The 139,291-nt window shown below is 51.6% G+C and overlaps 6 protein-coding genes across 8 annotated transcripts in view; 5 read left to right on the forward strand and 1 right to left on the reverse strand.

The window, feature by feature from the left end:
• The first annotated feature begins 1,339 nt into the window (after window positions 1-1,339).
• On the forward strand, window positions 1,340-10,398 carry LOC146343195 (zonadhesin-like). Its single transcript, XM_084808125.1, has 9 exons — window positions 1,340-1,426; window positions 4,362-4,443; window positions 5,224-5,370; window positions 6,008-6,261; window positions 8,027-8,111; window positions 8,372-8,518; window positions 9,364-9,534; window positions 9,662-9,759; window positions 10,303-10,398. Exons 1-9 carry the CDS (start codon window positions 1,340-1,342, stop codon window positions 10,396-10,398), a joined length of 1,167 nt encoding a protein of 388 aa, XP_084664251.1.
• Window positions 10,399-11,589: 1,191 nt separating this feature from the next.
• On the forward strand, window positions 11,590-44,120 carry ZAN (zonadhesin). The gene is made up of 27 exons (XM_084808126.1): window positions 11,590-11,781; window positions 12,257-12,341; window positions 12,967-14,310; window positions 15,210-15,457; window positions 15,567-15,747; window positions 18,955-19,069; window positions 20,390-20,484; window positions 20,643-20,819; window positions 22,246-22,451; window positions 23,233-23,377; window positions 23,486-23,730; window positions 23,927-24,091; window positions 24,963-25,090; window positions 25,789-26,060; window positions 27,611-27,819; window positions 28,745-28,889; window positions 29,987-30,237; window positions 31,689-31,818; window positions 32,959-33,157; window positions 33,333-33,494; window positions 33,596-33,726; window positions 36,231-36,430; window positions 38,069-38,207; window positions 38,673-38,849; window positions 38,951-39,047; window positions 41,270-41,307; window positions 41,833-44,120. Exons 1-27 carry the CDS (start codon window positions 11,590-11,592, stop codon window positions 41,880-41,882), a joined length of 5,526 nt encoding a protein of 1,841 aa, XP_084664252.1. The 3' UTR covers window positions 41,883-44,120.
• On the reverse strand, window positions 37,619-50,720 carry LOC146343197 (uncharacterized). Its single transcript, XM_084808127.1, has 7 exons — window positions 50,405-50,720; window positions 49,635-49,656; window positions 48,766-48,887; window positions 47,929-48,696; window positions 44,394-44,481; window positions 42,523-42,562; window positions 37,619-39,029 (listed from the first exon to the last, which is right to left on the reverse strand). Exons 1-5 carry the CDS (start codon window positions 50,718-50,720, stop codon window positions 44,423-44,425), a joined length of 1,287 nt encoding a protein of 428 aa, XP_084664253.1. The 3' UTR covers window positions 37,619-39,029; window positions 42,523-42,562; window positions 44,394-44,422.
• On the forward strand, window positions 48,513-68,151 carry SLC12A9 (solute carrier family 12 member 9). Its single transcript, XM_084806865.1, has 14 exons — window positions 48,513-48,784; window positions 50,982-51,233; window positions 52,432-52,566; window positions 53,208-53,339; window positions 53,818-54,108; window positions 55,186-55,293; window positions 55,488-55,599; window positions 55,942-56,099; window positions 56,217-56,299; window positions 60,687-60,811; window positions 60,978-61,170; window positions 61,642-61,816; window positions 65,724-65,870; window positions 66,646-68,151. Exons 2-14 carry the CDS (start codon window positions 51,014-51,016, stop codon window positions 67,539-67,541), a joined length of 2,775 nt encoding a protein of 924 aa, XP_084662991.1. The 5' UTR covers window positions 48,513-48,784; window positions 50,982-51,013; the 3' UTR covers window positions 67,542-68,151.
• Window positions 68,152-69,492: 1,341 nt separating this feature from the next.
• On the forward strand, window positions 69,493-73,834 carry UFSP1 (UFM1 specific peptidase 1). Of its 3 annotated transcripts, none has more exons than XM_084806892.1 (2): window positions 69,493-70,092; window positions 72,809-73,834. In XM_084806892.1, the coding sequence occupies exon 2, from the start codon at window positions 72,835-72,837 to the stop codon at window positions 73,486-73,488; it is 654 nt and encodes a 217-aa protein (XP_084663018.1). In that variant the 5' UTR covers window positions 69,493-70,092; window positions 72,809-72,834; the 3' UTR covers window positions 73,489-73,834. The 3 variants fall into 3 exon arrangements, with proteins under 3 accessions (XP_084663018.1, XP_084663017.1, XP_084663016.1); XM_084806891.1 differs by having other exon boundaries at window positions 69,548-70,149; XM_084806890.1 differs by lacking the exon at window positions 69,493-70,092 and adding an exon at window positions 70,436-71,409.
• Window positions 73,835-136,775: 62,941 nt separating this feature from the next.
• Window positions 136,776-139,291, forward strand: part of LOC146343200 (N-acetyllactosaminide beta-1,3-N-acetylglucosaminyltransferase 4-like) — a 3,653-nt gene continuing 1,137 nt past the window's right edge. Inside the window, exons 1-2 of the mRNA XM_084806888.1 lie at window positions 136,776-137,352; window positions 138,771-139,291. The exon at window positions 138,771-139,291 is cut by the window's right edge and continues 1,137 nt beyond it. Coding sequence (XP_084663014.1) covers window positions 136,785-137,352; window positions 138,771-139,195 — 993 coding nt within the window. The 5' untranslated portion in view covers window positions 136,776-136,784 and the 3' untranslated portion in view covers window positions 139,196-139,291. The remainder of the gene's footprint in view (window positions 137,353-138,770) is intronic.

Genomic DNA, 139,291 nt, shown 5'->3' on the forward strand with positions numbered 1-139,291 from the left:
CACTTAATATAAGAATAAGTATTACTAATAAATAAATAATAGAATTCCTCGGCTCAACCTCTAGTGATAGGAAATTAATAGACTATAGAAAGGGCCAAATATATAATACAGTTTTGTTCTGTTCTGTTCTGTTTTGTTTTGTTTTTCTTTTCTACTTCTTTTTGGCATGCAAGGAGGGAGAAAAGGAAGCAGATTTTCAACTTGTTCATAAATGATCTGGAATTAGGAGTGAGCGATAAAGTGGCCAAGTTTGCTGATGACACCAAATTGTTTAGGGTGGTTAAAACAAAAAGGGATTGTGAGGCGCTCCAAAAGGATCTCTCCAAACTGGGAGAACAGGCAGCCAAATGGCAAATGTGGTTCAATGTAAGCAAGTGTAAAGTGATGCATGTTGGGGCAAAAAATCCTAACTTCAAGTATAGCCTGATGGGATCTGAGCTAGCGGTGCCTGACCAGGAAAGAGATCTTGGGGTTGTGGTGGACATCTTGATGAAAATGTCAACCCAGTGTGCGGTTGCTGTAAAAAACAAACTCCATGTTAAGCATGATTAGGAAAGGAATTGAGAATAAAACTGCCAATATCATACTGCCTTTATACAAATCTATGGTGGGACCACGGGGCCGCGGTGGCTTAGTGGTTAAGACGCTGAACTGCAGACTGGAAGGTCGGCAGGTCAGCAGTTCGAGACCCGAGGGCTGCGTGACGGAGTGAGCTCCCGTCTTCAGTCCCAGCTTCTGCCAACCTAGCAGTTCGAAAGCAAGAAACTGCAAGTAGATAAATAGGTACCGCCTCGGCGGGAAAGGTGACAGCGTTGCGTGCACCTCGGTGTTCAGTCACGCCGGCCACATGACCACGGAAGCGTCTTCGGACAGTGCTGGCTCCTCGGCTTAGAAACGGGGATGAACACCGCACCCTAGAGTCGGACACGACTGGTTGGGGACACCTTTACCTTTTACCTTTTATGGTGGGACCACACTTAGAATATTGTGTATAGTTCTGGTCACCACACCTAAAAAGGATATTGCAGAGATGGAAAAAGTGCAGAAAAGGGCAACTAAAATAATCAAGGGGCTGGGTTGTTTAGCTTGGAAATAAGGAGGGTCAGGGGAGACATGATAGAGGTCTACAGAATTATGCATGGTGTGGAGGACGTGGATAGGGAGACATTTTCTTCCTCTCTCAAAATACTAGAACCCAATGGGGTCCTCCCATGAAGCTGATGGGTGGGAGATTCTGGGCACATAAAAGAAAGTACATAGCGCATAGTTAAACTATGGAATTCACCGCCGCAGGATGTAGTGATGGCCACCACTTTGGATGGCTTTAAAAGGGGGTTGGATGAATTCCTGGAGGAGAAGGCTATCAGTAGCTACTAGTCCTGAGGGCTATGTCCTCTCTCCAGTACCAGAGGCAGTGAGTCTGTGTACACCAGTTGCTGGGGAACATGGGTGGGAGGGTGCTGTTGTGCTCATGCCCTGGTTGTGGGTTTCCTGTGGGCAGCTGGTTGGCCACTGCGTGAACAGAATGCTGGACTACATGGACCCATGGCTCTTCTTCTGTTCTTAGGCGTCTTGTGGGGCTTCCCCACAACAATGAAGATTAGAAGCGTTGCTTTTAATTGGAACTGAAAGCTGATATTCCCAGGACACCGAATTCTGCATCTGGGAGGCAGGGGGGCAGCCCCATGGACATGCCAAATAGACAGGGCTGGGTGCAGAAACAATACTGTCCAGAATGCAAGGGACTGCAGACTCAGTTCCCTTGCAGTTCAGTTCAGTTCCCTGATCCTATTGTGCAGGGGTGTCGAATCTCTTTCAGCCTGAGGGCCAAATTCAGTTTCAGAGACGTTCTCAGGGGCTGCATGCCGGCGGTGTCCAGGCCCAAAGGCTGACTGGACGGGACCAGCATTGCTGAAAATACCAGCATATTTTGGCCTGAAGCTCTTCCTGCCAGTAACTAAGTCTTAGGAGAGGCATTTCAGCCTCTTAGAAGGTGAGAATGAACCGTGCACGTCCGGAGGGCTCCAGCTGGGGAAGTCCGGCCTAGAAAGTGGGGTTTGCTGATGGCCAGGTGGCCAGATCATGGATGTTTTGAATCCAGCTCTCGTGGCCCAGATAAAGAGCCCTGAGACCACGTCATCTGCCTGCTATAAATTCACCAGACAGCTTCCTTTTCTTCTCAGAGAGGTCAGGAGTCTTGGCCTCCAGACATCCCTCGCCTGTAAAGCAGCTTTGCTCGCCAAGATTTCCTCCCTTTTTTTCTTTTGGCCTTACCTGTTAGCTTATGGTATTTATAGCTTTATAGCTCTTTTATTGCTACATCAGTCCTGATGGGCTGTTTTAAGCAAATACATTATCTCACACACCCAACTCCAAATTCCCAACAACATTTCTCTCAGCTTGAACTTTGAGCTGGACCAAGGGAAGCTGTGAGTCAGGACATCGCCTGGGGTATTAGGCAGGGAAACGGGTTCTAAAGATGAATGGACTGAGGGGGTGGGGTGGGGGTGGAATGTTGCCCCAGAGCCTTGCTGGTTGAGATCAGTGAAATGACTGACATGCACTTCCCTAGGGGGCCAGCTGCTGCGGCAAACTGAGCAAAGAGTCTTGTGACGCCTCAAAGCCTTAACAGATTGATTGGTCTAGTTCACATGTAATGCTGACTCATGGTTTATTTAACCCATGGTTTGTTGGCCTACTCAGGGTTCGTCTGGCAGACATTCGAACACACCATGGTTTGTTTTCTCAGTCTTTGGATTGTTTGATTTCCTCCTCCTCCCGCTCCCTCCCCGTATCTCAGATGCCTCTGTGGCACTGTAGTACTGGCATGTAAAGTGGCTGGATTTTTTACTGCTCTTGCCCACTGCCTCTGTAGCCCGGGAAAACAACCCATGAACAACCCACGGTTTTGGGTTCACAGAGAACGACAACCCATAGTTTAAAAGCCCAGTTCATAACCCAACATTAAGCCATGGGTTCTCTTTCTGGATTGGTCATGGTTAACAAACTGTGTTTTTTTTTAGTGAATGCTGGCTGCATTCACACATCACGACAACCCAGAATTCAACAATCCATGCCATGGGATAGAGATATATGTGAACCAGGTCGTAAGGGCAGAGGCTCTTGTTAAGGAGGGCGACAATTGTAATTACAGTTGAAATGTAGCCAAGATAAACTCAGAAGCCGTTCAGAAGATCAGTAATAGATGCTTGAGATGGCTGGGATGATGTACACTCTTCACTAAGTCAACATTTAAGATCAGCAACAGAGGCCCTTCTTACCTGCCCACCTTTGAGGGCAGTTAGGTGAGCAAGTACATGGGACAGGGCCTTTTCTACAGTGGCCTCACACCTCTGGAATGGGTTGCCATTGGCAGTCCATCTGGCCCCATCATTGCAGGGTTTTAGGAAGGCCTTGAAGACTTGTTTACTTTGAGCTTCTCTACACAAGTGATTTATTGCACGCTTGTGATTGGTCACTCGCGGAATTTTGCGGGTCCTTTACATGATGTTGTCAACCTCCAGGACGTCTCCTGTGCTTTCCCCCCTTTAACTTGCTTTTTAAAAGATTGGAGATAAGCTAAAATAAACCTTAATGCCACTATATCAGCAGTATATAAAGCTGGTGTTGCACTCTAATACAACCATGGGCTGGCGCTGTTTCGTTGACCATATAGAGCATTGCTGAGAGGGGAAGTTTTCAATTCCAAATCTAAAGGAGACCGTCATAAACCCAGAAAGACTCCAGAAGAAGCAAGCCCAGTACGGGTGCAGGGGTTGTGCTTAAGGTAGAGACACCTTTTGGCTTTTCCCTGATTATGTTTTACTGGACTGTTCTGGTTTGTAGCTGCAATTGTGTTGTAGGTTTTTAGTACTGTCTAGGCCAGATGTTTTATTACTGGCATTTGTGGTTTTTACGATTTTTTGCTGTTTTATTACTGTATTTATTTTTGTTATATGGGATTTTATTGTCATCAGGCACCCTGGGGGGGCTTCTGCCCTGAAAAGTGGCCTAAAGAGTTTTTAAGTTCATAAATAAATGAGCATTGAACTCATTTCTTCAACCTGGTGCCCCCCAGATGTGCTGGATGGCAACTCCCATCATCTCCAGCTAGCATGGCCATGTTGACTGGGGATGATAGAATGACAACCCCAAAGTTACACTTTTAACACCCTTGAACCACGCAGCTGCGTAAGGAATCTGGGTGGCTGCATGGGAGCGGAACTTTGGGGGAAAGTTCTGTGGACTCGTTCTGTGGACTTGCTCCATGTGCAGAAAATTTGCCAGGCAGCCCAGGGAAAGGTGTGTGTGAAGCTGAGCTCTTCCCTGCTGTCTGGCCCTGGGCCACTTCAATCCTGTTAACACTTGTTTCCTCGTTCATCCATTTCAGGGCAAATCAGTTCCTTGGCACCAGTTTATCGCAGAAGCCCTTTGCCACAAAATGTAAGTGACGCTTCCTCCCTGATAGCCCATCCACCTTGGCATCAAGCCTCCTGCTTGCCTGTCCTCTCTCTTCTCTCGGAGGGTACTGAGGGGTGTCCTCCCTTGCCACAGGGGCCATTTTGGGGAAAGATGCCAATGCTTCAAACTCTTCGTATGAGAGGGGGATTGTGCTGCACCCATGCCAGGCTTACTTGTCCTTCATAAAATGAGGCAGGCTCCAAAAAGGCAGGGAATCACCTCACAGGCACACCCAGCACCACCTGTGCTCGACTGAAGTGGCTGAGCGTGGGCGGACTGTGTGCCCATCGCTTCCGAGGTCGCGCCAAGACGCTTCGCTGTCTGGGGCAGGGCGGCCAACGACGATGCCCCCTCCGCCACGTCATTTCAGCACCTGGGGCAGGAAACCCTCAGCAGCACCTCTCCCTGTCCCTGGCAGTAAAGAAACAATCACACCACAATGAAACAAACAGCAAGCAGCGTGTTGCCTTGTTATGACGCCCAGTCTCTGCTCCTGCTTGAGGCGGCTGCCTCACTCTGCCTCACGGCTGGGCTGGCCCAGATCACTTATCTGACCACAGCCTCCGGGCTTCGGCCTTCGTTCCCAGGACTTCCCAACCAAAAAGCAGGTGGTACCCCCCACCCCCCTTCATCCAGGGGCTTCCAGAGCGCCAGGCAGCCTAAGGGAACTGCTGCGTTGTGAGTCCACCCCTGGCACATGGCTGGGATGTCTGTATGTGGCTGCTAATGCTTCCTTTGGCTGCCTCTTCCCCGTCCGCTTAGCCCCCCTCACCAGCTGTGATTTTGACAATCCTGGAAAGCCGTTCTGCGACTGGACGCAGCCTGCGGAGGACGGCGGGAAGTGGCATCGAGGCGAAGGGCAGCGGCCTGGGCAGAGTGCCGGCCCCCCGGGAGGGAGCCCTGCACGGAGTAAGGCACTTTTGTCGACATCCCCCCGGACCCCCGGTCTACTCCAGAGGAGGGCCTGGCCTTCCTGTAGGCCAGACGTAGCACTGGCTCAGGGGAAGTGAGCGATTGGCCATGCTGGCTGGGAATGATGGGAGTCACAGGCCAACCTAGCTGGAGAGCACAGGCTGGTGTGGGTGCACCAGGTTTAGAGGCCTTCTGCCTCTGAGTGCCAGCAGGCTGGGAGCAGCCACGGGAGGGGGCCACTGATTTCACAACCTGCTTGAGGGCTTCCTGCGGGGCATCTGGCTGTCCAATGTGGGAACCAGGATGCTGGGCTAGAGAGAAGCCTTTGGTCCGATCCAGCAGAGGCTCTGCTTATGTTTGGCTCGGGTGAGTGAGCCAAGGCACGTGCCCTGTGAGGGAAGGGAGCCTGCCCCCCCCATCCCCTCACCTCAGGGAAATCCCTTCCTGCCCACAAATGCTGCAGTTGGTCAGATCTTGAGCATAAGCAGAATCCGTCCAGAATAGGCATGGCGGCAGGTATCCCCCCGAATGTACCCGGCTCTGCTTTATTGAAGCAGAGGGAAGAGCCTCCTTTAAAGAGGTGCCCCACAACACAGTCCCTGCATAGCAACAGCCAGCTCTTGTCCCTTTCCAGGAGCTTATTACATCTACCCAGAGGCTGGAAAACCTGTGCACTTGCAAAGCCCAGATCTGAACCCCTCCGGGTCAGAGGTCTGCGTGGAGTTTCTTTATTACCTGTACAGCCCAACGAACAATGCCCAGCTGAGGGTAGAGGTTCGAGGTCCATCAGGGAGTGTTTCCACCTTGTGGACATCACCAGCGATGCAGAGTTCTGCATGGCTTCTCGGGGCTGTGACTGCAGAGGCCCCAGTCTGGCCCCCTTTCAAGGTAAGTGTTTTTGACGGGACGGGGGGGAGATGGTTCTACAATTCAGGCTCCCCAGATGGTTCTCTCGAATTTGTAAATCTAAAAGAGGAAGCTCTAGGGAGACTTTCTTTTCCTCCCTTGTTGCTTTCACACCCTGTCTGCAATTCTGACTGAGTTCTAAACTGTAGTCACTTGCAACTGTTCTCTTGCAAAGCTTCTGTGGCCTAACAAGCAAAAGAGCTTTAGTCTGGTTTAGTGGTTCACCTCTTACCAAGTCTATCTTACCTTGCAGAAGAGCTGAGCTCTGTATAAGCGCTATCAAACTCAGTGCTCAAAATAGTATTTTTCCAAAATTGTAATTTATGCTAGACCCTTGCTCTGGTATAAGTTAACAGCTCAGTTCATACTCTTCTTCTCTTTCCTGCTTAAATGAACTTACAAACAAAGTGACTGAACTTTTGTGTGGAGCTCTGGCCTATCAGCTGTAGAAGCCGAGTGGGTGCAGGGAGCTCTGATTTGCTGTAGCAGCTCAGCTCTTGCAAAGCTTATGCTGACTGAAAGGGTCCTGATTGATCCCCTAGCCCCGAGAAGCTCCACCACTCCCCATGCTGATTTATGATGGCCTTCAGTCACTCTCACTCTTTTTGAGGCATCTCTCTGCAGTATACACTTTCACCTAAAAAAAGAGAAAATAAACATGAGTGTGTAAGCCCTACTGAAGTGTGCTCTGTATCCTGTAGAGTTGCGATACATTGGTATTTGGGCCCCCCCTCTAGTCTGCATTTCTCACAGGCACCTGGCAGGGCCGGCGTCAAGGGCAGGCCTGGCTGGGCACCTGCTGAGGGCCCGCCCCCCAGCAGGGGCCCACTGGCAAGAGCCCCCTGGACTTGTCCCTCCACTTCCCCCTTGCAGCCTGCCTGTTCCCTGCCTCTCACTGCAGCCCAGCTGATGGTGGTGGGAGGAGGAGGAGCAGGAGAGGCCGTGGCCTGCTTGTTCCCTGGCCCTCTGCCTGGCAGGCCAGCAAGGGGGAGGTGCAGCCCAGCACATCTGGAGGGGCCAAGGGCAGGGAAGGCAGGCGCAGGCTCTGCACTCCGGCAGCTACCGCCTCATCGCTCCGGGCAGAGAACGTGATCCACGGCCGCTGGTCATGGTGGCTGCGTGTTGCTTTCAGTAACAGAGGCAGTGGGGACCATGAGCAGGGTGTGGGTGCTGTGGCCCTCATGTCCTGCTTGTGGACTTTCCCTCAGCATCTGATTTGTATTCTTATTTATTTAGAATTGTTTTTGGCCGCCTTTAAGGGTGGAGCCCTCCCCAGGCAGCATACAAGATAGAACAATACAAAACAATGACATTGACTAAAAGCAGTGATTATAAATAAAAGCAGCAGTCCATGTTTTTTTAAAGGCCAGCAAAACCAGGTGGGTCTACAAGGGTCCTGACGAAAACCTGATGGAAGTGCATTCCAGAGACATGGGGACACCACTGAAAAGGCCCCTGTCCCTTGGGTGCTCACCAGCCTACCTGCTCTTAGCTGCGGGCAAGGGAGAAGGGCCTCTGCTGGTGACTGCAGCCTGCAGGCCAACTGATATGGGAGAAGGGGGTCCTTCACGTAAATTGGGCGCAAATCACTTAAGGTTCAACCAGCACTTCAAACTCGGCTCAGAAACACACTGCTGGACAAGACAGGCCTTTGGACTGATCCAGCACAGCTGTTCTTATGTCCTTATCTTACTGTGGCCTGAATTCTTGCCCTAATTCCAGCTCCTTTGCCTCTTGATTCCTGCAGGTGGTTTTCTCAGCCCTGCAGCTCGAAATGAAAGAAATCCAGCTGGCCTTGGACACCATCTCTGTCAGGCCTGGGCCTTGCTCACGTAAGCCCCCCCACCCCCTCCCTCCCTCCCTCCCTCCCTCCCTCCCTCCCTCTGGGGTTCCAACTCTCGAGAAGAACGGCACAGGGCAGGATCTGAGCTTGCGACAAGGGGTAGCCCAGCCTTCCCCAACCTGGCCGCCTCCAGATGGGTTGGAGTACATCTCCCTTCATCCAGGCTGGGGAAGGCTGGAGTAAAGGAGCATATTCCCGCCCATGTTGAATGAGGGGTCTTTTCTGCTTTTCCCACCCCCACCCCTGCAGCCTGTGTGACTGGGTGCGATTTTGACGTCCTTGACGACCTCTGTGGATGGGTGAACCCGCTCGAGGGAGACGTCCAGTGGGAACAGTGGTCCGGTCGGGGGGAGCTGCCTGACATAGGGCCGGAGGATGATTTCTCCAAACCTGGATGTGAGTCATTGCTCAAAATATTTCCATGCTGGAAGGGGCCGACGTCACTCACACTGCCCCAAGCAGCCCTTTGCAGCATGGGCCTCCTCTCAAGAAGGGCAGATAGACCAAGGAACAGAGAAAGTGAAGCTTCCTCCATCTGGCCCAGGCTGGTCGACCCTGACTGGTAGCAGTGGCTCTCCTCCGGGGCTTGAGCCAGGATTCTTCCCTAGCCTTACGACACTGCCAGGGATTGAAGCTGGGGCCTTCTGAACACTGGAAACTGCCTCACACTGAGTCAGACCTTGGGTCCATCTAGCCCAGGAGAGTCGGCCCTGACTGGCACCAGTGGCTCTCCAGGTTTCAGGCAGGAATATTTCCCAGGCCTGCCTGGAAATACCGAGGACTGAACCTCGGACATTCTGCATGCCAGGCATGGGCTCCACCACTGAACTCTTCATCGGCCTTTCTGAATACCATTTGTGGGGGACGTGCAAGAGAGGAGTGCTCTCCTCTCTTCACTTTGGGCTTCACTTTGGGCTTCACTTTGGGCTTCACTTTGGGGCCTCTGGTTGGCCACCAAAAGCTCGATGGACCCCTGATCTGCCTGGGGCATGCTGGGAGTTGCAGGGCTTTTTTCTGTCTAAACATGCCTGGGACTGCACCCTAAGTATTGCAATAAATAAATACATAAATAAATAGTCCCGAAGTAGCATCAGTGCAGTCCAAGCATCCAGCCGCCACAGAGGGCGTGGGACGGCTTCTCCCAAACCTCTCTGAACCGTGCAAGGACATCGGGACTTAGGGAGGGGGCTTCCCCACGGGCAGCCCGAGGCAGGCCCTGACATTTCCCACTGTTGTTGCAGTCGGCTCCTACATGCTGCTCAGCTCCTGGGATCCAGCCAGCAGTGGGACGGCCCTGCTGAAGAGCCCCCCGTTCCCAGCCCCGGGGGGCTGCCTCTCTCTCCGCTTCCACTACATTCTGCACGGCGCCTCCAGCAGCACCACGCTGAAAGTGTATGCAGCGCTGGCACCAGGCAAGTTTTGCCGGAGGAAGGAAAAGGGGGTGGGGGGAGAATCCAGCCCGGTTCCCTCCCCAGATTCTCAGGGCAACCGGATCGCTCCTTAAGCGGCCTATTTCTCTTTGCGCTCCCGTCTACCTAGGCGGTGAACTGGGGTTCCCCTTGTTAAACATCAGTGAGGAGACCGGGCCCATCTGGAAGCCAGGAGCACTCAATTACACCGGGACAGCCAACATCCAGGTAGGAGGCAGCGGACAAGACTGAACAGGGCGTGGGGTGCCAAGTTGCAAAAGAAAGCCGGCCTCTTTGGGGAAGCGGGGGCACAGAAGAAGACAGATTCCGTCGTGCACTCTAAATCTCGGATCAGTCCACCCTCTGTCCATTTTAACTTGCTTATCTTTTGCATTGTCTTTGACTGTTTGTCAAAGGAGCTTTACCTCAGGTTTAGCCAAGGTTGTCCTGATTAGCCTGCGAAGTGCGGGGTGGAGCTGTGCTGCTTCGCTGCAGCAGCTCAGGTCTTGCATGGCTTACTAGAATGAGGTTGCAGGAGAGCAGAGCAGCCTTGCTTGCATCTAGGAAGGGGAGCTCTCAAGGAGCTTGGTCAAATGAAAAACCATTGTAGAAGAAGGAATGGCCGCAACAGGGAAGCTGACTGGGGCTGAGGCAGAGCATCCAGAGCAGGAGCTGGACGGGCCAACACGTGAAATGAGGGAGGCGGCTTGGAAGAGCAGCTTGGGGGGTCTTCTGGCACACTGGTGGTCACTTTGGGGCTTCCCTTTCTAGTTTGTTATTGAAGGCACCTACAGAGGGAAGCCCGGTCTGGCAGTGGACAGCGTGCGCATCTCCCCGTGTGAAGGTAATGCGTCCTCTGGTCGCTGAGGGTCAGCATGGGGAGGGCGTGAGCAGCTGGGGCAGAAGAAGGGGGTGCGTGTGTGAAATTTGCTGGCTTAGCCTCTTGGACTCATCCCGGTGGCTTCCCACCCTCAGAGGTTTTTGCCCAGTGTGACTTCAACAACAACTTGGATCCTTTCTGTGGCTGGGTGCATCCCAGCGACAACGACGCCAGCTGGACACGGACAAACGGAACCACGCCGACAGAAGAGACTGGTCCCCCAGGGGATTACCCCCATGGCGGTAAGGAGCCGAGGAGGGTGTGGGGTGGCTCAGTCTGGGAGGTGTCCAGCACTCCCCCTGACACCTCCCCCACACACAGTGGAACTCACGGGGAAGGCAGCTGGCTGGGTGCCAGGATCTCTGTTTCCCTGCACCTGCTTTGAATGGAGCCGCGGTAGAAAGAGTGACCTGCAACAGCATGGCAAATAAAAAATTCTGGGGTGCTATTCCCATTGGAAGGATTAACCCCCCGCCACCCATGCCACAGTTCCACCCTGATCAGGCCATGCCAGTGGCTATTTCAAGACATGCAAAGACAAAGATACATTTAATATCCTGTCCCTTAGTCCCCCTTCTTTAAAAGAAACCTCAGCCTCTTCAGCCCTGGGGCGCCCCTCATTTGGGTGGGCACATTTGGAATGTTGAGAGCATGTCATAGGTGATATCACATGGGGCATGCCATGGGATGGGGCTTGCCCACCCACAAAATGGCTGCTCTGGTGGGCAGGTCCGGTCACGAAGCTCATTTCCCAGAAGGCAAATTGGTGTAGCTAAAAGAAAAGTGGTTTGCCGAAGAATCTACACACAACGAGGCAGAGGTGGGAGCTGAGCTCCAAAACAGAAACCCGCTGCCTTGAACCCAAATAAAGGTGGTGCTGGAGGGCAGCTCTTTGCTTTGCAGCAGGCCGGAATCCCAGTTAAAAATCAATCAGTTTATTTAAAATGTTAGGGAATAAAATAAAAATCAGGAGGGGCAGGGAGCCCGGCGAAGGAGGCAAGGGAGGTGTCCGTGGGCATATTATTGCCTAATTTGGCCCCGTGGCCCCGAAACGCCCAGCCTGAGCATTCATACCTCCTTGCCCACCTTCTCTTTCTATAGAGGGCTACTACATCTTCGTTGAAGCGGGAGACCTGAAGCCAGGCCAGTCTGTGCGCCTGTCCAGCCGGCCCTTCTGCATGGACACTGACGCTTGCGTGGAATTCTACTACTACATGTATGCCGCCGTGGAAGTCCAGACGCAGCTCTGGGTGCTGGTGGAGGGCCCCTCTGGAGCAGCAGCCCCTCTCTGGACCCGCAGTGGGACACAAAGCCCCGCATGGCTCTTGGGATCTGTGACAGTGCCATTCAGTGGACCCCAGCCAAGCAAGGTGGGGCACTGAGAGAGGAAGGGCCAAGAGAAGGGCTGTCCCGTCTCCAAACGCACAACCTGGGTGTGGGATAATTGATTTATGATTTATCTCGTTTAAAGTATTTTGATCCCGCTGCTCAGCCAAAAAGGCTCGCAGAGCGGCTTACATTTAATTAGTGAAACAAGACAGTTCCTGCCCCCACAGGCTTACAATCTAAAAAGATACAACACACAAGGAAAAAGGAATGGGGAGGGAAGAGGAAAAAGCTAAGTTTTTCAAGAAGGCCCCCTATCATCTCCCTCGGTTCAGCCTGCTGGAATGGCTGCTGGGATAAGTAGTACTCACGGCATGTTGTCAGTTGCTTGGGTCCAAGAAAATGCATATTTTTGGTGGCAATGCCTGGGGTGAAGGGGGGTCTCTCCTTGGTTGTTTGCAGCAGGCCTCAGCCAGTTAGCGGCAGGAGTCCTGGACTGACTCTCCTGTTTTGACTCAGGTGGCTTTCGAGGTTGTCCGGGGGAGCAACCCCTTTTTGGACGTGGCGTTGGACAACATCTCCGTGCGCAGAGGGCCGTGTGCAGGTGAGACCGGGACGGGTATCCCATGGGGCTCTTTGCTCTGAGGTTTGCATGCTTGGAAAGGTGGGCGTGTGACGCGCATGTGAACACGCAAGCACGCACGCTTGGAGATGGCAACGCAGCTGGGGGCGGCTACATTCTAGAAAAAGCCATGGTGCCAGCGGGGGACTCATACGCCCCACTGTCCCCTGGCACGTGCAGGCCGGCTCTTAGGGCTGCACGCCGATGTGGCTGGGAGGCCCAGGGGCTGAGCTCGTGCTTTGCCCGCTTGCAGCCCGAGGGGCTTCTGCTGGGCACGCAGGGCCATGCTCCGGCACGGCATACATAGATGGCTGTGGAAGGTGGAGTAGCCATCTTTTCTAGGGTGTGTGCAGAGCTGCGTCTTTGTGCACAAGGTAAGCCTGTCTGGGATCCCTTGCACTGGAGTGTTTAGTTCTATATTAACATGCATAGGCTGGTTTCTCACTCCAAGCAGCGTGCAACAGAGCAAAACCAGCAAAACCAAAACAGCACCGTGGGCACCACCTTGTGCCATCATGAGTTCAAACGGACCATGTTGGCCATGCGAGGCACCAGGGAGGCACGTCTAGATGTCCCCCTCGTGGCGGACTCTCTTCTCTTTTCCCAGCAGCCACTGGAACCCCAACACCCCCAGACAGTTCCTCAACATCCACAACAACCCACGCTGGACCCATGGTGACTGTCCCCCCTGCTGGCCCCACAACTGTCAGCTCCACATCCACCGGCCACAAAGCCACGACCGCCCACAGTGGACACACCACCACCCCCATCAAGCCCCAGAACTCTACCGCTACCAAGCCCCATCCAGCAACCGGGAGTTCCACGGCAGGCGGAACCACGACTATCAGCCACGAATCCTTTATCACCACAAGATATGCCGCTCCCAACACCACCCTTCCTGGTCCTGCCACCACTACCCAGAGCAGCCGCTACACCACCCTCAGCAGCACCGGCCCAGCTGCCACCAGCCAGGAGAACCAAACGACTGCCAAGCACCCCAGCAGCACCAAGACCACGAGCAAGGCCACCGCAGCCACCAGCTTGGCCACCAACAGCCACACCAAGACAAGCACGACCGCTAGTCCTGCCAACTCAGCCGCCACCGCCGGCATCTCAGCTGCCCACACACCCCTGCCCAGTGCTGGTCACACTAGCGGCAGACCACCCAGTTCCACCACTGGCCACGCCAGTCCAAGCATTAGTACTTCAGCTACCAGCCATGCTAGCCCCCTCACCACTGTGAGCAGCCAGGCCAGCCCTAGCAGCAACCAGACCACTGCTAGCCACGTGAGTCCAGTCACTGGCCACACCAGTGCTACACGGATCACCGTCAGCCAAGCCAGCCCTGTCCCCACCCATCCCAGTATAACCAGTGCCCCAGGTCATGGCAAGCCCTCTACCACAGGCTCCGTGTTGACCAGCAGTCAGACCAGCTTCACCGCTGCCACCGCTAGCCAGGCAAGTCCAACCAGCAGGCCCACAGCCTCTGCTGGCCACGGCAATGCGACATCCCCCAGCAAAGGCACCTCGACGGCTAGCGACGGGAGTGCCACTGCCACCAGAGGCACATCTGTAGCCCCAGGCAGCAACCAGGGTAGTCCCACCCCAACCAGACACGCCAGTCCCACGACCAGACATACCGCTGCTGCAGTCACCACCACTGCCGCCACTTCTGCGATGAGCCACGCCAACACTACAGCCACCAGTCGTGCCAGCGCTGCCACCACCCCACACGCTGGGTCAGCCACAACCACACCCATCACCAGGCCCACAGCCATCACGTCCAGGCAGGCCTCGGTCAGCTGTCCCAAGATAACCAGCACGAGATTCCCTGTTGGTTCAGCATCTCCAACTATGAGGCCGGGGCCTCCGGCCACGGCAAAGCCCACCACCACCCCTCGGGTCTCTACAAGATCAGCAGCCACAACCGAGGGTCCAGCACAGCTACCAGGTAAATACCTTTGGGAAGGGCACCCTCGCCACTGCAGCGGGGGGAAAGACAGCCAGGGGTCCGGTTCATGTCACGCAGTGTGACGTTTCAGAAACAGATCACGCGTTGGTCAAGGGAGTGTAGATCCAAAATTGCAGCACAGCTTTTGAACAAACAAATTCAATTAACAGCAACAACAAGAAGAAACAGAAATAAACACATGGTATAAATGACTGCTACACAGCAGCAAAGGCTGTGTGTGAGGAGAGGGGGGACAGAGAGCTTGTCCCACCAGGGGCTGCGGCTCAGGGGCGGAGCGCATGTTTTCAGTGCAGAAGGCCCCTAGTTTGAGCCCTGGCAGCATCTCCAGGGAGAGCAGGGAAAACTCCTGCCTGAAACCCTGGAGAGCCGCTGCTGCCAGCCAGTGCCAGCGATACTGGCTGAGATGGACCACGGGGGGTCTGGCTCAGTATATGCTTCCCATATTTCCATGAGGTCAAACTCCAGAGTTTTGAGGTCTCCAGAAAAGGCAGTGGGGCAGAGGAGCAGGGCAAGACTCCTGGGTTCTCTAGATGGTATTTGTCGTCATCATCATGTTGCCAACAACACCTCTAAGCTCATAGAGTGTCTTTCCCTCACCATTAAAAAAGACAGTTCAACCCCCACACATCTGTGATTAGAGGTGCAGATGCTTCCATGTAGGGTGATGTGAATTGCAGACAGATGCGAAGCTGAACATTGGCCATGGTTACTCTGCGGTGCGGGAAAGGCACTCTGTACATGCTCAGAAGCATGGTAGCCCTGCTGCTCACTCCCTGTCCCTGGAGGAAGACGCGCTTTGCATAAGGAGCCCTCCTTGCCTGGGGCTGGCTCCAGAGGTCTGTGGGGTGGGGCTGCTCTGACTCCTCCCCATCCCATAGATCAGGCCATCTGCACTGTCTCCGGAGACCCCCATTACACGACGTATGACGGCCGCCTCTTCCACTTCATGGGCACCTGCACCTACCTGCTCTCTGCCCCATGCAACGCCACCTCAGACCGGCCCCTCTTCAAGGTCGAGGCAGCGAACGAACACCGAGGGGCCAGCGTGCATGTCTCCTACGTCAAGGCTGTCAGCGTGGAGGTCTACGGCAGCCGGCTCGTGCTGCTGAAGGGGCGGAGGGTCAATGTGAGTCCCCTCGCAAGTCCCCTGACTCCTTTGGGCCCCAAAGCTGGTCTGTCCGCCCTCATGCTCCCCACTCCGGTGTTAGCCCTCAGTCTGTCTCTTGCTGATGCAGGTGGATGGCCAGCGGGTTACGTTGCCAGTTTCCGTGGCAGAGGGGCAGGTATCAGTGCGACTGAGCGGCACGTTTGTTTTGGTCCAAACGGATTTCGGGCTCCGGGTGCGATTCGATGGGAATCATCACGTCGATGTTTCTGTCCCATCATCCTATATCGGGCAGCTTTGCGGCCTCTGCGGTGAGTGGAATAGAGGGCCCAGGGGCAGGGGAGCTGGGAGGAGCCATGGGTACTCTGGGATGTGAGTGGGGCCTAGCTGCTACCACCAGGTGGGAGGGGGTTCAGAGGGAAAGCATATGCTTGACATGGCGAAGGCCCCAGGTCTGGTCCCCAGGACCACCTCTTAAACTTCCCAGGGTACAGTGCTGTCCTGTGCACGTCTGCTGGGAAGCGAGTGCTGCGGAGTCCCAAGGGACGTATTCCCAGGTGCACATTTATTTCAGGGATAGAATCATAGAATAGTAGGGTTGGAAGGGGCCTACAAGGCCATCGAGTCCAACCCCCTGCTCAATGCAGGAATCCAAGTCAGAGCATCCCTGACAGATGGCTGTCCAGCCTCGTCTTGAATGCCTCCAGTGTGGGAGAGCCCACCACCTCCCTAGGGAATGCGTTCCATTGTTGTATTGCTCTAACAGTCAGGATGTTTTTCCTGATGTTCAGCCGGAATCTGGCTTCCTGTCACTTGAGCCCATTGTTCCGTGTCCTGCACTCTGGGATGATCAAGAAGAGATCCTGGCCTTCTTCTCTGTGACAACCTTTCAAGTACTTAAAGAGTGCTATTGTATCTCCCCTCAGTCTTCTCTTCTCAAGGCTAAACATGCCCAGTTCTTTCAGTCTCTCCCCATAGGGCTTCGTTTCCAGTCCCCTGATCATCTTTGTTGCCCTCCTCTGAACCCTCTGCAGTTTGTCTGCATCCTTCTTAAAGTGTGGTGCCCAGAACTGGACACAGTACTCCAGATGAGGCCTAACCAGTGCTGAGTAGAGGGGAACTAGTACTTCCCGGGATTTGGAAGCTATGCTTCTATGAATGCAGCCCAAAACAGCATTTGCCTTTTTGGCAGCCACATCACATTGTTGGCTCATATTCAGCTTGTGATCGACAATAATTCCAAGATCTTTCTCGCTTGTAGTGTTGTTGAGCCACGTATCCCCCATCTTGTAACTGTGCATTTGGTTTCTTTTTCCTAGGTGCAGAACTTGGCATTGATCCCTATTAAATGTCATTCTGTTGTTTTCTGCCCAGCGCTCCAGTCTATCCAGATCACTTTGAATTTTGTTTCTGTCTTCTTCCAAAGTATTAGCTCTCCCGCCCAATTTTGTGTCATCTGCACATTTGATCAGCATTCCCTGCACCTCCTTCTCCAAGTCATTCATAACATTGTTGAAGAGCACTGGGCCCAGGACTGAGCCCTACGGTACCCCACTCGCTACCTCTCCCCAGTTTGAGAAGGTCCCATTGATAAGCACTCTTTGAGTCCGATTCTGTAGCCAACTGTGGATCCACCGGATCGTTGTTTCATCTAGCCCACTTCGAGCTAGTTTGCTCATCAGGATATCATGGGGCACTTTGTTGAAAGCTTTGCTGAAGTCGAGGTATATGATGTCTACAGCATTCCCATGGTCTACAAGGGAGGTTACTTGATCAAAAAATGAGATCAGATTTGTTTGGCAGGACTTGTTTTTAACAAATCCATGTTGGCTTCGAGTAATCACAGCATTGTTTTCAAGGTGCTTCCAGATGGATTGCTTTAGAATCTCCTCCAGAATTTTAAGAGGGATTGATGTCAGACTGACTGGTCTGTAGTTCCCAGGTTCCTCCTTTTTACCCTTTTTGAAGATAGGGACAACATTAGCCCTCCTCCGGTCATCTGGCACTTCCCCCGTCCTCCATGACTTCTCAAAGAGAATAGACAGTGATTCTGAGAGTTCTTCTGCCAGTTCCTTTATGACTCTAGGATGCAGTTCATCTGGCCCAGGAGATTTGAACTCATTCAAAGGAATTAGGTGTTCCTTGACCATATGCCTATCGATCTCAAGCTGTAATCCTGCCCCTCCCGCCTGCACTTCACCTTTGCCGGGGGGTCATAGACCCTCTTTTGGGAGAAGACTGAGCCAAAGTTGGAATTGAGCACTTCAGCCTTTTCTTTGTCATCTGTTATCGTTTTGCCATCCTTATTTATCAGCTGAACAACCATTTCTTTCCTCTTCCTTTTACTATGCACGTAGCGGAAGAAAGCCTTTTTGTTGTTTTTAGCATCCCTCGCTAACCTCAGCTCATTCTCATCTTTAGCCTTCCTGACGCCATCCCTGCAATTCTGTGCTATCTGCCTGTACTCTTCCTTTGTTACTTGGCCTTCTTTCCACTTCCTATATGTGTCTTTTTTTGTTTTCAGGTCATCCCTAAGCTTTTTGTGAAGCCACATTGGCTTCTTCTGTTGCCTTCCACCTTGTTGTTGGAATTTTTTGTAATTGTGCCTTGAGAATTTCCTTTTTTAAAAGCTCCCACCCATCTTGGACTCCTTTTCTCGTTAGAGTCGTTTGCCATGGGACCTTACTGATCATTGTTCTGAGTTTATTAAAATCAGCTTTCCTAAAATCCAGGGTACGCGTTTGACTACAGTCGGCTTTTGCTTCCCTTAGAACCAAGAACTCAAGTGCAACATGGTCGCTTTCCCCCAGAGTTCCTGTAACTGCTACTTTATCCACGAAGCAATCTCTATTGGTTAGGATCAAGTCAAGGATAGCCGATCCTCTAGTTCCTTCCTCTACTTTCTGTAGGAGGAAGTTATCCGCCACACAAGTCAGGAATTTCCTGGAGGGAAATTCCTGGAATCAGAAATTTCCTGGATGCAGAGCCTCTTTCAGCCTGAGGGCTGAATTCCATTTCAGAGAAGCTCTGGGGGCTGCATCCCAGTGGCGGGTGAGGCCAAAGGCAAAGGGGAGGCCTCAAATCCTGGCACAGTTTAGCTTAAAGTACTTCCTGCCAGCAAGAAGCCCCTAGGCGAGAGCCATTTCAGCCTTTTGGCATGGGGAAAAAGCTATGCCAGAGCTGGGAAGCCACCAAGCGACCCATAGTTGGAGGAAAGGGGGTGGGGCCATCTGGGGAGATTGGGACCCTAGGAGGGTCCCTTTCTCCACCCCCCCCCGGCCTGAGGTTCCCCACCCCTGCTCTACACCCGTGTGTCCTTGATGTACTCATGGGGAAGAGGTTTCGTCTAGGAGCCAGGACGCCTGGGTTCTCTGAGCAGAGGGCATAATGAACACCCATTTTAGGCCACCCCATTTGACCTCCGGCTCCTCAACAGCAGCGCTTGTCTTCCGTTCTCCCAGCAGCCTCTGGCTGCGACGCCCCACAGCCTCTTCTTACAGCCACTCTCCTTTTGTCAGGCAACTACAATGGGGAAGCTTCGGATGACAACCTCATGCCCAATGGCACCTCAGCGGGGGCAGATCCCGACAGGCTGGGCGAGAGCTGGCAGGTCCCAGATGTGGGAGACCCTGGGTGAGTCCTCCACAGGCTTGCTGAAAATCCCGGCCTAGATTTCCTAAATCCCACTGGGAGAAGGCCACATTTTCAGGAATGTCCCACTCAGAAGATGCCTTATGTTTAAGAAGATGCAGGTGATCCAAACGATGCACCTTCCCCGTAAGGGATTTTCTCTTACATGGAATGTCGACCTCCTTTGGAGACAGCTGTTGTTGGCTGGCAGTGGCACGTTTGGAATTCTGAAGGAGTGTTGCAGGTGCTCTCACAAAATGCCTGCCATGGTGGGGATGGCTGGTCAGAAAACACTCATTTCCCAGCAGGCAACCTGGGAAGACTAAAAGAAGAGTCACTTGCCCAAGAACCCACGCATGACGAGGCAGAGGCAGGCTCTGAGCTCTGAAGCACAAAAGCAGTGTTTCGGGCCCAAATAAAGATGGCGCTGGAGGGCTGCTCTTTACTTTGCAGCATCTCAGGGTCCCAGGTTTTTTTTTTAATTAAAGAAAAATCTTAAGAAATAAAATAAAAGTCAGGAGAAACAGAGAGCCTGGCAGGTCCCAAGAGAGGTGTCTGTGGGCACACTGATGCCCATTGTCACCACGTTGGAGACCCGAGGGTTGGGGCTCTCTGCAGCCCCAACTGAAGTAAATTTGGAAGGAAAGCATTTCCCCAGCTGAATTTACCTGCAAAGATTCAAAAATAATTGCTCCTGCCTTTTTTTAATACTACATTCCCAGTTACACACACAGTTCAATTCTCGGGGGGGGTGGAAATCTGTAAACTGCCTCAGTACTGGATTTGGCAAATGGATTTGGTGCAATGGAGACATTTAACAAGTAGACTCAACATGCAACTCTAGGACTTCTTTCTGTTTACACATGCATTGGACTGCACCCTTAAGGTATGGCTTTCCCCCCTTTTAAATATCCCTCAAAATGACACATTTTAAAAATATCAGATCATTCCAAAATTTCAGATTGGAGCAACATTTCATTTCAGGGCTGCCATGGAGGTCTTGACGAGGGACAGGATCCAGAGTGTATGTGTGCAAGGGGGCCTGTTGACACTGCGATGAAAACGACCCCTCTCCCTTGAAACTTTTTTAGATTCTAGAAGCAGGAGGAAAGGGGACGGGGAGGAGAAAGTGCTGCATCCCTAAACCAGGTTTCTGCAACTTGGCGCCCTCCAGAGGGGCTGGACCTCAACTCCCATCATCCCCATCATAGCTGATCATGGGAGTTGCTGTCCAACCCGTCTGGAGGGCTCCAGGTTCGGCCAAACTATTCTGTGCTCCGACTGCCAGGCGAGCCGGTCACCCGTGTCGCACCTTCCTTGCAGCTGCACCAATGCAGGGGATCCCGGCGAATGTGACAAGGACATTGCTGTGGAAGCACAGAAGCCCACCAGCTGTGGGATCCTCACCGACCCCCAAGGTGAGACCGGGGAACTCCAAGGGCGGGTCTGGTTATTAGGCTCCGCTGGAGAGCTGGGATGCCTGGGTCCTTTGCAAGGAGGAAGCGCTGGGTGGGTTGCTGGGGGGTTGGTAAGGAACTGACACATCTAACGGCCCTCTGCCTCATCATTGCTCCAGGCCCCTTTGCCCCCTGCCACAGCCTGGTGCTTCCCGAGGGGGCCTTTGAGACCTGCTTCTACGATCTCTGCGGCACGGGAGGGGAATTGGGCTCCCTCTGCTTTGCTCTGCAGTCCTACGCCGACCGCTGCGCCCAAGCCGGGGTCGCCATCACCTGGAGGAACAGCAGCTTCTGCCGTAATGTTTCTTCAGTTTATTTCCAGTGTTTAGGGTGGGCAGCTCCTGGCGCCCCAGATGACTTGGCGTACGGCGCCCATCGGCCCAGTGGTGAGGGATTGTGGGAGCTGAAGGCCAACCCATCTGGAGGGCCACACGTTGCCACCCCGATTCACAGGCTGCCCTGTAATGAGCAGGGTTGTCAGGGTGGCTTACAACAAAGTTAAGAACAGGCTGATAATTCGTACACTGCAAGAAAGCAAGAAGGGAGGACCATAAAGCCCAAAGGATTCCTGGGTCCTAGCCTTGGATGGGAGGCCATTTGAGGGTTAGATTGAGTGGGGGGGGGGGCATTTTGCAGGACCCCCTGACACAGGGGTGCAGAGCCTCTTTCAGCCCGAGGGCCGAATTCCCTTTCGGAGAAGCTCTTGGGGGCCACTTTCTGGGGGTGGGCAGGGCCATCGGCAAAGGGGGCTGCGCCAGCTTCAAGCTCCTCCCGCCAGTTGCTCAGCCTTCGGCGGGGCACCTTGACCCTTCAGAACGGGGGGAAAGCTGCACAAACGCTGGGAAGCCACCGAAGAAGCGGTGGCTGGGAGAAAGGGGGCGTGGCCATCTGGAGGGCCCCAGAGGGAAGGACTGGAGTGCCAAGAAGGCTGGATTGGGCCCCCAGGTCTGAGCTTCTGCACCCTAACCCTGAACATGATCACAGAGCAAGGAAATGCAAAGGCAAAGAACAGCGGCTTTCACACTAACGACTTTCCCATCTAGAATTGCCACCCCTTGTTCCCTAATTTCTGCGGATGATGACCCTGCCACCTGGCTGCCCTTGGTTGCCCTGAGTATCTCCAGGGCTGCCCTTCCATGTCTTTTCCAGACCTGATTTGCTGTAAGCTTTGCTTGTTTGTTTGTTTATCCAATAAAACACGAGGACAGGGTCAGCCTGCCTGGTACAGAGGAAGCAAAGGATTCCATGAAGCTCTTAAGGGTCCTTGTGCCTTTAATTAAAAGCTTCTTCTTGGCAGGTACAGCCAGCCTTATTGCTTCCAATTCAGTACCTGTGGGGAATTAGAGATGAGTTACTCGCAACAGATGAAACAGGTGAACCCGCAAAAAAAGCACAAAATAATGCTACAGTATGCAGGACATTTTGATTCTGTTTTAATTCCACTTTCAACTAATTGTGGAAAAGCAATGCCTTAACACAGCCTTCCCCGACCCAGCACCCTCCAGATGGGTTGCATTGCAAGTCCCATCATCCCTGGCCAGTTTGGCCTTTGACCATGCTAGTTGGGTATGATGGGACTTGTAGTCCAGTACATCTGGAGGGCGCCAGGCTGGGGAAAGCTACCTTAGCAGAATTAAAAGGCTCTTGCATGGAAGCAGCCTTTGCTCTCGAGGGACTGTGGCAGAGCTGCACCCTTCCTTAGAAGCTCGTCTTTCCCTCCAGCCCTGCACTGCCCTCCCGGCAGCTCCTACACACCTTGCGGGTCAGCCTGCCCCGCCACCTGTGCAGAACCGGCTTCCCGGAACAGCTGCCCTGAACTGCGCTGTGTGGAGGGCTGTGTCTGCGATGAAGGCCGCATCCTCAGTGGAGACCACTGCGTCCCCCTCAGCCAGTGTGGCTGCATGGACCCAAGCGGGCAATACCACCCGGTGAGAAGGGCTGGGGCTGCTCCAGCGGGGCCACAGGGCAGGACAGGCACCCAGGAGCTGAGCTTCCCAGGAGGGACAGGTTCCAGAAGGCCTTCAGGGCTCTGTGCGGAAAGGGGACGCGGAGGGGCTGTGAGAGAAGAGCAGGAGGCTGGAAGCCTGGCTTCCCGGGGCCTCAGGCAGCCTCACCAGGGAGGCAGAGCCTCTGACCCACGGAGGATCCGCATCCTGCCGTGGAGCCTCCAGGCCTGGCCCCTGAAGGCATCCCCAGCATCCTGCCTGATCCCAGGCTGGAGGTAGAAGTGGGGATGTGCCTGCCGGGGACTGAGCTGGCCCCGGGAAGCGCCGCTGCTGCCCTGAGTGCCCTCCACATGGCCTCGCTCGTGGAGCGAGAGGGCTGCACGTGAGGACGCCCGGGTCTGTGGGCTGAGCCGTGGGATGGCTGCTGCTCAAGGAGGGATTCCTCCACTGCGTGCCAGGATGGGGCACGGTGCTTTACCATGTGGCTGTGGCCCGTCAGAGTGGCCCTGGCCCAGTGCGCTTGCCATCTCAACTTCAGCCACCTTGGGTACTGTTTTGGGGTGGGACGTAATCCCAGAAATAATAGCAACTGGCTGGGAGCGGGAAAAGGAATCTTGCTGGAGCCCTGGAAGCCATGATTCCTGGGCACTCAGCAAGGGGAGACTTTGCAGTGGGCCTGGGAAGCAGCCTACCTGGACAACATTATCAACGTCCCTCCCTCCCTCCCTCCCTCCCTCCCTCCCTCCCTCCCTCCCTCCTGCAGGTTGGTGAGAGCTGGATGGGGAACAGCAATTGCACCTGGCGCTGCACTTGTGCTGCACACAACACCGTCAGCTGTCAGGAGTGGAGCTGCAGCCCCGTTCAAGAGTGCGCCCCCCTGGAGGGGCTGCTGGGCTGCCAAGACATGGGTGAGGCTGCTCCCCAGAGACAGCCACATTTCTGCCTGGATCCCTGCGGCTGTGAGCTCCCCGAGAGGGCCACGCCTCGTGCCTCACTCTAATCCCCTCTTCCTGCAGGCGTGGTGGCTTGCCACGTGTCCGGGGACCCCCACTACTTCACCTTCGACAGCGCCATGGTCTCCTTCATGGGCACCTGCACCTACACATTGGTAACGGTGTGTCACCACGACCCTCGTCTCCCACTCTTCAACATCACGGCCAAGAATGAGGAGCGTGGCCAGCCAGAAGCCTCCTACCTCCGCTTCGTGACTGTGGAGGTGGCAGGAGCCACTGTCACCCTGCAGAAGAGTCGGCGGGTGCTGGTAAGGGGCCTGCCCTAATCCGTGAGGGTGGAAGAGCAGGGATGCCGAACCCTAGTGGAGGTTCCCGGGAGCCCTGCAGAGAAGGCCAAGATAGCCCAAGTGTGTTCAAATTGGTTTAAAAATGCAGTGAAGACATCTGGTTGGTTTTGTAGCTTAGACCCAGTCTGTTCTATCTGTCCGTCCTTTCTGACCATAGATTGATGGCCAGCGTGTACGAACGCCCGTGGAGGGACACCTCCCTGGCATCTCCATCACCACTGTCGGCATCTACGTTGTCCTAGAGACAGATTTCGGGCTGGTGGTGAAGTTTGATGGAAACCACCACCTGGAGATCCAGTTGCCCGGAATTTATTTTGACAAGGTAGCTCCTGACCTGCATGTGCAATCCATTCATTATGTTGACCCTTCACCTCTGCAGGGACTTCTCCACACTTCCCTTGACCACTCACTCCAACTTCTTGGCCAGGATTGACCTCTAGAAGCATCTTTCTGCTCTCCTGACACTTAACCTTTGGCCTCAACTTTACATACATCACATCTGGGTACTAAGGATAATACAATCTGTCAATTTCAGTTTCTCAGTTTTCCAATCTGAAGTTTAGTTCATCTTGAATTGTGAGAATTTCTCCAGTCTTAAGTTCATTCATCTGAGATTTTTTTTAAAAAAAAACACCTTTGCAGGAAAATTCCTGAGCCTTTTTGTGCATACTTCTCCTAAAGCATGCACTTTATATGCATTTTTGCCTAATATATACATTTTTCAAGTAATTTCTCAAATATAATGCACTTCTGAACATTATTTTCCCTAAAGATGAATTTCCTGCACATGTTTTTTGATTGATTGAAGAACTCCACTGGAAAACTCAGAAAAGGGCAAATTTCAAAGGATTACTGGGTTGTAGTTTGCATAATGGTTTAAAAGTGCAAAATTCTTGTTTCGCATTAAAATGCAAACTGAACAAATTTCTCCCCCATCCTTACTTGTACACGCTGACGTTTCTCCCCAAAGTCTCCCTTAAATGAAATGTTCCATCTTCTGTCCTGGGTGATCTTTTCGGCTGACCCTTGACCTTTGTGGTTTTGATCTCACCCTAATAACTTCCATCCTTAAATGCTGTCTGGATTACAGCCAGGCCCATCATTTCATCCTCCTGAATGGATGATGTGATTCCTGACTCCTTCTTGGTTAATCCACCCCTCAAGAGGCCTTGACTTCCACCTTCCTGTTCCAGGTGTGTGGCATGTGTGGGAATTTCAATAACCAGAGCCAAGATGATCTTCTGATGCCAGATGGACATCTGGCCACCAATGACCCCCAATTTGGGAACAGCTGGAAGGCCCCCGGCGATGCTGACCCAGGGTGAGGAGCTGTGGGGAGACAGGGCAATGGGGCACAGGTGCTTCTCCAGATGAGCGGGGTGGGGAGACCATTCCTTGGGTCGAGGGTGCGGAACCGCTTTCATTTCAAGGGCTGAGCCCCATTTTGGAGAAGTTTTTGGGGGCCACATTCCAGTGGTGGGTGGGGCTGAAGGCAAGGGGGAGAAATACCCCCGTATTTTAACTTAGCACTCTTCCAAAAGCTCTTAGGAGAGGTGCTTTAACCTTTTAGAATGGGAGAAGAAACGGCTCAAAGGCCAAGAAGCCACTACGTGACTGGTGGTTGGGGGGAAGGGGGCGTGGCCCTCTGGGGAGACCCAGAGGGCTGGATTGGGACCCCAGGAGGGCTGGATTTGGCCCGCAGGCCTGAAGTTCCCCATCCCATCCTTGCCCTGGGGGCTGATCCCAATCCAACAGGACTGTAAATTTCTGAATAGCAACAAAATACAAATCCAGATTTGTCAATCAGAAATTCCAAATTCTGTTCCTGGAGTTACACCAATATATTTGCTTACTTTTTCTTTGAAAAGGGAGCGCCTACACAAAATTCCAACCATCTTTGAATTGATGTGCCATTGTCCAAGCTTTGGCTGGCTAAGTGCCTCCTTCACCATCCAGCCCGCATTTCCTTCCACCTCCTCCTGCAGCTGAAGCCCCCTCTTCTTCTCTTTCCGCCCTCAGCTGTCAGCCGGATGACCGAGAGGACCTGAGCCCCAAGTGCACGCAGCAGGAGGTGGCGCGCCTGCAGGCCTTGTGCGGCGAGATCCTGGAGCCCAAGTACCAGGCCTGCCACGGCATCATCGACACACAGCCCTTCTTCCAGAACTGCCTGTACGACATGTGCGAGTACCAGGGCATGGCCCCCGTGCTCTGCGACAATGTCCAGGCCTACGTGGAGGCCTGCAAGAGCCAAGGCGTGGCCGGCCTCACGTGGAGGAATGGCACCTTCTGCCGTAAGTCCCCGCTGGAGAGCAGGCAGGACTGGGATGGGAAAGGCTGAGAGGAATCCAGAGCAGAACACACAAAGAGAAAACAAGGGCCCCGGGAAGAACAATAGGAACCAATAAAATGTATTTAAGATCTGGGCAATATGGCGTGTGAACAAAGACTGGCAGAACTATTTAGTATAGGGTCGGTGGAGGTCCTGCCTCTTCTTCTCTGCCATGGGCTCCTCTCACTTGAAACTCACAGCTCCTTCAAAGCTGCTGGACCCTCACCTCAGTTGCTCCTGCACGGACAATTTAGTCTGGAATTACCATGCTTATTCATTCCACTTTTCCAGGGAATCCAAACAACATTTTGGCCAGCCCATTGCCTTCTAGTGTTTTGTGTATGTGTGTGTGTTGTCCTCCCATGCTTTTTCAGACCTGATTTGTGGTGATTCCTTTGCAAGGAAAAAAACGCAGTCACAGCGCCAGCCTGTCTAGTGTGGACGGGCAGAGTGCTACTGATAATGTTTAGGGCTACTGTGCCTTTAATTAAAACTTCTGCCTAGGAGCTTCTGCCCTTTTTATTGCTTCTTGCTGAGTGTGGCTGGCAAATTAATCATTAGCATGTCAACCGCCTAGATTTTATTATATCAAGCGATATATAAGTACTATAAAAATAGTAATTAAGAGTTCGTTAAGTGCCTGCTTGATTCCACCTTATTGTTAGTTCCTGCTCCTGCATGGGGTTGAGTGAGTATCTAATTTACTGGTTTCTGCTTTGTTTATTTCTCTGGTCTTTTATAGCATAATGGTGCTATTTCACTATTTAGGATAAGCAGAAAAGAAAAACTAATGGGAGGAAATCAGTAATAAGAGCCACTTGCCCCGGGAACGGAACTGACATTAATTGAGGGGTAAAAAATAGGCTATTCAAAGAGCAATTAATCTCACTGCCAAACTCTTCAGAAAGCAATTATAGAGGTAGCACTTGCAAGCAGGAAGCTTTTAATTAAAGTTGTTAGGAAACTTTGCTGAACAGGACTGACTTATAGCTAACATTATACAAGGATCTTGTCCACAGGAATATAAAAAGCCACTTTTATAGTGAGCCAGACCCTTGACCCATCTTGCCCAGTCTTGTCAACACTGACTGGTAGCCATGGCTCCCTCCAGGGTTTCAGGCAAGATCCCTTCCTAGCCTTGCCTGGCATCTCCAGGGATCAAACCTGGGACCTTCTGCATGCAAAGCAGGGGCTCCGCCATTGAGCTACAGGCCCTGCGGCCCACAGAATAGGAACTGTTGGATGAAATAGTGCTTGATGAAGTGTCATGTGGGATCTCTGTCTCAATTCAGCTTCTGGCTGACTGCAGAAAAGCAATGCTGTAGCAGTGCTAAAGGGCCCTAGTGTGGAGGCGGCCCACTGTCCATCTTCCCCAGCCCCAATTCATAATAGTTTTTTTGCCTGGAATTAACCATGTTATTATGCAGAAAAATACCTCCAAGGCCCGCTGGTTCTAAAAGTCCTCTCTACTTCTTCCTCCCTCCCTCCCTCCCTCCCTCCCTCCCGCTCCAGCTCTTCCATGCCCCTCACACAGCCACTATACCACGTGTGCCTCACCTTGTCCGGCCACCTGCTCCAACCTGTATGCCCCGGCCAGCTGCCAGCATCCCAGGGCCTGCGTGGAGGGTTGCGCTTGTGACTGGGGCTACGTGCTCAGCGATGACCGTTGCGTCCAGATGCGAGACTGTGGATGCCTGGACAGTCAACAGCAGTACCACAGTGTGAGTGAAGCTGTGATCACCTTGCTAGAGTGGAGAGACCGAAAGGCTTTGGGAGCCCATCCCAAGATGGAGGGAGGGAGGTTTCCTCCTCAGAGAATACTAGTGCAGCCTCCCGCAACCTAGTGCACTCCAGATGTGCTAGACTACAACTCCCATGCTAGCTGGGGATGAGGGGAGTTGTAATCTAACACATCTGGAGGGTGCCAGATTGGAGAAGGCCGTACTAGAACTTGGAGACACCCAATGAACTGATGGACAGGAGATTCAAGAGAGACACACAACGCACAGTGAGGAATGCACAATGGTTCACAACGGGGAACCAGAGGAACCGAGAGCTTGTATTACCTTCTTCTCCTGCTTGTGGGCTACAGCAGAGGTCCCCAGCCTTTTGGGGTCGGTGTCCCAGAAGGCAAACCCATGGGACTAAATGAAAAGGCACTTGCCCAAGAACCCAAGTCAGAGGTGGGGTCTGAACCCCAAAACACAAAGCCACTCCTTGGAACCCAAGTACAGACGGTGCGGGAGGGCAGCCTTTTACTCTGTAGCACAGCAGCCTCCCAGTTAGAATAACAACAATGGGGAAACATGGTAAGAAATAAAAGAAGGGTCAGGAGGGGAGGGAGCCTCGCAGGCTCCAGGAAACACGTCCGCGGGCACATTGATGTCCGCGGGCCAGCGTTGCGGAGCCCAGCTTTACAGAAGCAGAGCCGAGGGTGCAAGCAGAAATCAAACTCCCACAAGGACTTCTGACCCTTCATTAAAAACGTTCAGAGTCCCACGATGTTTTGTGGTCAAACCTCCATTAGGCAGAAGAACAAATAAAGTATGCATGGCATTTTGTACAGCAAAGATCTTGCCAGCTGGGGGGGCAGGCCAGCAAAGCGATCCAGGGGCCAAGCCTGGACCGCCCTCTCTGCCTTTCCAGCCCGGAGACACCTGGGTGACCGCTGACTGCCGTCAACGCTGCACCTGTGTGGAAAATGGAAGCCTTGACTGTCAGCCCTTCCAGTGCCCGTCGGGATCTAACTGCGTGCTCAGCACCACGGGGCTTCGCTACTGCCAAGCGACCAGTGAGTATCCCACTTTCCCATCCATGGAGTCATCCCAGGCAGCTATCAGCAAGGAAACCTCAAAGCCCTTTCAAAAATGCAGTAAAAGAAGGGATAAAAAAACTACTAGGAAAGGTCATGGCAGGCTCCCCATTTTGGCTTCTAGGGCAGCCTTCCTCAACCTGGGCCCCCAGATGAGTTAGACTGCAACTCCCAGCATCCACCAGCCAGCACAGCTGGCTGGTGGATGCTGGGAGTTGTGGTCCAACCCATCTGGAGGGCCCAGGTTGAGGAAGGCTGTTCTAGCATCAAACCTCTCTTCCCAACCTCTAACATAGGCAGTTTCACCTTTACCCAGGCCCAAAGGTAGGGCCCATGCAGGATCCCCCCCCCCCACCCCGTTTTGTGTACCTGGCCAGGCTGAAGAGTTGCTTCTTGCATTCATGACATGGCTGTGTCATTAATGCACTTGATCTTTGACACCCACCTTGACTGCTGCTGCAGCTCAGGCAGGGAAGGTGTTTCCTGCAGAGCCTCTTGGCCCTGTGGCTGCAGAGGAGGATGACCGAAGGAGGCCAAGTGGGGCTGGGGGGGATGCTGTTCTGGGAGAAAGAGAAGACAGGGCGAGGCCAAGTGGGAGGCGGGACATGGAGGAGGGAGGGGGGCCCCGGGGGAGGGCTCTGGCCTCCCCTTGATCAGAGGGCTTGTGTCACTGCTCCCCTCGTAGAGTGCAAGAGGAGTGTCATGCCAGACCAAGGCAATGCTGGTGGCGCCAGGCACGCCCCATTTGCACATCTGGTGGCACTGCAAATTTGGGCAATAATTTCAGGCAAAGGTGAGGGAAATAGGTCAGGAGGTAACAGACCAGCTTCCGAGAACACCACAGGCATTCTGCTTAGACAATTTGGGGGAAGTGGTGAGAAAAGAAGGTAATCACGTGCGTATTCTTCTTTGATTTTTTCTCCAGTTACAATTCTTTAAAAATGCAAGGGCTCAGCTGTTGGACATAGGAAGCAGCGTGACATTATTGCCTCTGAGCATGTACAGAAAGCTCACCGAACACTTTTTGTTTCCCCATCATCCAGCTGGCCAACCTCGTGACCTCTTTCTTTCCCCAGAATTCCACCAGTGTGTGATTTCAGGGGACCCCCACTACCGCACTTTCGACAACTTTGTCCACCACTTCCAAGGTCGGGCCACCTACACCTTAACCCGCACGTTGGCTGGGCTGCCAGCGGCTCTGGAGCCCCTCTCCGTGGCAGGCAGGAACCGGCGCCGCCTCCCCTTGCAGCGGGTCTCCTTCCTCCGCCAGGTCTACATCTCCGTGTACGGCTACAGCATCACCCTGATGCAAGGACGCAAGATGGCGGTGAGCGGCCAAGACGCCCCTGGAAACTCCTGCAGGGCTGTGCTCCTGCAGGGCTGGGGTGCCAGGGATGTTCTGGCTGCTGGTCAGAGCAGAGTTCACCCAGTCGAGAATCCCACATCATCTCACTGCAGCCAGTTGGTTGCCTCAAGAGCAGCCCCCCCCCCACCTTTTTGGGTCATTGAGCACATTTGAAATTTTGAGAGTGTTGTGGGCACTCTCCCAGAATGGCTGCCATGGCAGGGCTTGCCCATCCCTAGATAGGCTGCTGTGGTGGGCATGGCCAGTCACAAAGCACCCATTTCCCAGAAGCAAACCGGTGAGGCTAAAGGACAGGTAACTTTCCCAAGAACAAGGCAGAAGTGGGGTTGGAGCTCCAAAACCCAAAGCCGCTCTCTTCAACCCAAATACAACTGGTGCTGGAGGGCAGCCCCTGGCTTTGCAGCATGCCAGCCTCCCAGCTTAAAAAAAATCTTCAGAAATAACATTGACGTCAGGAGAGGCAGGGAGCTGGGGGCAGTGTCTGGGGGCCCCTTGTCGCCTATGGGCACCGCGTTGGAGACCCCAGCTCTAGGCGAAACCCACAGGCCAGTTATGAAGGCACGACCCGTCCCACTGCTGGTTCTTCCCCATCCAGAGGTACACTGCCTCTGGCCATGGAGGCTCTACTCAGCCATTGTGACTGATAGGCATCCTTAGACCTTTTCTCCTCCTCTTACTCCTCCATTACTTTATCTCATCACCTTTTCAAGTCATCCTGCGGCTGTAAATTCCACACATTCCTTATGTGAAGTCCTTCCTTTCGGCTGTCCTGAATCAATTGCTGGCCAGTTTCATGGCATGATCTGGGGGGTTTGGTCATTTAAGAGGCATCCCTCTGTCTGCTCTGGGTGCTTCCGGGTGAGGCTTTTATGGTGCCACAATCCTGCCTCATTCACAGGGTTTTAGGGGGGGCAGGGGTCCAGGCAACTTTGTCATCCCCCCATTACCCTCCCATGTTTTCCTATTGCTTCTTCTAACTTTTTTCTTACTGTGACAAATCTGTTCAAGAAGAAAAGGTAGGATAATGGCACGAGGCCTCCTGATCCTTGGGGTGAGACCCCCGCTGTCTGGAAGCCCCTTTCTCTGCGCAACGCATCATTTTATAAGCTTCTGTCATGTCCCACTTGTAGTCCTCTTTTTCCCTAAATGAAAAAGTCCCAAATGCTTTCACCCTTCCTCAGAAGGAGGATTCATTCTGGCCACCGTTTCCTGCGTCTTTTCCAACTCTGTAAAACCCTTTCCCAGGTGGGGCAGCCAGAATGGTGTGCTGTCTTGCTGAAGCGCCGTAGATGGGTCTAAAGATCTGTGCACCGTCCTGAGGCGTATCTGTATGGGCCTGTTCGTGAGGAGCTGTCTTCTCCCAGGTACCCCTGGCTCTCAAGATGACCTCTCCCTGTCGCCCTCCCTTCCAGGTCAACGGTGTGAAGGTCACTCCCCCGTTCTACCCCCGCGACGGGCTCCAGATCATCCAGAGGGGCCTCAACCTCTTCGTGCAAACGGATTTTGGGTTCTCCGTCTCCTTTGACGGCAAGCACATTGCTGGTAAGGATAAAACAGCTGGGGATTAGGAAAGAGGAGTGTGGACAGTTTCCCCTCCATGGGGTGATGGTGCCAGCTCCATAGGATCAGGACCAGGCCAATCCAGGAGCCACAGGCAGAGACCCAGAAATACTCCCATCTCATGCCAGCTCTAGCAGGTAGCGACTCAGAGCTGTCCCAATATGCGGAGGCAGATTTAGGGGCAGGGCCCCCGGCAGTCGCTCAGGGTGCTGGACCGGGGGGGGGGGGGGGGCACCTGTCATGGCAGCCTGCTCGCCTCACCCTGCACAGCTGAAACGAAAAGCACAAACCGTTTCTGTACAGCTGGTAACACCGATCTGTGCAGTCTGCACTGAGTGAACGTTTGGGTTCGTTTTTTAATTGGCTCGGACAGTTTCCATCATGGGAACCAACGTGACCAACAGAGAGCGTGTTAGTACTTGCGACAGACTGTGATCAGGTCCACCTGTGAAAAGGCATCACCTCGTGCGAGGGGGAGGAACGCTGCCTGCGACTCATGCATCCAAGCCGTGGAACGGCCACAAAAATAACAGCGTGCTAAAGTCAAAACAGATGGAGAGAGGATGTGGCAAAGCTGCTCCTCACCTGGAGGGCGCTCTGGGCCCCCTCAGTATGGCACAGAACTTCTGGGCATGCGAATGGCATGCTAATTCTGACATGGGAGGGTCCTGCAGCTGGCAAGCGGCCCTCTGTGGTGATGGGGAGGGGCCGTGACTTGGCGCCCAGGGTAGGCCTGGTCAGGCACCTGCCGAGGGCCCCCCCAGCAGGGCCCCACTGGCGAGAGGTGCCCAGACTTGCTCCTCCTCCCCTGCCCCATACAGCCCGCTCTCTCGCCTGCCTCTCCCCTGGCCAGCAGATGCTCCCTGGCTCTCTGCCTGTCAGGCAAGCAAGCGAGTGGGAGCCCTGGGAGGAAGGGCAGCGGCTGACTGCAGCGGTGATGAGGTGGACTCACGGGGGGGGCATGGGGGGCTCCTTGCAAGGGCCCTCCAAAACCTGGAGCCAGCCCTGGTTCTTCGTAAGTAGCAGGGCCCAGATCAAGCAGCCCCGCGGATTTCCGAGTTCGAAGGGGGGACGGAGCGTCTCCTTGGGGAGGCCTGCATTCATCCCCCTTCTCCTGCCCAGAGATCGTCCTGCCCAGCACCTATCAGGATCGCGTTGGTGGACTCTGCGGGAATTACGATGGGCGGTGGAACAATGAGTACACGCAGCCGGACGGAACCTGGACCCGGAGCCTCAACACTTTTGGGAACAGCTGGCAGGTCTCAGCCCAGGCAGCTGCCCTTGGACGGGGGAGGGAAGCTGGCAGCCCTGCCCGCGTCAGGTGAGCCTGGTGCACGCATGCAGGGCCACGTGTTGTCCCTGGACTGGTGGTTCAACCCTAAACTGAGCCTCAGCCCAAATCATGCCTTTGGTACAGCTGGGCCACGTATTCCTTCTCTGCCTTGCCCAGTTCTGTGGGTGAATCCTGACCGTGCCCCCCCTCTCTTTCCCAAAAGTCGCAAGGAACCATCAGAGGAAGTGGAGTCTGGATTTGAACTGTCCTGCAGCCCAGAGCAGCTGGCATTTGTGAATGGGACAGATGCCTGTGGGGCCCTGTCTGACCCTCAGGGGCCTTTTGCGAACTGCCACAGCGTCCTGTTGCCAGACACTTTCCAAGAGTGAGTGTGCAAACAGGGCGGGGAATGGAGGGCAGATGGGAAGGAAGCACCTTCATTCACACAAGTGCGTAACGCATCTCCGTCTTTCTCCATACGACCAGGAGCTGCGTGTACGACCTGTGCACCCTGTTCAACGATACTGAACTCCTATGCCAAGATTACGAGGCCTACGCCCAGGTCTGCCAGGATGAGGGGGTCGACCTGGGGCCATGGAGACAGAAGATGGGCTGCGGTGAGAGAGTCTCCCTTGCCACACACACTCATGCCTTTGCTGGGGCCCAGATCCCACCTGTCAGGGTTTTAGGGCTTCGTTTAAACATCCCAGCCCATCCAGGTCCCCCTACCCTGTTTCTGCCGGTTCAGTGGAATCCAGCCTTGGGGAGCCGCTCTGCTCACTGCCTCACTGGGATCTGCACACCTGGGCCAGTGCAGTGTTGCTCCCTGCTCCCCACACAGCAAGAGGCTCTGCGGCGACCCTCCTCGGAGCTTGACTTCACAGGAACCGCCTGATCCGGAGAAGCCGCCTGATCCGGAGCCAGACCCGAGACCATCTAGCCCAGTCTCATCGACATGGCTTGGCAGCAGTGGCTCCCCGGGGCTTTCTCCGGCCCTGCCTGGGGAGGCTGCCGAGGACTGAGCCGAGGAGCTTCTGCAGGCCAAGCAGGGGCTCCGCCACAGCGCCACAGCTCTGCCTTCTCCATGCCTCAGGATGAGAGCAGCTGGAGGCTTATGGCATCTTCGTAAGATTTGCCTTATTTGCACATTTACAGGCAGAAGGCCAGTGGGAGTGACAGGACGCTCCTGCGAGGGAGCAAGCCCACCTCATCCCTGGAGATGATCTCTCTCGGGGATCTCTCAGATCCCTGGAGAGAGAGGGAGGGAGATTGGACCCTGCACCCACAAGGTTCCTGGAACCAGCTCCCAGGCTCTCTCTGACCCGGCTGCCATTGTGAACCTTGCAAACCCAGGCAGGCTGGCTTGTTGCCATGGGAAACAAGCCACCCAGAACCCATGGGCTGTTCTTGGGTTCTGGGCTGGCTTGCTAACCACAGCAACAAGCCACCCTGCCTGGGTTCGTCACAATTAGCCACGGCTGCAATATTCACAGTGGTGGCCAGCATGTGCCACAAGCCACTGTGGCCTAGTTAAGCCACCGTGGAAGCCACCAATCATGTGAGCTGGCCCTCCCTCCGCCTCTCTCTCCTGGGAAGATAAACTGCAAAACTGCTCCGTATTACAAACACAGACACACAACTACCCCCTTCTCTTGCGAGAGAGAGAGAGAGAGAGAGCCATGTGCCTCGCCAGGCTTTAATATCACATTCAGACATGCAGATTCCTCCCCAGCTCCTATCTATCCACTTGCATTCATGAAACACAGAGCAGCCATTGTGGACTCCTGGCCGGCACCTGCCTTACCAAATAGATGGTCAGCCAGGAGCCAGAACTAAACATAGGTCGTTCTGAGGTGCTCCTTGCAATGGGTTTTTTGCAAGGAGAGCGTTGTATTGCCCCTGCAGTAGGCTTCAAACTCTTAATTTAGAGGTGCCAAGATAGTGATAAACCAGATCCAGGTTTACTTACAAGAAGATATTTTATTGAGTACAATCAGCACACAGGCGTACCCAAGGGTTAGATCAGACAGCTTCTCTGAACCCAGAGCCGTGGGGTAAAATGGGTCTTATACCATACATGTCAGCAGTGAGGCAGCATGACACTCGCAAGCGCCAGCTAGCGTTCATTCCCAGCATAGGCATAACAGTGCTTGGTCAGAAGGGACACCTGCAGCTTTAAGACAAACAAGCCTCACTTCCCAGGCACGTCTTGATAAAATACCCTCCAGCTTGTTAGCATGGAATGCGCTGAGGCTGCTCTCTCGGCCTTATCCCTCTTTGACTCGTCTTGGTAAATCACGAGGCCTGTTAGGGAAAACAGCCGCCTTCTGAACCAAAGTCAGAGAGCATTATGGATCATTCAAGCCCCTCTACAACTACTGATAGCTTGGCTCAGGTCCGGGGCCTTACAAGCGTGAGAACCTAACAAGAGCCATGCGGGATCAGACCAAGGGCCCATCTGTTCAGCCTTCTGTTCAGGCAGCGGCCAGTATGCAAGCACTGCCAACCCAGACAAGATCTTTAGGTGGTTCACTGTCTGTTTCTTAACTGACTAGTCAGTGAATTTGTCAGTTATGTGCAAATCCGCACACCTATCGCAAAACCTCAGGGCATAAAGGAATCCGAGTGCCTCTTGGGCATGAGTGCTGGGCCAAGATGGCTGCCCACATTCACGAGGCTGGGGAAAATGGCAAAGGTGGGGTCGGACCCCACGCTGGCTCCCCGGGCTGTGGTCTGCTGGTGGTCGCCGTTTGGGGATGTGCGAGTGAGAGAAAGGAGAGGGGGACAGGTCTCCACCCCAAGGGGCATCTAGAATTCAGTGTTAACGATTTAAGAAACAGCACCCGCCATTCGTTGTTAGAAGGAAGAATCATCTCTAGCACTTTTGTTTCAGCAAATTTGAGAATATGCAACATTCCCTATTTTAGCAACATCCCTGCGCTGAAATGACTGCAAAAATACACAACTTTGGCATTGTGGACAGATAAGCTGTGGATCTCATCTGGTCTCCACCAACAACTCTGGTTCATTTTGATCTATATTACAAGGCAAACCTGCAGCAACTTAACTCACAAAATCATTTGGGTGGTGACTTAAACAAAATCCAATTGCCTCCCCACAGAGCTATCATGCCCGCCCCACACTACTTACAGCTCCCGCATGACCCCCTGTCCTGCGAGCTGTGCAAACATGGCTGCCCCGTCAGACTGCGGCGGCCCTCTTGTCGAAGGCTGCGCCAGTGACGCGGGCTACGTGCTCAGCGGGCTGGAGAGCGTTCCCTACAACCTGTGCGGTTGCACCAGCAATAACCAGTACTACCAGGTAGGAAGCAGAGGTGTGCGGGAGTGGGGGAAGGACGCAGGATGCCTGTGTTACAGGTGGACTGAGGGCAGCGGAGGGCGGGGGAGCTCTGCAAGCTAAGCAGCCTGGATTTAGCCGGAACTGGGATAATTAAGGGCTTTCGGGGAGGGCAGTTATATTATTAGTCTTATTTGAATTTCTGAGAGCACAACCCTATCGGGATGCCCACCAGCCTCTGAACCGGAGCAGCCTATGCAGAGCGGGATGAGCGTGGAGATGATCTTTGCCTCTACGCTCCTCCTGCTCTGCATTTTTGCTAGATGGGCAATTTCGCCCGTCTAGCTGGGACTCTGAGGAGTGGGAGGGAAGGAGGTGGGGGGGCCGGAGGATTCAACGTAAGCCGGCCTCCCCTGTCCCCTCCCCGCCCACAGAACCACCCCCTTCCCTCCTCTCCGAGGTTGCTTTTCTGACCTCAAAGAGGCACATGGCGTGGTTTCCTCCACGCCAACAGAGACGGGGAGGGGAGCTCGGACTCCTGGTCTGAGCACTGTTTCTGACCTCAGATCCAGGAATCTGAACTATCCTATCGCCCCCCCCCCCCCCAGATGCTGCCTAGGGGCCATTGGATGGCTCCCTCAGTCACCTTTCTCTTAAAAATGCCCCAAGGTGATCTAAAACAAAATTATTAAAACATATGAAATAGAAAATAGCTAAAAACAATTTCCACTGAAAAAAACAAAACATAATAAAATAACTAAAACATCAGCACAGACCATAATTAAAACAACTGGGGCATCAAAAACCCATCATATATGGCCAGATGCCTGGGAGTAAAGTCTTGAACTGGCGCCAAAAAGATGTCAATGTTGGCACCAGGCGGGCCTCACTGGGGAGAACATTCCATAATCAGGGGCCACCACCAAGAAGACCCTCTCCCTTGTTGGCGTGCTCGGAACCTCCCTAGGAGGAGGGCCTCGGGTGTTGATTATCGTATCAGGGCAGGTTCATACCAGGAGAGGCGCTTCGTCAGTTGGAAAGTGTGTCAAGACTTGGCTTGTTTCTGGGAGGAGAGAGTCTGGTGGGTTGGAACAAGGAACCCAGCTCATATAGCCTGAGTGGGCAGTTTGGGAGATTCCGGGGAAACTCCTGGGTTTTCTGGGAAAGGAGTCAGGTAAGATGGGCCCAGAACAGAGAAGGCTGCGAGGAGGTAGAATTCTTGGCTTCTCGTGGTATTATTTTATTTATTTATGTATTTATTAAATTTATTAATCGCCCATCTGGCTGGTCACCCAGCCACTCTGGGCGATGTACAACATATAATAAAACAATTTAAAACAATAAAAATCTATAATAAAAACATTTTCTAAAATACCCTAACCCACCCCAAATGCCTGCCTGAACAACGTTTTTAATGCACGGCGGAAGCTCATTAAAGAGGGGGCATGACGGAGTTCCTTAGGGAGGGAGTTCCACAGAGTGGGGGCCACTACAGAAAAGGCCCTCTCCCTTGTCCCCACCAGTCTAGCTGTCCTGGCTGATGGGAGAGAGAGAAGGCCATCCGAGGCTGACAGGACAGGAGCCTAGTGGTTAGAGCACCAGCTTGGGGGGAGGCCCGTTGGGGCTTTTCTGGGGCAGCACTGACACACTTTTCTCCCCCAGATCAATGAGACCTTCTTGACAGATGACTGCTCTCAGCGCTGCACCTGCCTCAACACAGAGGTTCTGGAGTGCAAGGCGGATGGGTGCTCCCAGGGGAAGATCTGTGCTGTGGAGAATTACAGCCGTGGCTGCTTTCAAGGTGACCGTGGATCGCAGTGAGGCAGTGCTGGGATCCCATTAAGAGGGGACGTCCAGGTTTCTTTGTGCCTCCCAACTGGCAAGCAGGCAGGGAAATACTTGATCCGCGAGTCTCGGCAGCACAAGCTCTCGTGCCGCCCCGTGCTCAGAAAGCGCCCGCGAGCTCTCGAGTGGCTCTCGCTTGCGATCTCCCTTCCGCCGTCATCCAGCCCGCGCACCACACCTCTCTCGTTGCGGCTCGGTGCAGGGACAAACGAGAGCCCAGGGCCCTGCTGGGGCTTGGGCATGGTCCTGCTCACCGTGCACAGCGCCTAGCTCACCGTGGGGGTGGGGGCAGAGGAGTGCTGGATTCTCCCTGGGGGAAGTCTCTCAGGTGGGGTGGGGTGGGGTGGGAGCCTGCACGCCTGGGTCCTCTGGGAAGGGTGGTGCTTGGACCAAGGGTGGTCCCTCTGTTCTTCCTCCACAGCGAGCCCCTGCCTCAGCAGTCCTTGCCAGAACGAGGGAACATGCCATAACTCCCCAGATGGGTTCATCTGCAGCTGTCTTGAGGGCTATGCAGGACGCCTGTGTGACGAGACGCCGCTGGATGCACCTGCCACATCTCCCCCACCGCTGGATGCAACCCCCGTTCCTCCCCCGCCAGGTAACCAAGCGTCCTGCTCCCTGTCCCCAGCATGCTGCTTCCCAGCCGATAATTCATCCTCCTCCCCTCTTGTCCATCTTCTCTTCATTGCTCCTAAACAGAGAACCATTTAACAGCCATCCTCGTTGGGGTCCTCGTTCCTCTGGGAATCATCCTCATTACTGTGACCATCGTCTGCGTCTGTCGGCAGAGAAACAAGTAAGAGATCCGGCAGGGTTGGGTGACCAGTTGGCCCCTGGGACCGGTGGTCTGGTCGCCCCCAGGGATCACAACTGGCCAGCAGCAGGGTGATTTTCGCTGGGAGTCCTGGCACCAGGGTGTCAGGATGACTCCGAGAGCTGGGCTAGGGCGGGGTTAAGCGTGGCCCACTGAGTGCGGACATGGGAGGGGGCTTAGGAGGGAGCGTGGGAGAGGTTTAGAAGCCCCAAGGACATAGAGAGGTCAGAGGGGAGCAAGTTCACGCGGAAACACAATGGAAGTTATTAGTTAGGTGGTTCAGGACCCAAAAGGACCCATTCCTCCTCCTCCTCCTCCTCACAGTAGTGCACCATCAACCCTGTGGAACTCATTGCTGCTGGATAGTAAGAACACAAGAAGAGCCCTGATGCTGGCTCAGACCAAGGGTCCATCTAGTCCAGCATTCTGTTCACACAGTGGCCAACCAGCTGTTGACCAGGAACCCACAAACAGGGCATGAGCACAACAGCACCCTCCTGCCCATGTTCCCCAGCCACTGGTGCACAGAGGCTCACTGCCTCTGGTACTGGAGGTAGCATACAGACATCAGGACTAGTGCCACTGGATAGCCTTCTCCTCCATGAATTTGTCTAAGACTGTTTTTAAACTTGGTGGCTATTGCATCATCTTGCGGTAGCCCATTCCATAGCGTAACTCTGCGCTGTGTAAAGCAGTCCTGCCTTTTATCCGTTCTGATTCTTCCTCCAATCAGCTTCCTGGGGGGACCCCATGTTCTAGCATTGTGGAAGAGGAAGAAAAAGGTCCCCCTCTCCACACCTCTATCATGTCCCCGCCCCTTACCCTCCTTTGTGCCAAGCTAAATGCTCCCAGCGGTTGTCACCTCCCCTCCCAGGGGAGCTGCTCCACCCCCTTGATCACTTAGGTTGCCCTTTTAGGACAGCCACTCACATGAACAGACTTTTGAAAAGAATTCAGTAAAATCATGGATGACAGGTATACTGGTGGCTATTGACCATGGCGACAGCCAGAAACAAGATAAAGAAGCACCCGCGAGGCAGGGCACTCTGCTCCCGAGGGCTGAGCCCCAGCTGCCAGGTGTGGAAATCCCAGTGCCTTAGCTGCACTCTGCTCCTCGTGGGCAGTCCCTGTGATACTTGTCCGCCTCACACACCAAGTCCCCTGAGAAACCCACTCTGCATTAGAATCATAGAATAGGAGGGTTGGAAGGGGCCTGCAAGACCATCGAGTCCAACCCCCTACTCAGTGCAGGAATCCAAGTGAGAGCATCCCCGACAGATGGCTGTCCAGCCTCGTCTTGAACGCCTCCAGTGTGGGAGAGCCCACCGCCTCCCTAGGGAATTGGTTCCATTGTCGTATTGCTCTAACAGTCAGGACGTTTTTCCTGCTGTTCAGCCGGAATCTGGCTTCCTGTCACTTGAGCCCATGATTCCGTGTCCTGCACTCTGGGATGATCAAGAAGAGATCCTGGCCTTCTCTGTGACAACCTTTCAAGTCTTTGAAGAGCGCTATCCTATCTCCCCTCAGTCTTCTCTTCTCCAGGCTAAACATACCCAGTTCTTTCAGTCTCTCCTCGTAGGGCTTTGTTTCCAGTCCCCTGATCATCTTTGTTGCCCTCCTCTGAACCCTCTCCAGCTTGTCTGCATCCTTCTTAAAGTGTGGTGCCCAGAACTGGACACAGTACTCCAGATGAGGCCTAACCAGTGCTGAGTAGAGGGGGACTAGTACTTCCTGGGATTTGGAAGCTATGCTTCTATTAATGCAGCCCAAAAGAGCACTGGTCTTTTTTGCAGCCACATCACATTATTGACTTCTACTCAGTTTGTGATCTACTGCAATTCCAAGATCCTTTTCGCTTGTAGCGTGGTTGAGCCACGTATCCCCCATCTTGTAACTGTGCATTTGGTTTCTTTTTCAAGGTGCAGAACTTGGCATTTATCCCTGTTAAATTTAATTCTGTTGTTTTCTGCCCAGCGCTCCAGTCTATCAAGATCCGTTCGGATTCTGTTTCTGTCTTCCAGGGTATTAGCTATCCCGCCCAGCATTCCCTGCACCTCCTCCTCCAAGTCCTTAATAAAAATGTTGAAGAGCACTGGGCCCAGGACTGAGCCCTGCGGTGCCCCGCTCATGACCTCTCCCCAGTTTGAGAAGGTCCCACTGATAAGCATTCCTTGAGTCCTTGCTTGTCTTTTTCTCCCATGTAGGAAGAAGCTCCAGGAAGACCACATTCCTGTCTTGCAAGGTGAGACGGGGACAACGGATCCCTGCATAAACTCCTGGCTCTACAGCAGCCTTCCCCAACCAGTGCCCTCCAGGTGTGGGACTGCAATGCCCATCACCCCCAGCCAACAGCCATGCTAGCTGGGAATAGTGGGAGTTGTAGTCCCACACCTCCAGAAGGCACCCGGCTGGGGAAGGCTGCTCTGGGGAGATCCACCCAGCAGCAGCTGCACCTGCGCCCAGGGGCCGTGACGCCAGCACTGTGCTGCCCGCCCTGGAGGCAGCTCTGCAGCACAGGGCCTCTGCTCGGATTGGGTATGATTTCATAGAATCATGGAACAGTAGGGTTGGAAGGGGCCTACAAGGCCATCAAGTCCAGCCCCCTGCTCAGTGCAGGAATCCAAGTCAGAGCATCCTGACAGGTGGCTGTCCAGCCTCGTCTTGAAGGCCTCCAGTGTGGGAGAGCCCACTGCCTCCCTAGGGAATGGGTTCCATTGTTGTATTGCTCTGACAGTCAGGAAGTTTTTCCCCGCTTGTTTCCTTTCAGGCCAGCCCACGGAGCCCACTGTCTTCAGGGAGAAGCTCACTAGGTTCTGAGTTTCCAAATCTGTTGCTGAGATTCCTCCACCACCCCCTGCCCTGCCACCAGGGCATGCTGGAAACCATCTGGCTTTGGATTGCTGGGATCCCGGATCCTGGAGGGGGCCCAACCAGGATGGCCCTCAAGAGGGGAAACCCTGTTGCACTTCCTGCAGCCTGACCGGTCAGCAGCAAAATATGGAGACGCCCACCTAAGCCTGCACGCCCCAGCCTCTTCCCCCGCCATCCTCCACGTCTCCTGGGACCTGTGGGCGTTCACGTTCCTTCCTGAGAGGCTTGGCAAGCAATGGGCCACCCGGCTAAGTCGCTTTTCCCAGCCAGCTGCTACATGTAGGCTTGTGGGGCTTTGGTCTGCATGTCTGGAACACTACAGAAGGGTCGAGGTGATGGCACCAATGAATGCCAATAAAGTGGGTATTTCTCACCAGCACAGGAATCCTTGGGTGTCTGCTTGTAACTTAAGCCTGTCTGTCTCTCTTCCCCCAAAGAAGACTCCTGTAGGACCCACAAGCTGACCCTGCTTCCCTCCCTCCCCGACTCCATTATGGCCCCATGCCACAGAGATAAGAGCATTTCGAGTAACCCATCTTGCTGTCTAGGAAGGGGACTGCTGGGCTCGCATCGGAAGGTTTCTTACATTTCCCCCAGTGAACAGCTGGCCAGAGATGGAGAAATCCCTGCAAAAAACCAAAGGTGGCAGTAAAGAGGCTCGGAATGAACGGTTCATGCAGGCTTCCAAGCTGCGGGGGGGGGGGGGGGAGACAAGGACACAGTCGTGGTTTTATGAGCCTGAGGTACAAAGGGAAGGGAGGGGGGCCCATGCAACTCAGCACCCATGGAGCTCCTGGGGCAGGAGGCCTCCTGGCGCGTGCCCAGTCCTCCTGACACAAGGGCCACCCAGGGAGGGAACAGCCCTTGTGCCCAGCAGCCCCGGGGGCGGGGGGCAGGACACCCATCCAGAGCAGCCACACCTGGGCAGCAGCAGCCTCCAGGGGCTCCCTGCATCAGCCCGGGAAGCAGGGGGCGAACGTTACGCCCCACCAGGGGGAAATGCCCCTGCTCCCCTGGTATGCCCAGGAAAAGAGGGACGTCAGGGCAAGAGGGGGCGCTCCCAGGACCCAGTCCCACGCGGCAGGCTCCGTGGAGCAGTTCCCTGAGCACCTGGCCACAGCAGCAACTGGGAACGGGACACAATGGGGAGCCCGCCCGAGCACAGATGCCAGGAGCAGCCCTGTTCACTCCTGGTTCTTCCCCTACTGAAAAGTTCCTGGCTCCCGTGGGTCTGTCGGTGTGGCCGCCAGGCTAGTTCAGAACAAAGCCCCTCACGTCCACTGGCGTGGCCAGGGCCTGGCGGGGTGCAGCCCCAACACTTCCTCATCAGCAGGGACACTGGCATCACTTGCCACCCCCTCCGCGCCTCTGGGCCCTGCAGGCTGAGCTGCCCTCCGTACTGCAGCTGGGAGGAGATGGGTTTTCCCAGCAACGATATATCCTTCCCTGCTGTAATACGGGGGGGGGGGGGGGTCCAGAATGGGCCATGAAGATCCAGGCCAAAGAGCCGCTCCTGGTGCAGATGAAAACAGCTAGAACTGGTTGGCTGAGCTGGATCCACGCAGCTGCCTGGACGCTTGGGCCCTCCATGGGGGCACGGCTCTCAGGACGAGTGCCTGCCCATCAAGATGGACCATGGCACCACTGCCCCCGTCTACACTTTCACAGCAGATGCTGGGCCAACGTGGTGGCAGAACTGAGATGTGGAGCGGCGGAGTGGGGGCTCTTCTCAGCCAGGGATTAGTGCAGCACCAGCCTAGACTGGAAGGAGAGGGAGATGCTGTTGTCTGAATCAGCCTCCCCCCGCCTGGGGCCCTCCACATGTGCTGGCTGGGGATTATGGGAGTTGGAGTCCAACACATCTGGAGGGCACCAGGCTCCCCCTCCCTCTCGAAGCTTCCTGTCCATCTGAAATTCCCCCAGCCGTCTTAAGAACCATTTTAGTGCTTTTTGATGTTTGCACAATTTTATTTTTTGCTGGTGGTTTTACTTTACTCTTTTATGATGTGCTGCACCGTTCTTACCCCTTGCTGCTGATTTTCCTTTGCACTGTTTTATTATGTGCTGTTCTATTGTTATTTTATTGCAACATTATATATTGTGTTTTTAATTTAATTGACCTGTACGCCACCCAGGTGGTTGAAAAGTGTGATAGATAAACTAATAAATGGATTCTGTACATGTAGGGGAGTGAGCGGCAGAATGCAAAGGGAGGGGCAGTGTTTGGGCAGCAGTGGCAAGAGCGGGCGTGCAGTGCCTGGCCTTCGCCAACAGAGAGCTGACCTTGCGCGTGGGCTGAGTGCCTCCCTGGGTTTGGGAGGCATTCCCCTGTTTGGGCTGGGGTGTGTGCCAGAGCAAAGCAGCTCCGACAAAGCACAGCATTCACAACGACAGGGGGATGGAAGGGAAGTCACAGGAGTTCTCCATTGCAACCTCTGTTCCCCCTTCCTTGCTTACCTGTGCTGGGGTGCTCTCTCCTGGGACCCCTAGTTGCTGGAGTGGAGTTTGGTGTCAGATGTTTGTGTCATGAGTCCCCAAGTGAGACCTAGAAGAGAGAACGACAGAACATCACTTGTCACCTAGAGCTTCTGACTGAAACTGCTCGACCGTATCATCAGTGGCCTGGTTCATGCTATCGCTCCAGGCCACTGTGGCTGATTTAAGCCATGGTGGGTTGCGGTGCATGAATATTCAAGATACGGGGACAAAGCTGGCGCCTGGGTCTGTTGCAGGGTCTGGTTCCCATGTCTGTATCTCTGTTAGGAGCTCTCTTACTGCAGTGAGCAATTGTTTGGGGTTTGGGGGCTGGCTGTATGCAAGGCCCACCTCCCACCCAAGGCCCGAGAGCAGGACGGGTCATTGTCCAGGAAGGGCTGGAACCCATCGAGCCGGTTTGCATGTTCGCCGCAGCCCACAGTGGTGTATGCTGTGTGTCTGCAGCCACTGTGAATGTTCAAGCCGCAGCACATGGCCACTGTGGCTTATCCAAACCTGGCAAAGGTGGGCTGCTGCTGTGGTTAACAAACCACGCGCAACACATGGGTTGTTGTTGGGTTGAGAGTGGTTTGTCAACCACAGCAACAACCCACCCTGTGCCAAGTTCGGACATCATGATAAGCTGCGGCAACCCTGTGCCACAGCTTGAACATTCACAATGGCCGCACCATACGCCACCGTGGGCTGCGACGAACATGCAAACCGACCCGATGGGTTCCAGCCCTTCCTGAACAATGACCCGTCCCGCTCTCGGGCCTTGGGTGGGCCAGCCAGCTCCCAAACCCCAAACAATTGCTCACTGCAGTAAGAGAGCTCGTAACAGAGATACAGACACAGGAACCAGACCCTGCAACAGACCCAGGCACCAGCTTTGTCCCCATATCTACTCTGGCAACACTATTACAGGACCTAAGAATGTCACCCAGAACCATTAGGGATTCTTTCACTTGCCCATCTTCCACTGGCATATATGCCAGCAATGCCCTTCTGCGTTCAACACAGGGCAAGCAGGGCACTCTCTGCAAAAGAAGAAATGGGCCCAAATCTGACATCAGAAACGGGGGACATTTTGGCCTCCCAGGACACACTACTGCTGGACTTAGGGTGGCCATTCTTCAACAAAGGATCTTCAAAGGGGGACCAGACCAAGAAATGGCTGAGTCACACTTCATCAGGGGACCCAGCTCTGTCCCCATGCTTGAGCATGGATGGGGGGGGGCTGTTTTCCTCAGGCTCCAGGTGTGAATCGGCTCCCCAGTGCAAGGAGGGTGGTCTTCTCACCCAGCCATGGTTCTGGGAATGGCCGCTGCTAAGGAGCTCACCAGCACTGCTTGCGCACTCGGCCTTCCCTTCCCTCTGACCGCACTGTTGACAATCCCCCCTGCCCCCACCTCTGCCTGTACACCTGTCACTCAGCATCCACCCTTCATGCATCTGATGACAAGGACTCCAGCCCCTTGATCACTTCAGCCACACCCTCCCCGCCAGGGGCCCTCCAGATGTTTTGGACAAGTTCTCCTGGCACCCCCCTGACCACTAGCCATTCCGTCCTGAGCAGAGGGCAGCTGAAGTCCCGAACATCCGGAGGGCACAAGGTTGGGGAAGGCTGATCCAGTACTACGAGGCCCAATCCAGCAAGGTTGGGGAAGGCTGATCCAGTACTACGGGGCCCAATCCAGCAAGACAGAAGTGTATGGGACCCGTGCAAGAGTGTTCCTGTGCAGGAGAAAGTCCTGCTGGCTGGGAGAGGGTCCCACACCCACACCCTTATGAGTTAACCCCCCCAGGTCTTTTCATATTTGCTTTCTCACACACACACACACAGCCGGCCCGCAGTCTTCAACGGCTCACCAACCCAGGACTCAGCCTTGGAACATAAACAAGGATTATACACGCCAAGGACTTCCCTTGTCACGCAGGAGGCATCCAAAGTCATCATTGCACAACCGGGGGCTGGGGGCTCCTGGGCAGTCTTGAGACACGCCACCTTCCTGTTTCAACATTACCTGCTACAGAGGAGCGCACCCACAAAGTCATTCCCGGGAGGATGGGTGCAGGAGGCAGTTTTAATGGCCAAAGACAAGGTGCCCTGGGAGGGCTGCCTGAGCGCCGGCACCGCCTGCTCCAGGCAAGGAGGCCCCTGTTCTCTGCCAGACTCCCCATGCTGCTCCGGAAGGGGCTGGAGGGAAACCAGCATCGGAACTGCCGGCCACGATTTGGGCTTGCTGTAAAGCCAGGCCGAGGAGGGGCAGCGGTGGTGGTCGGGCTGCTCCTTGGGGCCAAAGCCCTGCAGCTTAGGGCCCCCCGAAGAACCACCCAGAGAGCAGCTGGTGATGGGGGCACCAAAGGCAACTCCGTTTTATACCTGCGGCCACGATGATGCTAATGCTTGAAGGAAGTTTAAAATGCGGAACCGCACATGCTCGGAGGATGCTCCTGTCTGTTTCCATCAGGGCTGGCAAGCAGTGCAACACAGGGGCGCAGAGCTCCCCCAGCCCCGTTCCAGAGGCGCCCTCGGGGCCGCACTCCGGGGGCGGGCGGGCCCCAAGTGCCAGCCCGCTTCAGCGCAAAGCGCTTCCTGCCCGGAGCCGGGCGCCTCAGGGGAGCCTCGTCGGCCCCTCGGAAGGGGGGAACGGCCCCAGCGCCAGGGAGCCCCCCGTGAGGGCTGCGGGAAAGGGGCGGCCAGGGGCAGGGCGCGGGCCGTCGGGGGAGCTCCGGCGGGCTGGGTTGGCCCCGGGCCGCGAGGTTCACCGCCCGTCCTGACGTGCCGGCCCGGGAACGCAGAGGCAGCGGCGAAGCGGGAGCGGCCGCTGCCGGCGCGGTCCGGCTTCGCGAGGGCAGTGATGGGCGCGGCCGTGTAAGCGCCCCCCGCCCACGGAGGAGGGCGCGCGCCCTGCGCCCGCCGCGCGGCCCAGGACAGCGGCGCTATCTCGGTGTCTTATCCGGGAGGCCACCGCCGCGCGCCGGTTGTCGCGCGCGGCCCAGCGAAGCGCCGTCTCGGGGATCCCGCGCGGCCGCTCCCCGCCGCCGTCCTGTTGTGGGTGGGCTGGGAAAGGAGGCCCGCGCGGCCCCCGCTCGTGCCGCGGGCCGTGCGCGGCGACCCAGACGGCTGCGCGGACGCGCAAGCGGGGGGGCCGCCGGCCGGGGCAACCCGCAGGCCCGCGCCTCGAGGGCTCGGCGGAGGGAGGATGCCGGACCGGCAGCCCCGTCCTCGGGCCGCGCTGCTAAGCGCCGCGGCTCGGGCAAGAAGCGCTCGGCCGCTCCCTGCCTGCTGGGAAGCGCCTTGGCGTCGCTGGCCCGCGCGCGGCCGCGGGATCCGCGCGCGCGGCCGGCCGGCGGGCAGTTACGCGCGAGCCCCTCGCCAAGGCCGAGCTGCGGGCCCGCATCATTCGCCGGCGTTTCCACCCGGTCGGGGAGCTGCGGCAACGGGATGCGGACAGGTTGCGCCGCTGCAGCGAGGGCAACGAGCGGGCAGCTTCGCTTTCTTTCCGTTTACCTCCAGATGGGCGGACGGGGCCCCGAGGCGCCTTCCGGGGCCAGCAGGCCCTGGCCGCGCCGGGCCTCTGGCAGGACCGTCGGGGCGGGGGCCGGCGCGCCGCCCTCGGCGGGGCTGCGGGAGAAGCAAGGCCCGGGGAAGCCGGCAATGGCGTCTTCTCCTGAAGGCCCGGCGGGGCTGGCGGGAGCGAGCGGGGGCGCTCGCGATCTGCCGGGGGACACGCGGCAGCCCAGCCCGCGCAACGGGCCCCGGGCCCGCCGGCCTCTCCCCGGCCCGCGGTCACGAAGTCTAGCGCAAGGGCACCGCCAGGACAGGGAGGTTGCGCGCCGGCCGGCCGGCATCCCCCACGCACGGCCCCGCGCGAACACGCGGGCCTGCCTCGGCCATCAGGCCTGTGGGCCTTCACACGAGCGTGTCCCCTCCCGGCCGTGGAACCCCAGAGGCGGGGGCCCTTGTCCTGGTAGGGGGGGAAAGGGAGGGGTTGCGGGGGGGCCCTTCCCAGCCTTGCTGGAGGAGGAGGGAGCGAGGCTGACAGGAGCGGAGGGGGGCCGTGTGTATGTGGATGCGCGCTAGGAGGGGCCGACGCGCGTCCCTGTCCCCGCTTCTCCCTTTTCGGCGGCTTCGCGGGCTTCCCCTGCGTCAGCAGGAGGAGAAGAGTTCTGTGAGAGTCGCAAGCCGGCGGCCCGCCTCCTGCCGCCGCCGCCGCCCCGCCGCGCTTGGCTCCTCCTCCGGCAGGATCTGAGCTCACGGTCGCCGCCGCCTTCGAGGCTGCCGAAGACACACCCCGGCGGGCGCGGAGGCCGAGCCGGGCCGGTCACATGCAGGCCCGGGACCCGCCCGAGCCGGACGCGGCCAGGTCGGTGCTCGGGGGCCCAGGGCGCCTGGGTCCCCTGGAGGGGGGCTGGATTGTGAGCCGGGGATCCTGGGCTTGAAAAGCGGGGTGCCGGATGCCTGGGTTCCTGGAGAGGGGGAACCCCCCCGGGGAGGGGGAGGAGCAGGACTCCTGGGTTCCTCGGGGAGGGGGGGCTGCTTCGCGGGGGGAGGGTGTTGTGAGCAAGCGAGGGTCGGGCCCACCCCAACAGGAGCATCGTTCTCTTCCGCCCCCCCTCAAATTGATGCCTGGCGAATTGGCCCCTCCCTCTTGCTGCGCGGGAATCACCTGCTCCGAATGACGCCCCTCCCCCACTCCAGCTGCTTCTCTCCCCCCCCGCGCTTGTTTGGATGAGCTGTGGGGTTCCTCCCTCTCCAAGTTGATGGGGGGGGAGTATACAAAGCGCCCCCCCCGCGCATATGGGGTGTTTCTGATCTAGAAACAGCGGGGCTTCTTTGATTCCTAGGAGTCCGTATTCTCTAGGGAGGGGTGGGGAACACGGCACGTTTTTTTGGTACAGATTACACCTGTCTCTCCCCTCCCCCCATTAAAAAATCGAGGAGTTGGTTGATTAGAAAAGGGCATTCTTAACGCTCAGAGGGGACTGTGATGGTCAGGGCCGACCAGCTATAGAAACTGAGGTGTTGGCAACTTGAGGGAGGCAAAGGGGTCCAGGGTCGTCCCCCCCCCCCGAAGTCTCACTCCTAAATATTCACACACACCTCTTTTCAATTTCAACCTACCTGGCTTAATTTATACTTGATCTCAACCTTGGGGCCTGTTTGTGAAGCAATGAAGGCATTGGTTCCTCTGATCATGCGCAGAGGGCCCTCACCCTGTCACAGGCGCCTTGCCGGCTGGGGTTACCGAAGAGCGCAAACGCCCATCTCAGCCAGCATGGATGCTCTCACAGCTTTCCTGTGAGAAATGAATTGCAGTCCTCGCCCCATCTAACGAACCCTGGAGTCCTGGCTCCCCCACCTCCCCCAGCCATGACCCCGACCTTCCAAAAACCCCTCCTGTCCCGGCATCCAGCCCTCTGGCTGGCTGTCTTAGCAGCCTGCACTGACTGCTTCCTCGAGGAACCCAGGATACCTGCCTGGCGGCTCGCAGCTGTGCAGCCAGGGAATTCTCCCCCCCCCTTGCAGTGGGGGTGACTGGGGGGGGAGTCTAATGCACAGCAGCCCGTCTTGGTTTAGCTGGAGCCACTCCCCGCCCCCAGCTTTTGGCTGCTACAACACGGGGGCTGAGTGACCCCCAAGGAGCCACAGGGTGCCTGCGTGCAGACGGTGGGCTTGAGGCAGTGCCGGGCATCAGAAAAGCCCCGCTGGGCCACCCCAGGGGGGCCTCATTGCCCTGCATTCCCCTCCCCCAGCAGCCAAACAGATGCCCCTGGCAGCCCCCCCCCCCCCGGCAGGACAGGAGAGCAACGGCCCCTCCTGCTCCCCAGCCTCTGGCATGGAGAGGCAGACTGCCTCCACTACAGCAAGCAGCAGACAGTGTGTCAGAGTGTTGGACCAGGACTGGGGAGGCCGGGCTCACTCAGCCAGGAAGGTCCCTGGGCAACATTGGTCATTCACAGACTCTCCGCCCAGCCTCCCTCACAGGGTTGCGGTGAGGAGGCAATGGAGAGGAGGAGGGGGAGGGTCACGTACGCCGCCTGGGCCCCTGGGAGGAAAGGCGGGACATCAGTGGGACACACAAATGGCCCAGTCGGGGCAGCCCCCGGGCCTTGTAGCCACGGCCGCCTGCTGCTCTGTGGAGTTCCGTGCTCCCATTTTAGAGCCCTCCGGGGCAGGGCGGAGTTGGCTTGGCGGCAGAGCCGCGCGGGGGGCCTGCAGAAGGTCCCGAGCCTGATCCCCAGCAGCGCCTCCAGGCAGGGCTGGAAGGCGTCCAGCCTGAAGCCCTGGTGGGGAGCCATGGCGGCCAGTCCATGCTGACAAGCCTGGGCCAGGTGGAGGAAGGCTCTGACTTGGTGGCTGGCCCTCTTTGTGAGTTGGTGGCCATCACTGTGTCTTGTGCAAGCAAAGATTAAATGGGGTGCAAAAGGGGGCTTCCGCCTCTTGGGACGAGGCCTTTAATGGCCAAGGCAACTGGGGCTGATAGTTTGGACTCTCACAGCTGAACATACTACTTTTTCTTCTCCCCATCCCCCAACCCCCGTTCTTCTTTTCTCTCCTAGATAAATTGGGGACCTCGCCGCCTCCCCAGGCCATGTCTACAGAGAGCTCCCCTCTGCTCAGTTACCGGCTCTTCAGGGTGTCGGGGGAGGGAGAGATGCCGGGGGCCACCCAGGAAGAGGCCCCGCTGGTGGGGGGGGTGGCGGGGTCGGGGGGCCCTCATCCTGACCCAGCCCGGCAGCTGTCCACCTTCTTTGGGGTCATCGTGCCCACGGTGCTGTCCATGTTCAGCATTGTGGTCTTCATGCGCATTGGTGAGTGGGGGGTTCGTGAGTCGGGCTGGTGCCGATTGGCCTTTCGACGGCCCCGACTAGGCCTGCTTAGCACCCCCAGACAGTCATCTTTCCCCTGCAGTGCACTCACACAAGTAGGCCACAGCGGAGGTGACGAGGCCGCTGAGAGGGGACCATCCACACAGCCACGCGGGGGCTCCCAGCGGCCAGGAGCACAGCTCGGAAGCGTAGCTGAGGGCTGCGCCGGGTGGCGGGGGGAGCCGGGATGGGAGCAGCAGACCGGAGGCGCCCACCCTCCAGCTGCCGGGCGCCTGAGCGCAGGAGGCTTCTTGCCAGCCTCCTCTGAGAACCACGCCGGGGCAGCCCGAAGAGCCCCAGCTGCGCCCTGGCCGAGTGTCTCATTCTAGCTGATGCTTTTCTGTGCCACCCAACAGCCAAAGCTGCTCTCTGGGCGGCTCGAAACAAAGTGAAAAGCCAGAAAACGGAATGAGGTGGTGAAGCATATGATGAAACCTTGGGTTGGATACAGAATAAGAGCCAAAGGGCTACCCAGGGGGAAAGCCAGCAGCAGCACCAGGATCGGAACGTGCATGTAAAGCTGAAGGCCTTTACAGCTGAAGGCCGGGGCGCAAGGAGGCCCCCCTGGTGCCGGGGAGGCCACCAGGCGGGCCTGTGTAATGCGGAGGGAAGGGGTTGATGCATAAACAGGAATCTCTCCCCTGCTGGTTACCTCTCCAAGTGTGGCTGGGCCCTGAACATGTGCCGCTCTGCCTCCACTTGCTGGCCAAAGGAGCGAAGTTCTGCTTGCAAGACCCTGACCTGGCCTGTTTAGTAGCTTGGGTTTAGCAAAGCTCATCCTAATGTAGAAAGAAGGTTTGGGCCTCGCAGGGAACTTGGCACCTTGGGTTTTGCAAAGGTTAGCTCGTGGAGGTGCTTAGCTGTTGGCCTTATCTTGCCAAAGACTTATGGCCCTGTGGGAGCTTCATTTTGCTCCAGGAGTTTGGGATTTGCAAGGTGCTTAACTGTTTTGCTGGCTGGGGGATTTTGCGAGTTGTGGTACCACACCTCTGGAGGGCACCAGGTTGGGGAAGGCTGTAATAAAAGTTTAACAAAGGGTAAAACTGGAGTTGGGAGAAAGAGACCCAGAGCAACGCCCCCCCCCCCGCCTGGCCCCCCTTCCGGCTTGCCACCCTGACCCGCCTTCTCTGCCTCTCCACAGGGTTCGTTGTGGGCCACGCCGGCTTCCTGCAGTCCCTCCTCATGCTGGTCGTCGCCTATGTCATCATCTCTCTGACCGTCCTCTCCGTCTGTGCCATCTCCAGCAACGGGGCGGTCCAGGCTGGCGGAGCGTACTGTATCCTCCCTTGGCCAGTGGCAGCATCAGGGGTCTGGGCTGGGGTCAGACAAGGGGGAAGGCAAGTGGGCCTGTATGGAGAGGGAGAATGGATAAATGGGTGGGTGAGGGGACGCAGGAGCGGGTCACCGGGGCAGGAATGCGGTGGAGTGGGCTGGGTTTTGAAAGGCGTGGGTGCAGGGTTTTCCCCAGAAAGTCTTTCCAAGAGCAGAACTCCAGCCACATAATAATAGGTGGATTCAGAGTGCCTCTGAGCTCATGCAAAGAGCCTTTTCCTCTCCACTGAGATGCCTGGGGCTAGGAGCTGGCAACTGTGAGTTTCAGACAGGTTTGAGCTGCTCTGGCTAGAAGCTGAGGTGTGGGGCTCCCTTTGTAAACTGCCCAGAGAGCTTCGACTATGGGGTGCTATAGAAATATAATGAATGATAATACAGCCCCCTCTAGCTGGCCATTCTGACTCCAGCGGTGACCATCCAGACGCCAGTGGGGAACCCCTGCTTTCTGTCCCGCAGGGTCAGATAATCAGAGGCTGGCTTCCATGGGAGGCGGCGCTCCTGGCCCCATAGAGATCGGTGGGCCCGTTGGGCAGGAGGGCCCCTCGCCTTGAGAACATTGCCTTGACTGCCCACCTGCCCCTCCAGTCATGATCAGCCGGACGCTGGGCCCCGAGTTTGGTGGGAGCATCGGCCTCATGTTCTATTTGGCCAACGTCTGTGCCTGCGGGGTTTATGTCCTCGGGCTGGTGGAAGCCATCCTGGATGTCTTTGGAGCAGGTGGGTCCTGGAGCCCTGGGAGGGGAGCCAGCTGCAGGGAGACCGGGGGGCAGGGCTCCTGTGCTGCGGGGGCCAATGCCGGGTGCTGCAGGGGTGCAGAACCTCTTTCCGCCTGAGGGCCGAATCCCATTCCAGAGAAGCATTCAGGGGCCGCATTCCAGCGTGGTGCAGGGCCAGAATACAAAAAATACCAGTGTGTTTTAGCTCCAAGCTCTTCCTGCCAGTCACTGAGCCTGAGGAGCGGCATTTCAGCCTTTTAGAAGGGGACAAACAATGGCACAGAAGCCGGGAAACCACCAAAGAATTGGGGAAGGGAAGGCACAGGAGGGGGGCATGGCCACCTGGGAAACCGCAGAGGGCTGGATGGGGACCCGGCCTGTGGTTCTGCACCCCTGCGGTCTTGGGTCTGAGCGAGGCAGGGGCTTCCCTTGGCAGATCCCCTTTCCTGGCCTCCCCAGTGTCTTCCTCCCCCCTCCAGATGGGTTGGATCCCCCCGGCACCAAGGCCCTCCCGCAGGGCTACCTGTACAGCTTCCTCTACGGCTCCGTTGTCCTCTTCCTGTGCCTCCTGGTGTGCTTGGTTGGCGCCCAGATCTACACCAGGGCCGCCTTCTTCATCTTCCTGGTGGTCAACGTGGTCCTGGTCACCATCTTCGCCAGCTTCTTCGCTGTGTCCCCCCGGGAGATCACCGTCTCCCGCGACGGCAACCACAGCTTCAACGCCTCCTTCACTGGGTTCAACATCTCCACCCTAAAGGACAACATGTATGGTAGGGAGGGGCTGGAGGGGCCGTGGAGCAGCCTTCTCCAACCTGGTGGCCTCCAGATGTGCTGGACTACAACACCTATTGTCCCCCAGCCAGCTATGGGAGTTGTAGGCCAGCACCCTGTAGGCCACCAGGTTGGGGAGCTGCTGTAGAGGATGCTTTGGAATGAAACAGATACGCACCCTAGCTTATGCGTGTCTATTTTGAAAGCAAATTTCCATTCCTCTTGGTTTGCAGAAGTTTGGATGGGGACAGAACAGCCATTTCCACCCCCAACCAATTAATTTATATATTTGTTTATGCATTTATTTTAGAGGCATGTAGACGCTTTTCAGCAAAGGCCCCCAAAGCATCATACAATAGATGTTAAAATACAAGAAAACGTTTACCTTTGCAATTGTATAGTTCAAAATTCAAATTACCCTCGTAAGCATTAAAAAACAGCCCTTGGAGTTTGGGTGGGAGTGCATTGTAGTTAACTGAACAACCAGAGCGCAAGTCCACTCAAGTGCATTGGGCAGTCTTGTCTGGGTTTTAAGCTTTTGGACAGTGGTGGGACTGTTGCTTGGTTTTGCTGTAAGGAAAGCAAAGCCAAAGAAAGGTTTTGCTTTTAACTAGTGGTTTTGCTTTTAACCAAAGCAAAACCAAAGATTTTGTTTTGGTTAAAGGATTTGCAATCCTGGCTTTTTTGGGAGGGGGCTGGGGAGCTAAAATGGTAGGAAAATCGGGGGGAGCACTAGTCACCCATCCATGTATTCATTCTGGTTAATTAACTCAATTTTAGCTGGTGCACATTTTCTGCATGTTTTCTCCACTTCTGTGGGTTGGAGGTGTGGGGTGTGATTGAACATGGCATCTTCTAAGATGAGGTGAGGTGTTGCAGGCAGAAAAGGAGGGGGTGTGCGGAGGGAAAAGGAGCAAAGAGGTGCCAAGCGATGGCAGGATGGGGAGGTGCGGGGGGTGGAGGGCTCCTTGGCTTCCTTGGAAGTAAATAGCACCCTCGTTCTCGGCTCAGCACAAGGCAACCCCCAACGCGTGCACACGCTCTCTCTCCTCTCCTCCTCCCGCCCACCTTGGCAGCCATGTACTCTCATGACTACACCACCAACAACATGATGTCCTTCGCCACCGTCTTTGCGGTCATGTTCAACGGCTGTACAGGCATCATGGCAGGTTCCAACATGTCAGGTGAGGCTTGCAGGGCGGGTGGATTTGGGAGCGCAGATGGGGTGCGCAAGAGGGGGGGTTGTGGGGACTTCTGTGTGGTGGGGAGGGGGAGGGGGTCCTCCTGACCCTGTGCCCCTTTTGTGGGGAGCTGGCAGGGAGAGGACTGCAAAGTGCTGAGGACTGAAAGAAGGACGGCTTTGCCTCTCTTTTTCAAGGGGAGCTGAAAAACGCCAGCAGCTCCATCCCGAAGGGGACCATTGTGGCCGTGGTCTACACCTTTGTGATCTATTTCTTCCTCTTCTTCATGACCAGCTTCACCTGTGAGAGGTGAGCAGTTAAGGCCACAGGAGTTTCTACAGGTGATCTGTCTGAGAATTCTTATTTTCGCTACGCCCTTGCAAGCAGCTCTGGCAAAACAAACCATGTCTTGAGCCGAGGGCCACCCAGCGGGGTGCTAGACTGAAGAACCACATTTCCCAGGAGGACAGAGGAGATGGGGTGGACAGACCCATAGCAACAGTCGCGCTGGCTTTTGTGTGGTGGGCAGAGTGGAGGGACATCTGTGGGGGGAGCCGAGGGCAGCGGAGTGGGGCTGGTCCAACAGAGGCCTTCCTAGTGGGTGGCGCTCCAGGGGACAGTGCCGACGAGCGTGTCTTGACTGCTCCACAGGGCGCTGCTGAAAGGCGACTACGGTTTCTTCCGAGCCATCAACATCTGGCCGCCCTTTGTGCTGATTGGCATCTACTCTGCCTCGCTCTCAGCCTCCATGAGCAACCTCATTGGTGCGTCGCGGATCCTGCACGCCCTGGCGAAGGATGACCTGTTCGGTGAGGTTGAGACCCCCACCCCTTCCTGGAAAAGATACCCTTGGCGAGTCCCCTTCCCAGTCTGAAAGTGCCACCCGTGGGCCCCTGCAGCAGCTGCCTCTTCTTCTTTCCCAACAGGCATTGTCCTGGCTCCAGCAAAGATCGTGTCCAAAGGGGGCAACCCCTGGGTGGCTGTCCTCTACACCTGGGGCCTTGTACAGGTAAGACCTCCCCCCCCACCAGTGCCTTTCATGAAAATCCCAGGTAACTCATACCTGCCAGTTCTGCAGTTATAAAAGGGGCAACATAGGCCAGGGTGTCGAATCTTTTTCAGCCCGTGGGTCTCGTTCCGTTTCAGAGGGGCCTTTCTGCTTGAGGCTTTTCCTGTGTGCTCGGGTTTGCATGACACCTGGGCCTCTCATGTGCTTTCCAATCATCATCGTGGGACTTTTTAGATCTAGGAAAACCTGGTATATCCTGAATGGTGCTATGAAATGTTCCATGTATTTGCGCAATTCTGCTACACCACAGTGCATATATTCTATATGGAACATACCGAAAGGCAGAGCAAGAAAACCCCTGGAAAAAAGCGTGTGTAAAGGAGCTGAACTTAGTCCCGCAAAGGATCCAGAAGCAGGAGCCTCAGTAAAGGTGCAGGATAAAAGCCTCATGTGGAAGTGCCCTCAGCGGTGCCGGGGGTCCAGCCGGGGGCCTCCTGCCAATGGGGCTGCAGGCTCGACTGCTGGACTGGGGTGACATCAGGAGCCTGGCCACTGAGGTCGGCGCTGCTGCTGTCCTATTTATTTATTTATTAAATTTATTAATCGCCCATCTGACTGGTCACCCAGCCACTCTGGGCGATGTACAACCCACCATAAACAATTTAAAACAATAAAATTTTGCCATAAATTTTTTTTAAAAAAATACCCTAACCCACCCCAAATGCCTGCCTGAACAACCACGTTTTTAATGCACGACGGAAGCTCATTAAAGAGGGGGCATGACGGAGTTCCCTAGGGAGGGAGTTCCACAGAGTGGGGGCCACCACAGAGAAGGCCCTCTCCCTCGTCCCCACCAGTCTAGCTGTCCTGGCTGATAGGACAGAGAGAAGGCCATCCGAGGCTGATCTTGTTAAGCGGCCTGTCTGGTGTTGCTGGAGGCGCTCCTTAAGATAGGCTGGGCCGGAACCATATAGGGTTTTAAAGGTCAAAACCAACACCTTGAATTTGGCCAGGAAAACAACTGGTAACCAGTGCAACTCCTTCAGCACTGGAGTGATGTGATCTCGCCGGCGGCTGCCTTTAATCAGGCGAGCCGCCGCGTTCTGTACCAGCTGCAGTTTCCGAACCGGCTTCAAGGGTAACCCCACGTAGAGCGCATTACAGTAGTCTAAACGAGAGGAGACCAGGGCATGTACTACCGATGGGAGCAGATGGTCGGGAAGGTAGGGGCACAGCCGCCGTATCAGATGGAGTTGATACAGCGCTGTCCGGCTCACAGCTGACACCTGAGCCTCCATGGACAGCTGGGAGTCCAAAATGACCCCCAGGCTGTGGACCTGGTCTTTCAAGGGTAGCCGTACCCCATTCAACACCAGGTCAACATCCCCCAGCTTCCTCTTGTCTCCCACCAAAAGTACCTCGGTCTTGTCAGGGTTGAGCTTCAGCTTATTCCTCCCCATCCAGCCACTCACCGTCTCCAGACATTTGGACAGGGATTCTACGGCCAACCTTGGTGAAGATTTGAATGAGAGGTAGAGCTGAGTGTCATCCGCATATTGATGACACTGCACCCCAAACCTCCTGATGATAGCCCCCAGTGGCTTCACATAGATGTTAAATAGCATCGGGGAGAGGATGGAACCCTGTGGCACCCCACAAGTAAGTGGCCACGGGTCCGAAACCTCCTCTCCCAGTGCTACCCTCTGGTACCTGCCAGAGAGGAAGGACTGGAACCACCGCAATACAGTGTTTCCAATGCCCAACCCCTCCAGGCGGTCCAGGAGGATACCGTGGTCAACGGTATCAAAAGCCGCTGAGAGGTCGAGGAGAACAAGGAAGGAGCATTCACCCCTATCCAGAGCCCTCCTCATATCATCCACCAAGGCGACCAAGGCCGTTTCTGTCCCATGCCCAGGCCTGAAGCCCGACTGAAATGGGTCTAGATAATCAGTTTCTTCCAAGTGTGCCTTCAACTGCACCGCCACCACCCGCTCAATCACCTTGCCCAAAAATGGCAGATTTGAGACTGGGCGAAAGTTGTTCAGAACTTGAGGATCCAAGGAGGGCTTCTTTAAGAGCGGTCTTATCACTGCCTCCTTGAGGGCTGATGGCATCACTCCCTCCTCAAGGGAGGTGTTCACCACCGCCCTGATCCCCTCACCCAGTCTCTCTCTGCAGCCCATAATGAGCCAAGATGGGCAAGGATCAAGTAAGCAGGTGGTCGGCCTTACAGATGAAAGCACCTTGTCCACTTCATCAGGAGGAAGAAGCTGGAACCGATCCCACAAAACCGGTTTGCCACAGGCCGCCTCTTGCTCACTAACTGTATCCACAGCGTGCAGAGTAACACACCTAATCTGATCAATTTTATCTGCAAAGTGCCTTGCCAAAGCCTCACAGGAGACCTTAGAATGCTCCAGTGGTTCCGGAGCCACAGGACCGACCAGGCTCCGGACCACTTGGAACAGCCTCCTGGGGCAGCACTCTGCAGACGCGATGGAGGCAGCATAATATTCCTTTTTTGCTGCCTTCACCGCCACGTGATAGGCTGAAGATATAGCTCTAGCCCGTGTCTGATCGTCTTTGGAGCGAGACTTCCGCCACCGGCGCTCTAGCCGTCTCACCTCCTGTTTCAGAGCTCGTAACCGCGGATTGAACCATGGTGCAGTCCGAGCCCTGTTCAGGGGGAGAGGGCGTTTCGGAGCCACCTGATCTAATGCCCCAGTGATTGCGGCATTCCAGCCACCCACCAGGGTCTCGACCGAGTGGCCGTTGGCATGCCCCAGAGAATCCCCAAGCGCGTTCAGGAATCCATTTGGATCCATAAGACGCCTGGGGCGGACCATTTTAATGGGTCCTCCACCCCTGCGGAGGGGTTGTGGAACCGAGAAGTCCAACATCACCAGATAGTGATCTGACCATGACAAGGGGGTGGTGGATATACCCCCGACTTCCAGATCACTCCCCGCTTCTCCAGAAACAAACACAAGGTCTAGTGCATGACCGGCTACGTGGGTGGGCCCAGTTAGAATATGGTGCAGCTCCCAGGAGGCCATGGTCTCCATGAAGTCCCGAGGTGCTCCTGTGAGGATGGCCTCCGAATGTACGTTGAAGTCCCCCAACACCAGTAAGTTAGGGGACTGTACACGCACATCAGAGACCACCTCAAGCACCTCGGCCAGGGAGTCAGTCGTGCAGCGGGGTGGACGGTACACGAGCAGAATCCCCAGACTGCCCTTCGGGCCCAACCTCCAGTACATGCACTCAACAACCTTGGTCTCCCGGAGAGGGGGTCTGGTGAAGACCAAGGGCTCTCGGTAGATAACAGCCACTCCCCCTCCCCGATCCCCAGCCCTCGGCTGCTGTGCATACGAAAATCCAGCTGGACACATGGCTGCAAGGGTTGGAGCAGCAGCCTCGGCCAGCCAGGTCTCCGTAATACATGCCAGGTCTGCACCCTCATCCAGGATCATGTCATGGATGAGGGAGGTTTTCTGGGTAACAGACCTGGCATTGCAGAGCAGCAAACGAAGGCCAGAAGATGGGGTCACGCCTCCCCCAGCCATCCTTTGGCTCTGGAGAGGCCCGGAGCAGGGGACAGATACTACACATCTCTCCCTCGTTCCCCTTAGCTGGCATGGCCTGCCCCTAGCGCTCCGCCAGCGCCTGCCACCCAGCCTCGGTATGTTCTGGCCCCCAACACTCCCCCCACTGCCTCCATCAGGTGGACACATGCCCCCTCGCTCCCGCCTATCAGGCAGGCTACCCACCCCTAAAAACACAACAAAATCCCCCCCAACAAAATAAAACAAACAAACAAAACAATTAAAATCCCCTTAAAAATGCCAGGCAGTAGTCCACAGGGAAGGCCTGGTGGCGGTGGTAGCGGCGACGGCGGCAGCGGGCCCAGCGGCTGCAAGCACGCCTCTTCCCCGGTGGTGGTGGTGGTGGCTTCTCCTGCAGGCCCTGGCTCTCCCAGGCCACCTCAGCCAGCCAGCTTATGTAGCCCCTCCAGGGAGGGGCAGATGGAGCAGCACAGCTGGCTCGGTACCTGGGGGCCTGGTCCTGCAGGGACTGGCGGTCTGCCAGGCAGAAGTCCACAAGGAAGGCCTGGTGGTGGTGGCAGCGGCGGCGGCAGCAGGCCCAGCGGCGGCAAGCACGCCTCTTCCCCGGTGGTGGTGGTGGTGGTGGTGGTGGCTTCTCCTGCAGGCCCTGGCTCTCCCAGGCCACCTCAGCCAGCCAGCTTATGTAGCCCCTCCAGGGAGGGGCAGGTGGAGCAGCACAGCTGGCTCGGTACCTGGGGGCCTGGTCCTGCAGGGACTGGCGGTCTGCCAGGCAGAAGTCCACAAGGAAGGCCTGACCCTTTCCCCATGTGCCTCCTCCCCAGCTGGTCCTCTTTGTCGGGAAGCTCAACACCATCGCTGGCATCGTGACCGTCTTCTACCTCGTGGCGTACGCCGCCGTGGACCTGGCCTGCCTGGCACTCGAGTGGGCATCTGCTCCGAACTTCCGGTGGGTGGCCCTCGGGGGCAGGCACCTCGCCGCCTCACAGGGGCTTGCTGGGAGGGCCGGCCCACTGGCGAGAGCCGGGCAGCCCCGCCTGGCCTGCCCCAGGGAGGCGCTGGCGGGAAGCCGGCGTGGATGGCCATGCAGGCACTGAGCCGCCCCTCCCCCCCAGCCCCACCTTCCAGGCCTCCTCATGGCACACGTGCCTGCTGGGCATCGCCTCCTGCCTGGTGATGATGTTCCTCATCAGCCCCGCCGGCGCCTCCGGCAGCCTGGGCCTGCTGCTGCTGCTGCTGGGCTTCATCCACCTGCGCTCCGCCGCGTCCTCCTGGGGCCACATCAGCCAGGCCCTCATCTTCCACCAGGTACTGCTCTGTGCGCGTGGGGCGGCACGTGGCAGGCCTGGGCCCAGGGGCCGCCCGGATCTGTTCCCCGGGCCCTGGGCCTTTCCCTTGGGACCGAGCGTCCGCCGGCGCCAGCGGAAGCCTTCTGAAGCCAAGTTGCATTGGTGGGGCGGAGGGGGTAGAAAGGACCCGTGAAAAGCTCACCAGTTGCTATTTGGGGGCTTCCCAGCTTTGTGCAGCTTTCCCCCTTGCTCTTGAAGGCTGAGTGACTGGCAGGAAGAGCTTCGAGCTCAAATGTGCTGGCATTTTGGGCCTCGCCCCTCTGGCTTCTCTGGAACGGGACCGGCCCTTGGGCAGAAAGCGGTTCTGCCCCCGTCCTCAGCCACATGGGCGGGAAGCGTGTGGGGCCAGGCTGCGCCACAGGGCGCCGCTCAGTCAGGGAAGGCCTGGATCCTCCCACCTTTCTGACCTGAGTGCCCCCCCTTCCCCAAGGTCCGGAAGTACTTGCTTCTCCTGGACATCCGGAAGGATCATGTCAAGTTCTGGCGGCCACAAATCCTCCTCATGGTGGCTAACCCCCGTGGTGGATCCCAGCTCATGAAGTTCGTCAACCACCTCAAGAAAGGGGGCCTCTTTGTTCTGGGCCACGTGGAGATCGGGGAGCTTGGTAAGCAACACTCCCGGGCAGGAGGAGGAGTGCAGGCACCCCGTCCCCCTGGAAGGGGAGGGGGCCCTACGCCAGCTGAGCCCACCCAGTCCAGCCCCAGCTGGCCTGCAGGCAGAATGCTGCAGACTCTGGCCAGAGACCCACCGGGAGGCTGCCTCCCACCCCCACCCCGGCCAGGATGAATGTCATGGCAAGGGGAGACCCACCTGGCCCCATCCATCGGCCAGAGAGGGAGCAGCTGCCAGGAGCGTCTTTCGCCCTTCCCTGCCAGAAAGAACACAAACAAAGGACTGGTGCCCGAGTTTTGCCGTTTTCCTCCTCCCTCCCATTCCCTTTCCTTTTTGTGTTGTATCTTTGAAATTGTAAGTCTGAGGGCAGGGACTGTCTCTCTATTCATCTTTGTAAGCTGCCCTGGAAGCCATTTTTTGGCTGAAGAGCGGGGTGAAAATGCTGTAAATAAATAAATCAACAAGGTGCAGCATACCAGGGAGGGGAGCTGCAGGGCAGACGACACGAGCAAGTGAGCAAAGCCACAGGCGGCAGGGGAAGGCTGATGCCTCCCAGGCTCCGGCCTGCCCTAGGAGACCTTTCCCTGTCACACTGGCCCCAAGAGGGGCCCATCAGCCACGAAGGCCTTCCCCATGCTGGAACCTGGTGGGCCCAGGAGTTGTGGCGCCTGACATGCCCTTCCCCTACCCTGAAGAGCAGTGAGGTGTGCTAGCATACAGCTCCCAGCATCCTCCAGCCAGACCCAGAGGTTAGTGTCTAAAAGACCAGTATGGCAGTCTGGAAGCTCATTGACTAATCCCAGGTTGGTGAAGGGTCATTTTAAGCACTGGGGAATGGCCGTCTGCACATGCTTAGAGGCACCCCCATCTTCCATACGTTCCAGACCTGACTTTTGGTATTGAAAATCAGTTCCAGAACTGCAGCAGCTCTTGCTCAATGTAGCTGCCCCGCGCCCCCATGCAAGGGCCCTGGTGCCTCCATTGTGGTGTCTGTGACTAGCTAGGCACTGTTCCCTCATAGAACCATAGAATAGTAGGGTTGGAAGGGGCCTACAAGGCCATCGAGTCCAACCCCTCTCAGTGCAGGAATCCAAGTCAGAGCATCCCTGGCAGATGGCTGTCCAGCCTCGTCTTGAACGCCTCCAGTGTGGGAGAGCCCACCGCCTCCCTAGGTAACTGGTTCCATTGTCGTATTGCTCTAACAATCAGGAAGTTCCTCCTGATGTTCAGCCGGAATCTGGCTTCCTGTCACTTGAGCCCATGATTCCGTGTCCTGCACTCTGGGATGATCAAGAAGAGATCCTGGCCTTCTTCTCTGTGATAACCTTTCAAGTCCTTGAAGAGCGCTATCCTATCTCCCCTCAGTCTTCTCTTCTCAAGGCTAAGCATGCCCAGTTCCTTCAGTCTCTCCTCACAGGGCTTCGTTTCTAGTCCCCTGATCACCTTTGTTGCCCTCCTCTGAACCCTTTCCAGTTTGCCTGCATCCTTCTTAAAGTGTGGTACCCAGAACTGGACACAGTACTCCAGATGAGGCCTAACCAGTGCTGAGTAGAGGGGAACTAGTACTTCCCGGGATTTGGAAGCTATGCTTCTATGAATACACCCCAAAAGAGCATTTGCCTTATTTACAGCCACATCACATTGCTCATATTCAGCCTGTGATCTACCACAATTCCAAGATCCTTCTTGCTTGTACTGTTGTTGAGCCACGTTTCCCCCATCTTGTAACTGTGCATTTGGTTTCTTTTTCCTAGGTGCAGAACTTGGCATTAATCCCTATTAAATGTCATTCTGTTGTTTTCTGCCCAGCGCTCCAGTCTATCAAGATGACGTTGAATTTTGTTTCTGTCTTCCAAAGTATTAGCTATCCCACCCAATTTTGTGTCATCTGCACATTTGATCAGCGTTCCCTGCTCCTCCTCCTCCAAGTCATTAATACAAATGTTGAAGAGCACTGGGCCCAGGACTGAGCCCTGCGGTACCCCACTCGTTACCTCTCCCCAGTTTGAGAAGGTCCCATTGATAAGCACTCTTTGAGTCCAATTCTGTAGCCAACTGTGGATCCACCAGATCATTGTTTCATCTAGCCCACTTTGAGCTAGTTTGCTCATCAGGATCTCCTGGGGCACTTTGTCGAAAGCTTTGCTGTAGTCGAGGTATATGATGTCTACAGCATTCCCATGGTCTACAAGGGAGGTTACTTGATCAAAAAATGAGATCAGATTTGTCTGGCAGGATTTGTTCTTGACAAATCCGTGTTTGCTTCGAGGAATCACTGCATTGTTTTCAAGGTGCTTCCAGATGGATTGCTTCAGAATCCACTCCAGAATTTCCCCAGGGATTGATGTCAGACTGACTGGTCTGTAGTTCCCAGGTTCCTCCTTTTTACCCTTTTTGAAGATAGGGACAACATTAGCCCTCCTCCAGTCATCTGGCACTTCACCTGTCCTCGATGATTTCTCAAAGAGAATAGACAGTGGTTCTGAGAGCTCCTCTGCCAGTTCCTTTATTACACTAGGATGCAGTTCATCTGGCCCTGGAGATTTGAATTCATTCAAAGTAATGAGGTGTTCCCGATCTCAAGCTACAATCCTGCCCCTTCAGCCTGTACTTTGCCATAGACCCTCTTTTGGGAGAAGACTGAGCAAAAGTAGGAATTGAGCACCTCTCCCTTTTCTTTGTCCCGTTATCATTTTGCCATCCTTATTTAATAGCTGAACCACCATTTCTTTCCTCTGTCTTTTACTATGCATGTAGCTGAAGAAAGCCTTTTCGTTGCTTTTAGCATCCTGCACTAACCTCAGCTTGTTCTTGGCTTTAGCCTTCCTGCCGCCATCCCTGTAATTCTGTGCTACCTGCCTGTACTCTTCCTTTGTTACTTGGCCTTCTTTCCACTTCCTATATGTGTCCTTTTTTGTTTTCAGGTCATCTCTAAGCTTTTTGTGAAGCCACATTGGCTTCTTCTGTTGTCTTCCACCTTCTTGTTGGAATGGTTTGTAATTGTGCCTTGAGAATTTCCTTTTTTAAAAGCTCCCACCCATCTTGGACTCCTTTTCTCATTAGAGTCGCTTGCCATGGGACCTTACTGATCGTTGTTCTGGGTTTATTAAAACTGGCTTTCCGAAAATCCAGGGTACGTGTTTGGCTGCACTCGGCTTTTGCTTCCTTTAGAACCAAGAACTCAAGTACAACATGGTTGCTTTCCCCCAGAGTTCCTGTAACTGCTACTTGATCCACTGAGTCATCTCTGTTGGTTAGGATCAAGTCAAGGATAGCCAATCCTCTAGTTCCTTCCTCTACTTCCTGTAGGAGAAAGTTATCCGCCACACAAGTCAGGAATTTCCTGGAGGGGCCATGTTTTGCAGAATTTTGTCTCCCAACAAATATTGGGGAAATTGAAGTCCCCCATTACTACTACATCCTGCTTCCTTGACACATTGGCAATTTGCTTTTCAAAGGTTTCATCCTCGTCTTCTCCTTGGTTGGGTGGCCGGTAGTAGACTCCGACCACCAGGTTCCTTTTATTCTTTGCTCCATTTATTTTGATCCAGGTGCTCTCGATGGGGCTACCAAGCTCCTCCTCCTGTATTTCTGTGCAGAGATATGTATTTTTCACATACAGTGCAACCCCACCTCCCTTTCTGTTCCTCCTGTTCTTTTTGAACAAGTTATATCCTTCAAGTGCTGTATTCCAGTCATGAGAGTCATCCCACCAAGTCTCAGATACACCTATCAAGTCATAATTTCCCTCCTGTATTAAGAGTTCAGGTTCGTTCTGTTTGTTTCCCATACTCTGGACATTAGCATATAGACATCGAAGTGAGTCCCGCCCACCCCAAAATCGGAGTTGCATGTGCCTCGACAATGTTCTGCCCGTCCGTTTTCTCTTCCTGCTGCAGACACCATGCCCTCTGACCCCATCCAAGCCCACTACAACTTCTGGCTGAGCCTGGTGGATAAGCTGAACATCAAGGCCTTCGTGGACCTGACACTGTCTCCTTCAGTCCGCCAAGGGACTCAGCACCTGCTCCGGATCACTGGCTTAGGTGAGGAGGGGGCAGGGAGGATCCCAGAACAACACGTACCTTGGCAGGGACAGAGGGAGTGCCTCCTGCTGAGCCAGGCCCTGGGCCCATGCAGCGGCTCTCCCTCTGGGGTTTCAGGCGGGAGGCTTCCCTGGTCCTACCTGGAGATGCTGCTGGGGATTGAACTGGGGGCCTTTTGCATGCCAAGCCGGGGCTCTCCCACGGTGCCATGGCCCCTCTCCACATGGAAGTGACTGCATTTCTATGCAACCATATAGAAACTAGCCATAAAGCAGATAAGGGGCCCAGTGGCCCTCCCCGAAGAGCCACACGAGAGCGGAGCCACCTACCAGTGGCCCTCCCCCCACCACCCCCACCAGCCCACCTACAGATCAGGCTGTAGAGGAGCCCCAGGCAGAGAGCAGAAAGGTGCCTGCCCAGCAATTGGCTCCACATGACTCAAGCAAGTGAGCCAAGCCAGACTTTGCAGGGGAAGGCAAAAGCTCTCCCCAGCTCTGTTGCTAACCAGCCATAAGCAAAAGCAGGCCTCCCAAAGGGAAGGCACGTTGGGCACTCGCCCATGGCCCCCAACCTCCTGTTGCTACTGATGGCAATTCCCGATGCCCCCCGAAGGAGGGGAGAGGGGAACACCGTAGCTCTATGGGGGGGCGGGAGTGCAACCAGAGGGCCCACAGTAGATCTTGCAAGGATGCTCTGCTTTTGAACCCAGTGAGGTTCTTTTGCTCCCACCGACTGGGCTTCAGTGTTGCTTGCCTGTCTGACTTTGCCTGCACAGGAGGGATGAAGCCCAACACGTTGGTCCTTGGTTTCTATGACTGCTGCGTCCCCGAGGATTACTTCCTGCAGGACCCAGCCTTCAGCCAGGCTCGGGAGAACGACGAGTTTGGGGTGGACCTGACGGCCCTCCAGGCCCACTTCCCGCCCGTGAGGGAGGCGGAGAGCCAGCGGGCCCTGAGTCCTGCCGAGTACGTGGCCATCATCTCTGACGCAGTGAAGATGCACAAGAACATCTGCCTGGCCCGCTACTTCCACCTGCTGGAGAAGGACCTGCCGCCACCCGCCTCCGCCAAGCGCCGCTTTGAAGGCTGCTACATCGACGTCTGGCCGCTCAACCTCCTGCGCCCCAACACGCCCACCTACGTGGACATCTGCAGCCTCTTCCTCCTCCAGATGGCCTGCATCCTCACCATGGTCAGCTCCTGGAAGGCGGCCCGCCTGCGCATCTTCCTCTGCGTGGAGTCCGGGGACGTGGGCTGGGTCAGCAAGGAGGAGAAGCTGCGGGAGCTGCTGACCAAGCTGCGGATCAAGGCCACCATCAAGATCGTCACCTGGGACCACGTGGTTGCCCTCCACGGCTCACAGCACCCAGACGCTCTGCAGCCGCCTGCTTCGGAAGCCCCAGGCCTTCCTCACAACCCTGAGAAACTGTCGGGGGAGACCTTCCTGAACGCGGCCACCTTCCGGGTGACCGATGAGTACTTGGCCTCCATCAATAGCCTGCTGCAGCAGCAAGGGGGCCGGACGGCCGTGCGGTTCCTCTACCTCCCCCGGCCCCCCGCAGACACCTCCCAGTACGAGCGCTACCTGGAGCAGCTGGAAGCCCTGACCTCGGGCCTGGGGCCCACCTTGCTCATCCACGGGCTGACGCCTGTCACCTGTACGGAGCTCTGAGGGGCCAAGGCGGGGATGGAAAGCCTGGGATGCGGCGGTTGAAGAAAGAGAGGAGGAAACAAGCGGTGCCTCGTCTCTTGAGGGGCAAAGGGTTTGGCGCGAGAAGCGTGCCGTCGGCATTGCAGAGGTGCCTTTGGGAAAGGGTGGGGCGGGAGGGTGAATGAATGGGGGTCAAGCAAGCTGCTTGTTGGGTGAAGGAAGGGTGGGGGCATTTCCCGGGCCCCGTCAGTCTTCTCTACATTTTCGTGGCCACATGCTGTGGTAGAAGCTTTGGACCGTCGGACTTCATTGGACGAGGCCTGTTTCTCAAGTTTTTGGGGTGCTTCTGTCCCACTTCCGCTGCGACCTGCTGCATCAGGATCTGTCTGCAACACATCAGCCTGTGGCTCACACGGCCGGTGCCCCTTTGCCCTGGGATTCTGGGGGCCACAAATGTTTTGCCCCACCTCCTCAGGGAAAGACGGGTACTGCCCTCCCAGCTAGAGGCAGCAGGGTGGACTTTTGCTACGCAGCTGCCTATCACAGGGCTCCCCGATGGCCCCCTTAAATTTGTAGGAGGGCAGTTTGTGTATAAAGTTGAAGTGTCTCTTCCCTGCCCCCTCCCCGGGCTAATTCATGCTGCCTTGGTTCTAAGGCCCCAACGTAGACGCTGTGTTAGACCTTCCCAGCTCCAGGAGAACAGCTTCTGCATGCGGGCAGTGTGTGCTGTTCACTTAAGGTCGCTGTCCTCAACCTGCTGCCCTCTGGGCTGGCTGGGAATGATAGTTGTAGTCCAAGCCAACACATCTGGAGGACACCAGGCTGGGGAAGGAAGGACACTGGGTGAACTCACACAAGCTCCCTCTGGGCATCAGCTGCCATTGCTCTTCATGACTCGGTTTCCCTCCCAGATGGACTTCTTTTCCATGGCAAACCTTTTCCGACCAGAGGCCCGGAATTTCCCCAAAGTCCGCCACACTGATTGTTTACTCCCCTCTCCCCACGCTCCCCATTTCAGAGTCATTCCTTAGGATTGTGTGTGTGGTGGAGCAGAAGAGACGCCTTCATGAAGTAGTTGCCTGCTCCCTCGGGGTGTCTCCTGCACATGGCCCTAGCCCAGCTAGCCCTGACTTACAAGCGGTTATGCGAGGGGGTGCCCCCGCACTGGCAGAGGGCTGCTCCCCACATACTTCCTTAGGCCCCCAAGAAGGTGCTTACGCGAATCATCACCTGGCCGGCCCCCACGCTTAGGTTTTGTGCCGCTAAATGTGCCTCTGCGGGTGGAGAGCCACCGGAAGAGCGGGGGGGCGCGGAGCTGCGGCTGCCCCTGTGGGGAGCTGGCGGTGCTCTGCGGGGGGCACCGCTGGGGGCGGGGGAGGGGCGGCGCGGGTCGTTCCACTGGATGCCCGCGGGCAATAAAGGCGCGCCTTGCCAGAGCGGACGGCGTGGCGTGCGGGGGCGGTGGCGTGCGGGGGCGGGGGCGGGGGCGGGGGCGGGCCCCGCGCAGGGCTCGGGAGGGCCTCGGCCGGGCCGCCCTCTCGCGGCCCGCGCAGGGGCTCGCGGCAGCCCAAGAGGCGGCGCCGGAGGGGCTCGGAGGCGGCGGCGGCGGCTGAGCCCGGCGCCGCGGGCAAGGCCGAGCCAGAGGGGCGCCGGCCGAGGGCGGCCGCGGTGCCCCGCGCTGGAGGGCGGGCGCGCCTCGAGGAGCGGCGCCGCGGAGGAGCGGCGGGCCGCCGGGCGCGCGCCCAAGACGGCCGCCGCAGCGCCCGAGGCGAGCGCGCGGCTGCGCTCCGCCCCGCGAGGCGCTGGCGCGGGAGAGCCGCGGGGCGCGCCTGGCCTGGCGGGCCCCTCCCGGACGGCCCGCTGGGGCGACCTGCGGCTGGGCGCGCTAGGCGCGGCGGCGGGGAGCGGCGCTGGACGCGGCTGGGCGGCGAGGCCAGAGCGGCGGGGGCCGGGCCGGGGCGGGCTCTCGGCCGGGCCGTGCGGGCGGCGGCGGGCTGGCGCCTGCTCGGCCGCGCCTCCGGGAGCCGGGCCACCGCTCCGCAAGCCCGGCCAGCCTGGGAGGCGGCCGACGGGTGGCCGCGAGGCGGCGGAGCGCGGCGAGATGCGCCGGGGCCTTCGCGTCGGCCGCGGGGCGCTGCGGTCTTCGCAGCCCGCCCCGGCTGAACACAAAGGCGAATGACGGCCTCCGCCCCTGCTGAAAAGCCCCCGGGACGCCGCAGCTCCTGTTCCGATTGCGGCCCCCGGCCCGCTTGAAGCACCCGCGCGGCGCGACACCCGCCCTTGGACGGGCTCCGCCTGCGGGGGGCGTGGCGGCGCTCCTGGCCGGCGGGCCGTGGCGCAGCCTCGCCTCCCGTGCCCCCGCAGGGCAGGGCTGGGGCTGCGGGGAAGCAGGTTCAGCCCGGCGTTAGGGGAAGCTTCCCAACGGCAAGAGCTGCTACCTCGGGAGGTGGCGATTTCGACGCAGAGGCTCCGCGGCCGTCTGTCAGGAGCGCTGTAGCTGCATCCTGCATTGCAGATCCTGCGCGGAGCCCAGGGGTGGACTAGATTATCTCCGAGGCCCCCTCCCACTCTGGTTCGTTGACCTTCAGCCTGTGATTTGTGGACATCTCTCTCTCCAAGGGCTGGATTGGTGGGTGATGCAGATTTTGAGCAGCTGCCAAGATCGGCTTGGCTGATCTTTCATCGTATGACTTGCAATTGGGGGTTAAAAACAACAACAAGGGGGGGCATTGAGGAAGGGAGCAACACTGGAGGGACCCTATCTGCGAGAGCAAGGGCAGACAACTTTGCCCTGGATGGCAAGGGGTGGAGGGAAAGGGAGCCGAGTGCAGAGGAGAAATGCCAGCCTCCTGTGTGCCTGGGCGAGGGCTTGCCAGCATCCTCTTCTAGGTGCCAAGGGGCTTTTCAGGGTGCGAGAGATGCTGGCTGACAAGCCGCTGCCTGTGTGGCCCTAATCCTTCTACAAGTGTTGTGTGTTCTGCCTGGGTGATGGGCGAGGGGATGCCCTCCTTCGCTTGGCACAACTTGACCTTGCTTTGACATCCCAGTGCACTGATGACAGACAGAGACCTTGCATCAAGTGCAGCTGTGTGCACCATCCCCACAAGGACAGAAAGGGGGTGGCGTGGAACACAGCCTGTATGTCTGCTACAAATGGCATCCAGGGCCCTTCATTCTCCAGGCCAGCCTTCCCCAACCCAGTGCCCTCCAGGTGTGGGGGACTGTAACTCCTAGCATCCCCCAGCTGCTGGAGAGCACCAGGTTGAGGAAGGCTGCTCTGTGGGCAGAGACTGGGTCACTCTATCCATTGACCATCTCTATGGTAAACTCAGGACAGTAGGAAGACACGACTCTAGCCTTTTTCTCTCTCTATGGATCTTCACTGATCTGGGGTTCTGCTTCTGTCAGGTTGCAGTCAAAGTAAATTCTTTTGATTACCAAGATGAAACAAAGCCTCTTGTGCAGGAGGACAGTTTATTGATAGAAAATAGGTGCAGAATATAAATGCAAAGAACGCTCACGCCTCTCCTCAGCCAATGAAGCTGTCACCGCTGATACGTCTATCTGAGACCCCACGACAGACTAGAGGTCATTCCTTGGACCAGCAAAAGTTCTCCAAGGTGGTAGCACGCTTTCCCCCTTAGAGCAAGACCAAAGCTCAAAGCCTGAGGATTGGATCTTAGAAGCTGCTCTGCTAGATGTCTCCCTCCAACTCCCGAGCTGACAGGCGGTGCCTCTCCCCCTTCTCAGAAGCTGATCGGCCAGCATGCACACGCACACGCACCAAGGTGCTCGAAGCATCATAGGCTGGGAAATCAGTCACCCTTTCCCTGAGAAGAGGGCCCCAACATGGGAGGGGCAGTTTCTCTGCTTGTCTGTGAGAATCAAGGTACGCCACCCTTGCCTCTTTCACTTCATGAGATAATCGGGCAAATATAGATTTGTTGACATACGGAGCTGTACTCACTTGGAAGTACACTTTCACACCCAATTAAAGGGGTGTGAAAGGCCTGCTTTCACACCCCATAAAGCTGCTGGCTAAACCAAACTACACAGGTTTCTAGGTGGCTACCCACCAGCAGATAGGAATGCTGTGAAGTCCACCTTTTTGCTCACCAACAAGCTCACTGCAGTCTCTCTTGTTCGCATGGATCCTTCCAGAACATTCTCCACACACACACACACACATCAAGATGAGGAGAGTGACCGGCACCAAAGGACCAGCATGGGTGTAAAGAACCAGAGTGCCTCCATGTTACTTTTCTGGTTGGGGGAATGTATTGTTTTATGGCATAGAACAGGAGATTGCTGGTCAGCAAGAGGCCTGGGAAGGGAGGATGCTGGCACCAAGACTTTGTGACACCTGGTAGAAAGGCTAAGCCTGGTTCAACTCACAGATTCAGCCTTGACCGGGGGGGGGGGGGGATATCTGTAGCCTCAAGGTCGTAAACTACTCAGGCCCAGAAGGGAGTACTGAACGGCTGCAGTGGGCAAGGTGGGAATCCTGCCACCCCTTCTTAGATTCCCTTCGGGAAGGGGGTGGTGAGGGAAGAGTGGCCAAGCCCGGCCTGGATATGGTATAAAGCTGGGAAGGGCTGTTAGCCCAATGTCCTTTGTTCTCCATCTGGTCTGGAGGAGGAGGGGTGGCTTATGACCGAAGAACCCTTACAGCCAGTACGTTGCATAGGCCAGTTAGGGTTCCCAACTGTATGATTTTTAGAATTCTTCCAGCTTTCCTCATATTGTACTCTCTCCCCATCCTCTTTCCCTAACTTGTAAATAAACTATCTACCTCAAATATTTCTGCTGTTCTTTCCCACTGGGGTCAGTGCCGAATCCAGTGAAACCTGAATCTGTGTTACCAAGGTGTTTGTCTGGTCTGAGCTCAAGTTGCCGGTTCGATTCCTGCTTCTTGAGCCCAGGAGGCCATACATCTGGGAGGGTTCTCCAAGTCCCAGGTGGAGGGCTGCAGAGGTGGGGGCAGCATGTTAAGACGTGGCTGGCAAGAGGTTGCTCTCAGCCTTCCTTCCCAGTGGGCAAACGGCAGAATCCCAGTAATGGCCATACATCCCTATATGCACATGCTGCCATGTGTTCTCCATGCTGGGAATGGTTTGGACACAGTAGGATGCTGGTGGCTTTCAGAAAAGAGCAGAATTACAGTTGTGTCAGTCAGCTGTGAGTCGGCGCGCCTGGATTTTATGGGGAATTCTGGAATAGGATCAGCCAGAGTCCAATGGGGGAAGCACAGCCTTTCCCTCACACCTCCCTCCTTCCTTTGTCCACAGGCCTGCCCTCGGCTGCCCTCCAGAGGATGTCGCTGCTCTCCAGCGTCCACCTGGGCCTGCCCTTCCCAGCTCCTCTTCAGCGTGTGGCACTTGTCTCCGGCTCGTACTGCTATTACCACTATGGCTGCGACGGTGTGGATGACCGGGGTTGGGGCTGTGGCTACCGTACCCTGCAGATGATGTGCTCATGGCTGGTGGCAGCTGGCACAGGAGAGGCCGTTTCCCGCCCTGTCCCTTCCCTGAAGGAGATCCAGAACTCCCTGGTGGAGATGGGGGACAAACCCCCTTCGTTTGCTGGCTCTCAAGACTGGATCGGCACGGTGGAAGCAGCCCTGTGCCTGGACCATTTCTATGCAGTCCCAGGCAGGCTGGTCCACGTTTCCTGTGGCCAAAACCTGGAGAAGGAGCTGGAGACGTTGTATGCCCATTTTCTGGGAGGTGGGTCCCCTGTTATGATGGGAGGAGACCGGGACAACTCTTCCAAGGGGGTGCTGGGCGTCTGCTCTGGTCCAAAAGGACATCACCTTCTGGTTCTCGATCCGCACTGTTATGGTGGAGCAAGCTGTCTTGCAAAGGATGAATTGCAAGCTAATGGGTGGGTCTCTTGGAGAGAGCTCGGGTCCTTCGAAAGGGGCTCCTTCTACAACCTCTGCTTGCCTCAGTTCAAGACAACAGGATGACCTCTGGGAAAGGGATTTTTTACAGGAGCATTCTAAAGCGGAAAGCTGCAGAGCTGTGTGTTCACGTATCGGGAAGGCAACAGGACAACCATGGCTTGTTTGGGAGCTGTAGGAGGGACCCCATCGCAGTAGGTAGAGAACCGGCTTTGTACGCGGAAGGCCAAGGTTCAATCCCTGGCATAGCTTCAGTTTAAAAGGACTGGGTACAGGTCATAGGACAAGCCCTTCTCTGCCTGAGACCCTGGCCAGTGGAAAACCCTGGGCCAGAGATCGAGCTGCTCTAAGGCGGCTTCTGACATTCTCTAACTTGTGAAAAGATTGGTGAAAGGGTAATAAAAATCATGTTAAAGAAGCTGGTGTGTGTTTCTTGTGTGGTCCCACGCAAGTGGTCCAAAGGGTGGAGGGGCGGCTTTGTTTCCAGGAAGCATCTCTACAGAGATCGCACAAAGATGCATTCTTCACGAGGGGGCTGTTTCCACCCCCCGTTCCGCTGCAGCAGCCCTGCAGTGAAGGTATCCATGGAGCCGGGATACAGGCCAGGTTTTGGCACGGAAACGGCCTTGGTCACCCTGTATGATGACCCATGTCGGGAGAGAGACAGGGAGTGTGACCTTGTTGATTCTCCTTGATCTCTCGGCAGCTTTCGATACCATCAACCATAGTATCGTTCTGGGACAAATGTCTGAGCAGGGAGTGGGAGGCACTGTATTGCAGTGGTTTCGCTCCTACTTGGTCAGCTCCAGAAGGTGGTGCTTGGGGAATATTGCTTGGCCCTATGGATTCTCCGAGAGGCCGCGGTGGCTTAGTGGTTAAGACGCTGAACTGCAGACTGGAAGGTCGGCAGGACAGCAGTTCGAGACCCGAGTGCTGCGTGACGGAGTGAGCTCCCGTCTTCAGTCCCAGCTCCTGCCAACCTAGCAGTTCAAAAGCAAGATACTGCAAGTAGATAAATAGGTACCACCTCGGCGGGAAAGGTAACAGTGTTCCGTGCACCTCGGTGTTCAGTCATGCCGGCCACATGACCACGGAAGCGTCTTCGGACAGCGCTGGCTCTTCGGCTTAGAAATGGGGATGAGCACCGCACCCTACAGTCGGACACGACTGGTTGGGGACACCTTTACCTTTTTATGGATTCTCCAGTATGGGATTCTACAGGGGTCAGTTTTGTCCCCCCATGGTATTTAACATCTACATGAAACCATTGAGTGTGGTCATCCGAAGTTCTGCAGTGCATTGTCATCAGTATGCTGACAACACGCAGCTCTATTTCTCCTATTCATCTTCTTCAGATGAGGCTGTGGATGTGCTAAAACAGTGCCTGGCTGCAACAATGGACTGGATGAGGGCTAATAAACTGAAACTCAATCCGGACAAGATTGAGATGCTGTTGGTGGGTGGTTCTTCTGACCAGAGGGAGGGTGCTCAACCTGTTCTGGATGGGGTTGTGCTCCCCCTGAAGGAGCAGGTTTGGAGTTTGGGGGTTCTCCTTGAGCCAGCTTTCTCACTTGAGGCTCAGGTGGCCTCAGTGGCACAAAGTGCCTTCTACCAACTTTGGTTGGTGGCCCAGCTATGCCCCTATCTGGACAGGGATAACCTGGCTTCAGTTGTTTATGCTCTGGTAATCTCCAAGTTAGATTCCTGCAATGCACTCTGTGTGGGGCTGCCTTTGAAGACCGTTCAGAAGCTGTAGCTCGTGCAAAATGCAGAAGCCAGCTTGATAACGGGGACCAGAAGGTCCAAACATATAAGACTGACGATGGGCTGCTTGCACTGGCTGCCTGTATATTTCCAAGCCTGATTCAAGGTGCTGGTTTTAACCTATAAATCCTTACACGGCTTGGAACTGTAGCAGCCATATCGGGGGTCAGACTAAGTAGCCCCATGCAGTCTCATGCTTCATGTTCTTGCTGAGCTCTTTCTCCCTTGAATATATTGTTGTAAGCTGACGAGACACAGGAATTCCTTATCTTGTCAAAGGTCATACAATTGTATATCTTGTTCTCTGCTGTTCTCTTCTGTTCTCTCCTTATCATGGCTACCCTATAACCCAGTTCTTGTATTATAAACAATGGTGCTGGGAAAAGAAATGTTGAGGACTGCAACCCCACGCGGGAGGGGGAGGAGGAGCCGTTTCATATGTGTCACAATGTCTATAAAAACAATGTGCTGATGTATTTCGGGGCTTCTGGCTCTTTGGAAATGATTCCAGCCTTAAGCCCGCGTGTTAAATAAAGAATCTCTTTTTCCTTCACTCCGTGGTCTCTCTGACTCTGGGTTCTGCAACAGAACCACAATATCTGATGGAATGCCTCTCCCAACATAAACCTACCTGTACGCTATGCTCAACATCTAAGGCCCTCCCCCAGCTGCTTACTCTGAGGGAAGCTCAGAAGACGGTGACAAGGGAGAGGGCCTTCTTGGTGATGGCCCCCAAATTATGGAATGATCTACCCGACGAGGCCCACCTGGCGCCAACATTGTTACCTTTTCGGCGCCAGGTTAAGACAGAGGCAGTGATGGTTATGGGCCTGTGTTTTTAACCTCCAGTGAATAGCACAGGCTATTCCAGTAAATCAGGAAGCTAGAAACATAAAGAGAATAGAGACACTGGAAGGATGAGACTCTCCAGTGGTGGTGACCTGAAAGGTCTGCACGTTTGTTTTCTTGCCTGAGATCAACATGGCCTACACGTGCAAGTTGATTACACTGTTGGAAGAAAAAGTAAGAGGACTGGAGCAGTGAGTGTCGACCTTCCAGGGAATAAGAGAAGACAAAGAGTTCTTGGACAGAACAGTGGAACTGCAGCAGCAAAGTGAAGAACAGAAGCTGGAAGAGCAACAGCAAGCTGAGGCACAAGAGGAAAATGCTGAGGCAAGGAAAAATGAAGTAGAGGACACTCCTTGGGAAAGGGTGACAGTTAGGAGCAGAAGAACTAGAAGCCACTCTGCACCAGTGGAAGCAGTGGAGCTGTGGAACTGATTCCAGGTACTTGCGGATGAGACTGGAGGGCAGCCTGCAGAGGAAGACTTACAGGGGACCCCGCAGGAAAGCGAGCAAGAGGCTGAAGGTCAGCCAAGCTGAGGCAATGAAACCAAGGCCTACAACAAGAAGAAGAGAAGAATAGTGCTAGTGAGAGGCTCCTTGCTGTGTGGGATCGAAACCCAAGTAAGTCGCGAAGACCCATGGCCTCGCCAGGTATGCCGTCTCTCAGGAGGACGGATTAGAGATGTGACTGAAGGGTTGCCTGCACTCATAAAGCCCACTGACAGGTATCCCTTTCTTCTCATCCATGTGGGAACAAATGATACTGCCAAGCGGAGCTATGAAGAAATCACGTCAGACCTTGGAGCTTTGGGAAGGAAACTCAAGCACTTTGGGGCCCAGATAGTTTTCTCATCCATCCTTCCAGTAGGTAGAAGAGGGATAGAAAGGGAAAGGAAAATACTCCGGGTGAATGACTGGCTACGAAGGTGGTGCCAACATGAAGAGATCTGGATTCTGGGACCACAGGGTATCCTTCCTGGAAGATGGACTGTTGACAAGGGACGGGTTGCACCTCACAAGGGCTGGGAAGAATGTGTTGGCCACAGCATGAAGAACTTCATCAGGAGGGCTTTAAACTGAATCCTACAGGGGAGGGAGACATAAATTTGGAGGTAACAATGGACGAAGGCTTGTGCACCGCAACAGAAAGAACAGCTCTAATAGTGCCCAATAGTAGTCTTCACAAACCATGTAGGAAGAAAACCAGACTATAAAGTTCATGGTCTTTAATGTCTATAACTCTAATGTCCAGAGTATGGGAAATAAACAGAACAAACCTGACCTCTTAATGCAGGAGGGAAATTATGACTTGATAGGTATAACTGAGACTTGGTGGGATGACTCTCATGACTGGAATACAGCAATTGAAGGATATAACTTGTTCAAAAAGAACAGGAGGAACAGAAAGGGAGGTGGGGTTGCACTATATGTTAAAAATACATATCTCTGCACAGAAATACAGGAGGATGAGCTTGGTAGCCTCATTGAGAGCATCTGGGTTAAAATAAAGGGAGCAAAGAATAAAAGGAACCTGGTGGTCAGAATCTACCACCGGCCACCCAACCAAGGAGAAGACGAGGATGAAACGTTTGAAAAGCAAATTGCCAATGTTTCAAGGAAGCATGATGTAGTAGTAATGGGGGACTTCAATTTCCCCGATATTTGTTGGGAGACAAATTCTGCAAGACATGGCCCCTTCAGGAAATTCCTGTTGCTGATAACTTCCTCCTACAGGAAGTAGAGGAAGGAACTAGAGGATTGGCTATCCTTGACTTGATCCTAACCAACAGAGAGACTTAGTGGATAAAGTAGCAGTTACGGGAACTCTGGGGGAAAGTGACCATGGTATGCTTGAGTTCTTGGTTCTAAAGGAAGCAAAAGCCAAATGTAGCCAAATGCGTACCCTGGATTATAGGAAAGCCAATTTTAATAAACTCAGAACAATGATAAGGTCCCATGAAAAGCGACCCTAATGAGAAAAGGAGTTCAAGATGGGTGGGAGTTTGTAATGGCCCCAGGCCTGTAACCAAGTCACTAGTTGTTTTAGAGGGGCCTAGAGACCCATACTGTAGCAGCCATGTCAAAAATCAGACTAAGTGGACTCATGTTCTTGCTGAGCTGGCATGAGATAGCTAAAACAGCAATGTGGAAATTCCCCAAATTATTAGCAGGACTAGGTCTCTCTGACTCTGGCATATCATGTTCCAGTCCTCTGCTTGGCTTGCATATTGCTTGGCTACATATCAAGGCCTCGTTCTTTGCTAATCGTGCCTTATTACCCATTTTCATAGACCTCGCAGTTAGAAACAGTGAGAGAAGGGGAGAGGGAAACTGCCTGCTGTCATATCTTTAAAAGTCATGTATTACTGTGATTCGGGGCTTCTGGCTCTTTGGAAAAGATTCCAGCCTCAAGCCCGCACGTTAAATAAAGAAGAATCTCTTTTTCCTTCACTCCGTGGTCTCTCTGACTCTGATTTCTGCTACAATACCCCTTCATGGATCACTGCCTTGTTGTGGCGAAGGGGCTTGCGTAACTCAGTGAAGCCATAAGCTATGCCATGCAGGGCCACCCAAGATGGACAGGTCATGGCAGAGAGTTCTGACAAAATGTGGTCCACTGGAGAAGGAAATGGCAACCCACTCCAGTATTCTTGCCAAGAAAACCCCATGGAACGTATCACAAGGCTAAAAGAGATGACGCCGGAAGATGAGCCCCTCAGATCGGAAGGTGTCCAATATACTACTGGGGAAGAGCAGAGGGTATTTCCTAGTAGTGCCAGAAAGACTGAAGCGGCTGGGCCAAAGCCGAAAGGACACTCAGCTGTGGATGTGTCTGGTGGTGAAAAGAAAATCCGATGCTGTAAAGAACAATATTGTTTAGGAACCTGGAATGTCAGATCAATGAATCAAGGTAAGCTGGAGGTGGTCAAACATGAGATGGCAAGACTGAACATCGACATCTTGGGAATCAGTGAACTAAAATGGACAGGCATGGGCGAATTTAATTCAGGTGACCATCATATCTACTACTGTGGGCAAGAATCCCTCAGAAGAAATGGAGTAGCACTCATAGTCAACAAAAGGGTGGGAAAAGCAGTACTGGGGTACAATCTTAAAAACGATAGAATGATCTCAGTACGAATCCAAGGCAAACCATTCAACATCACAGTAATACAAGTCTATGCCCCAACCACTGATGCCGAAGAAGCTGAGGTTGATGGGTTCTATGAAGACCTACAACACCTTCTAGAACTAACCCCCAAAAAAGATGTCCTCTTCATCATAGGGGATTGGAATGCTGCCTGGGATAACAGGCAGGCATGGCCTTGGTGTACAAAATGAAGCAGGACAAAAGCTAATAGAGTTTTGCCAAGAGAACACGCTGATCATAGCAAACACTCTTTTCCAACAGCACAACAGACGACTCTACACATGGACATCACCAGATGGTCAGTATCAAAACCAGATTGATTATGTCCTTTGCAGCCAAAGATGGAGAAGCTCTATACAGTCAGTCAAAACAAGACCTGGAGCTGACTGTGGCTCAGATCATGAGCTTCTTGTTGCAAAATTTCGGCTTAAATTGAAGAACGTAGGGAAAACCACTCAACCATTCAGGTATGACCTAAATCATATCCCTTATGAATATACAGTGGAGGTGAGGAATAGATTTCAGGGATTAGACCTGATAGACAGAGTGCCTGAGGAACTATGGACGGAGGTCCGTAACATTGTTCAGGAGGCAGCAACGAAATCCATCCCAAAGAAAAAGAAATGCAAGAAAGCCAAGTGGCTGTCTGAGGAGGCTTTACAAGTAGCTGAAGAAAGAAGGGAAGCGAAAAGCAATGGAGAAAGGGGAAGATATATCCAACTGAATGCAGAGTTCCAGAGAATAGTAAGGAGAGACAAGAAGGCCTTCTTAAATGAACAATGCAAAGAAATCGAGGAAAACAACAGAATGGGAAAGACTAGAGATCTCTTCAAGAAAATCGGAGATCTCAAGGGAACGTTTTGTGCAAAGACGGGCATGATAAAGGACAAAGAAGGCAGGGACCTAACAGATGAAGATGAGATTAAGAAGAGGTGGAAAGAATACACAGAAGAACTATACAGGAAAGATCTGAATGTCCCTGATAGCCATGATAGTGCGGTCACTGAACTTGAGCTGGACATCCTCGAGAGTGAAGTCAAGTGGGCCTTAGGAAGCATTATTAACAACAAAGCTAGCGGAGATGACAGTATTCCAGCTGAGCTATTTAAAATCCTAAAAGATGATGCTGTTAAAGTGCTGCATTCAATATGCCAAGAAATTTGGAACACTCAACAGTGGCCGCAAGACTGGAAAAGGTCAGTTTACATTCCAATTCCAAAGAAGGGCAACGCCAAAGAGTGTTCAAACTACCGCACAATTGCGTTCATTTCACATGCCAGCAAGGTGATGCTCAAAATCCTACAAGCTAGGCTTCAGCAGTATGCGAACCGAGAACTCCCGGAAGTACAAGCTGGGTTTCGAAGAGGCAGAGGAACTAGAGATCAAATCGCCAACGTTCGCTGGATCATGGAGAAAGCAAGAGAATTCCAGAAAAACGTCTCTTTCTGCTTCATTGACTACGCTAAAGCCTTTGATTGTGTGGATCACAACAAACTGTGGCAAATTCTTAAAGTGATGGGAGTACCAGACCACCTTACCTGTCTCCTGAGAAACCTGTACGAGGGTCAAGAAGCAACAGTAAGAACCAGACATGGAACAACTGAGTGGTTCAAAATTGGGAAAGGAGTACGACAAGGCTGCATATTGTCACCCTGCTTATTTAATTTATATGCAGAGTACATCATGAGAAATGCCGGGTTGGATGAATCAGATGTCGGAATTAAGATTGCTGGGAGAATTATCAACAACCTCCGATATGCAGATGATACCACCCTAATGGCAGAAAGCGAAGAGGATCTAAAGAGCCTCTTGTTGAGGGTGAAAGTGGAGAGTGCAAAAGCTGGTTTGAAACTCAACATTAAAAAAACTAAGATCATGGCATCTGGCCCCATCACTTCCTGGCATATAGAAGGGGAAGAAATGGAAGCAGTGACAGATTTTACTTTCTTGGGCTCCAAGATCACCGCAGATGGTGACTGTAGCCATGAAATTAAAAGACGCTTGCTCCTGGGGAGGAAAGCTATGGCACACCTAGACAGCATAGTAAGAAGCAGAGACATCACCTTGCCGACAAAGGTCCGTCTAATCAAAGCTATGGTTTTCCCAGTAGTAATGTATGGCTGTGAGAGCTGGACTATAAGGAAGGCTGAGCGCCGAAGAATTGATGCTTTCGAACTGTGGTGCTGGAGAAGACTCTTACGAGTCCCCTGGACTGCAAGGAGGTCCAGTCAGTCCATCCTAAAGGAAATCAACCCTGACTGCTCATTGGAAGGACAGATACTGAAGCTGAAGCTCAAATATTTTGGCCACCTCATGCGAAGAGAAAACTCTCTGGAAAAGACCCTGATGCTGGGAAAGACTGAAGGCAAAAGGAGAAGGGGACGGCAGAGGATGAGGTGGCTAGATAGCATCACCGATGCAATGAATATGAACTTGAGCACGCTCCGGGAGAGAGCGCAGGACAGGAAGGCCTGGCGTGCTATGGTCCATGGGGTCACGAAGAGTCGGACACAACTGAACGACTGAACAACAACAACAAGAGATCCATAATGCTTTCTGCCTTGGTTCATTATTAGTGCAATTCTCTTGCTATTCTCTGGGTTCAGAGAAGCTGTCTGATCCAACCATTGGGTATGCCTGTGCGCTGTAAGTACTCAATAAAGTCTCCTTGTAAGCAAACCTGGATCTGGCTTATCATTATCTCGGCACCTCTAAATCCTGGAAGCCCACGGCCAAGGCACACAATTGGCACAGTGAGCAGGGTGCCAAGAGAACTGATATGTTCAGATTTAAAGGGAAGGAGGATGTGGTTGTCGGCATGCAAAACCGACTCCCGGGCTGTCTGCAGTTGGAGCTGTGGGGTTCAGTCGGAAAGCAGTCAGTGGTCCTGAGCAGACCAGTTGCATGCCCAGAGGTCAAGAAGGACTGCACACCAGTGGCTCTGGTAACTGCGTTGGAATCTCTGCAGCTGGGAAAGTGGTCAACTAAGGAGGCACAGAGTGTGGGAACTCTGGCATGGCTTGTGCTGACAGCATTGCAAACTGTCAGGCAGAAGGAGTCAGAATGGAGATAGAAAGCAGAAAAGCTCAAGGACAAGCTGGGGAAAGACCAAGATCTCAAGATGTTAACTAGGGAAACGTTGCAAGACAGCCTGGCCTCCAATGAGGTGTGGGAGTGTAAGGCTGAAGAATTAGCCGTTAGGCTGATACGCCGAGCTCGGAAGAATTGCCCAAAGACTGCCGAAGTGAGCAACATTGTCACCTCGCCTGATTGGGATGAAATCCCTAAGAAGTGGAAACGGAAGATGAAGACCCAGAAGATGAAGATGAGGAACGCAATTGAAGGTGAAGAATCAGCACCCAGAGCACAGGCTAGACCCCTCTTAGAATGGAAAGCACGCCAGAGGATGGTCCCAAGGCAGAATGAAGCATAAAAACCACGCTGAAGATCTCAGTCACATTAATAATGTTTAGCTTTGGACTGTTCTAGAATTACTTAGAGCCTATAGCTACTGACCATCAGCTATATGATTTCTGAAGTATGTAACCACTAAGCTTTTGCTGTGGGATTCCCTGCAATAAAGAAATCTCACTGATTTGGGTGTCCAGTGTCAGATTGCCTGAGTGTGTGCGCTGGGGGGATCGGGAAACCTGACAGCATGTTTCTAGCCAAACCAAAAATGCTACTACCATGCTTCTGCAAGCTGCAACAAACCCTGTAAGCTGGGAGACCCAACCAGATTTAGAAAAAGAAGATATTGTAGTAGCTGTCTTCAAAAACGTCAAGACCTACAGCTGGCTGACGCTGTAAATGATGTTACAACTGCAAATGAACCCCCTTTTACCTGGATCTGGCTTATTATCTGGCTTATTATCTATTTATTATCTAAATTCTGGAAGCCCAGGGCTGGGGCACACAGAGTTTTTTAAAAATGAAATTCTAGAAGCACAATTACAAACCATTCCAAAAAGAAAAAAAAGGTGGAAGAGAACAGAAGAAGCTAATGTGGCTTCACAAAAAACTTAGAGATGACCTGAAAACAAAAAGGACATATATAGGAGGTGGAAGGAAGGTCAAGCTGCAAAGGAAGAGTACAGGCAGGTAGCACAGAATTGCAGGGATGGCGTCAGGAAGGCTAAAGCTGAGAATGAGCTGAGGTTAGTGCAGGATGCTAAAAGCAACAAAAAGTCTTTCTTCACATACGTGCATAGTAAAAGATAGAGGAAAGAAATGGTGGTTCAGCTATTAAATAAGGATGGCAAAATGATAACAGATGACAAGGAAAAGGCAGAAGTGCTCAATTCCTACTTTGGCTCAGTCTTCTCCCGAAAGAGGGTCTATGCCCCCCCGGCAAAGGCGAAGTACAGGCTGAAGGGACAGGATTGTGTCGGGGTCTCCGCTCAGTAAGGAATGAGGCTGGATGTCAAGGTTGAGTTAATACATGTCCTTTATTCATGCATGAAGGTTGGCCACCAACAAAGGGGAAACAACAACCCTCCTTCCAGAACAACAAATTCATATACCTGAGGAAAAAACCTGCCCAAGGACCAATCACGGTATATCACTATATATGGCATCTAATATCTACTAGTGGGCTAGATGAAACAACGATCCGGTGGATCCACAGTTGGCTACAGAATCGGACTCAAAGAGTGCTTCTCAATGGGACCTTCTCAAACTGACAGCCATCTGTCAGGGATGCTTTGAGTTGGATTCCTGCATCGATGGACTTATAGGCCCCGTCCAACCCTACTATTCTATCGTTCTATTAAGTGCCGCTGAGATTAGGAAGTTCTTCGAAAAGCAAAGATGCCATCACAGCCTCCTGCTGGTCCTTCGTAAAGGACGGTCAGCTTCATGCCCTCCCTTTACCTCATGAGCAAGATGTTTTCAACAGGATCCCCTGAAACAGATATGCTATGTGAAATCACTGTGGGGCTCCTGTATCCTCACTATAACTCAAAGTAGGCAAAAAGGAGATATATTTTTACAGGAGTATGCCAGCTTCCGAGTTTCACATATCTCTTTACCAGGCAGAATAGAAAAAGCATAGAAGCATTGGAACACAGAAACTAAGAGACAGAAGAAGAGGGAATAAACTAAATTACAAGTGATTAAATAAACTGCATCACAACTTCCAACTCCCCACCCCCTGAATGAGATTCTGTTCCCTTTCTAATCTGCTTGATGAAGAGATTTGTGGAACTCAGAAGTTAGCATACTCTGTGAAAATAGGCCTGACTAGGCCTCTTGAGTAGTTTGGTTCAAGCAACCAACCAAGGTGCCTGATGGGATTGAGAGAACACAAACCTTAACTTTTGGAAGCAAGATGACCATTGTGAAATGGGTATTACAGGGAAGGCATGTCAGAACTTTTGGCTTCTATCCCATAAATACAGTGGCAGAGCACATTCTGTGCCCTTTCCAAATGCATATCTAAGCTAAGAATTATGTATCATAAATCCCATTTGCCAGATTGGGGCCAACAATTTACAGCAAACACAAATGTGACTATATGACATAAATAACATAAACTGTAAGCTGTTTGAGTAGATATTTCACAGTGATTAAAGTTGAGGTATAACAGTCATAAGAGCTGCGCTGGATCAGACCAAAGGCCTCTCTAGTCCAGCATTTTCTTTCCCACAGTGCCCAACCAGATGCCCCAATAGGAAGCCCAAAACCAGGACATCAGTGCAATACCATCAATCATAGAGTCATAGAATCATACAGTCATACAGTAGTAGGGTTGGAAGGGGCCTACAAGGCCATCCAGTCCAACCCCCTGCTCAATGCAGGAATCCAAGTCAGATATTCCTGACAGATGGCTGTCCAACCTCGTCTTGAACGCCTCCAGTGTGGGAGAGCCCACCGCCTCCCTAGGGAATGGGTTCCATTGTCATATTGCTCTAACAGTCAGGAAGTTTTTCCTGATGTTCAGCCGGAATCTGGCTTCCTGTCACTTGAGCCCATTGTTCCGTGTCCTGCACTCTGGGATGATCAAGAAGAGATCCTGGCCTTCCTCTCTGGGACAGCCTTTCAAGTCGTTGAAGAGCGCTATCATATCTCCCCTCAGTCTTCTCTTCTCAAGGCAAAACATGCCCAGTTCTTTCAGTCTCTCTTCATAGGGCTTTGTTTCCAGTCCTCTGATCATCTTTGTTGCCCTCCTCTGAACCCTCTCCAGTTTGTCTGCATCCTTCTTAAAGTGTGGTGCCCAGAACTGGACACAGTACTCCAGATGAGGCCTAAACAGTGCTGAGTAGAGAGGAACTAGTACTTCCCGGGATTTGGAAGCTATGCTTCTATTAATGCAGCCCAAAAGAGCATTGGCCTTTTTTGCAGCCACATCACATTGTTGGCTCATATTCAGCTTGAGATCGACAACAATTCCAAGATCTTTCTCGCTTGTAGTGTTGTTGAGCCATGTATCCCGCATCTTGTAACTGTGCATTTGGTTTCTTTTTCCTAGGTGCAGAACTTGGCATTTATCCCTCTTCAATGTCATTCTGTTGTTTTCTGCCCAGCACTCCAGTCTATCCAGATCACTTTGAATTTTGTTTCTGTCTTCCAAGGTATTAGCTCTCCCACCCAATTTTGTGTCATCTGCAAATCTGATCAGCATTCCCTGCACCTCCTCCTCCAAGTAATTAATAAAATTGTTGAAGAGCTCTGGGCCCAGGACTGAGCCCTGCGGTACCCCACTCGTTACCTCTCCCCAGTTTGAGAAGGTCCCATTGAGAAGCACTCTTTGAGTCCGATTCTGTAGCCAACTGTGGATCCACCGGATCGTTGTTTCATCTAGCCCACTTTGAGCTACTTTGCTCATCAGGATCTCCTGGGGCACTTTGTCGAAAGCTTTGCTGAAGTCGAGGTATATGATGTCTACAGCATCCCCACGGTCTACAAGGGAGGTGACTTGATCAAAAAATGAGATCAGATTTGTCTGGCAGGACTTGTTTTTGACAAATCCATGTTGGCTTCGAGTAATCACAGCATTGTTGTCAAGGTGCTTACAGATGGATTGCTTTATCATCTGCTGCAGAATTTTCCCTGGGATGGATGTCAGACTGACTGGTCTGTAGTTCCCAGGTTCCTCCTTTTTACCCTTTTTGAAGATAGGGACAACATTAGCCCTCCTCCAGTCATCTGGCACTTCCCCCATCCTCCATGATTTCTCAAAGAGAATAGACAGCGGTTCTGAGAGTTCTTCTGCCAGTTCCTTTATTACTCTAGGATGTAGTTCATCTGGCCCTGGAGATTTGAACTCATTCAAAGTAATTCGGTGTTCCTTGACTATATGCCTATCGATCTCAAGCTGCAATCCTGCCCCTTCAGCCTGCACTTCGCCTTTGCCAGGGGGGTCATAGACCCTCTTTTGGGAGAAGACTGAGCCAAAGTAGGAACTGAGCACCTCTGCCTTTTCTTTGTCATCTGTTATCGTTTTGCCATCCTTATTTAATAGCCGAACAACGATTTCTTTCCTCTGCCTTTTACTATGCACGTATCTGAAGAAAGCCTTTTTGTTGTTTTTAGCATCCCTCGCTAACCTCAGCTCGTTCTCAGCTTTAGCCTTCCTGACGCCATCCCTGCAATTCTGTGCTACCTGCCTGTACTCTTCCTTTGTTACTTGGCCTTCTTTCCACTTCCTATATGTGTCCTTTTTTGTTTTCAGGTCATCCCTAAGCTTTTTGTGAAGCCACATTGGCTTCTTCTGTTGTCTTCCACCTTTTCTTGTTGGAATTGTTTGTGATTGTGCCTTGAGGATTTCCTTTTTTTAAAGCTCCCACCCATCTTGGACTCCTTTTCGCGTTAGAGTCACTTGCCATGGGACCTTACTGATCATTGTTCTGAGTTTATTAAAATCAGCTTTCCTAAAATCCAGGGTATGTGTTTGACTACACTCGGCTTTTGCTTCCCTTAGAACCAAGAACTCAAGTGCAACATGGTCGCTTTCCCCCAGAGTTCCCATAACTGCTACTTGATCCACGAAGTCATCTCTGTTGCTTAGGATCAAGTCAAAGATAGCCAATCCTCTAGTTCCTTCCTCTACTTCCTGTAGGAGGAAGTTATCAGCAACAGGAATTTCCTGAAGGGGCCATGTCTTGCAGAATTTGTCTCCCAACAAATATCAGGGAAATTGAAGTCCCCCATTACTACTACATCATGCTTCCTTAAAACATTGGCTATTTGCTTTTCAAAAGTTTTATCCTTGTCTTCTCCTTGATTGAGTGGCCGGTAGTAGACTCCGACCACCAGGTTCCTTTTATTCTTTGCTCCATTTATTTCAACCCAGATGCTCTCGATGGGGCTACCAAGCTCATCCTCCTGTATTTCTATGCAGAGATATGTATTTTTCACATACAGTGCAACCCCACCTCCCTTTATGTTCCTCCTTTTCTTTTTGAACAAGTTATATCCTTTAATTGCTGTATTCCAGTCATGAGAGTCATCCCACCAAGTCTCAGTTATACCTATCAAGTCATCATTTCCCTCTTGTATTAAGAGTTCAAGTTTGTTTTGTTTGTTTCCCATACTCTGGGCATTAGTATACAGACATCGAAGACCATGTGCTTCATAGTCTGGCTTTCTTCCTACATGTTTCTGAAGACTATTATTGGGCGCTATCAGAGCTGTTCTCTCCGTTGCAGTGCATGCGCCTACGTCCATTGTTACCCCCAACATTACATCTCCCTTCCCCGTAGGATTCAGTTTAAAGCCCTCCTGATGAAGTTCTTCATGCTGTGGCCAAACACATTCTCCCCATCCTTTGTGAGGTGCAACCCGTCCCTTGCCAACAGCCCATCTTCCAGGAAGGATAGCCCGTGGTCCCAGGATCCAAATCTCTCTCGTCGGCACCACCTTCGTAGCCAGTCATTCACCCGGAGTATTTTTCATTCCCTTTTTATCCCGCTTCTAACTACTGGAAGGATGGATGAGAAAACTATCTGGGCCCCAAAGTTCTTGAGTTTCCTTCCCAAAGCTTCAAAGTCTGATGTGATTTCTCCGTAGCTCCGCTTGGCGGTATCATTTGTTCCCACAGGGATGAGAAGAAAAGGATACCTGTCAGTGGGCTTTATGAGTGCAGGCAACCTTTCAGTCACGTCTCTAATTTGTCCTCCCGGGAGACAACATACCTGGCGAGTCCACGGGTCTTTGCGACATACTTGGGTCTCGATCCCACGCAGCAAGGAGTCTCCCACTACTACCACTCTTCTCTTCTTCTTGCTGTAGGCAAGACTGAAGGCAAAAGGAGAAGGGGACGGCAGAGGATGAGATGGCTAGATAGCATCACTGATGCAATTAATATGGACTTGAGCACACTCCGGGAGAGAGCGCAGGACAGGAAGGCCTGGCGTGCTGTGGTCCATGGGGTCACGAAGAGTCGGACACGACTGAACGACTGAACAACAACAACAACTTGAGTGTTGAAATGGACTTGTGGGAATTTAGTCCTCTTGTCAGTGACATCAGCACCTCCGTTCATTCCTGAGGGAGGAATGCTCTGCCTGAGCAGAAGTCCAGTAGTTCCCCAATGAACTGCAGGAGTTGTGTAGACTGCAGATGAGATTTTTCAAGACTGAGGCCAAGTCCCAGTCTCTGAAAGAGATTGCAGGTCACCTCTATTGACCACCCACAGCCAGTTGTCAATGTACAGGTACACCTTGATACCTTGCATTCAAAGATGGGAACAGACCGCCACCATGCACTTGGTGAATACTCTTGGTGAGGTGGTGAGGCCGAAAAGTAGCACCCAGAACTGGTAGGCATCAGAACCAATAGCAAATGAGAGGTAATGCTGGTGCAATTCTTCTATGGCAATGTGAAAATATGCATCCTTAAGGTCGATAGAGGTGAACCAATCTCCTCGAGTGAGGAGAGGAAGTATAGTAGCCAAAGAAACCATGTGGAACTTCCTGGATGAAATGTACATATTTAGGCCTCAGAGGTCCAGGATTGGGCAGAGCCCTCTGTCCTTCTTCAGTACTGTGAAGTACCTGGAGTAGAACACATCGCAGAGATGCAAATGCAAACAGGCATGATGGATCCCTTCTTAGAAGTGTGTTGACCTCTTGGTGGAGCACAGGTGATGGAGCCATGACTGTCATGGTACCAAGCAGAGGGCAGTATCGAACTCCATCCTGTAGCCCCTTGGTACAATGGAAAGAACTCAGGAGCATGATGTGATGTTGTGCTATGCCAGATGATAAGAGGACAGAAGAGTTCTGACGATGGGAAGGCGAGCAGAGGGATGAAGAAGGGGGTTCAAGTCAAAGGCACCGCTTATTTTTGTTGTCAGGTTTGTGGCCATAACTATGGAACTTTGAACTAAAAAATGACTTTCCCAACACCACTGGCTGAGAATGCTGCTGCTGCGATGAAGCCGGTTGTTGGGACTGGTAGAGCCTTGGAACCAGTGTCATTGTCAGGGTGGCTGCTGGGGCATGAACCCCATGCGACATGCTGTGGTATGAGCCTTCTGTACCAAATCTAATGCATCATCAGTCTTTGCATTAAGACTTTGCAGGCCCTGACCATCAAAGGGCAGATCTAGTTTCCTGGGAGAGGCCAGCTGACCCCAACCATGTGTGATGATGCAGGGCGATGGAACCGACAAGGACTTTTGAGTCACAATCGACTTGACGGCGAGATGTGTTTATTTGTTGTCTCGATAACTTCATCACCTCAGATTGAAAGAAGGCGGGTCAGTTTCTTCTCATCTTCTAGAAGATGCTCAAGGGGGTGGCTAACCATGTCCCGCAGAAGCAGTTGGTGCCCAACAGAGTTGCCTGGTAACTGGGTATCTTTAGGCCCATTGCTGCGGAGGAATATAATGTCCTCCCATGTAGATCAAAGCATCTGCCTTATCAGTTGGACAAGAATGTGCCCTCCATGACTTTCCTTGCGCTGCCTTGACAATCACTGAATTTGGAGCAGGGTGTTTAAACAGGTATTCAGCATTAGCTTCCTGGACAGGCTTAGATATGGTGGAGGGAGCTTTTAGGATTGTTTAATGGTCTCTTCCAATGCCGGGAGGAGTGGTATGGCCACAGGCCAGGATAGTTCTACATTCACTGCATTGAAAACTGGATCCTGTGCCATGGAAGTCACTTGCTGGGTTTCCAAGCCCAGGGACTGTGCCATCCTCAAAACCTAATCCGAAAATTGTCCAAGATCCTCTGACAGTGAGATAGCGTCACTCGACCCAATAACACCATCAGACAAAGAAATGGACCAAGGGCAGGAAGACTGAGACGTGGTGCCAGATTGACAGCCTTCCATACTGGAGAGTGGCGATTCTCCTGGTGGTGGCTGAAGCAAAGTTTGTTTATCGCCTTCCTTGCGAGGAAGTGATGAAACATCCCCAGTAATTATTTGTGACAGAGGCTGCAGCATGGCTGGTGGCTGTTTGGGAAGTGGAATGGCCAGCAATTGAGTTGTTCACTGACGCTGTGGAGCGGGAGGTACACTCTGAGCGGGTGCATGAAGAACATCTTCCCAGTCTAGTGGTCTTGATACCGTAGCTGATGGGGGCTGACGGTACTGGCTTGCTTCCCAGTGTGAAGGATCACGATGGCGAGGAGGTTAGTAGTGACCGTAAGGCCATCACAGTCTTCAGCCCAATCCTGGGGTCTCCTGTATGGGATATCCCGGGCCGAATGTCTGTCCCATTCATAGAATGGTGATCTGGACCTTTCTCAATCAGTTTCACTTGTAAAAACTAGGGGGATGAACTGTGTTAAAGGAACCAATTGAGTAAAGTGAATCTGGACACACCAGACATTGATCCTGGAATGTTTCGTACCCTTGTGGGTGGAACGAGGTGGCTAGGTGGCAAAGTGTTTGGATTCATAGGGGATGGGTCTTGGATCTCACCCTCCGATGTTGATGTGATTGGAATTGGGTCCATCACAGGAGCAGGACTCACCATACAAATTGGTGAGAACAACATTGGTGGAGCGGGAGGTATAGTCATGTTCGATCCCAAGGCATTGGAGGAGCCGTGGGAGATGCAGCCGGTACTGGAAGTTGTTGTTGATCCCAAAATGCTAGAGCCAAATCAGAGTGGTAGGAAGAACACGCTCAATCCTGAGTTGAGGTGCTGGGAGACATGGCTGGTATGGGAGGTCACTGTCATCTCGAGATACCAGAGCAGGATCAGGTAGTGTGGTAGGAAGCTCAGGACACGTTCGAACCTAAGTAAAGTCACCTGACTTTTTAGAAGTCTTTTTCTTATTCTTTTGAGATTCTGAAGAAGAGAGACTCGCCTGTTTAGAAGCGTTAACCTTCTTGGTTAGCTTCTTAGCCAGTGCAAATGTCAAAGATTGGCCCAGAGTGGGAGGATCTTGTGTACTTGGAGGAGGGGAAGACACCCCCGGCACTGGGGCAGGCTCCTGTGCGGCAAGCAAATTTCCTGGTGGGGAAGTTGGCTTCTCCACCATAGCCTTGCGTTCCTTCACTGCTTCCAATGCTCACTTCCACAGAGTGGCTTTCAGCCAGTCAGAGCAATTTCGTCTCGCCTGCTTTGAAGAAGCTTGGCAATGAGGACAAGTGTCAACAACGCAGCCTTCTCCAAAGCAAAAGAGGCAAAGGGAATGGCTGTCAATTGGAGGTAACTTAGCCCCACAATGGACACACTTTCTAAATGGTGCCCTAAGTCCCATATGCTTGTAAAGGCCATCACAAGGTCACAAAAAACAAACATAAACGAAAATAACACAGAAGAGTAAAGATAGAAAAACTCTGATAGGAAGAAAAAAGAATAAAACCTCAGCTTTGGGGAATGTTTTCAGAATGAACTGAACGCAGGGGAAGTTCCCTCACGAGGCTGCCACAATGGCAGTCGAAAGAGGACTGAGGGAATAAGCAGGAGCCTGCTGGGACATATGAACTGGACAGTGGGGGATGGGTTCCCACAAAAACTCTTTAGCTATATAAGTTTCCTGAATCTAGGCTCCACGCAGATGCAGAGCTCATACATGTGATGCACAGAGTTCTGGGTTCAGACATCACAAGAGCCATGGTTTCAACAAGCCCAACTTTGTAATCTAACAACAAATCATGGCTTCTATTGGTGGTTTGTAGCCGGTTAGCAAATCATAGTTTGTGAGGATGGGTTCAGACATAACTACAAGCCAGATTTCAACAAACCACACCACGGCTTAGCATTATGTGTGAACCAGGCTCCCTGTTACAATTTTAGAGATGTTTCCTCTTTTGAAACCAAATGTGATTGTGTTTGACTTCTTTGTCAACCCTTAAGAAAGGAAGTACATCAAGTAGCAAGGACTAATATTGGAAAAAAAGAGGGTGGGACTCCCAATTTACTGGAGGGGGAAAGGATGGTGTGGGAACTCACTGTGGGAGGATTGTGAGAATGAAAAGTTAGGAAACTGTCAGAAGGCCTTCCCTACATTCCTCCCTGTCAAAGGAAAGGACACACACCCAAGTCAGCCCACTAAATGCATCTCACAGATGCACAGGTTTTTTTTACCTGCCTTTGTAACAAAAAGCTTCAGCTGAGCGGCACAAGCGCACCAAAGTATATGCCACTGGGGAGGACAGACACACACACACTTCAGGTCACTAGACAGCTGGATGGGATGGGAAGGAAGAATGGTTTCCTATATCAAAAATCGTAACTTCCAGTGCAATCTTATATGTGCCCACTCAGGTGTAAGTCACGTTGATTCCAATTAAACTTACTCCCAAGTAACTTGGTATAGCAAGAATGCAAGAACCTCCAGCCTACGGGCCGTAGCCAGCCCACCAGGCACCCCAGTCAAGCGTGCAGAGCTCCTGGAATCCCTGCTGGTGTTATCTGAGATAGCAGCAGGAGTGCAAGGAGGTGGGCTCATCCGCATGGGTACAGGAGTTTGAGGGGACCTAAACTGAATGCCAGAGAATGGCCACTGGAATGCATTGGCATAGGCTGCACCTCCCCACACACACCCCATCGCTTCTACCCTTTTTGATTCCGTGCCCCCAAATATCAAGTGGCTTGGAAAGCATTGGCATAGGTTGCACCCACATACACACACCCCAAATGGCTGCAGCAATGCACTGAGGGGGCCGTGACAGACTGAACAATGATCTCTGTGTAACATCAGGAGCCCCACTATCAGTCACAAGATGCATGGCCACGGTTGAGGTTACTCAGCCTTTTTCCTTTGTGCCTGCCCAGAGGGCTCCTCAACCCTCAACCCAACCCTCAACTTGACTTTAAGTTTCAACGTTAAGCTTTTTCAAAGCTGATGGTTTGCTTTCTTAGCAGAAACCATTTCATCTTGTGTGCTCCTGTCAGATTGCAGCATCCTTTAACTAACAATGTTTTCCCAAATTTGACCCATGGAAAGTTATTCAAGCTAAGACTAGAATAGTCACAGGTACACTATCAAAATATTTGAGAGTATGTCTTTGTATACCAACTGACGAGGAACATGAGTGCGAGGGCGCTGTTGCACTCCTGTCCTGCTTATGGGCTTCCCATGGGGTATCTGATTGGCCCCTGTGGCAACAGAATGCTGGAAGAGAGAGGCCTTTGGTCTGATCCAGCAGGAAGCTTCCTGTTCTTATTTGTATATGGGGCAGTAAGCAGCCAGAAGTTTCATTTCCAGAAGTCCCGATGAGCCAAGGAGATAAGAGGCTAGAATTTCGCCCTATATCCAAAAGGCTCAGGCCATGCATGAGGCAGTTTTCCTTGAGAATCACTGAGGGACACTTAGCTTGTCTGGCCCAGGTGGAGATTTGTTTTCAAGCGAGCAAGGAGAGTGGGTGCCTTGTGGTGGAGCTGAGCAGCCTATGATCATACTGGATTTGAGGTCGAGCAGGGAATCCCCAAAGCCCAGAAATGACATTGTGCTCCTCCAGTGGAAGAACACAGGATTGGCAGTGATGGAGACAGAATGTTAGAATCCTAGAGTTGGAAGGGGCCACTGAGGACACTGAGTCCAACCTCCTGCTCAGTACAGGAATCCAGTTTAAAGCATTCCAGACAGGTGACCATCCAGCCTTCAGTTGAATACTTCCAATGACAGAGAGCCCACCATCTCCCTAGGCAGTTCGTTCCATGGTGTGACTCCTCTGACTGCTTGGATGTTTTCCTGATGTTCAACTGAAATCTGCCTTCCTGTCACTTAAGCCCGTTATTCTGTGTCCTGTAGTCTTTGATGAGAGAGAACAGGTTGCAAGCCTCTCTCTGAGCGCGAGGAGCCCCAGGGACAAAGTGTTAGCACATAATCTGAGGGTAATTGAAGTCACGCATTATTACAACACTTCCTCGTTTGGAGGCCTCCCTGATTCATTTTCCATCTCAAAATAGCCCAGAGTGTTCTGGTCTGGGTGATGATAGCATGGTCCTAGTTTTTGAGCCGGGTACTGTCACCCACATTGCTTCTGTGGAGGAGTCTGCCCCTTTCAGTCTCGAGTCATAAGAACACAAGAAGAGCCCTCTGGATCAGGCCAAGGGTCCATCACATCTTTTGTTGTTGTTCAGTCATGTCCGACTCTTCGTGACCCCATGGACCATAGCACGCCAGGCCTTCCTGTCCTGCGCTCTCTCCCGGAGTGTGCTCAAGTCCATATTCATTGCATCCGTGATGCTATCTAGCCATCTCATCCTCTGTCGTCCCCTTCTCCTTTTCCCTTCAATCTTTCCCAGCATCAGGGTCTTTTCCAGTGACTTTTCTCTTCGCTTTAGGTGGCCAAAATATTTGAGCTTCAGTTTCAGTATCTGTCCTTCCAATGAGCAGTCAGGGTTGATTTCCTGTAGGATGGACTGATTTGACCTCCTTGCAGTCCAGGGGACTCGTAAGAGTCTTCTCCAGCACCACAGTTCGAAAGCATCAATTCTTCGGCGCTCAGCCTTCCTTATAGTCCAGCTCTCACAGCCATACGTTGCTACTGGGAAAACCATACCTTTGATTATGCGGACCTTTGTCGGCAAGGTGATGTCTCTGCTTCTTACTATGCTGTCTAGGTGTGCCATAGCTTTCCTCCCCAGGAGCAAGCGTCTTTTAATTTCATGGCTACAGTCACCGGCTGCGGTGATCTTGGAGCCCAAGAAAATAACATCTGTCACTGCTTCCATTTCTTCCCCTTCTATATGCCAGGAAGTGATGGGGCCAGATGCCATGATCTTAGTTTTTTTAATGTTGAGTTTCAAACCAGCTTTTGCACTCTCCACTTTCACCCTCAACAAGAGGCTCTTTAGATCCTCTTCGCTTTCTGCCAGTAGGGTGGTATCGTCTGCATATCGGAGGTTGTTGATAATTCTCCCAGCAATCTTAATTCCGACCTGTGATTCATCCAACCCGGCGTTTCTCATGATGTACTCTGCATATAAGTTAAATAAGCAGGGTGACAATATGCAGCCTTGTCGTACTCCTTTCCCAATTTTGAACCAATCGGTTGTTCCATGTCTGGTTCTTACTGTTGCTTCTTGACCCTCGTACAGGTTTCTCAGGAGACAGGTAAGGTGGTCTGGTACTCCCATCACTTTAAGAATTTGCCACAGTTTGTTGTGATCCACACAATCAAAGGCTTTAGCGTAGTCAATGAAGCATAAATAGACGTTTTTCTGGAATTCTCTTGCTTTCTCCATGATCCAGCGAACGTTGGCGATTTGATTTCTAGTTCCTCTGCCTCTTCGAAACCCAGCTTGTACTTCCGGTAGTTCTCGGTTCGCATACTGCTGAAGCCTAGCTTGTAGGATTTTGAGCATCACCTTGCTGGCATGTGAAATGAGCGCAATTGTGCGGTAGTTTGAACACTCTTTGGCATTGCCCTTCTTTGGAATTGGAATGTAAACTGACCTTTTCCAATCTTGTGGCCACTGTTGAGTGTTCCAGATTTGTTGGCATATTGAGTGCAGCACTTTAACAGCATCATCTTTTAGGATTTTAAATAGCTCAGCTGGAATGCTGTCATCTCCGCTAGCTTTGTTGTTAGTAATGCTTCCTAAAGCCCACTTGACTTCACTCTTGAGGATGTCCAGCTCAAGTTCAGTGACCGCACTATCATGGCTATCAGGGACATTAAGATCTTTCCTGTATAGTTCTTCTGTGTATTCTTTCCACCTCTTCTTAATCTCATCTGCTTCTGTTAGGTCCCTGCCTTCTTTGTCCTTTATCATGCCCATCTTTGCACAAAACGTTCCCTTGAGATCTCCGATTTTCTTGAAGAGATCTCTAGTCTTTCCCATTCTGTTGTTTTCCTCGATTTCTTTGCATTGTTCATTTAAGAAGGCCTTCTTGTCTCTCCTTGCTATTCTCTGGAACTCTGCATTCAGTTGGATATATCTTCCCCTTTCTCCATTGCTTTTCGCTTCCCTTCTTTCTTCAGCTACTTGTAAAGCCTCCTCAGACAGCCACTTGGCTTTCTTGCATTTCTTTTTCTTTGGGATGGATTTCGTTGCTGCCTCCTGAACAATGTTACGGACCTCCGTCCATAGTTCCTCAGGCACTCTGTCTATCAGGTCTAATCCCTGAAATCTATTCCTCACCTCCACTGCATATTCATAAGGGATATGATTTAGGTCATACCTGAATGGTTGAGTGGTTTTCCCTACGTTCTTCAATTTAAGCCGAAATTTTGCAAGAAGCAGCTCATGATCTGAGCCACAGTCAGCTCCAGGTCTTGTTTTGACTGACTGTATGGAGCTTCTCCATCTTTGGCTGCAAAGGACATAATCAATCTGGTTTTGATATTGACCATCTGGTGATGTCCATGTGTAGAGTCGTCTGTTGTGCTGTTGGAAAAGAGTGTTTGCTATGATCAGCGTGTTCTCTTGGCAAAACTCTATTAGCTTTTGTCCTGCTTCATTTTGTACACCAAGGCCATGCCTGCCTGTTATCCCAGTGATTTCTTGACTTCCTACTTTAGCATTCCAATCCCCTATGATGAAGAGGACATCTTTTGTTGGTGTTCGTTCTAGAAGGTGTTGTAGGTCTTCATAGAACCCATCAACCTCAGCTTCTTCTGCCTCAGTGGTTGGGGCATAGACATGAATTACTGTGATGTTGAATGGTTTGCCTTGGATTCATACTGAGATCATTCTATCGTTTTTAAGATTGTACCCCAGTACTGCTTTTCCCACCCTTTTGTTGACTATGAGTGCTACTCCATTTCTTCCAAGGGATTCTTGCCCACAGTAGTAGATATGATGGTCACCTGAATTAAATTCGCCCATGCCTGTCCATTTTAGTTCTCTGATTCCCAAGATGTCAATGTTCAATCTTGCCATCTCATGTTTGACCACCTCCAGCTTACCTTGATTCATTGATCTGACATTCCAGGTTCCTAAACAATATTGTTCTTTACAGCATCGGATTTTCTTTTCACCACCAGACACATCCACAGCTGAGTGTCCTTTCGGCTTTGGCCCAGCCGCTTCAGTCTTTCTGGCACTACTAGGAAATACCCTCTGCTCTTCCCCAGTAGTATATTGGACACCTTCCGACCTGAGGGGCTCATCTTCCGGCGTCATCTCTTTTAGCCTTGTGATACGTTCCATGGGGTTTTCTTGGCAAGAATACTGGAGTGGGTTGCCATTTCCTTCTCCAGTGGACCACATTTTGTCAGAACTCTCTGCCATGACCTGTCCGTCTTGGGTGGCCCTGCATGGCATAGCTTATGGCTTCACTGAGTTACGCAAGCCCCTTCGCCACAACAAGGCAGTGATATCTAGGGATGTACAAAAGTCACTTACCTTGAATGAAATTTGATTCGCGGTGGGGGGGGAGGCGCTCCTTCCCTCCCCCCGAAATTCTGGCTGGGGGGGGAGGCACTCCGTCCCTCCCCCCCGACATTCTGGCCGGGGGGGAGGCGCTCCGTCCCTCCACCCCCGAATCCTGGCCGGCCAGGCTGCAAATGGCGGCGGCCATAGCCGCCACCGTTTGCGTCCCTGTACTCTGCCGTGATAGGCTACGTAAATGTTTATGTAGCCTATCATGGCTGAGTAAAAAACAAAACCCGTGCGTATGCAAATGGCGGCGCCCATGGCGCCGCCATTTGCGTTCCTTATTTTGGCACGTCTAGTCTACGTAAACATTTACATAGTCTACGGCGAAAATAAGGGGAACGCAAATAGTGTAGCATCTATGCTATTTGCATTCCCCTTATTTTCGCCGTAGTCTACGTAAATGTTTACATAGACTAGACGTGCCAAAATAAGGAACGCAAATGGCGGCGCCCATGGGCGCTGCCATTTGCGTACACGCAGTTTTTTGTTTTGTTTTTTTACTCAGCCATGATAGGCTACGTAAACATTTACGTAGCCTATCACGGTATTTTTTAAAAATCTAGCCGTGATAGGCTACGTAAATCTTTACGTAGCCTATCACGTTTGTTTGTTTGTTTGTTTGTTTTACTGGAAATGGCGGCAGTGGCAGCCGGTCGGAAGACCGGCCGCTGCAGCCGCTGCCGCTGAACTGCCGCCGGAGCCGCCGCCGCCAGGAGGATTTGCCCAAGGTAAGTCCCGTCCCGGGGATGGGGTGGGGGGGGAGACCATTTCGCCACCAATTTCGGGGGGCCGAATGCGCTGGCATTCGGCCTCCCCGAGATTCGTGGCGAAATTCTCTGACATCCCTAATCACATCCAGCATTCTGTTCACACAGTAGCTGACCAGCTGCCCATGGGATACCCACAAGCAGGACACAAGTGCAACAGCACCCCTTCGCCCATGCTCACACAGGCATGCTGCCTCTGATACTGGAGGGAGCCCTGCAGATGTGTTGGACTGCAACTCCCATCTTTTCTAGCCCACAAACCTGACTGCAGATCTCCATACTCCAAGCCTTTCCGCTGCCCATCCTCTTCCAGAATCTCTTTCATCCAGGGACTTGCCGCTGGGTTTCCGAGTCAGCCTTGACGCTTGCGAGTGGAGGACCACGTGTGGTTCTCAGTTCATGTTGTGCACAGCACTTGTAAGACTGCTGGTTTTCCTGAGCGCAGGCCTCACGTCTTGCTTTGTGCCTCTTGCTCTGCAGTTGCAGCTTGGCCTCCTTGCTGTCAGTACTGGATTCCAGGTTCCCTTTTTGTGGCTAGAACATCAGCTTCCTCTTGTCTAGGGCATTGTTCCTGCCCCTTCCTCATTCTGGTCCAATCACACAACTTGTCTCCCAGGAACCACAGTCCCACTGCTTACACCAACACTCTCCCTGCTTCTCCGAGCCATCTGTGGGCATCCGCTCATAGGGGCCAGGGGTGCGCGCGCACACACACACGGACTCCCGTCATGGCATCGTTCTGACAGCAGCAACAGTGGCTCCCGTGCTGTCTCTGCTTTCAGTTTCCAGCCACGTGGGCAAGGCTCAGCGTAGGGCAGAAGGTCAGTAAATTCAGCATGGAGGGGGGGTGCCCTTGACTTCAACCGGCACCTCGGGAGGTTGTGCATGGAACCTGGTTTTGGACTCAGTGGGCACTTTATCAGGGTAAAGCTTTCTCTCTCTGGGCATTAGGGTGGCTACTTGTGCAGCACCCCAAAAAAGAGAGGAAATGCATCACCAAAATAGAGGAGAAAAGAGGACAACAGTGTGCGTGGCACCTGCCTATGGAAATCCATATACGTATCGGTGCAAATTTATAAACAGCAACTATGATTTAAGTAGAAACATAAGACGCCTCGCCATGGGGGAGCAGACTAACGGGCGTCCCGGGTGCCTGCCACTCAGCATGCTGCCCAGCAGCAAACTGCTGCAGGCCCCTCCCTGCTCTCCCCTTCTGACGGCCCTTTGACTTGAAATCAGACTTGGCCTGGGCAGCCCATCAAAGAGAGGACTGTCCTTTGCCCGCTTTCCAAAACAGACGGCTGTCTTCTGTGAATGGGGACCCTGGACCACCCTGCTCAGTATACAAAGGCAAATGGATTTCTCTAGGGAGACGGAGCGGAAAGCAGGAGGCTCTGGACTGCTAGTCGTGTGACACGGCAAATGGAAAGGCATGCTTGCTCGCAGGTTGACTGGCGGGCCGCTGGCACGGCACTCAGGCAGGGATTGGCATGTTTCTGTAGTGACAGGTGGCACCCTTTAATCTAATCAGTGGTGGAGGCAGGTACACAATCACTCTGGCCCTGCAGTGACCATCTGGAGCCTGGTTGCCCTAACTGGCAGTTTTCCAGGCTGCTGTTTCTGGAGCAAAGCGGATTCTTGAGCCAAGGTGCCACGGTAATGTCAACCTAATGCAGAGCACAAGATACATACGTATATTCAGAGAGCCAGCAAGTCCGAGCCCTCTGTAGCAACAGCTCTAAGTGCGGATTGCTGTCTGTTGAGCAGTGCAACACAACAGAAGATATTCTCCTGGGCAGTATCCCATGTGACGCTTCCACTACCAGAAGTCATGCTGCGCTCGCGCAAATGACCTCGAGTGCCACGCTAATGGCACTTGTTGGCACATCAGGTTCTCTGGGCAAACCTATCGTCCCAGCAAGCGCTGTTGGCACCAGAGGGCATCCACACTCGCACAATGCGTAATGTGTGTTGGCGGTATGGCCCATTCGATGGTCCCCCTTGCTTCTGCTGTGTCCAAGACACAACAACTAATAGTTCCACTTTATTCTGCTTTAAGAAGGATAGACGTGAAATGGATCAGGTTCAAAGGGCAGCGACGGAGATGGCCAGGGGGATGGAGAACGAGTCCTCTGAGGAAGGTTGAAGTAACCATTTAGCCTGGAGAAGACTGAGGAGGGCAGTATAGGACTCATCAGATCCCTGAAGAGGCAAAGTCTTGTTCTCTGCTGCCGCCCTGGAGGATAAGACTGGGCCTAAAAGGCTTCAGTTACAGGAGGGTAGATTTTGGTTGAACATTAGGGGAAAGAGGAAATTCTTACCGTGATTTTCAGTTTTCTGAGTCCCATGGAGGGCATTCTCCATCTCTTTTTCCTGAGTCCCATGGAGGGCATTCTCCACCTTGGGATATTTCAGAGCTGTGTAAACTACAGGTGGACTTCCGAGAATGGGATGCTATTGTATTATCACCTTCTGGAGCACACGCCTCCTAAAAGCTCCTGATGCAGAAGCATACCTATCAACTTTATAACATTTTGCAAAGTTATGTACAGAAGCCCAAGTGGCTGCCCAACAAATCTCTTCAATAGAAGAGCTTTCTCTAAGGGCTGCTAAGGTAGCCACTCCCCTAAGAGAATGGGCCATGATTTCCCCAGGAGGTGGTTTCCCCAAGGCCTTATACACCTCTATGATCATAGAATCATAGAATAGTAGGGTTGGAAGGGGCCTATAAGACCATCTAGTCCAAACTCCTGCTCAATGCAGGAATCTAAGTCTGTCCAGCTTCGTCTTGAATGCCTCCAGTGTAGGAGAGTCCACCACCTCCCCAGGTAATTGGTTCCATTGTCGTGTTGCTCTAACAGTCAGGAATTTTTTCCTGTTGTTCAGCCGGAATCTGGCTTCCTGTAACTTGAGCCCACTACTCCGTGTCCTGCACTCTGGGATGATCAAGAAGAGATCCTGGCCTTCCTCTCTGTGACAACCTTTCAAGTCCTTGAAGAGCACTATCCTATCTCCCCTCAGTCTTCTCTTCTCAAGGCTAAGCATGCCCAGTTCCTTCAGTCTATCCTCATAGGGCTTTGTTTCCAGTGCCCTGATCATCTTTGTTGCCCTCCTCTGAATCCTCTCCAGCTTGGCTGCATCCTTCTTAAAGTGTGGTGCCCAGAACTGGACACAGTATTCAAGATGAGGCCTGACCAGTGCTGAGTAGAGGAGAACTAGTACTTCCCGGGATTTGGAAGCTATGCTTCTATGAATGCAGCCCAAAATAGCATTGGCCTTTTTTGCAGCCACATCACATTGTTGGCTCATATTCAGCTTGTGATTGACAACAATTCCAAGATCCTTCTCACTTGTAGTGTTGTTGAGCCACGTCTCCCCCATCTTGTAACTGTGCATTTGGTTTCTTTTTCCTAGGTGCAGAACTTGACATTTACCGTCAGGGCCAGAAATACTGGAACAAGGATAACTGTTTTGGCACTTGGCCTCTGTACGCCACCACATCGAAGTTGAAAGGAAACACACCCAGATGGGAGCGAAGTCAGGACTTCCAGCTGTAATTCAAGGGGTTTGACAAAAGTGGGGCACTAACCATTCAGGAAGTACAGCCAGTGGCATACATACACACCCGTCGGTGGCTTATAAGTAATGGAACAAACCAACATCATTTCAAACTTGAGGATCGCCTTTAATACCTGGATGAAAATCCTTTGCAGTCAATGACTGCCTGAAGTCTGGAACCCATGGACATGACCCAATGCTGCGTTTCCTCCCTCGAGATGCTTTGCCAGGCCTTTACTGCAGCTGCCTTCAGCTGCTGCTTGTTTGTGGGTCTTTCTGCCTTCAGTCTTGTCTTCAGGAAGTGAAAAGCATGCTCTGTTGGGTTGAGATCAGGTGACTGACTTGGCCATTGAAGAACATCCCACTTCTTTGCCTGGAGAAACGCTTGGGTAGCTTTGGCTGTATGTTTTGGGTCATTATCCATCTGCAATATGAAGCGGCGTCCTATCAGTTTGGCAGCACTTGGCTGAATCTGAGCAGAAAGTATAGCCGTACACACTTCAAAATTCATCCTGCTGCTTCTATCAGCAGTCAGGTCATGAATAAACACCATTGACCCGGTTCCATTGGCAGCCGTACATGCCCATGCCAGAGCACTGCCTCCACCATGTTTGACAGATGCTGTGGTATGCTTTGGATCAGGAGCTGTTCCTTTCCTTCTCCATACTTTTCTCTTCCCATCATTCTGGTACAAGTTAATCTTGGTCTCATCAGTCCAAAGAATCTTATTCCAGAACTGGGCAGGCTTTTTTAGGTGTTTGCTGGCAAAGGCTAATCTGGCCTTTCGGTTCTTGAGTGTTACCAGTGGTTTGCACCTTGTTGTGAAGCCTCTGTATTTACATTCATAAAGCCGTCTCTTGACGGTAGATGTTGACAATGGCATGCCTACCTCCGCAAGAGCGTTCTTGACCTGGCTAGATGTTGTGAAAGGGTTCCTCTTCACCATGAGCAGAATTCTGCGGTCATCCACTTTAGTTGTCTTCCGTGGTCTGCCAGGCCTTTTGCTGTTGCTGAGCTCGCCAGTTAATTCCTTCTTTTTCAGGATGTTCCAAACTATTGTGTTGGCCACTCCCAATGTTTTTGCTATCCCTCTGATGGGTTTATTTTGTTTCCTCAGCCTAATGATGGCCTCCTTCACTCGCATGGACACCTCTTTGGGCCTCATGTTGGGAGTTCCAGTGAACAGCTACCAAATGCAAATATAACGCTCAGAACTACCTCTAGGCCTTTTATCTGCTTGATTGGTCATGGGGTACCCAGGAAACAGGCCACATCTGGCCATGCAGCTGCTTGCCAGCCATTCGTTCCATTACTTACCAGCCACCAACGATGGGGGGGGGTGTATCCCACTGGCCGTCCTTCCTGAACGGTTAGTGCCCCACTTTTGTCAAACCCCTTGAATTACAGCTGGAAGTCCTGACTTCGCTCCCACCTGGGTGTGTTTCCTTTCAACTTCAAGGTAGAGGTGTACAGAGGCCAACTGCCAAAACAGTTATCCTTGTTCCAATATTTCTGGCCCTGACTGTATCTCTATTAAATTTAATTCTGTTGTTTTCTGCCCAGCACTCCAGTCTATCAAGATCATAGAATCATAGAATAGTAGGGTTGGAAGGGGCCTACAAGGCCATCGAGTCCAACCCCCTGCTCAATGCAGGAATCCAAGTCAATCACTCTGAATTGTTTCCGTCTTCCAGGGTATTAACTATCCTGCCCAATTTTGAGTCATCTGCAAATTTGATCAGCATTCCCTGCACCTCCTCCAAGTCATTCATAACAATGTTGAAGAGCACTGGGCCCAGGACTGAGCCCTGCAGTCCCCGCTCGTTACCGCTCCCCAGTTTGAGAAGACCCCATTGATAAGCACACTTCGAATCCGAGTCTATAGCCAACTGTGGATCCACCGGATCGTTGTTCCATCTAGCCCACTTTGAGCTACTTTGCTCATCAGGATATCATGGGGTACTTTGTTGAAAGCTTTGCTGAAGTCGAGGTATATGATGTCTACTGCATTCCCACAGTCCACAAGGGAGGTTACTTGATCAAAAAATGAGATCAGATTTGTCTGGCAGGATTTGTTCTTGACAAATCCATGTTGGCTTCGAGTAATCACTGCATTGTTTTCAAGGTGCTTACAGATGGATTGCTTTATCATCTGCTCCAGAATTTTCCCAGGGATTGATGTCAGACTGACTGGTCTGTAGTTCCCAGGTTCCTCCTTTTTGGCCTTTTTGAAGATAGGAATAACATTGGCCTTCCTTCAATCATCCGGCACTTCACCAGTCCTCCATGATTTCTCAAAGAGAATAGACAGCGGTTCTGAGAGTTCTTCTGCCAGTTCCTTTATTACTCTAAGATGCAGTTCATCTGGCCCTGGAGATTTGAACTCATTCAAAGTAATTCGGTGTTCCATGACCATATGCCATATGCCTATCGATCTCAAGCTGCAATCCTGCCCCTTCAGCCTGTACTTCGCCTTTGCCAGGGGGGTCGTAGACCCTCTTTTGGGAGAAGACTGAGCCAAAGTAGGAATTGAACACATCTGCCTTTTCCTTGTCTTCTGTTATCATTTTGCCATCCTTATTTAATAGCTGAACCGCCATTTCTTTCCTCTGTCTTTTACTATGCACATATCTGAAGAAAGTCTTTTTGTTGTTTTTAGCATCCCTTGCTAACCTCAGCTCGTTCTCAGCTTTAGCCTTCCTGAAGCCATCTCTACAATTCTGTGCGACCTGCCTGTACTCTTCCTTTGTTACTTGGCCTTCTTTCCACTTCCTATATGTGTCCTTTTTTGTTTTCAGGTCATCTCTAAAGTTTTTGTGAAGCCACATTGGCTTCTTCTGTTGTCTTCCATCTTTTTTTCTTGTTGGAATTGTTTGTAATTGTGCCTTGAGAATTTCCTTTTTTAAAACTCCCACCCATCTTGGACTCCTTTTCTCGTTAGAGTCGCTTGCCATGGGATCTTACTGATCATATTTCTGAGTTTATTAAAATTGGCTTTCCTAAAATCCAGGGTACGTGTTTGGCTACACTCGGCTTTTGCTTCCTTTAGAACCAAGAACTCAAGTATAACATGGTCACTTTCCCCCAGATTTCCTGTAACTCCTACTTGATCCACTAAGTCATCTCTGTTGGTTAGGATCAAGTCAAGGATAGCCGATCCTCTAGTTCCTTCCTCTACTTTCTGTAGGAGGAAGTTATCAGCAACACAAGTCAGGAATCTCTTGGAGGGGCCATGTTTTGCGGAATTTGTCTCCCAACAAATATCGGGGAAATTGAAATTCCCCATTACTACTTCATCTTACTCTTATTCTTCATCTTATTACTTATATCATGCTTCCTTGAAACATTGGCAATTTGCTTTTTAAACGTTTATCCTCATTTTTTCCTTGATTGGGTGGCCAGTAGCAGACTCCGACCACCATGTTCCTTTTATTCTTTGCTCCATTTATTTTAACCCAGATGCACTCGATGGGGCTACCAAGCTGATCCTCCTGTATTTCTGTGCAGATATATGACTTTTTAACATATAGTGCAATTCCACCTCCCTTTCTGTTCCTCCTGTTCTTTTTGAACAAGTTATATCCTTCAATTAATAGTTTCTCTCCTGTATTAAGAGTTCAGGTTCGTTCTGTTTGCTTCCCATACTCTGGGCATTAGTGTTATAGATACTGAAGAACATGAGCTTTATAGTTTGGCTTTCTTCCTACATGTCTGTGAAGGCTATTATTGGGTGCTATTAGAGCTGTTCTTTCCGTTGTGGTGCATGAGCCTTCGTCCATTTTTACCGCCAACTTTACATCTCCCTTCCCCGTAGGATTCAGTTTAAAGCCCTCCTGATGAAGTTCTTCATGCTGTGGCCAAACACATTCTTCCCAGCCCTTGTGAGGTGCGTGCAACCCGTCCCTAGCCAACAGCCCATCTTCCAGGAAGTATAGCCCGTGGTCCCAGAATCCAAATCTCTCTCGTCGGCACCACCTTCGTAGCCAGTCATTCACCTGGAGTATTTTTCGTTCCCTTTCTATCCCTCTTCTAACTACTGGAAGGATGGATGAGAAAACTATCTGGGCCCCAAAGTTCTTGAGTTTCCTTCCCAAAGCTTCAAGGTCTGTCGTGATTTCTTTGTAGCTTTGCTTGGCGGTATCATTTGTTTCCACATGGATGAAAAGAAAGGGATACCTGTCAGTGGGCTTTATGAGTGTAGGCAACCCTTCAGTCATGTCTCTAATCCGTCCTCCTGAGAGACAGCATACCTGGCGAGGCCATGGGTCTTCGCAACATACTTGGCTTTCGATCCCATGCAGCAAAGAGTCTCCTAATACTACTGCTCTTCTCTTCTTGTAGCTGTAGGCCTTGGTTTCATCACCTCTGCTTGGCTGACCTTCAGACTCTTCCTCGCTCTCATGCCAGTTCCCCTGTAATTCTTCCTCTGCAGGCTGTCCTCCAGTCTCATCCTCAAGTACCTGGAAACGGTTCCCTCGTTCCACTGCTTCCACTGGTGTAGAGTGGCTTCTAGTTCTTCTGCTCCTGTCACCCTTTTCCAAGGAGTATCCTCTACTTCATTTTTCCTCGCCTCAGCATTTTCTTCTTCTTCCTCAGCTAGCTGTTGCTCTTCTAGCTTCTGTTCTTCACTTTGCTGCTGTAGTTGCACGATTCTGTCCAAGAACTCTTTGTGTTCTCTTATTCCCTGGAGGGTCGCCGCTCCAGTCCTCTTACTTTTTCTTCCAACAGCATGATCAGCTTGCACTTGTTGCACATGTAGGCCATGTTGATCTCAGGCAAGAGAACAAACATGGCACAGACATTGCAGGTCACCACCACTGGAGAGTCTTTTCCTTCCATAGTCTCTATTCCATTTATGTTTCTAGCTTTCTGATTGTACTAGAATAGCCTGTGATTTGTCGTCTATTCACTGGAGATTAACCACCGGCCCACTGGTATGGAAGTGTGTGTTACAAGAAGAAGAAATTTTTAAAAAATGGAGGAAAAAAGAAAAAAAAGGAAAAAAATGTTAGGGGCCTCCCCCTTGACCTCTCCTGCGGAACTCCCCTGGCCAACTCCTGTTTGCTCTCCCTGTTTGCTCGCTCTGATCGCTCTCTCTCTCTGGGAGCTTGCTTGCTTCTATAGTCCCTAGACCAGCTGGAGCAGCTTCATCTGCTCTGCTCTGCTCAGCTGGGAGGCGGGAAACAGACTGAAACTTCCTGCCCACACAGCTGCTGGGAATACTCAGGCCACACACCCTCAATTCAATTGGAGCTCTCAGGAGCATGGTGAGCTCACAGCCACTCAGAAGGGAAAGGACAGCCCCCTGGGCTTACTACACCCCACTTACCTCTTTGCCTTTGTCTCCTTTGTCTCCTCTTCCACTGCAACTCCCCTGGCCAGCTCCTGTTTGCTCTCCCTGTTTGCTCACTCTGATCACTCGCTCTCTGGGAGCTTGCTTGCTTCTATAGTCCCTAGACCAGCTGGAGCAGCTTCCTCTGTTCTGCTCAGCTGGGAGGGGGGAAACATGATACATTCCCTCAACCATCAGGAAATGGTGGACGTGGAGACCTTATTCCCCATGGAGTTTCTCTGAAAGGACATGAATAGGACTTCAGATTTTTTAAAAATCTGAAGTCCTGTCCAAGCAATTGAAGCGCCTGGCACACATCTAACCTGTGCCAACTTTTCTCCTGAGAATGAACAGGATTTGGACAGAAGGAAGGTAAGGAAACTTCTTGGGCTCTATGGAACAGGGAATTGACTTTAGGAATAAAGGAGGGGACTGGTCTAAGACCACGTTGTCTAAATAAAAGACAAACAGTTGTGGATCTGATGAAAGAGCCCCAACCCACCTGGCAGAGGTAATAGCCACCCAAAATATCACTTTTCGTGTCAGATGTTTCAAGGAACTTGTGGCCATTGACTCAAATAGAGCCCACGTCAATGCTGTTAATACCCAATTCAAATTCCAAGTGGGGAATCTGTGTACTGTAGGTGGATTTAACAATACCACCCTCTTAGCAAGCATTTATAGTGAGAATGAGAAGACAGTGACATCTTTCCCCTGCAACCCAGGATGCTGTTGAGGGCTGCCTCCTGATACTGTTAGTGCTCAGACCCTTGTTTAATCCTTCTTGGAGAAATTCCAGGATCACTTTATCTTTCCAGGTGATGGGGTCTTCCCCGTCTTTGTGCACCACACTAAGAAAGTCTTCCAGGCTATGCTGTAAACCTGTTGGTAGAGGGTTTTCACAGTGACAGCAGAGTCTTCAGTACCTCATTCATATATCCCATCTGCCTCAGCCACACGCGTTCAACTTTCAGGCTGTCAGATGGAAGAGTCCCAGCTCTGGATGACATATTGGTCCGTGAGTCAACAAGTCCTCCTGACAGGCAGTCTCCAGTAATTTGTCCCCACCAATTCTAGGAGGTTCGAGAACCATGCACGGCGAGGCCAGTGAAGGGCAATTAGAATTACTGTTGCCCTTGTGCATTTGATCTTCTTGAGCACCTGCAGAAGGATCAGCGGAAGGGGGGAAGGCATAGAGTAGGCCCTCCGACCACTGAGATGTGAGGGTGTCAGTCCCCTTGGCACCAGGGTCAGGAAGCCTTGTCATGTACTTGGGTACTTGGGCATTCTGTCTGATAGCAATGATTAGAACCCCAAACCAGAATGTGATTGACCTGAAAAATATGGATTGAGTGGATTGGATGGACTGAGTGTCCATTCTGATTCCCTGATGGACATCCTGCTGAGCTAATCTGCCACCTTGTTGGAACTCCCTGCTAAGTGCTCTGCTTTGATGGATTGAAGATGTTTCTCTGCCCATGTCAGTAGTTTGTGGGCCTCCTTGTTGATAAATTTTGAACGTGCTCCTCTCTGCTTGTTCACATAGGCTTTGGCTCACATATCCTCCATTCTGATGAGGATGTGCACCCCTCTTAACTCCTGACTGAAGTTCTTTAGGACTAGTCAGATGGCTCTTAGTTCAAGCCAGTTGATGCTGCACTGTTGTTCCTTTTGGCTCCAGACCCCCTGAGCCACTCTGTGTTCCAGATGCCCTACCCCAACCCAGGAGTCTGGCATCCGTTGTTAATGGTGACTGTCAGGAATGATTCTGAGGGTGTGGAAATAGTTAGCAGCTCAGACTCAGAATGGGAACAGCCAAAACTGGGGGAGGTTTCCTCCCTAGTGAGCTCAGATATGGATAGGCATTCTTCTCAGGAACTTGGCTCACAGATGAGTCGACCTGAAGCCCCCCCTTTCCTCCCCCGTGAGAACCCAGGCCTCGGAGGAGGAGAAGAGAATGGGGTGTGACCTGAAGGATGCTAGAGTCTGGTGCAGAGCGAAGTGGGAAAAGTTAGAGGCGGAGCTCAGACATTCCACCCGGTTGGCTATGCGTGATAGCCTACATAGGGGGGCACAACTGTAAGGGAGGGACATCTCCCCCTAAGTTATTCTGGCAGGCAAGTTCTTGTTCAAACTGATTTCCACTTGGCTCCTCTATTGATATTTGGAATTGTGTGGAGTAGCTGCCTTCCCTTGAAGCCTCTCCGAGGATTTGCATTTGTAAAGAAGCTGGTAGCTAACTAATAAAGTAGTGAGTCTGAAGACTGGTGCCTTGGAGTGTGTGATTATGGATGGAGAGAACCAAGGAACTTGACAGCGACTCTCTCTGGATCTTCTAGGCTCATTTCTTCTTGGAACCTCGTCTGGTCCAACCACCATTCCAGTTCCTGATGTAGTCACTCCCAAATGTCAATTTTTCTGTGCATTCTGGAACGGAAGCAGCAAGCTGTGAAACTGGCGTGAGTGAAATCTTGACCAATGCACCAAGCCCTGACATGACGCCATCATCCCCAATAGTTGAGCCAGGGCCATCAGGTGTGTTGTTTTCTGAGAGTGAATGGACACTGCCAGTTAAGATAGTTCCCCAATCTGTTCTTGTGTGAGAAATATCTTGAGCTGAGTGGTGTCCAGTATCACCCCCAGGTGTTCCAGCTGCTGGGTGGGGTACATGGCACTCTCCTTCATATTCACCAAAATCTGTGGTTCTTGAGGCATTTCAGTGTGAGCTGGGTGCTGTCTGTACATTGCTGCTCCAATGATTCTCTGATTAAAATGTCATCTAAGTATGGGTAGAGGTACATCTTCCTCATCCTCAGATGTGCTATAACAGCAACTAGGAGCTTGGTAAACACTTGAGAGGCTGAGGTGAGTCCAAGAGCAGAGCCCTGTATTGAAAATATTGGTTGTTGTAGCAAAACTGCATATATTTCTGGTGCTTTCTCTTGATCTGAACATGCAGATATGCCTCAGACAGGTCTATGGATGCTAGGTAATCTGCTTGTTCGGAGGTGCTGCAATCAGTTTCAGAGTTTCCATTTTGAAATGTCCTTTGATGATGTGTTTGTTTCGCCATTTGAGGTCCAAAATGGCTCTGAAAGCCCCATTCCTTTTGAGATTTAGGAATCACAGAATCATAGAACCATTGACTAGTAGGGTTGGAAGGGGCCTACAAGGCCATCGAGTCCAACCCCCTGCTCAATGCAGGAATCCAAATCAGAGCATCCCTGACAGGTGGCTGTCCAGCCTCGTCTTGAACGCCTCCAGTGTGGGAGAGCCCACCACCTCCCTAGGGAATGGGTTCCATTGTTGTATTGCTCTGACAGTCAGGAAGTTTTTCTTGATGTTCAGCCGGAATCTGGCTTCCTGTAACTTGAGCCCATTATTCCGTGTCCTGCACTCTGGGATGATCAAGAAGAGATCCTGGCCTTCTTCTCTGTGACAACCTTTCAAGTACTTGAAGAGTGCTATCAAATTCCCCTCAGTCTTCTCTTCTCAAGGCTAAACATGCCCAATTATTTCAGTCTCTCTTCATAGGGCTTTGTTTCCAGTCTTCTGATCATCCTTGTTGCCCTCCTCTGAACCCTTTCCAGTTTGTCTGCATCCTTCTTAAAGTGTGGTGCCCAGAACTGGACAAAGTACTCCAGATGAAGCCTAACCAGTGCAGAGTAGAGGGGAACTAGGACTTCCCGGGATTTGGAAGCTATGCTTCTATGAATGCAGCCCAAAATAGCATTGGCCTTTTTTGCAGCCACATCACATTGTTGGCTCATATTCAGCTTGTGATCGACAACAATTCCAAGATCTTTCTCGCTTGTAGTGTTGTTGAGCCACGTATCCCCCATCTTGTAACTGTGCCTTTGGTTTCTTTTTCCTAGGTGCAGAACTTGGCATTTATCCCTATTAAATGTCATTCTGTTGTTTTCTGCCCAGCACTCCAGTCTATCCAGATCACTTTGAATTTTGTTTCTGTCTTCCAAAGTATTAGCTCTCCCGCCCAATTTGATGTCATCTGCAAATTTGATCAGCATTCCCTGCACCTCCTCCTCCAAGTCCTTAATAAAAATGTTGAAGAGCACTGGGCCCAGGACTGAGCCCTGCGGTACCCCACTCGTTACCTCTCACCAGTTTGAGAAGGTCCCATTGATAAGCACCCTTTGAGTCCGATTCTGTAGCCAACTGTGGATCCACCGGATCGTTGTTGCATCTAGCCCACTTTGAGCTACTTTGCTCATCAGGATCTCCTGGGGCACTTTGTTGAAAGCTTTGCTGAAGTCGAGGTATATGATGTCTACAGCATTCCCACGGTCTACAAGGGAGGTTACTTGACCAAAAAATGAGATCAGATTTGTCTGGCAGGACTTGTTTTTGACAAATCCTTGTTGGCTTCGAGTAATCACGGCATTGTTTTCAAGGTGCTTCCAGATGGATTGCTTTATCATCTGCTGCAGAATTTTTGCTGGGATGGATGTCAGACTGACTGGTCTGTAGTTCCCAGGTTCCTCCTTTTTACCCTTTTTGAAGATAGGGAGAACATTAGCCCTCCTCCAGTCATCTGGCACTTCCCCCGTCCTCCATGATTTCTCAAAGAGAATAGACAGCAGTTCTGAGAGTTCTTCTGCCAATTCCTTTATTACTCTAGGATGCAGTTCATCTGGCCCTGGAGATTTGAACTCATTCAAAGTAATTCGGTGTACCTTGACCATATGCCTATCGATCTCAAGCTGCAATCCTGCCCCTTCAGCCTGCACTTCGCCTTTGCCAGGGGGGTCATAAACCCTCTTTTGGGAGAAGACTGAGCCAAAGTAGGAATTGAGCACCTCTGCCTTTTCTTTGTCATCTGTTATCGTTTTGCCATCCTTATTTAATAGCTGAACCACCAACAGACTTTGAAGCTCCACTGCTTCCACTGGTGCAGAGTGGCGTCTAGTTCTTCTCCTGTCACCCTTTTCCAAGGAGTATCCTCGAATCTATTTTTCTTCACCTCAGCATTTCCCACTGCCTCATCTTGCTGTTGCTCTTCAAGCTTCTGGTCTTCCTTTTGCTGCTGTAGTTCCCCCATTCTGTCCAAGAACTCTTCATGTTCTCTTATTCCCCGGAGGGTCGACAGTCGCCGCTCCAGTCCACTTCTTTTTTCTTCCAGCAGCATGATCAACTTGCACTTGTTGCCGGTTTAGGCCATGTTGTTCTCAGGCAAGAAAACAAACACTGCACGCACCTTGCAGGTCACCACCACTGGAGAGTCATGTCCTTCTATAGCCTCTTTTCCCTTTTTGTGTCTAGCTTTGTGATTGTTCTAGACTAGCCTGTGCCTGTTCCTCTACTCAGTACAGGTTAAAAGCAAAGTCCCACTTGTGTGAAAGTGTGTGTTACAAGACAAATAAATGGAAAAAATTTAGTTAAAAAATAAAATAAAATAAAAAATGAAAAAAAAATGTTAGGGACCTCCCCCTTGACCTCCCCTGCCCCTGGCCAACTCCTGTTTGCTCCCCCTGTCCGCTTGCTCTGGTCGCTCAATCTCTGGGAACTTGCTTGCTTCTGTAGTCCCTGGACCAGCTGGAGCAGCTTGCTCTGCTCTGCTCTGCTGGGAGGCAGGAAACAGACTGAAGCTTCCTGCCCACTCAGCTGCTGGGAGTACTCAGGCCACACACCCCCAATTCTGTTGGAGCTCTCAGAAGCACCTGGTGAGCTCACAGCCAATCAGAAGGATAAAGGGCAGCCCCTTTTACTCCAGAAAAAGATGGAGTAAATACCAGTTTCGATCTTTCTGGATAGGACTGGTTCTACAGCTTTTATCTCCAATAGGTGATTGAGAGCCTTTAGAAAGTTCTGATGCTTGAAATGCTTGTGTGAATGTGGGGAAGCTATACACTTCTCTCTGGGAAGACAAGCAAAGTCCAGGGTGTAACCCTTGGTTACTGTGTCTCTCACCCACTTGTCCGAAGTAGTCTGGAGCCACATGGGAGCCAAGTTCCGCAGGCGCCCGCCCAAGGCACCCACAGCTGGACTGGCATCAGATGTAGGTCTCCTTTTGCCCTTTGCTGTACTGTGAGGCATAGTTTGAGGATGCCGTCTGCATCTAAGGCTTGCCAGAAGATCTGTAGGTTCTTTGCCATTTGAGCTTGTAACTACCGTGTTGGTTTGGTCTGTGCATGACGAAAGGACTGCTGTGGTTTGGGTTTCCATTCGTTCTTTGAAGGAAGCACATTTTCTTTTTCCTTATTTTTGACCAAAGCCTTGTTGAGAGGTTCCCCCCAAAGTTGGGCACCTGCGAAGGGCGAAGTAGCCAGCTTAATCTGAGAGCCTGGGTCCACATCCCAGTTCCTAAGCCATAGGTTACATTTTGTGACTATGTTAGCTGCCATGGCTTTGGCTCCAAACTGGCGCGCATCCAATGAAGAGTCAGCAAGTAGGGCTGCTGAATAAGAGATTTTCCTCAGGCCATCTTTAATCAGTTTGGGAATCAAATCTGAGCCTGCCAATTCCTCTCCCCACAAGTAAGTTGCCCTAGCAAAAAAAGGATTCATTGATGATGCCCTGAAAGCAGCAGTGGTTGCCTCAAACCCTCTGCATAGAGCTGCTTCTACTCGCTTATCACAAGGATCTTCAGGCCCACTTTCCCCATCAGTGGCAGGGCTGCTGTGCTGAGGAGGTCAGGGCAGCGATAGGGACATCAACCACCAGGACTTTCAGCTGATCCATACCCTTAGCTGGCAGAGAGTATTTATCAGCCAATGTGTGTGGTTGCTTGATTTTCCCCGGTGAGGCCCACTGTGCCTTCCAGACTTCTGAGAAGGCCTCAGGGAAGGGGATTGTCAAGGGTTTGGGTGCTCCAGATGGAAAGACAGTCTTAGCTCCTGCAAAGGAGGGGGTGTAGAATCCTCTGGTTTAGGTATAGCCTCCTTAATTTGAAGAATTCTACTCACTGTAGCTAACAGGGCTGGAAAAAATTCTACTGAAAACAAGTGTCTCTGAGCAGCAGGGGAATCCAGTTCTTCTTCTCACAATTCTCTTTCCTCATTATTTGAACCAGAGTCCTGTTTGGATGGTTTACATGCCTTGGAACTCTTCCTTTTGCCCCATCTGAGGCCTTAAGGGCTGGGTGGGGGGCTACCCTCGTGTCATCTGGGGGAATAAGGTGGGGAGGAGGTGGAGGGTGATGAAGATGGGCTGGAACATCTGGAATTTGAGCAAAACTCCCTAACCCCTTTCCTTTCCCTTTTAACCTTGTGTTTAGTGGAGCTTCTAGACTCATGTCTGCTCCTCTTTCTTTTCCCTTTGTGCTTCTTATGTGGCAGGGAGAGGGATTTATTCCTGGTGGGCCCCTTCCCTTGACCCAGTAATTCTTAGAATATAATCTGTCTCACCCACTGGCAAAATTCCAACTACTCCTGCGGCAACTCTGTGGTGGGGGTTTGCAGTCTTGGCATACTCACCCCCACCTCGCTCTGCGCTCCGTGTCGCTTGGTGCTGAGAAGGTGTCTCCCTCTTGTGGATGGTCCTCGGCCCTCTCCATGTTCTTTTGAAGGGATCAGTCCAGCACTGCAGTTTCTTCCCCTTTTGTTCCCCCACAACCCTGTCTGTAAGGGAAAGGAGTTGGTACTGGAGGTAGCATATAGCCAACAGGATAAGTAGCCATCAATAGCCTTCTCCTCCATTCATTTGTCCAATCCCTTTTTAAAGCCGTCCAAACTGGTGGCCATCACTACATCTTGTGGAAGTGTATTCCATAGTTTGACTATGTGCTGTGTGAAGAAGGACTTCCTTTTATCCTGAATTTCCCACCAGTCAGCTTCATGGGATGACACTGGGTTCTAGTATTATGAGATAGCGAGAAAAAATCTCTCCCTCTCCACTTCCTCCACACCATGCATAATTTTGTACACTTCTATCATGTATCCCCTTACTCTCCTGTCTTCTAGGGGTTCAGCGAGGGTCTTGCTCGGTCTAAGGGTCTTAGCAAGGGTCCAGGATCAGAGGCAGTATGCCTATGTACATCTTTGCTGGGGAACATGGGCGGGACAGTGCTGCTGTACTCTTGTCCTGCTTATGGTTTCCTGGTTGACAGCTGGTTGGCCACTGTGTGAACAGAATACTGGACTAGATCGCCCTTGGTCTGATCTAGCATGGCTCTTCTTATATTCTTATATTGTAATGCTTCCTCAAAGGGGAGTTGCTGCAGCCCCTTGATAATTTTAGTTGCTCTTCTCTGCACTTTTTCCAGCTCTACAATATCCTTTTTTAGGTGCGGTGACCAGAACTGTACACAGTATTCTATGTGTAGTCGCACCATAGACTTGTATAAAGGAAGTATAATATTGTCAGCTTTATTCTCAATTTCTTTCCTAATTATGCCTAACATGGAATTTGCCTTCTTCACAGCAGCTGCTCACTGGGTTGACATTTTCATCAAGCTGCCTTCTACAACCCCAAGATTCCTTTCTTGGTCAGTCACTGCTAGTTCTTGGAAGATTCAGCTCCAGAACATTGCTGTTCCCCGCCTCCCAGCTGAGCAAAGCAGAGCAGAGCAGAGGAAGCTGCTCCAGCTGGTCCAGGGACTACAGAAGCAAGGAAGCTGCCAGAGAGCGAGCGACCAGAGCAAGCAAATGGGGGGAGCAAACAAGAGTTCGCCAGGGGAGTTGTAGTGGTAGAAGAGACAAAGGAGACAAAGAAGACAGAGGCAAAGAGGTAAGTGGGCTGCAGGAAGCCCAGGGGGCTGTCCTTTATCCTTCTGATTGGCTGTGAGCTCACCAGGTGCTCCTGAGAGCTCCAACTGAACTGGGGGTGTGTGGCCTGAGTACTCTCAGCAGCGGTGTGGGCAGGAAGCTTCAGTCTGTTTCCTGCCTCCTAGCTGAGCAGAACAGAGCAGAGGAAGCTGCTCCAGCTGGGCCAGGGACTACAGAAGTAAGCAAGCTCCCAGAGAGTGAGCGACTACAGCGAGCGAACAGGGAAAGCATACAGGAGTTAGCCAGGGGAGTTCGGTAGGGGAGGCCCTTAACATTTTTTTAAAATTATTTTTCTTGTAACACACACTTCCACACCAGTGGGACTCTGCTTTTAACCTCTTGTACATAGAGGACCAGGCACAGGCTAGTCTAGAACAATCAGAAAGCTAGACACAAAAAGGGAAAAGAGGCTATGGAAGGACAAGACTCTCCAGTGGTGGTGACCTGCAAGGTGTGTGCAATGTTTGTTTTCTTGCCTGAGAACAACATGGCCTACACCTGCAACAAGTGCAAGTTGATCACGCTGCTGGAAGAAAGAGTAAGTGGACTGGAGCGGCGACTGTTGACCCTCCGGGGAATAAGAGAACACGAAGAGTTCTTGGACAGAATGGGGGAACTACAGCAGCAAAGTGAAGACCAGAAGCTTGAAGAGCAACAGTAAGCTGAGGCAGAAGTGGGAAATGCTGAGGTGAGGAAAAATGCAGTGAAGGAAAAGAGTGACAGGAGAAGAAGAACTAGAAGCCACTCTGCACCAATGGAAGCAGTGGAGCTGTGGAACTGATTCAGGTACTTGAGGATGAGACTGGAGGACTGCCTGCAGAGGAAGAATCACAGGGGAACCTAGATGAGAGTGAGCAAGAGGCTGAAGGTCAGTCAAGCAGAGGTGATGAAACCCAGGCTTACAACAGGAAGAAGAGAAGAGTAGTAGTAGTGGGAGACTCCTTGCTGCTTGGGATCGAAACCCAAGTATGTCGCGAAGACCTGTCAACTCGCCAGGTATGTTGTCTCCCGGGAGGAGAGATTAGAGACGTGAGATGGCCTGCACTCATAAAGCCCACTGACAGGTATCCCTTTCTTCTCATCCATGTGGGAACAAATGATACTGCCAAGCGGAGCTACGAAGAAATCACGTCAGACTTTGAAGCTTTGGGAAGGAAACTCAAGAACTTTGGGGCCCAGATAGTTTTCTCAACTATCCTTCTAGTAGTTAGAAGAAGGATAGAAAGGGAAAGAAAAATACTCCGGGTGAATGACTGGCTACGAAGGTGGTGCCAACGAGAGAGATTTGGATTCTGGGACCAGGGGCTATCCTTCCTGGAAGATGGGCTGTTGGCAAGGGACGGGTTGCACGCACCTCACAAGGGCTGGGAAGAATGTGTTTGGCCACAGCATGAAGAACTTCATCAGGAGGGCTTTAAACTGAATCCTACGGGGAAGGGAGATGTAAAGTTGGCGGTAACAATGGACGAAGGCTCATGCACCGCAATGGAAAGAACAGCTCTAATAGCTCCCAATAATAGTCTTCACAAACATGTAGGAAGAAAGCCAGACTATGAAGCACATGGTCTTCGATGTCTATATACTAATGCCCAGAGTATGGGAGACAAACAGAACGAACTTGAACTCTTAATACAAGAGGGAAATTATGACTTGATAGGTGTAACTGAAACTCGGTGGGATGACTCTCATGACTGGAATACAGCAAGTGAAGGATACAACTTGTTCAAAAAGAGCAGGAGGAACATAAAGGGAGGTGGGGTTGCACTGTATGTGAAAAATACATATCTCTGCACAGAAATACAGGAGGAGGAGCTTGGTAGCCACATCGAGAGCTTCTGGATCAAAATAAATGGAGCAAAGAATAAAAGGAACCTGGTGGTCGGAGTCTACTACCGGCCACCCAATCACAAAGATAAGGATGAAACTTTGGAAAAGCAAATAGCCAATGTTTCAAGGAAGCATGATGTAGTAGTAATGGGGGACTTCAATTTCCCCGATATTTGTTGGGAGACAAATTCTGCAAAACATGGCCCCTCCAAGAGATTCCTGTTGCTGATAACTTCCTCCAACAGAAAGTGGAGGAAAGAACTAGAGGATCAGCTATCCTTGACCTGATCTTAACCAACAGAGATGACTTAGTGGATAAAGTAGCAGTTACGGGAACTCTGGGGGAAAGTGACCATGTTGTACTTGAGTTCTTGGTTCTAAGGGAAGCAAAAGCTGAGTGTAGCCAAATGCGTACCCTGGATTTTAGGAAAGCTGATTTTAATAAACTCAGAACAATGATCAGTAAGGTCCCATGGCAAGCAGCTCTAATGAGAAAAGGAATCCAAGATGGGCGGAAGCTTTTAAAAAAGGAAATTCTCAAGGCACAATTACAAACAATTCCAACAAGAAGAAAAAGCAGAAGACAACAGGAGAAGCCAATGTGGCTTCACAAAAAGCTTAGCGATGACCTGAAAACAAAAAAGGACACATATAGGAAGTGGAAAGAAGGACAAGCAACAAAGGAAGAGTACAGGCAGGTAGCACAGAATTGCAGAGATGGTGTCAGGAAGGCTAAAGCTGAGAACGAGCTGAGGTTAGCGAGGGATGCTAAAAGCAACAAAAAGGCTTTCTTCAGATACATACATAGTAAAAGACAGAGGAAAGAAATGGTTGTTCAGCTATTAAATAAGGATGGCAAAATGATAACAGATGACAAAGAAAAGGCAGAGGTGCTCAATTCCTACTTTGGCTACTCTCTCCCAAAAGTGGGTCTATTACCCTCCTGGCAAAGGCGAAGTACAGGCTGAAGGGGCAGGATTGCAGCTTGAGATCGATAGGCATATAGTCAAGGAACACCTAATTACTTTGAATGAGTTCAAATCCCCAGGGGCAGATGAAATGCATCCTAGAGTAATAAAGGAACTGGCAGAAGAGCTCTCAGAACCGCTGTCTATTCTCTTTGAGAAATCATGGGGGACGGGTGAAGTGCCAGATGACTGGAGGAGGGCTAATGTTGTCCCTATCTTCAAAAAGGGTAAAAAGAAGGAACCTGGGAACTACAGACCAGTCAGTCTGACATCAATCCCTCTTAAAATTCTGGAGGAGATTCTAAAGCAATGCATCTATAAGTACCTTGAAAACAATGCAGTGATTCCTCAAAACCAACATGGATTTGTCAAAAACAAATCCTGCCAGACAAATCTGATCTCATTTTTTGATCAAGTTACCTCCCTTGTGGACCGTGGGAATGCTGTAGACATCATATACCTCGACTTCAGCAAAGCTTTCGACAAAGTTCCCCAGGACATCCTGATGAGCAAACTAGCAAAAAGTGGGCTAGATGAAACAACAATCCAGTGGATCCACAGTTGCCTACACAATCGGACTCAAAGGGTGCTTATCAATGGGATCTTTTCAAACAGGGGAAAGGTAACAAGTGGGGTACCACAGGGCTCAGTCCTGGGCCCAGTGCTCTTCAACATTTTTATTAATGACTTGGAGGAGGAGGTGCAGGGAACGCTGATCAAATGTGCAGATGACACAAAATTGGGCGGGATAGCTAATACTTTGGAAGAAGACAGAAACAAAATCCAAAGTGATCTTGATAGACTGGAGCACTGAGCAGAAAACAACAGAATGACATTGAATAGGGATAAATGCCAAGTTCTACACCTAGGAAAAAGAAACGAAATGCACAGTTACAAGATGGGGGAAATGTGGCTCAACAACACTACAAGTGAGAAGGATCTTGGAATTGTTGTTGATCACAAGCTGAATATGAGCCAACAATGTGATGTGGCTTGAAAAAAGGCAACTGCTATTTTGGGCTGCATTCACAGAAGCATAGCTTCCAAATCCCAGGAAGTACTGGTTCCCCTCAACTCAGCACTGGGTAGGCCTCATCTGGAGTACTATGTACAGTTTTGGGCACCACATTTTAAGAAGGATGCAGACAAACTGCAGAGGGTTCAGAGGAGGGCAACAAAGATGATCAGGGGACTGGAAACAAAGCCCTACAAGGAGAGACTGAAAGAACTGGGCATGTTTAGCCTTGAGAAGAGAAGACTGAGGGGAGATAGGATAGCGCTCTTCAAGGACTTGAAAGGTTGTCACAGAGAGGAAGGCCAAGATCTCTTCTCGATCATCCCAGAATGCAGGACACGGAACAATGGGCTCAAGTTACAAGAAGCCAGATTCTGGCTGAACATCAGGAGAAACTTCCTGACTGTTAGAGCAATATGACAATGGAACCAATGACCTAGGGAAGCGGTGGGCTCTCCCACACTGGAGGCATTCAAGACGAGGCTGGACAGACATCTGTCGGGGATGCTCTGACTTGAATTCCTGCATTGAACAGGGGGGTGGACTCGATGGCCTTGTAGGCCCCTTCCAACCTTACTATTCTATGATTAAAATAACAGCACAGAAGGCAACTTGAGCTATCTCAGAATTTTTTTATTCCAGGTGAGGCAGAATTGAAAATGTTTCTTGGAAAAGTTGTTGCTCAAATCCAATATGGGCTTTCTTCACATGGAGCTTTTATCCTGCGATTGTGATTGCTCCTTCATGGAAGCTTCTGGGCTCTTTACATGACACTGTGACCTTCCAGGGCATCTCCTGCACTAAATGCCCTTTGGTCTATTTTTAAATAGATGCAGATAATGAGTTATCAAATTACCCCGTTGTGTTCTGCTTGAGTTCCCTCCATGAAAAAAGGAAAAGCAGCAAAAAGAGGAGTGAGATCAATGAAACATAATGGAAGACTCAGATATGGGGAGAAGGAGGTAGAAAGGAAGTGGGTGAAAAAGGGAGTCTTTGTGCTCCTGCTTTTAAAATGGAAGCAAAAGCCCCATTTTAAATGTAGGATTTTAGGCTAGTATAGAGATGCCCATGGTATTGAGTTGGAGGTGGGGAGTAAGGTATAACAACTGGAAGAAGTTGGAGGTTTGTCAAAACGTGTCCCTGAGATATTGACTGGCAGCACCCCCAGGGACCCCAGCTCCCTCCCTCAGGGCAAAGACAGGTGTGGCATCAGTAGAAGCTCAGGCTCAGAAGGCAGCCCTTCTGTATTCGAAGAGCATCTTGGGCATGCCAGAAGACTGCCTCCCCAAGCTTTGCTTGAGAGAACGGCTGATGAAGGGTGGCTGGGCTAAGTCATGCCAAGAGTTGCTCATCTCCAGCTCTTTCACCATATTGGGAGCCAAAAAACAAACCGACAGACTGGGTATATGGGATATATGATAAGCTGGACTTAGCTCTAATTAAAACTTCGGCTTTTCTCAGTGGCACGGTGTGTTTAAAATGGATCATGAAAGAGGCCAGTACCTACACACTCTCACTTTTGCTTCTTTGAGAACCTCATGTACAGAACTACACTTCCAAACCATGCCAACAGCATTCTTGGATGGAAGATATAGGCACGTCCCACGAAACCTGTGGTTCTGCATCTGTGTTATGGGAGAGGTAGAGGCTACCTCACATTATTTACTGTACTGCCACCGATGTCAAAATCCCAGGGAGAGTTTCCCGGGGACAGTTTTGGCATTCTTACAGCGTAAAAGTATCTATGTGAAGATTTGCTGGTTACTGCCAGATTATTAGCCTTATGTTACACACAACCCAGCATTGTTTGCTAAGGGTGCAATCACTCTGAATGCTATTACAGTGGACTGTGCAGGTGATTCATTAACTTGATTTTTGTCTATGTTCTGTTATTGTACAATGTATTAAGTTATGGCTCTTAGTCATGGCTGTCAGACTTCTGACAAGGGAGTGTCACTGAACACACACAAACCTCCTGGGACCTTTACTTCCCTCCCCTCAGTTCTGGTTCCTCTGGTTCAAAATGAATCAGGGTGCAAAAGCGGCAGGACTGTCCAGAGCCTGAGCAATCACTTTTCAGGCTGGCCATCTTCCCCGAACCTTTTTTTTTTCAAAACACAAAACGGACCGATAGAAGAAAAATAGTATTTGTCTCTTCCTCAAGGCTTCTCCTCAGCAACATAATTTGGCAGGTAAGTTCACCTTCCCAGGGAAAGAAAAACTTATCTTGGCATTGACTGCAGTGATGAAGCAGCAACTTGCAAGGACTCAGGTCTTCTACATGTGTTAGAAGCTCCTGAACTTGCTCTATCAAGTAGAGCCCATTGCAAAGCCTTAGCTCAGGCGCAATTGAGCTTCGTGTAGTGCTATCCAACAAACCCTCTTGCAAGACTATAGCTCAGCCTTCCACAACTTGGTGCAAAATAATGGGAGTTGTAGTCCAACACATCTGGAGGATGCCAAGTTGGGGAAGGCTGCTATGGCTTCATAAATAGCAGTATGGGCCTGGATTATCACGGTACTAGGTCTCTACATTTCTAATGACTTAAATCTACTCTACAGCCATAAAAGCTGGAAATCCTTTGAATGTGAATATTTAACCCTGTACTTGGGGATTGGGTTAGGATAATGAATGTTAATATGCATGTCTACTCAGAAGTAAGTCTCATTGAATTCAGTGGGCCTACCTCCCAAGGAAATGTGAATAGGATTGCAGCCTATCTTTTGCAGCTCCGTCTGGAGAGGAGCAGGTCCCATTCTGCAAACCAGCTGCCACACCCTTTTTAACCAGAATAGGAGTCAGAACCCCTGTGCCTTTCAACAGATGTGCGACAGACAGAAGTACAACAAATGAAGCTTCTCCCTCTTTTGCATTTTCGTACCATGAGACATACCATTGGCCAAACCTCTGCGTCTTAGGCGGCAGTTAAAAGACGAAGAAGCCTATCATGCCCACCAGGCACCAGCGGATTCCTGGAGATTGGAGTCTTGCTCAAAAGCAGCTGGATGACACCCAACTGCATCTTTTTAATGGTGGCAGGACACAGTCAAGGGAGCCCACAGATTCTAAGGGAGAAGCTCTGGTTGGCTAAAGAAATCCAGGGTTGCCAGCATGTGCAAAAGTCATTTTCCGTTGCATTATTACGCAGGGCCCTTAACTCTTTGATTAATTTTTCTGGTAAGGCAATATCCCAACATGTCCTTTCCCAGCTTTCAGTTGGTGGTCCACTTGTAGATTTCCAGACTGATGTGTTTTCCATTCTTGCTGCAGTCCAGAAGAATGCTAGTGGTCTCCGACAAAGAGGGACAGTGGTCCCAGTTCCGCTGACTGCCTATGTCCTGATTTGTAATTTTTCTTGCCAAATGAAATATCTCTTCCCAGAACCTCTCTATGACTTTGCAGTCCCACCACATGTGTGTAAAGGCCCCTCTCTGAGTGCAGCCTCTCCAGAGTGGGGGCTGCTGCCTTTGTAAATATAGCAGTTTTATATAGCAGAAGCCATCTGTATATCGTTTTAATTGCACTTTCCCTCATCTTAGATTAAATTGATCTGTACGGGGATAGAGCCCACAAGGAATTCCACCTTCTTCAGTGGCGATACTTAAATCTTTTTCCCCATACCTGCCTTACGCCATTAGTGTCTCCTACTGATGCTTCTATAAGCATTTTGTATATTTGTGAGACCAAGCTTTCTGAGTTGGGATTAATCTCTGCCAGTAGGAGTTCAAACTTGGTTAGAGGTTATACCACCTGTGCTTTCAACTTGAGGAATCGAGGTAATATGTGTAATTTGGGCCAACTGGAACCAGTTGGTTTTGATTTCCCGTAATTGTTCTTTTAATTGAAGTCCACTTTTTGGTTTGAGGTCATTGAACAGATCTTTCACTGTGCACAAGCCCTGAGTCTCCCAGTCCTGAAACTGTGTAAATTTATATGCATTAAAAAAATAAGGGGTGACTCAGGAAAGGCATCAGGGGTGAAGGATATGGTATTATTTTCAACCCCCATTTTTTCATGCCTCCAAAGTAGCAGTCAAGAGGAGATTACCCTGACGTAAAGCTATATTAATTTTCCCTGTTTTAAGGAATGGTATGTTCCTTAATTCCTCTTTCTTATTCAGAGGTACTTCCATACGAATCCAAGTTTTGCTGGCATAATTACAGATCATATGTAGCATTTGTTTGATTTGAAATGCTTCGAAATATGAGCTTAGGTTGGGTTTGCCCAGTGCCCCTGCTGATGTCCCTCAGTATAGGGCATGATCATTAAGACAAGGTTTTTTTTCATCTTGAAAAGCTAATCAGCATTTTTTGCCATTTTTTCAAGAAGTGGTCTGGAATGGTGATTGGAACAGGTAAGTTGATTGTGGCGAGGCTGCCATTTTCATTGCTGCAGTCTCACCAAGCCAGGATATCCCTAATTGCCTCCAAGATTTTAATTTGGCTTCAGTTTGTTTTATCAATGGGGAATAGTTTAGTTTAATTATTTTGTGCGGGTCATTTGGTATTTGGACTTCCAAGTATTTAATTTTATGTGAACAAGTAGGTATACTGGCAACTGCTTCTAGGGTATTTCTCATGGTTACACTGATATTTAGACAGATAATCCTAGATTTACTTCCATTAATTCTTAGCCCTGCAACTTGATCATATCGGTTATCAGCCTTGTAGCTTGTAACAGCTCAGTAGTTAAGTCTGATAGTGTCAGGGATATGGCATCTGCAAAAAGATTAAGTATTTAATTGGCCATTAGTTGTTATTCCCTTTATGTTTGGATAATCCCTGATCATATTGGCTAGGGGTTCAGCTGAGAATGTGAACAGCGGCGGGGACATTAGGTATCCTTGTCTAGTTCTCTGGTTGATTAGTATTCTGTCAGAGCCTGTACCATTAATTTGGATCACTGCTATATTATGGCGATAGATCTTGCTAAGGCATCTGATAAATTTCTTTCCAAACTCCAAAAATTGTCTTAATCCTATGATGTAGCCCCACTCCAACTTGCTGAATGCTTTAGTAGCATCCAGGGAAGGAATCACATGTGGCATGTTTCTTTTTTTGGAGCAGTGGAGTACTACATTGAATATATGTGGAGTATTACATCGGGCCTGAAATAGATCTATTTTTAATAAAATTGAACTGATAATTTTGATATTTGTTGTTGTTCAGTCGTTAAGTCATGTCCGACTCTTCATGACCCCATGGACCATAGCACGCCAGGCCTTCCTGTCCTCCGCACTCTCCAGGAGCGTGCTCAAGTTCATATTCATTGCATCCGTGATGCTATCTAGCCATCTCATCCTCTGCCGTCCCCTTCTCCTTTTGCCTTCAATCTTTCCCAGCATCAGAGTCTTTTCCAGTGACTTTTCTCTTCGCATTAGGTGGCCAAAATATTTGAGCTTCAGCTTCAGTATCTGTCCTTCCAATGAGCACTCAGGGTTGATTTCCTTTAGGATTGACTGACTGGACCTCCTTGCAGTCCAGGGGACTCGTAAGAGTCTTCTCCAGCACCACAGTTCGAAAGCATCAATTCTTCGGCGCTCAGCCTTCCTTATAGTCCAGCTCTCACAGCCATACATTACTACTGGGAAAACCATAGCTTTGATTATGCGGACCTTTGTCGGCAAGGTGATGTCTCTGCTTCTTACTATGCTGTCTAGGTTTGCCATAGCTTTCCTCCCAAGGAGCAAGCGTCTTTTAATTTCATGGATACTGTCACCGTCTGCGGTGATCTTGGAGCCCAAGAAAATAACACCTGTCACTGCTTCCATTTCTTCCCCTTCTATATGCCAGGAAGTGATGGGGCCAGATGCCATGATCTTAGTTTTTTTAATGTTGAGTTTCAAACCAGCTTTTGTACTCTCCTCTTTCACCCTCAACAAGAGGCTCTTTAGATCCTCTTCACTTTCTGCCATTAGGGTGGTATCATCTGCGTATCTGAGGTTGTTGAGAATCCTCCCAGCAATCTTAATTCTGACCTGTGATTCATCCAACCCGGCATTTCTCATGATGTACTTTGCATATAAGTTAAATAAGCAGGGCGACAATATACAGCCTTGTCGTACTCCTTTCCCAATTTTGAACCAATCGGTTGTTCCATGTCCGGTTCTTACTGTTGCTTCTTGGCCCTCGTACAGGTTTCTCAGGAGACAGGTAAGGTGGTCTGGTACTCCCATCTCTTTAAGAATTTGCCACAGTTTGTTGTGATCCACACAATCAAAGGCTTTAGCATAGTCAATGAAGCAGAAATAGACGTTTTTCTGGAATTCTCTTGCTTTCTCCATGATCCAGCGAATGTTGGCGATTTGATCTCTAGTTCCTCTGCCTCTTCGAAACCCCGCTTGTACTTACGGTAGTTCTCGGTTCGCATACTGCTGAAGCCTAGCTTGTAGGATTTTGAGCATCACCTTGCTGGCATGTGAAATGAGCGCAATTGTGCGGTAGTTTGAACACTCTTTGGCATTGCCCTTCTTTGGAATGGGAATGTAAACTGACCTTTTCCAGTCCTGTGGCCACTGTTGAGTGTTCCAAATTTGTTGGCATGTTGAGTACAGCACTTTAACAGCATCATCTTTTAGGATTTCAAATAGCTCAGCTGGAATACTGTCATCTCTGCTAGCTTTGTTGTTAGTAATGCTTCCTAAGGCCCACATGACTTCACTCTCGAGGATGTCCAGCTCAAGTTCAGTGACCACACTATCATGGCTATCAGGGACATTCAGATCTTTCCTGTATAGTTCTTCTGTGTATTCTTTCCACCTCTTCTTAATCTCATCTTCATCTGTTAGGTCCCTGCCTTCTTTGTCCTTTATCATGCCCGTCTTTGCACAAAACGTTCCCTTGAGATCTCCGATTTTCTTGAAAAGATCTCTAGTCTTTCCAATTCTATTGTTTTCCTCGATTTCTTTGCATTGTTCATTTAAGAAGGCCTTCTTGTCTCTCCTTGCTGTTCTCTGGAACTCTGCATTCAGTTAGATATATCTTCCCCTTTCTCCCTTCCTTTTCGCTTCCCTTCTTTCCTCAGCTACTTGTAAAGCCTGATCAGACAGCCACTTTGCTTTCTTGCATTTCTTTTTCTTTGGGATGGATTTCGTTGCTGCCTCCTGAACAATGTTACGGACCTCCGTCCATAGTTCCTCAGGCGCTCTATCAGGTCAAATCCCATAAATCTATTCCTCACCTCATACCTGAATGGTTTAGTGGTTTTCCCTACGTTCTTCAATTTAAGCCGAAATTTTGCAATAAGAAGCTCATGATCCGAGCCACAGTCAGCTCCAGGTCTTGTTTTTACTGATTGTATAGAGCTTCTCCATCTTTGGCTGCAAAGGACATAATCAATCTGATTTCGATATTGACCATCTGGTGATGTCCATGTGTAGAGTCGTCTCTTGCGCTGTTGGAAAAGAGTGTTTGCTATGATCAGCGTGTTCTCTTGGCAAAACTCTATTAGCCTTTGTCCTGCTTCATTTTGTACACCAAGGCCATGCTTGCCTGTTATCCCAGTGATTTCTTGACTTCCTACTTTAGCATTCCAATCCCCTATGATGAAGAGGACATCTTTTGTTGGTGTTCATTCTAGAAGGTGTTGTAGGTCTTCATAGAACCCATCAACCTCAGCTTCTTCAGCCTCAGTGGTTGGGGCATAGACTTGAATTACTGTGATGTTGAATGGTTTGCCTTGGATTCGTACTATCATTCTATCGTTTTTGAGATTGTACCCCAGTACTGCTTTTCCCACCCTTTTGTTGACTATGAGTACTACTCCATTTCTTCTAAGGGATTCTTGCCCACAGTAGTAGATATGATGGTCACCTGAATTAAATTCGCCCACGCCTGTCCATTTTAGTTCGCTGATTCCCAAGATGTCAATGTTCCATCTTGCCATCTCATGTTTGACCACCTCCAGCTTACCTTGATTCACTGATCTGACATTCCAGGTTCCTAAACAATATTGTTCTTTACAGCATCGGACTTTCTTTTCACCACCAGACACATCCACAGCTGAGTGTCCTTTCGGCTTTGGCCCAGCCGCTTCACTCTTTCTGGCGCTACTTGGAAATTCCCTCTGGTCTTCCCCAGTAGTATATTGGACACCTTCCGACCTGAGGGGCTCATCTTCCAGCGTCATCTCTTTTAGCCTTGTGATATGTTCCATGGGAATTCTGGAGTGGGTTGCCATTTCCTTCTCCAGTGGACCACATTTTGTCAGAACTCTCCGCCATGACCTGTCCGTCTTGGGTGGCTCTGCACGGCATAGCTTATGGCTTCACTGAGTTACGCAAGCCCCTTCGCCACAACAAGGCAGTGATCCATGAAGGGGAATTTTGATATACTATGGGGCTATTTCATTCAATCTTTCAGCTAAGACACTTGTGAATAGTTTATAATCTTGATTTAGAAAGGTAATAGGCCCCTCCAGGAAATTCCTGACATGTGTGGCGGATAACTTTCTCCTACAGGAAGTAGAGGAAGGAACTAGAGGATTGGCTATCCTTGACTTGATCCTAACCAACAGGGATGACTCGGTGGATAAAGTAGCAGTTACAGGAACTCTGGGGGAAAGCGACCATGTTGTACTTGAGTTCTTGGTTCTAAAGGAAGCAAAAGCCGAGTGCAGCCAAACACGTACCCTGGATTTTAGGAAAGCCAGTTTTAATAAACCCAGAACAACGATCAGTAAGGTCCCATGACGCTTAACGAGAAAAGGAGTCCAAGATGGGTTGGAGTTTTTAAAAAAGGAAATTCTCAAGGCACAATTACAAACAATTCCAACAAGAAGAATAGGTGGAAGACAACAGAAGAAGCCATGTGGCTTCAGAAAAAGCTTAGAGATGACCTGAAAACAAAAAAAGTGCATAGTAAAGGCAGAGGAAAGAAATGGTTGTTCAGCTATTAAATAAGGATGGCAAAATGATAACAGATGACAAAGAAAAGGCAGAGGTGCTCAATTCCTACTTTGGCTCAGTCTTCTCCCAAAAGTGGGTCTATGACCCCCCCAGGCAAAGGCAAAGTACAGGCTGAAGGGGCAGGATTGCAGCTTGAGATCGATAGGCATATGGTCAAGGAACACCTAACCACTTTGAATGAGTTCAAATCTCCAGGGCCAGATGAACTGCATCCTAGAGTAATAAAGGAACCGGCAGAATAACTCTCAGAACCGCTGTCTATTCTCTTTGAGAAATCATGGAGGACAGGTGAAGTGCCAGATGACTGGAGGAGGGCTAATGTTCTCCCTATCTTCAAAAAGGGTAAAAAGGAGGAACTACAGACCAGTCAGTCTGACATCAATCCCTGGGAAAATTCTGGAGCAGAATATAAAGCAATCCATCTGTAAGCACCTTGAAAACAATGCAGTGATTCCTCAAAGCCAACATGGATTTGTCAAAAACAAATCCTGCCAGACAAATCTGATCTCATTTTTTGATGAAGTAACCTCCTTTGTGGACCGTGGGAATGCTGTAGACATCATATACCTCGACTTCAGCAAAACGTTCAACAAAGTGCCCCGGGAGATCCTGATGAGCAAAGTAGCTCAAAGTGGGCTAGATGGAACAACGATCCGGTGGATCCACAGTTGGCTACAGAATTGGACTCAAAGAGTGCTTCTCAATGGGACCTTCTCAAACTGGTGAGAGGTAACGAGTAGGGTACCGCAGGGCTCAGTCCTGGGCCCAGTGCTCTTCAACATTGTTATTAATGACTTGGAGGAGGAAGTGCAGGGAATGCTGATCAAATGTAGAGATGACGCAAAATTGGGCGGGATAGCTAATACTTTGGAAGAAGACAGAAACAAAATCCAAAGTGATCTTGATAGACTGGAGCGCTGGGCAGAAAACAACAGAATGACATTGAATAGGGATAAATGCCAAGTTCTGCACCTAGGAAAAAGAAACCAAATGCACAGTTACAAGATGGGGGATACGTGGCTCAACAACACTACAAGCGAGAAAGATCTTGGAATTGTTGTCGATCACAAGCTGAATATGAGCCAACAATGTGATGTGGCTGCAAAAAAGGCAACTGCTATTTTGGGCTGCATTACTAGAAGCATAGCTTCCAAATCCCGGGAAGTACTAGTTCCCCTCTACTCAGCACTGCTTAGGAGTATCTGGAGTACTGTGTCCAGTTCTGGGCACCACACTTTAAAAAGGATGCAGACAAACTGCAGAGGTTCAGAGGAGGGCAACAAAGATGACCAGAGGACTGGAAACAAAGCCATATGAAGAGAGACTGAAAGAACTGGGCATGTTTAGCCTTGAGAAGAGAAGACTGAGGGGAGATAGGATAGTGCTCTTCAAGGACTTGAAAGGTGGTCACAGAGAGGAAGGCCAGGATCTCTTCTCCATCATCCCAGACTGCAGGACATGGAATAATGGGCTCAAGTTACAGGAAGCCAGATTCCAGCTGAACATCAGGAAAAATGTCCTGACTGTTAGAGCAATACCACAGTAGAACCAATTACATAGGGAGGCGGTGGGCTCTCCCACACTGGAGGCATTAAAGATGAGGCTGGACAGCCATCTGTCAGGGATGCTCTGACTTGGATTCCTGCACTGAGCAGGGGGTTGGACTCGATGGCCTTGTAAGGCCCCTTCCAACCCTACTATTCTATGATTCTATGCTATTTTCCCCTGTTACATGATGTGCTCTAGTTAGACCCATTTACAAACTTGCACACATTCTAATGAGACTCACACACTCGCTTATAAGGAATCTTTGGACATCTTTGTTCAGCCGGAATCTGGCTTCCTGTCACTTGAGCCCATTATTCCGTGTCTGGCACTCTGGGATGATCGAGAAGAGATCCTGGCTTTCCTTTCTGGGACAGGCTTTCACGTATTTGAAGAGCGCTATCCTATCTCCCCTCAGTCTTCTCTTCTCAAGGCTAAACATGCCCAGTTCTTTCAGTCTCCCTTCATAGGGCTTTGTTGCCAGTCCCCTGATCATCCTTCTTGCCCTCCCCTGAACATCTCTTTTTTTTCAACAAAAGGTGACTTTCCATGTCAATGACTGTCTTAAAGGCAGGTGTCAAGGTGGGAGTTCTGCAGTAGGAGCATATTGCAGGTGGTGGACCAGGTATCTTACCAGATGTCACTCTTGCTATCCAGCACATTCATGTTTTGCTGAATTTTTACCCCCAACTTTGCCTTTGGGGAATGCATTTTAAGAAGTCCATTAGAAACTGAATTGCTTGGTCTGGTCTTGCATGTTGCTCTCAACCCCATTCCTGTGCCTTTCTCCCACCTTTGCTGAGGCTGGGGATGAAGACGCCTGGCTTTCTGGCTGTGCCTCAAAACAGAGTCAGTACTGTTCACTCAAAAGAGAGCTATTTCGTAACACCCCCATTATCTGTTTTTAAGACCAAATTTTTCTCCTTTTTTGCATGTATTTTAAACAATCTGTTTGCTAGGAGTTTGGAATTTTTATCTTCAAACACATAGTATTTTTGGTTGATTATACTGTAGGTTGATTGAGGAAGACGGGCATGATAAAGGACAAAGAAGGCAGGGACCTAACAGAAGCAGATGATATTAAGACGAGGTGGAAAGAATGCACAGAAGAACTATACAGGAAAGATCTTAATGTCCCTGATAGCCATGATAGTGCGGTCACTGAACTTGAGCCAGACATCCTAGAGAGTGAAGTCAAGTGGGCCTTAGGAAGCATTACTAACAACAAAGCTAGCGGAGATGACAGTATTCCAGCTGAGCTATTTAAAATCCTAAAAGATGATGCTGTTAAAGTGCTGCACTCAATATGCCAACACATTTGGAACACTCAACAGTGGCCACAAGACTGGAAAAGGTCAGTTTACATTCCAATTCCAAAGAAGGGCAATGCCAAAGAGTGTTCAAACTACCGCACAATTGCGCTTATTTCACATGGCAGCAAGGTTATGCTCAAAATCCTACAAGCTAGGCTTCAGCAGTATGTGAACCGAGAACTACCAGAAGTACAAGTTGGGTTCTGAAGAGGCAGAGGAACTAGAGATCAAATCGCCAACATTCGCTGGATCATGGAGAAAGCAAGCGAATTCCAGAAAAACGTCTATTTCTGCTTCATTGACTACTCTAAAGCCTTTGATTGTGTGGATCACAGCAAACTCTGGCAAATTCTTAAAGAGATGGGAGTACCAGACCACCTTACCTGTCTCCTGAGAAACCTGTACGAGGGTCAAGAAGCAACAGTAAGAACCAGACATGGAACAACCGATTGGTTCAAAATTGGGAAAGGACTATGACAAGGCTGTATATTGTCGCCCTGCTTATTTAACTTATATGCAGAGTACATCATGAGAAACGCCGGGTTGGATGAATCACAGGTTGGAATTAAGATTGCCGGGAGAATTATCAACAACCTCAGATATGCAGATGATACCACCTTAATGGCAGAAAGTGAAGAGGATCTAAAGAGCCTCTTGTTGAGGGTGAAACTGGAGAGTGCAAAAGCTGGTCTGAAACTCAACATTAAAAAAACGAAGATCATGGCATCAGGCCCCATCACTTCCTGGCATATAGAAGGGGAAGAAATGGAAGCAGTGACAGGTGTTATTTTCTTGGGCTCCAAGATCACCGCAGACGGTGACAGTATCCATGAAATTAAAAGACGCTTGCTCCTTGGGAGGAAAGCTATGGCAAACCTAGACAGCATAGTAAGAAGCAGAGTCATCACCTTGCCGACAAAGGTCCGCATAATCAAAGCTATGGTTTTCCCAGTAGTAATGTATGGCTGTGAGAGCTGGACTATAAGGAAGGCTGAGCGCCGAAGAATTGATGCTTTCGAACTGTGGTGCTGGAGAAGACTCTTACGAGTCCCCTGGACTGCAAGGAGGTCCAGTCAGTCAATCCTAGAGGAAATCAACCCTGAGTGCTCAATGGAAAGACAGATACTGAAGCTGAAGCTCAAATATTTTGGCCACCTAATGCGAAGAGAAAACTCTCTGGAAAAGACCCTGATGCTGGGAAAGACTGAAGGAAAAGAAGGGGACAACAGAGGATGAGATGGCTAGATAGCATCACCGATGCAATGAATATGAACTTGAGCACACTCCGGGAGACAGCGGAGGACAGGAAGGCCTGGCGTGCTATGGTCCATGAGGTCACGAAGAGTCGGACATGACTTAACGACTGAACAACAGGTTGATTGCAATTCTATTTATTTCTAGTGCTTTCAGTTCAGTTTGCTTCTGTTCTAATCTGTTCAAAATAACTTTACTTCCTGACTTTTTGTGATCTTCTTCTAAGTTTTGGATCTCTGAGATTAGTTAATTTCTTATTATATTATTTCATTTTTTGATTTGACTAAATTCTTTTATACAGTGTCCCCTCATGACTGCTTTCATGGAGTCCCATACTATGTGCAGGTCTATATTGGGAGTTTTACTACATTTATAGAAGTCATCTAGTCCTTCTCTTAATTTATCCTTAGATTTCTGACACAAGGTGGGGTGCTGTTTCCAGGAGATCAATTTATGTAGAGAGTGAATAAGGGAGCAATCCTATGGCCACTAGATGCTGTCTACATGGCCATAGGATATGCTCATTTCTGGGAACCGACCTCAGAGCCCGTGCTCCAAGGTCGGTTCCCAGAAAACCGACCTCCCCTCTCTTCTGTGCTGCTTTGGAGGCAGCACGGAGAAGCCCTGTCCTCTGCGCTCCGAAGAGGAGTGTGGAATGACTGAAAAGGGGCGTTCCAGGGGGAGTTCTGGGGTGGGGAGAGTGAAGCTGCATGTATGACTCATCCGTATGGCAGCTTCCTCTCCCGGTTGGCCCCCCCATGGCTGGACAGCCAAAAATGGCTGTCTAGTGAAAAATAGCAGGGCAGGGGAGGCGCGGAGGGAAAGATCCCCCCCACCCTGTGCCTCTCCTGCCTTGCTTGAGATAGGCAGTCACCTCTGGGTTCGGAGGCGGACGCCTATCTCGATAGGATTGCACCCTTAAGGAAAGAGTAACTGACACTGGGACGTGATCAGACACTGTGACTGACCCACTATTAGCTCTTTTCAGTGTGATTGAAGGCACTGGAGGCTTTCAAGACGAGGCTGGACAGCCACCTGTCAGGGATGCTCTGACTTGGATTCCTGCGTTGAGCAGGGGGTTGGACTCGATGGTCTTATAGGCCCCTTCCAATCCTACAATTCCATGATTCCACTGTCCACTCGGAGGAAGATAATATGTAATCAGTCCTGGTATACACCCTCATGCCTAGCTGAATAAAATGTAAAGTCTTTTGCCATGGGGTGCATTACTCCCCATGTGTCAACGAAATAATGTTCTAATAAAAGCTTTGAGAGATTAGAATCTGGTGTATTTGGGGGGAACCCCTTGGCAGAATTTGTATCCATCTTCCTGTCAATACTCAGGTTTAAATCTCCTCCTAGGGTTACTTTTCCTACCTTAAGACCATCCAGTTCCTGAAATATTTCTTACAAAAATTTAAGCTGATCCTTATTTGGTCCATAAACAGAGCCCATAACTGGGGAAGACTATTACTTGAGCCTTATTCTTAGCTACATGTGTCTCCTGTAAGAATGTGATACATGGACTCGATTTTTGAGAAATATGTTGAATTCTCCTTCTCTTAATGGGAGTCTCCAGACCCTGTACATTAACAGAAATTGTTCTTTGTTCTGTCATGTATATTTCTCTTCCTTTCCTTTAGTTAGAAAGTAATACCCTATGCAGACTGTTACTATGGGTCTCTGTCTGATTTACATTGCTACATCTAAAGTCAGACTTTGCTTGGTGTACTGAAACTAACAAGGAAAAACTACAAGTGTCTAGTGCATAACAGACCAGTGAAATGAACATTGCTAAACCTGGTATCATCCTGAGATGAATGCCCATCTCCAGATCCGCGACCCTAGATGAAGGTAAAGCTAAACCAAGAAAATTAGGAGGCAAAGTAACGGTTCCCCTGCCCCGCCCCCACGCAGTTATTCATGTATTTAAGAACATCAGAAGACCCCTGCTGGATCAGACCAAGGGTCCAACTAGTCCAGCATTCTGTTCACACAGTGGCTGCCCGGCTGCCCACAGAAAACCCAAAAGCAGGACATAAGCGCAACAGCACCCTCCTGCCCATGTTCCCCAGCAACTGGTGTACATAGGCTCACTGCCTCTGATACTGGAGGGAGCACAGAGCCCTCAGGACTAGTAGCCATTGATAGCCTTCTCCTCCAGGAATTTATCTAACCCCCTTTTAAAGCCAGCCACATTAGTGGCTATCATGACGTCCTGTGGAAGCGAATTCCATACTTTGCCTCTGTGCTGTGTGAAGAAGTCCTGCCTTTCATCTGTCCTGAATCTCCCACCAATCAGCTTCATAGGATGACCCCTCTGGGTTCTAGTATTATGAGAGAGGGAGAAAAACATTGTTTTAAGCTAAAACAGAACATATATCACAACTGTGAAGTATCTGAGAGCTGCAAAATGCTTAGTAGAAAACCTCTGGAATGAAGTTTGACTTCACCCTTGAAAGAATTTAGAGGATTGATTTGGATTAGCGATTCCCTCCTTAATTCTTGTTGAATATGCGTTTTTGTTGAGTTCCTGTCTTCAGTTGCCCATTGAGCTCTTTGTCACTGGTTCCTTCTCCGCTGAGCTCCTCCTCTTCTCCTGCACTAGAATTTCTCCCCCTTCCCCTGCTGGGCTCAGATTCACGGGCATAAGGAATTGTCTGGCCTCCCTGTGTGATGAAATAATCACAGCCCTGTCATTCATGTTAATGATGAGTTTAACTGGGTGCCTCCACCTGTGGTTTATGCCTGCAGATGTAAGCTTTTCAGTACAATATTTAAACACCTTTCTTCTTTGAAGAGTATCAGGGCTCAAGTCCTGAAACACTTGGACTGGGCCATTTTCATACTGAAGCCACATCCCTGTTCTGGATCCTGCCCGCATTGCCTCATTGGGGAAGCTTTCAGTGATAGCCCTCAGGCGCATTCCTAATGCAAGTCAAGCTTGTAAAGCTCTGTGAACCATGCTATATCTCTTCTTTCAATATTTTCTTTGGGGAAAAGATCTGCTAGCCAGGTTGTCAAGAATCCAATCATATCTCAGCTTTCGATAGTTTCCCGGATCCCTTGAAATCTCAGATTTAGGCATCTGCTATGGATTTCAAGTGCCTTCATTTTTTCCTGCAATTCTGCATTAGTTTGTATTAGCTTTGTTATTCCCCCCCCCCATGCTAGACCTAAGTCCATTGCTGCAGTAGCTGTTTTTGCAATCTCATCTAGTTTTTGAGAGACCTTGTTTTTTTGCATTTCTAAGGGTCGGATAGTAGCAGACCATTCTTGCCTTTGCCCCCTTCATTGTTCCACAATCTTAGCCACTGGGTCCATAACACCTTTCTGGTTTTGTAGCACTTTGGGCACCATTGCTGGGCCTTCTCCTCCTTAATCCCCAGGCTTTTTCAAGTGGAGGTATTTTTTGGCTCCAGAGTGCATGGAAAGTCTCTTGACTAGGCTCCTTGGGGTTCCAGAAAGCATGGCCTGTTTTCCTTGCTTCTCAGTGCTAATTGTGTTTGGCTGTTGTGTTAGAGGAAGTTATAATATGCATGGCAGGATTGGAACATCAGGTTAAACTGCCATATCAGGATAATGACGTCATTGCCCCTTACTCCCTAACCTAACTCAAGGCCTGTTGCTTCTGCCTAGGCTGTCCCACTCACAATGCGAAGGACCCACCAGATTGGGGTAGTGCTGGGGGTTCTCACGGTTGTCATCCTATACACCAGCCTCATGAGTTGGCTAAACCAGCAGCCACGCATGCAGTCCACCCACTACCTTCCACCCCTCAACGGCAACTTCACCACCCTGACCGATGGCACCTTCACCTTCCACCTCGACCGCAGCGCCTATGAAGCTGCCTTCCCCCACCTGCAGCACTACAAGTGCCGGGAAGCGATTTCCAGAGACGGCTTGTGCCAGGGCTCCTCTGGCACGCCGCTGCTCCTCTTGGCAGTCAAATCCCACCCGGCCTCGGGTGCCAGGAGAGCTGTCCTCCGCCGCACCTGGGCCCGGCCGAGGGAGCTGGGAGGCTTCTGGCTGCAGCCCGTTTTCCTGATGGCGACGACCTCCAATGCCAAGCACTCCCGGCTGGTGCAGCTGGAGAGCAGCACCTTCGGGGACATCCTGATGTGGGATTTCGTAGAGTCGCATCACAACCTGTCCCTCAAGGAACGCTGCTTCCTCCGATGGGTCCACGAACACTGCCAGCAAGCAGCATACGTCTTCAAAGGTAAAACATGAGCTGGATGAACATGAATATGCTCAGGGCAGCTGTGGAACCAGGAGGAGCTGCTGCAAGTGGAGGCAGGCAGGCGGGTGGGCGGTGGTGTGTGTGTGACCTTTTCCTCAATGGAATTTCCCCTGGCAGAACAAGTCAGAGGGAGTTTGCCATAGGTGGGGTCACAAATGTCTAGGATAGCTAAATTGCTGCAATTTTAGCAAATGTCCATTCGTTGGCCTTGGGGTGCTTAAAAAAAACCCAAGTTAGAAATATTTCTCATGAGGTCCTTGGGAACCTAAACCATTTGTCATGGAAATGGCATTATTTCTGGTGTTTCAGACGACTTTTTTTTCTCCGCAGTCCGCACGACAGCCTTGCAAGCTGTGGACAGCATTATCACCATCTCCCTGCTGAGGGTGGGGAAGGCAGGAGCAGAGGCAACAGCGGCTTGCCCCAGGCCCAGCCAGCACCTTTCCCTCTGAGGTGGCACTTGAAGCATACGTCTCTGGACCACCCTGGTCACACAGTTCTGTGCAGGAGAAGTGTGGAGGGGGCTACAGAGAAATGTGCATTATCAATGCATTTCAAAACAGCACAGTTAAATGATGGCATCTGCTACCACAGATGTAGTGATGGCCACCAATTTGGATGGCTTTAAAGGGGCATTAGACAAATCCATGGACGAGAAGGCTCTCAGTGGCTACCAATGGCCATATGCTACCTCCAGCGGCAGTGCCCAGGTGCTGAGGAGCATGGGCGAGAGGCTGGTGTTGCACTCATGTCCTGCTTGTGGGTTTCCCACAGGGAGCTGGTCAGCCACTATGTGAATGGGATGCTGGACTAAATGGAACTTGCTCTGATCTAGCATGGCTTGGTTAAGTTCTTATGAAAGGAAATTCTTCTCCAGGGGCATGCTTAGGCACAATGAATCCGAGTCTTTGGTCTCCAAAAGACTCAAGTTGCAGGTGCCTAAGAGTGTCCTGAAGAAGGGTTTATATTCAGGACGCATTGGGCTCATTTCTCCCTTCTTTTCCTGTGTTTGGCAGCTTCCTGATTTTCTTTTGCACACCGATCTGGGCTGTCTCTCCTCATCCGCTATTGCCCACTGTTCTGCTTTGTCAAACCTGCTCCTCTCCTCCTCTCCTTCCACTGAACAAACTGGATGCCCCTATTCTTCACCTCACATAGCTCCCGAGTGAGTCCCAACATGTCCTTCGCCGAAATAGATGCCAAGTACTCGGGGTGAGGGGGCTTTGCTGCAGGTTCTGCTGGGGAAGCCAGGCAAGACATTTAAGCCGTGTGCCCCGTGGCAGGTGCCCACTGGATAACAGAGCGATGCAGATGTTTTATGGATGATTAAGAACTCTGTAATCAAAAGCAGAGCTGGTTAAAAAAGACAACTGGCATATATCTGTGTTCCCTTGCAGGAGACGACGACCTGTTTGTGAATCTAAAGGCCCTGACCGAATACCTCAGCCAGACACCTAACGCCTCCGACTTCATCCATGGTAACATTCAGCACCATTCAACTGTAATGAGGGGCGGGAAGTATGCCGTGTCCCCCACCTTCTACCCAATGGACAAGTACCCCAACTTTGCCTCTGGAGGGGGGTTCATCATGCCCAGATCCTCCATCGCAGCACTCTACAATGCATCTCTGCACCTCCCCGTCTTCCCCCTTGACGATGTGTACTTGGGGTTCTTGACTTTGGCGGCTGGACTCTCGCATCGGCACGACAACCGCTTCCGTGTGTGGGGGATCCCTAAAGACGAACTCAAGATGTACCAAGGGTCCTTGACTATCCATGGAATCTCACTGGAGAGGATAGAACAAGTGTGGAAGGAGCTCTGAGGCCACCGTGGACGGTGGGCCTGAGCAAAGCCAGAGCCCTCTGCAGCGGAGGACAAGCTGGCTTGAAGAGCCCACCCCCACCAATTGGCCACCTTG

The sequence above is a fragment of the Heloderma suspectum genome, chromosome 6 (genome assembly GCF_057233095.1).
Source record: "Heloderma suspectum isolate Gila_16-S chromosome 6, 16-S_ref, whole genome shotgun sequence".
NCBI classification, from domain to species: Eukaryota; Metazoa; Chordata; class Lepidosauria; order Squamata; family Helodermatidae; genus Heloderma; species Heloderma suspectum.

Excerpts from the sequence above, each read along its gene's own strand:
- LOC146343195 (XM_084808125.1), top strand. The coding sequence starts at position 1,340 with ATGAATTCCTGGAGGAGAAGGCTATCAGTAGCTACTAGTCCTGAGGGC. Across the intron at positions 6,262-8,026 it reads CAGTCTGGCCCCCTTTCAAG|GTGGTTTTCTCAGCCCTGCA; the intron begins GTAAGTGTTTTT and ends TGATTCCTGCAG. Across the intron at positions 9,535-9,661 it reads GTATGCAGCGCTGGCACCAG|GCGGTGAACTGGGGTTCCCC; the intron begins GCAAGTTTTGCC and ends CCGTCTACCTAG.
- ZAN (XM_084808126.1), top strand. The coding sequence starts at position 11,590 with ATGGACACTGACGCTTGCGTGGAATTCTACTACTACATGTATGCCGCC. Across the intron at positions 15,748-18,954 it reads GCAGCTTTGCGGCCTCTGCG|GCAACTACAATGGGGAAGCT; the intron begins GTGAGTGGAATA and ends TCCTTTTGTCAG. Across the intron at positions 19,070-20,389 it reads CCAGATGTGGGAGACCCTGG|CTGCACCAATGCAGGGGATC; the intron begins GTGAGTCCTCCA and ends CCTTCCTTGCAG.
- LOC146343197 (XM_084808127.1), bottom strand. The coding sequence starts at position 50,720 with ATGGCTCCCCACCAGGGCTTCAGGCTGGACGCCTTCCAGCCCTGCCTG. Across the intron at positions 48,888-49,634 it reads GGCAAGGCGCCTGTGACAGG|GAACCCAGGCATCCGGCACC; the intron begins GTGAGGGCCCTC and ends CCCCCTCTCCAG. Across the intron at positions 44,482-47,928 it reads CCCCGTCCGCCCATCTGGAG|GTCTCACTTGGGGACTCATG; the intron begins GTAAACGGAAAG and ends TCTCTCTTCTAG.
- SLC12A9 (XM_084806865.1), top strand. The coding sequence starts at position 51,014 with ATGTCTACAGAGAGCTCCCCTCTGCTCAGTTACCGGCTCTTCAGGGTG. Across the intron at positions 52,567-53,207 it reads CCAGGCTGGCGGAGCGTACT|TCATGATCAGCCGGACGCTG; the intron begins GTATCCTCCCTT and ends CTGCCCCTCCAG. Across the intron at positions 60,812-60,977 it reads GCATCTGCTCCGAACTTCCG|CCCCACCTTCCAGGCCTCCT; the intron begins GTGGGTGGCCCT and ends CCTCCCCCCCAG.
- UFSP1 (XM_084806890.1), top strand. The coding sequence starts at position 71,370 with ATGGGAGGGGCAGTTTCTCTGCTTGTCTGTGAGAATCAAG. Across the intron at positions 71,410-72,808 it reads GCTTGTCTGTGAGAATCAAG|GCCTGCCCTCGGCTGCCCTC; the intron begins GTACGCCACCCT and ends CTTTGTCCACAG.